The sequence below is a fragment of the Anguilla anguilla genome, chromosome 16 (assembly GCF_013347855.1).
Source record: "Anguilla anguilla isolate fAngAng1 chromosome 16, fAngAng1.pri, whole genome shotgun sequence".
NCBI lineage: Eukaryota > Metazoa > Chordata > Actinopteri > Anguilliformes > Anguillidae > Anguilla > Anguilla anguilla.
Genome location: NC_049216.1, coordinates 33136677 through 33275550, shown reverse-complemented (window position 1 = coordinate 33275550; position 138874 = coordinate 33136677). Strand labels below are relative to the sequence as shown.

General features: G+C 48.6%; 8 protein-coding genes across 16 annotated transcripts; 6 read left to right on the top strand and 2 right to left on the bottom strand.

Annotated features, from left to right (window-relative positions):
• Positions 1 to 16114: 16114 nt before the first annotated feature.
• On the bottom strand, positions 16115 to 19303 carry lmo2 (LIM domain only 2 (rhombotin-like 1)). Its single transcript, XM_035394904.1, has 3 exons — positions 18618 to 19303; positions 17723 to 17938; positions 16115 to 17319 (listed from the first exon to the last, which is right to left on the bottom strand). The coding sequence occupies exons 1-3, from the start codon at positions 18695 to 18697 to the stop codon at positions 17100 to 17102; spliced, it is 516 nt and encodes a 171-aa protein (XP_035250795.1). The 5' UTR covers positions 18698 to 19303; the 3' UTR covers positions 16115 to 17099.
• A 6527-nt stretch (positions 19304 to 25830) lies between these two features.
• On the top strand, positions 25831 to 48477 carry LOC118215217 (caprin-1-like). 3 transcript variants are annotated; one of them, XM_035395744.1, is made up of 19 exons: positions 25831 to 25968; positions 27792 to 27962; positions 30748 to 30810; positions 30974 to 31060; positions 32039 to 32277; positions 33855 to 33937; positions 35265 to 35429; positions 37235 to 37287; positions 38564 to 38644; positions 39228 to 39407; positions 40173 to 40281; positions 40403 to 40464; positions 40557 to 40667; positions 40915 to 41061; positions 41346 to 41499; positions 41990 to 42193; positions 42625 to 42731; positions 43485 to 43551; positions 46201 to 48477. In XM_035395744.1, the coding sequence occupies exons 2-19, from the start codon at positions 27792 to 27794 to the stop codon at positions 46263 to 46265; spliced, it is 2148 nt and encodes a 715-aa protein (XP_035251635.1). In that variant the 5' UTR covers positions 25831 to 25968; the 3' UTR covers positions 46266 to 48477. The 3 variants fall into 3 exon arrangements, with proteins under 3 accessions (XP_035251635.1, XP_035251634.1, XP_035251636.1); XM_035395743.1 differs by lacking the exon at positions 25831 to 25968 and adding an exon at positions 26497 to 26654 and having other exon boundaries at positions 46201 to 47776; XM_035395745.1 differs by lacking the exon at positions 25831 to 25968 and adding an exon at positions 26506 to 26654 and having other exon boundaries at positions 27742 to 27962.
• Positions 48478 to 49153: 676 nt separating this feature from the next.
• Positions 49154 to 66853, top strand: nat10 (N-acetyltransferase 10). Of its 5 annotated transcripts, none has more exons than XM_035395740.1 (29): positions 49154 to 49391; positions 49815 to 49944; positions 50057 to 50148; positions 50314 to 50485; positions 50587 to 50709; positions 50816 to 50877; positions 51335 to 51449; positions 51877 to 51984; positions 52708 to 52841; positions 53100 to 53193; positions 53430 to 53528; positions 53925 to 54061; positions 54930 to 55054; positions 55325 to 55475; positions 56334 to 56430; positions 56721 to 56837; positions 57083 to 57184; positions 57446 to 57520; positions 57724 to 57840; positions 58237 to 58370; positions 58845 to 58893; positions 59368 to 59458; positions 59792 to 59902; positions 60082 to 60254; positions 60657 to 60776; positions 61385 to 61483; positions 61580 to 61653; positions 62072 to 62152; positions 64616 to 66853. In XM_035395740.1, the coding sequence occupies exons 2-29, from the start codon at positions 49831 to 49833 to the stop codon at positions 64737 to 64739; spliced, it is 3090 nt and encodes a 1029-aa protein (XP_035251631.1). In that variant the 5' UTR covers positions 49154 to 49391; positions 49815 to 49830; the 3' UTR covers positions 64740 to 66853. The 5 variants fall into 5 exon arrangements, with proteins under 5 accessions (XP_035251631.1, XP_035251632.1, XP_035251629.1 ...); XM_035395741.1 differs by having other exon boundaries at positions 49154 to 49400; XM_035395738.1 differs by having other exon boundaries at positions 49154 to 49505.
• Positions 65323 to 73507, top strand: si:dkey-10o6.2 (uncharacterized protein LOC100124608 homolog). 2 transcript variants are annotated; one of them, XM_035395746.1, is made up of 8 exons: positions 65323 to 65468; positions 65810 to 65958; positions 67895 to 68016; positions 68196 to 68262; positions 68756 to 68912; positions 71354 to 71499; positions 72308 to 72418; positions 72872 to 73507. In XM_035395746.1, exons 1-8 carry the CDS (start codon positions 65348 to 65350, stop codon positions 73049 to 73051), a joined length of 1053 nt encoding a protein of 350 aa, XP_035251637.1. In that variant the 5' UTR covers positions 65323 to 65347; the 3' UTR covers positions 73052 to 73507. The 2 variants fall into 2 exon arrangements, with proteins under 2 accessions (XP_035251637.1, XP_035251639.1); XM_035395748.1 differs by lacking the exon at positions 65323 to 65468 and having other exon boundaries at positions 65720 to 65958.
• Positions 73508 to 75311: 1804 nt separating this feature from the next.
• LOC118215215 (nucleobindin-2-like) lies at positions 75312 to 83862 on the bottom strand. The gene is made up of 13 exons (XM_035395736.1): positions 83708 to 83862; positions 82469 to 82609; positions 81910 to 82017; positions 81632 to 81770; positions 80572 to 80675; positions 79245 to 79430; positions 78546 to 78636; positions 78159 to 78217; positions 77628 to 77720; positions 77258 to 77347; positions 76891 to 77061; positions 76291 to 76351; positions 75312 to 75695 (listed from the first exon to the last, which is right to left on the bottom strand). The coding sequence occupies exons 2-13, from the start codon at positions 82607 to 82609 to the stop codon at positions 75601 to 75603; spliced, it is 1338 nt and encodes a 445-aa protein (XP_035251627.1). The 5' UTR covers positions 83708 to 83862; the 3' UTR covers positions 75312 to 75600.
• On the top strand, positions 78948 to 120638 carry LOC118215214 (phosphatidylinositol 4-phosphate 3-kinase C2 domain-containing subunit alpha-like). 2 transcript variants are annotated; one of them, XM_035395735.1, is made up of 33 exons: positions 78948 to 78965; positions 91383 to 92614; positions 96169 to 96269; positions 96800 to 96960; positions 99715 to 99835; positions 101491 to 101602; positions 101897 to 101976; positions 102083 to 102146; positions 102830 to 102976; positions 103523 to 103556; positions 104025 to 104241; positions 107092 to 107214; positions 108050 to 108217; positions 108664 to 108772; positions 109725 to 109867; positions 110613 to 110801; positions 111171 to 111264; positions 111600 to 111694; positions 112408 to 112588; positions 113524 to 113628; positions 113927 to 114019; positions 114593 to 114722; positions 114926 to 115062; positions 115533 to 115702; positions 116020 to 116176; positions 116763 to 116872; positions 117369 to 117576; positions 118239 to 118363; positions 118658 to 118775; positions 118952 to 119033; positions 119152 to 119261; positions 119921 to 120046; positions 120418 to 120638. In XM_035395735.1, exons 2-33 carry the CDS (start codon positions 91472 to 91474, stop codon positions 120598 to 120600), a joined length of 5136 nt encoding a protein of 1711 aa, XP_035251626.1. In that variant the 5' UTR covers positions 78948 to 78965; positions 91383 to 91471; the 3' UTR covers positions 120601 to 120638. The 2 variants fall into 2 exon arrangements, with proteins under 2 accessions (XP_035251626.1, XP_035251625.1); XM_035395734.1 differs by lacking the exon at positions 78948 to 78965 and adding an exon at positions 85794 to 85854.
• Positions 120639 to 123023: 2385 nt separating this feature from the next.
• LOC118214800 (40S ribosomal protein S13-like) lies at positions 123024 to 127322 on the top strand. The gene is made up of 6 exons (XM_035395027.1): positions 123024 to 123132; positions 123803 to 123851; positions 123950 to 124028; positions 125143 to 125312; positions 126061 to 126161; positions 127241 to 127322. Exons 1-6 carry the CDS (start codon positions 123110 to 123112, stop codon positions 127272 to 127274), a joined length of 456 nt encoding a protein of 151 aa, XP_035250918.1. The 5' UTR covers positions 123024 to 123109; the 3' UTR covers positions 127275 to 127322.
• A 1987-nt stretch (positions 127323 to 129309) lies between these two features.
• Positions 129310 to 133648, top strand: ppp1r15b (protein phosphatase 1, regulatory subunit 15B). Its single transcript, XM_035394827.1, has 3 exons — positions 129310 to 129760; positions 130299 to 131836; positions 132964 to 133648. Exons 1-3 carry the CDS (start codon positions 129595 to 129597, stop codon positions 133192 to 133194), a joined length of 1935 nt encoding a protein of 644 aa, XP_035250718.1. The 5' UTR covers positions 129310 to 129594; the 3' UTR covers positions 133195 to 133648.
• Positions 133649 to 138874: the final 5226 nt, after the last annotated feature.

The following is a 138874-nucleotide window of genomic DNA, read 5'->3' as shown; positions in this document are numbered from 1 at the left end:
GCCGAGAAAATCCATTCTCCATGCAGTTTCCTGACTTCCTCCGGTTGAAGGGAAAGAGGTGGGGTGCATGGTGCGGGTTCGAAGGGAGAGAGGAAGCTCAGGGGGGGGTGGGGGGGGGGGGGGTACGGGACGGGGGGGCTGAGAGTGCCTGGAGCTACCCCAGCCTGCTGATAAACAGTGGGGCCCAATGTGGTGGGGGTAACCCAAGCCCTGACAGGCCTCTGAGAGGCTGCGCTGCTTCTCGCTGATTATTTCTGAAACCAACCCCCCCCCCCACCCCCACCCCCACCCCCTTCCCTTTAACATATTCCTTCACTCACTTCTCCCTCGCTGTGTGTTGTCCAGCTCTGTCAGGCCCCTGTCAAAGTCATTCCCATTTCTGCGGCTTTTACTGGAAGTAGCTTGGGCTGTGTTGCCATGACAGCAATGTTTAGCCCCAGATTCAAACCTGCCAGCCATCTGATTAGCCATTAACCCCCCCACCCCCAATTTTCACTTGTTAAAGTGTTAGTTATTATTGATATTATTATTGTAGCTGTTATTGTCAAGTTTTATAGTAAAGGGTATATCTTTGTTAGCACTCCTAACTGGCGGTGGTATTGTCTAGCAGAGCTGGGCTTTGCCGTGGTGCGGTGAGTTCTCCTTGAGTGCGTTAAAGCGGCCTGTGGTGCAATGCACTCTGGGAATGCGTTAACGCAGCGTGTGACACAGCATTAAGCTCTGTCACTCCTTTCTGCTTTGCTCAAGCAGTAGCCTTAAGCCCCACGTCCTGAGCAGGACTCTGATACACTGATTGGCAATGAGGTTTTACAGCCCATCAAAAAGTATTTTTAAAAAAGACAGTGGCCAACTCTCCCAGCTGTACTCGATCCCTGTGAGTTTAGAGCATATAACTAGTTCTGCAATCTCTCTACACGTGTCATGCATTCTGTGAGTCAACCAGTCAATGAGTTAATCAATCAGCCATCTTTATTTTTAAATTTTACACACGTTTACCGACAGTTTGCAGCATGGCCCTTCCCAGTAGATTGTTTCCAGAGGGACTCAACAAAAACAGACTTATGACCTATGACTGTAGTGCTGGCCACAGTCCAAACACAAACCTGTGATTTTTCTTCCTTGGTCTGTTCGCTCTGGTTTTGAAAGGACGGGCCTTCAGCTCGCAGCGAAAGCATCTTTTAATCTGCTCCTCGGGATCTGCAGGTCCTGGCGACTGCGGATTCCGATGGCTCTGGCGGCCGGGCGCGGTTTCAGATGAGAAGGCAGTGAAAGAAGAGGGGGGGGTCAGCCGCAGAGTTGAGGTCAAAGGTCAGACTCCACACCGCGGAGCAGGACGGGGGGGGGGGGGGGGGAGTCGTCTCTTCTGCGCGATCTTATCGGGCGATCAGATAGTCGCGCGACGCGGCCGCCTGCCTGACGTCCTGACCCATGCGGGGGGCCAGCGCGAGGTCTCCGTCGCCGAGCCGAACTCGGGGTGGAGACCGTTACCCGGGCGCGGTGGGGTCACTTTGTGCCTCTTTGCTCCGCCTGACTCAAACCCCCAGAAATCCGGACGCAAAAAAAAAACCTCGGCCATGCTTTTCTTCATCTTTATCCCACTTGATAGTTTACAGGCTTGACGTTAGTCATGGAACCGTTTGACTGTGCGACTGTTCGAAATGTGTAATGCACCCCGAATTATTTATTTCTTTTTTTTCTTTAAAGGTCCTCTATTGTAATGCCAGAGCGATCCTTTAAAATTGAGGCCTGTTAGACCAGCGCAGGCCTGGACAGATTGACGCTAAACGGTTCCTGGTTGCATGGCTCGCGTTTCCGTGCGATCTCATGGAAGGAGACGGCGCTGGGGGGGGGGGGGGGAGAGCTGCAGGAGCGCAGCGGAGAGCTCGTGTGCCAAGGGGGGGGGGGGAGCCTTGGATTAGCTGTTGCTCAATAACAAGTCCAGGGCCTGTTCTGCTCTGCGTTCACGATCGATGGCGTCACGACAGGATGTTCTCCCCCCCCCCGACTCGGGAACGGGCCGGTGACCGAGGTCTCTCTGAACCTTTTTTAGATTCTGTCCCAACGGGGGAGACAATGGTGGCCTCGCTACAGGTTCTGACTCACTGCGGTCATTGCAGATCCTATAGCGCTTTTCCAAGAAGAGGCAGGAGTCATTAGTTCCCAAAGTTCAGGACGAAATTCCCACAGAACTGGCTCTCTAAAACTGACCGTCAACACACACTGACGCATCACCGATATCCGATATTCTCTGTCTACTTTCATTCCCGAGCGCATTCTGAAAGAACACTCCAGTTAAAGGTTGGTTGGTCAGAAAAACGCTGGAAATTTGGCCCAAAACAATGATGTGAGGCACCGGGTTGCAGTACCGCGATGGCGGTCAGCGAAACAGACCCAGATATAAGAGGGTGGAAGGTGTTGCTGATGTTGGGCCGGTCCAGGCTTGGTCAGGGGTCGTCTGGGGCAGGTAGGATGCCCCTGATATCTGGGGTGTTGGGGTTTGGGTGGGGGTGCTGGGGCATAGGGGTTTGGAGGGGAGGGGTCGGGGTGTGGGGGTTTGGGTGGAGGAGTAGGAGGGCGCTGGCGCATAGGGGTTTAGGGGGGGGAGGGGTGGTGGGCATGGGGGTGTTGGTGGGGGGGACCTGGGGATGTGGGGGTTTGGGTGGGGGTGCACTGGGGGTTTATGCAGTGGGGTGGGGTCTTTGGGGTTTGGGGGTGGAGGGGCTGGGGGGGGGGGGGGGGGCGCTGGCCCTCGTGCTGCTCGGGGCTTGTGACCGGCGCTTAAAGGTATCCGTGGAGACGGAGGTCAGGCACAAAGGGCCCCTCTGAGTCCCGCGGCCCCCCCCCCCCCTCCTAGCGCCTCGCTGCCCTTCGATCGCTGACTCAATTACCGCTAATCGCACAATTAAAATCACATGCGGCCCCCGCAGTAAAATGTCCCCCCGACCGCCACCGCGGCGAATAAACGGGGCCTCTGTCGTCCCCCCCGACGCGTCCCGTGGACGGAATCCTGCCGGGACAATGCACAGAGGGGCCTGGTCCCAAATTTAGCCGCTTTTTTTAAAAACACGGGTCACCCCTGAGAGACGGGGAGAGAGAGGGGTTGGCGTTAAGTTAACATTTAGGAATCCGTGCTGTCTGTGCAGGGTCTGTTCGCCGCGTTCCAGCGGTGATTCAGACGGTGGGAACGCGCAGAAGCTCCAGAAGGCCCGTAGCTGGGAATCTTCATCGTCATCATCATCATCAGATCACAGGTGACCCTTTCCACACTGCAGAGCTGGAGCTCGCCTGGGGCAGCCTCACCTGTGCCCGGCACTGCCACAGGTGAGCTCACTCTGAATGATGAATATTGCCCCTGTGGAAACGGCCTGCCTGGATGTCGTCTGGATTGTTCCCTTTTTTTAAAAAAGGTTTACGTTTAGCAGACACTCTTATCCAGAGCAGCTTACAGACATCCCCACATTATTGCTCCGCCCAGGTGGGAATCAAACCCACTACTCTTGAGTTCTGAGATTGGACTGCATGAGATTGCTAGTGTAGTAGTCTACTTTTTTCTGAAAATTTTACTCCATTTGATCTACCTCAATTATCAGATCAAAATTACTTTATATAGCGCATTTCACAAATAAATGTCACAATACATTTCACAGACAACCCTGGCCTAGACCCCCACAGGAACAAGCCTAAAGGAACAGTAGCAAGGAAAAACTCCCTGTAGCAGATAAGAAGAAACCTCGGAAGGAACCAGACTCAACAGGGGAACCCATCCTCCTCTGGTCGGCTCAGGGTGTAGCTTTGTGACCAACACGGTCAGTCAGTCAATGTACGCATTGATCAAATTAGTGGCAGCTTGTTGACGGGCGGGGCCGGTTGGTGATGGTGTCTTGGAGCCTATCTCAGAAGAAGCAATTCAGTTTCTCAGCCCGATAGCTTGCCCGTGAATATGGCGGCACCAGTAACGTGAGGAACTCTCCATATAAACACAGATCTCTGAACTCAGCGATCATCGAGCGTGCTTGTTTATTGCTTTTCTTTGTCTAGAAATAAACAGCTTTCAACAACTTGCCTCTGAATTTGCCTGTTTTACAGTCCCACATGGTCTGTTTATGATTTGGGGCCAAGGGCCAAAGAACAAGGCAGCTCATTGGCTGGTAAGCAGCCTATCAGTGACCATGCTTCCATGGAGATTTCCCAGGTTCTAATTAGAGTTGAACCCCTGAGGTACAGACTGACTTGTCAAATGAACAGGTATAAAAGCAAGAATAACACAATCTGGGAATTTGAGTGTTTAAAAAAAAGACCAAAACAAAATCAGCCTTTTTTATTTTTATTTTTAAAAAACAAGGATACAGTTATTTCCAGTCCATTTAAACTCCATCCTTAAGCAGCCAAGTTCTCAAAATTGGTAATATTTAATGTTTCTGTCAAAAGTTACTCGCATTTCACTTGCAATCAACATCCAATTTCCAATTCTTCAATGACTCAGGGGTTGTACTGTATTAATGACCCCCCACAAATATTTTGGCCCATCCACACCAGCTCCACCCCGGCCCAGCGTAGCTGTGGGCCTGGCATAGAGGGAGGAAATAGAGAGAGAGAGAGAAAGAAAGAGAGAGTGAGAGAGGGTGGGGGGGGCGGGGAGAGAAAAAAGAGAAGAGGAAATGGGGTCTGGCATGTTGACTCAGGAGGAAGTCCCGCTGGACTCCCTCTATGGACGGCAGTTTAGTTTAATTGCCGGTCTCCGAAGCCCCTCTGCATTCTCATAGTGGGGGGGGGGGGTGGCTGGGCGGAGGGGATGACAGGTCCTGCAGTGGAACGTAGGGACCCTCGAGGTGCTTGAGTCCCGGCCTGACACAGTGCTGGATGCTCTCTAGTTTGCACATACAGTAAATTACTAGCCTGGATGGGCTGAATGGCCTGTTCTCCTTATTATGTGTTCTTATGTTCTTGTGTTCTAGATGGGCTGAATGGCCTGTTCTCCTCATTATGTGTTCTTATGTTCTAGATGGGCTGAATGGCCTGTTCTCCTCATTATGTGTTCTTATGCTCTAGATGGGCTGAATGGCCTGTTCTCCTCATTATGTGTTCTTATGCTCTAGATGGGCTGAATGGCCTGTTCTCCTCATTATGTGTTCTTATGTTCTAGATGGGCTGAATGGCCTGTTCTCCTCATTATGTGTTCTTGTGTTCTAGATGGGCTGAATGGCCTGTTCTCCTCATTATGTGTTCTTAAGTAGATAGCCGAGGGAATCGTACAGCTGTCAGTAACTATGGTGATGATCTCATATAATGCTTAATGGGTCTGTAAAAAAAACATTATCAGTGGTTCTCCCCTTGTTTCATCAATGAACAAGAGGGGTGTGGGAAAGGCGGGGCCTTAGGCTGTGTCTAATCACAAGGGTTCCCCCAGCAGGGCTGAATCTGTGTCTCTCCCAGGAAAAGAGTAAGAGTCTGAGTTCTGTTACAGAGCCATCCGCTTAACTATGTTTGATAGGACGATATGTACCCCCCCCCCCCCCCCGTCTCTCTCTCTTTCCCTCTCTATTTGTCTGTCTCTATTTGTCTCTTCCTCTTCTTTTTTCGGTCTCTGTCTATCTGTTTCTCTTTCTCTCGCTCTCTCTCTGTCTCTGTTTGTCTCTCTTTCTCTCTCTCTCTTTCTCTGTATGTCTGTCTGTCTGCCTCTCTGTTTCTCTCTCTGTCTCTGTCTGCCTCTCACTCTCTCTCTCTCTCTCTCTCTCTCTCTCTCTCTCTTTGTTTTATAAGATCACAAAGGAGCTATTTCCAGCCCAGCACAGGCTACCAGTGCCGTCCCACTGTTGGGAGGGGGGTGGGTGGAGGGGGGGGGGGGTCTCTTTTTAACTCCGAGCCTCTTGGACTGTGCTCCAGATTGCTTCCAGGTGAGGCGGCTTTGGGAAGCTCAGCGAGGGGAACATCGCTCTGTGCCGAACACCGGGGAGGCTTCGCAGTCGGGACGGGACGGGGCGGTGGGACCGGAAGTCCCAAAAAAAGCTACACAGGTTTTTTTTTTCTCTGGTGGGATTTGGAGGGGATGAAGGCCTGGACCTCAGAAATGTTGTTGTGGTTTGATTACAGTCACATTAAAAAAGTTAAATAAGGAAGAGGAATGGTTGTTGTGGGGAGGGGGGTGGGGGTGGGTGATTGGGGGGGGAGGGGGGGTAAGGGTGAGAGGGATGGGTATTTTGCATGCATGGGAAAATGCGGGAGAGTGTGGTGTCCCAAAGAAACTTCAAACAGTCGCCATAATGCTCAGAACACCACATCCCCCCCCCCCTCACCACCACCAACCCCAGGAGAAAATTAATTTTTCTAGTACTGTTGGGAGAATCTGTGACTCATCCTCTTTCTCCCCCCCTCTCTCTGTCTCCCTCTCCTTCTTTAACTCTTCCTCTCTTTCTCTCTGTCACTCTCTCTCTCTCTCTTACAGAGACAACAATTGAATTTGCATGTCAGATTTTAATCAATCATATGGTAGGGAAACATGGTGTGTGTGTGTGGGGAGGGGGGGTTGTCAGGTCGGTGATGACGTGCAATTGAATTTTTAACGGCCTTTAAAAAAAATTTCATTTAAATTTTTTTCATGCAATGCTCGTGAATTTCTTTTCTTGTGACATTAAAGGGAAAAAAGGCTGAGATCTAATTGAGGTTAACCTACTGCCGGCGTGGAATTGAACAATAAAGGTTTATTAAAAATAAAGAAATCTCTCCCTCTCCCAACCCTCTCCCTGCCTTCTCTCTCTCTTCTTTTTCTCTCTCTCTTCCTTTCCCCCTGCTGCTCTCTCTGTCTCTCTCTCTCTTTCTCTCTGTCTCTTTCTGTCACCCTGTTGCTCTCTCTGTCTCCCGTTCCATCCTTCTTTTTCTTCTCTATCTCCTTTCTCTCTTTTTCTTTCTTTCTTTCTTTCTTTCTTTCTCTCACTCCCCTGAACCGGATTCCACCTGTACCTGCCAGCTGCTCGGTTCACTAACCCAGAACACTAACCACGCGCTCGGAGAGCGGCTGTGGGTTGCCTGATTGTGGGTTCACAAGTTAAACGCCCATCTATTGTGGTGATTGAAAGCTGAAGCACTCTCTGGGCCAATGAGCCTCCCCCCCCACCCCCTTACTGTGCCATGGACATCGAGCTCACAGGACACTTCACAAGTTGGAACACCGATGAAACCTTGCAAGATTTCTGGAGGTGCTCTTTCTCAGCTGTGAATGTGTGTAGTTCATGTGTGCCCTGGAAATAGTATATAGGCCCCACACGCCATCTTGTACACCTGAGTGTGTCATCTCTGTGTTTGTTTCCTGTGTCCTCCAGGTGAGCCCTTCCAGTCATTGCTCCGGCCCGGAATGTCTGCTGCCAGCTCTTTGAGAGCACAGCTCAGGTGTACTGAGAGGATTGTTTTGAAGGTGTAAATGCCAAAATCCTAAGTCATATTTAGTTCTGTGGCAGGTAAAAAAAAAAAAATTCCTTTGGACACCCAGGCACACATCCACACACATCTCACACATACACACACGGAGTGTACACAGACACACACACACACCACACAGAGACACATGCAGTGTACACACAAACTGCACACACCCATGCACACACACACACTCTCCGCACACACACGCATATGGAGTGTACGTACACCACACAGACACATGCTGTGTACACACAAACTGCACAAAACACACACACACACACACACACACACTCTCACCCCGTCTGCACACTGACCCCAGTTCGGCTGCAGAGCCCAGTAGAATGCCTATCGCTGTCCCAGATCTGCACAGCCCGAAAATGACAGACAGGACCCCCCCCCCCCCCCCTTCCCCTTAATCTTCCCTGGGGAGGGAGGAGAGGGGAACGGTGGTGTTGCTCTGAAAAGCCAGACCCTGGCTCTCTGAGCTCAGGGCTCTGTTATTGCAGCCTCTCTCTGAGGTAAGCGTGACAGACGCCAGAGCTCTCTTACCCAGAATGCACTGCAGCGAAGACACCACCGGGGCCCCGGAGCAGAGGACACGCCCACCGCATGGTCTCTGCCACAGAAGGGCTTCAGAAGGGCCCGTCACTCAGGTGTCAGTGTGAGCATACCTGTGTAGGTGCGTCTGTGGTTTTGGTGTGTTTTCATGTACTTGTTGTGTGTGTGTGTGCGTGCTGTGTGCGCGTGCGCGTGCGTATTGTTGGTGTGTACTTGTGTTTTTGTGTAAATGTGGGTTTTTGTGGTTGTGTGTGCGTGTGCACATGCGCATGTATGTTCTTTTCTTTTTAGAAGAGGGTGTCACCGAAGACAGCAGTGCATGTAGGGGAGGGATTTTCTGTTTTTCTTTTTTTCTTCCTTTTTGACTGTAGAACCGCAGCTATCAATGGCACTTCAGTAATAGACTGCGTGGGAGGAGAACTCATTTGTCTTCAGGAGGTTTTTAGGAGTTTCATTACGGCATCACATTATTGTGAAGAGGGGAGTTCTGGGCTGGGAGGGCTGTCGAGGGGTCTGCTGTGGGGGTTTAGGGTTTCTGTGCAGGACTTTATGGCCGTGAAAGACGCTTTATGGTGGTGTGGAGTCTTCCTCTCTTTCTATTCCTGGAAAACAACAGCAGGAGAGCACAATTTACAGCGAAACAAAATAATGTATTTGACTATTTTTACAGGCCTAACAATCGGACTCACTCCTACAGAGTATATACTTATACTGCGAAACACACACACACACACACAGGAGTGCTCTTTCACTGGACTGCGTCTACCTGTTTAGTGTAATTAAACACTATTAGACCCTTTTGTTTCACTGCAAAGGCTGCTGTCCTGACTGAAGCCCCATTGAGCGCCTGTATACCTGTGTAGTCCACTCGTGTGTAAGCATGCGTGTAGTGTGCAGTGTGTAGCATGCAGTGTGCAGTGTGCAGCATGTAGTGTGTACTGTGTAGCGTGTAGTGTGCGGTGTGTAGCATGTAGTGTGCAATGTGCAGCATGTAGTGTGTACTGTGTAGTGTGTAGTGTGTACTGTGTAGCGTGTAGTGTGCAGTGTGCAGCATGTAATGTGTACTGTGTAGCGTGTAGTGTGCAGTGTGCAGCATGTGGTGTGCGGTGTGTAGCGTGTAGTGTGCAGTCTGCAGCATGTAGTGTGTACTGTGTAGCATGTAGTGTGCAGTGTGCAGCATGTAGTGTGTACTGTGTAGCATGTAGTGTGTACTGTGTAGCGTGTAGTGTGTAGCGGAAAGCGTCAGAGGAGGCTTCGCAGGTTTTGACAGCAGGGAGCAGGAGGAGTGGGGGAGATGGAAGCCAGGCCCGGGGCCTCGTTACGAGCAGTCCAATCGCTGATTCCGGTCCTGAAGGTCAGGTGGCGCTGTTTTGCATAAACTCAGCCTGTCAATGCCCGGAGATTACAGCCTCCAGTCTGCTTGTGAAATTAGGCAGTTCATTTTGTTTTAAATATTTTGTGCTTTGTTCAGACAGGCAGAAAGCAGAGAGGGGGTAACCGTTAGAAATGGGACCGCAGCTCAGAAGGTGCAATGGCGGGGATCGAACCTCTCCATGGGGTGCCTCACGTATGGCTCGAGACTCGGCTTCAGACTGCGCCACACCTCTCACCAGGCATTTCATTTTTATTGCTCGTAAAGATTCGTACAACCCCTCTGGATATTATTCTCAAATTCAAATTCAAAATGCTTTTTAGTGGCATGACATTTTAAAATGCATATTGCCAAAGCTTAACAATCAGTCAGAATGACAACAACTTTATATTACAGTTATTCTCTCTCTCCTGCCCTTTTTCTTCCTCTTTCCCTTTCTCTCTCTCACACACACACACACACATGTTCTCTCTCTCTCTCTTTTTTTACCTTGTCTTTGTTCTCCAGATGTTGCTGGGCTGAATCCTCTCTCAGATGGAGTAACAGGTCATCAGTTTCCACGATCCTCCGCCCAGCAGGTGAGAAATCCGGGCCGATGAGATGCTGGTCTGTGCCCCCGTCTTTACTGCTTGCACGCTTTCACAGGGACCCCTCATGGGCTGAACTTTTATTTCCCTTAACTGAGGGTATATGTCCTGGCTTTATTATTCCCTCATACTGGAATGGCTTATTCAGTGATAAGGTGTTATTAATCACAAATATCCAAATATCCATTATGATATCACTGGTCTGTGAGGCTGATGTGGGGTATATTAGGGCTAATTATAACTACCTGGACTCCCCAGTTAAATTTCTCAAATCACGGTTAGAGCTTTAAAAATTATTAACTCTAGTTTGAAATGTGTGGTCTGTATGTTACTATAGTTTGTATGTTCTATGGTGCTGTAAGGAGAAAGCAAAATAAGGTTTTCTCGACTTTTTGTCCTTAAAGGGGAATTGCACTTCCAAACACATATGGGCTTATTTTGTTTATATTGTCCTTCTAATGAATGTGTCGACCTTCATTTTTCGATTACTTATTTCATTTTAAACGTCTAACGTTAGAAACAAGGACCTATCTGTTTTTTAGCGCAAGTCCACATAGTAGTACGTTTTCCAGTTTTTTCTTCTTTTTCGAATAAAAGCATAGCGTTGAAGTCGCGCAATGATATGCTGCCTAGGTCTACTTCCTGAATTTGTAAAGGTAAGCAACAAAACATCGTAAAATATTAACGGAACGAAATAACTAATCGAAAAATGAAGGTCGACACATTCATTAGAAGAAAATTAGAAATAAAATAAGCCCATATGTGTTTTAAAGTGTAATTCCCCTTTAACTCCTTAGCCTCTTTTTTCCTTCACTATTTTACCCCCATTACAACTGCAATTTAATGTATGCGATGAAAAAAACAAATGCTTAATTCATAATTAAGAACAAATGCTTACTGAATCCAGGCTGGGTTTCAATGTTATCACCTTTTTATTGATAACGTTTCATAGACCATTCCAAGTAGGAAATTGAGATTTCGTCGAAACCAAAAATTTTCTTCTTTCTACAATTCTCCCCTCTGTATTCTGTTACATGTCTGCCACAGGTTTTTTACGGATTTTTGCTGTGCTGAATCCAGAGGTCTGTGGCGTCACAGGGCACAAAGGAACCAGGGGGAGCGTGTTTCTGCTTTAGCTTGTTTTGCAGAAATGTCTGCCTGTGTTATCTACCGATCACGTCTTGTTTTGGTTCTCGGATCTGAGTGGATTTCGGCCTCTGTGACGGTGAGAGCGCCTAAAAAATAAAAACCTCCACTAGGATGAAACACAAACACTGACCCACGATGCAAGGCAAGCTGAGACAAGGGGTCTGAGTTATTCAGGGGTGTGAGTTATTCAGGGGTATGAGTTATTCAGGGGTGTGAGTTATTCAGGGGTGTGAGTTATTCAGGGGTACGAGTTATTCAGGGGTCTGAGTTATTCAGGGGTCTGAGCTAATCAGAGGGATTTGGTGTTTTCAGGGGTCTTATTTAATCACTGTCTGTAAGGGAGTTCTCTTTGGAAATGTGCGACAGAGCATTCTTAGAATGGTTTCTGGGCACAGCACACTTTGTTTGCGGACTATTGTTGAAATCCACAGGTAGTGAACTCCCAGGTTCTACTGAAATCCAGTGGCAAATCCTTGGATCCAGTGAAATCTAGTTTTAACACCCAGGGTCCAGTGAAATCCAGCGTTGACACCCAGGGTCCAGTGTACTGTATCCAGTGGTAACTCCCAGGGTCCTTTGCTCCCTGTAGTGACCAGCCCCTGTGCCCTGATCCCAGATCAGCCGCTGCAGGAATGAAAGGTCTGCGGTACACATGGAGCTGATTCGCAGAGCGCGGCGTGAGTTATGGCCTAAAAACACATGTAAGAACTATTGATGTGATTGAAACAGATGTATTTTTGATGACCGCGGTGCATCGTTGATTTCATCTATCTTGTCCACCTGTAGACGACACACACTCCCTCTCTCTCTCTCTCTCAAACACACACACTCACATGCACTCTCTCTCTCTTGCTCTGTCTGTCTCTCTCCCACACATACGAATACACACGCACACGCACATGCACATACACACACACACACACAAGCATACTTTAACATCACATTTGCGTGAGACCTTTTTTGAGTGCATTGTGCTTCAGATTATAAGGAAGTTTGACGTATCGGTGCACTAATAGCATCCATACCATGAAGGAGTCGGAGCTTCACAGCAATCAGAACCGAGACTGTGACTTACAGGTGACTCTGAAGGCTCTGCTCCAAATCTGTTTGGCTCCGGTGAACCCCCCCCCCCCCCCCCCCCAGCCCCCGTACCCCTCCTGTCCCGGGGCAGCGGAGAGTGTGTGTTCCCTCTGGAGTACCCACAATGCCCCTGGCTCCCCGGACCGGTTTTGATCCAAGTTCAGATTTCAGGGGTGAGATAAGATCAGCGCGTGCCGGTTCTTTATGGTGACTGCCCCGGGTCAGCAACCTGCCCCCCCCCCCCCCCAAAACCCAAACCCCCCCACCCCAGCCCCCCTGCACCCCCCCAAACCCCCCCCCCCTCCCTCAGCCCCCCGCGGCTGTGGCGGTAATGGCTTGTGAGCGTAAGTAGTCACAGCTCCAAACAACCTTCAGTCACACAGCTCAGGGGTAGGAACCCCCAGGGGTCAAAGGTCGGACTTCCTGCCCTGTCAGCCCTGTTTATCCCTTTCTCTTCCTCTGCTGTGGGGGGGGGGGGAGACTTTGCCTGTTCGGGACAGTGAGGCTGGGGCAAGTCTAGACGCCTGTTTTGAGACTTTATTTCGGGTTGTTTTTATTCATGGTTAATATATGTTGCCGTGACGGGACCCCTCCCCCCCCCCCCCCACCCCCCACCCCCGATGCTCCACCCTCCTCCCCCCCCGGGCAGGAAATAGCTGGGTGCATTCAGGGGCCAGTCTCAGCACAGTCAGGTGGAGCTAGATGTTACCGTGGTGATGTCCCCCACCTATCAGATGGGCAGGGCTCTGTGTTCTGATTGGATTTTTTGGGGGGCAGGACTCCAGCTTGTTCTAGCTTGAAGCCCTTAAGCCTGGAGTACCTCATCTTGGACCCCTGTTTCAAGCACGTAACAAACATCCTACCCCCCAAATCTATTCGCACCTACACCCCAAAACCACACTCACAAAATCCCCAAAATCAGACCCATCTACGCCCCAAAATCAGACCCATCTACACCCCAAATCCAGACTCACCTTTCTGCCAAAACCAGACCCACCAAAAACACCCCAAAATCAGACCCTCTTCTATCGCAGATAGAGTCCTCCATCCGGAGCTGTGCCTGCATGCCCATGTGTAGGTCTGGGCCCCTGAAATGACTCTAATTACAGCGATTAGCGCACTATTAACTGAGATTTTGGGGTTTTCTGCTTGGCGAGTGCAGCTCATGAATTACGAATGCAGGTTCCTCAGTGGTGGAGAGACTTTGCCCACAAATGTGTTGTTAGTGGTCTCAGACCGTGCTTTCTGGCCTATCTGTGTTTCCGTCAGACAGTCAGAGACCACCAGGCTTTACCTCTTCTAGAATAGAGTGATAGCGGGAGAGAAGGGGAGAAAGAGGGAGAAGAGAGAAAGTGAGGGAGGGGAGTAAGAGGGGAGGGAGAGTAAAGAAGTCAGGGAATGGAGAAAGAGTGACAAGAGGAGGTCTAGCCCATGTCAGACGTTAGTCAAAAGCTCTTCTGGGAGCTCATTCCACCCCTGGGGGGGGGAGCAGAACAGACAAGAGTCGTGACCTCACTGCTGGGTGGGATTCACAATTATGTGGAGCCTTATCCAAGAAGGGCCAGTGTGACTGCAGGCTTGTGTTCGAGCCCAGAACACCTGACTGGTCTTCAGTGAAGACCTTAGATTTGCTGAATCAGGTGTTTTTTTTATTCAGGTTCCTGCGCCGGTACAGGGGCCCGTATCCCTGGTGCGCATGGACTGCTCATCGATCAGTGAAAGCAGTTGATTGCACGGCTAACTGACACATGCTGCACATGCTCACTCGGGTCTGAATCCGGTTGCTGATGAATTTGCTGAAGGTGAAAATCAAGCACCAGCCGAGCCTGTGGGTCTCTACGGCTGGTTTTGCAGACTCCCGCGCTGGTTTGACAATAGTCTCCTTATAAAACCTTTTAAGAGAATTGTTTTTTTGTTTTCTTTTTCTTTTTTTGGGGGGGGGGGGGATGGGGGATGCGGCATCTTCCCATTTCAGCTCAGTGCTCTGCACGGTGACAAAGCACAGGGTCCATTTCATGAAATTTGCCAGATTGCAAAATATTTTCCTGCCTGAGAGATCTGGTGGAGCCACCAGAACTCTGGAGGTTTTTATATGTTTTTATATTGTTTTATTTTCGCAGGAAAGCCCTGTGGCGATTATTATCTCCCTTGCCAGGGTGTCCTGGCCAAGAGGCTGCACACAATGCATAAGCATAAACACACAAGACAACAGATATAATACAGAGAAAATGAAACTCGGGCTTAGGATCATGGCATTTGGTTGTTTGGAACATGCACAGACCACAGTTCCAGCATTTTGAACCAAATCTTTGAATTCCACAAAAGGAAAGTTTCTCAAATGCCCCTTTAGTCAACCTTAAACTGTTCCTGTTATCCCTCATTTTTAATTGTTTTCCATCGTGGCAGTTTTGATGTAAATATTTCATATTTATTTTCTTCTTTATTATGTTTTCTTAATTTTATTCTCTCATAAAGTTTACTGTGTCTTTTGCCCCATTATTTTACCCTCTTACCCCTGTTATGATCCCCTTGTGCTACTTGTGGTTGATTTAAGAGATATTATCGCCATCTGCTGTTTGAAGTGGGAATAACGAGACTGCTGACGGCTGTCACTCAGCGTTTAATGGATCATTTAAAGCAGTTGATTGCACACAGAACTTACCTGGTATTACCTGGCATTCTGGGTCTGAACTGGTTGGCAGTTTTAAGGTGAGAACAGAAACCAGGCACCCTGTGGCTCTCCAAGGGCATGTGCGTGAACCTCACCATTCTAGAGTCTCAGCGGTGAGCGCTCTGATTGGACGCTGAACTCAGCACTCGCATCTGACTGGACTGCGATCAGAGCCCAGGTGATCCCTACGCAGCAAGAATTCTGGGGGATCGGTTTACACCAGCCCAGCACTGTGATTGGACATGTGTTTCCACCTTGTCAGCTGGCAGTGTCTTCGTAGTGGAAGGTGAGAGATGATGGTGGTTATCAGTCTGACTCTGACAAGCCAGTCAGATTTATGGTGTCTTGTAAAATTTTATTGACATTATATTTATTTAGCGGATGCTTTTATCCAATGCGAAGTACAATAAGTGAATACTAGGGTGTTTATCCATGCCCTACCACACAGCAGTGCAGTACAGGGGTTAGGAGCCTGGATTTGGCACCCAGAGGGTTTGCAGGTTTGATTCCCTGGTGAGCCACAGCCCTTGATAAAGGTGCATACCTTGAAGTGCTGCATTTTTTTTTTATCAAGCTGTATAAATGGATCTGTGTCCTGAAAAAGCGATAAGACAGGTTGTGAAATCTCTCAGTGTAACCGACTCAGTTCAGCAGTATGTAAAGTGACACAGCCTGCGATTGGCTGGGACAGTGTGGGTGGAGCTCTGTGTCTCACGTGAGGCCTGTTCATAATTAGAAGTGTGTCTGTTAGGGATCCATCCAGTGGCATTTTCAGTGTCTGTGTCCCTTCAGCACCTCCGTCTCCCAGCTCACCTGTGTAGCATTAAGAAAACAGCTTTTCGGACACAGTGCTAATTAATCCCATAATTCCCTCTGTCCGTTTCCATGGCTTCTGGCATAGGTTCAGAAGGGAGGGGTGGGGGGTGGGTTCTGTGCTGTTGGGCTGACAAAGACTCAGGTTCAATCACAGGGAGAGGAGATGGGCCAAATGGAAGACATCCACGCCGGTCACCTGCCAATCATGCCCTCACTATGACCTCATAATCTGATCATGTGACATGTACATCAAGCCTCTCTGGCACACTGTGGCCCACAGAATAAGACTAAAGAACAAGTCAGTGATTTGCATAGTCTTAGGGGTTCGTGCTTGCAGTTATTTTGCTTTGCACTGAACAGAGGCTTAAGTCCAAAGATGCTTGCAAAGATTTTTAAAGATACAATCCTTTGGTGCCCTCTTGTGTCAGTATAGTGACATTGCATAAACAGAATTGGCTCAAATTCAAATTGTATTGAATTCTCTCTTTATTCAGTGTCTTGTTTATAAACAAATAACTCCTTTTCTAGAAGTGACACATTTTTGTATTATTTAAACATTCCAGTGGTCTACAGTTACCTTAGAGCCTGTGCACAGGTTCAGAACTGGGTCTTCTTTGAAATACTTTCTCCATTTAGACACCAGTAAAAATACTGCATATTATTTAAAAGAAAGCTTTGAAATATTCAGAACAAAATTCTCCAGTCCTTGGTTAGTAACATGATTCATGAAAAATGTCCAGGGATCTTTGAATGTGTTTTCAAAATGTATCACCATCTAAGGAATACTTTAAGTATGTCCTCCATTTCAAACACGCATCTGACCCGGTTTGGCACAGGCAAATTAACAGTCACAGCCAATCCTAACAGCAACCAGACAGAGCGCTGCCCCAGCCCTGTATCCATGTGACCCCCCACGCCCCACATTACAGGTTTCAGTTACAACTGAATGACATTTTGTTTTTTTTAAGCAAATAATTCTCAAGATTGTATTTTAAAATAACTCATCAATGGAACATCACTGAGTTCATGTATCAGATATGGAGACTTATCGTTACTGAACATATTCAATATGCCAGCCTGTGAGCCGTTCAGATGTGCAAGTAGGTTTTTTTATAATAGCTGATTTTTATATTTGAACCTAATATACTATTTTAGCTCAAATCCTGTTAATAGCAATACTATATGCCTTTCCGATTATTGTAGTTGAATAACCGCACTTACAATATTTAAATGAGACGGTACATTCAACCAAAAATTCTGAATTCAGGAAAATGTCTTATTGCGTGCGTACGTCTGTAAATATAAAATTACATATTAATGGATTTACAAAAAAAGTATGTCTTCGTATAAAATATGAGTCCAGCACTGACTCCCATGTTCCCGGGCCCGGGTTCGAGCCCCGCCCCGTCAGGGGCGCGGTCCGGGGGGCGGCTACGGGGCGGTGGGATCGGGCCTACGCGGCGCTGTTGAGCTTGGTCCACTCGAAGATGTCCTGCTCGCACACGATGTCCGAGTTGACCAGCAGGTAGCGGTCGCCCACGCAGAAGTGCTTCTGGCACGCGGCGCACTTGAAGCACTCCAGGTGGTACACCTTGTCCCGCACGCGCATGGTCATCTCGAACGCCCGGATCCGCCGCTCGCAGGACGCACACAGCCCGTCCTGGCCGAAGAGCCTGGAGAACCGGGGGGGGGGGGGGGGGGGGGGGGGGGGCAGTGTGTTTATTACAGAACCAGGTCAAGCGAGTTATGAGATAAACAGCAAAGAAAGCTGCGTATATTATAGGCTGCACTTTCTCCATAGAAAATCATACCAGGCAAATTAACGCTAGTAATAATGTAAATCCAGCTGTTTTTTATTTTATTTTATTAAATATGTACACTTTAAAAAGAAACATTATAATGACATTTGAACTTGTATGAGGGATATCACTTTAAATAAGCGCGGATCATTTGTTAATCTATTGCTGTACCAAGGTTGGAGGATGTAGCCATTGCATTGTTTTGATTTTTTTAGTCTGAATTGAACAGGAAGCGGGACCGTGGGTTCAGGAGGTGGGAGCCACGGCGCTAGCCTACCTGAGGTAGTCCCGGCGGCACAACTTCCGGCCCAGTTTGTAGTACAGCCGGCGGCCCACTTCCCCCAACCGGCAGCCGCACAGATCGCAACTCAGGCAGTCCTCGTGCCAGTACTGCTCGATGGCCTTGAGGAAGAAGCGATCGCCGATGCTCTGCTGGCAGCCGCCGCAGGTCAGCAAGGAGGGCGGCATCTGCAGAACCTCGTCCACAGGCTCCCTGTACAAACACGCCGCAGTCAGATTTACTAGGGACTTCGGCGCTCTACGAATCGCAGTGGTGAGTTTGCCGGGCAAGTACGCCAACACGCCACAAGAGGGCGCCATAAGAATTGTTATACTGCCAAAACCATTGGAGAAAAATCAATAATGGCAGGAAAGTCGGCATTTACTTACAATTCATAAAACGATGTTACATCAGCTAACCGTTAGCGGCAACAGTTAAAGTTCAAATTAAAGTACGACAAACTATTTTAATGCGCAGTTTGGTCACACACTAGGCTACTGTATCAGTTACCTCTTTAGGCCACATTGACTGTACATTGCATTCCTATAAATGAATTATAGAAAAATTACATTTATGTTGTGTCTTATAATCAAATTGAAATTGTACAACATATTTTAACTGACATGGTTCATTTCGGTAGCCGAGTATTCTTGAGCGAGAGACTCCCTGAGGCGCCTACCTATGCGCTTCATCACTGGACACACTCTTCCGCAATTTTAGACATATTATCCAACTTCACGAGTTAACTGCACTCGGTTGGTTCTACGCACCGCAGAGGAGACAACACAGCGTGTGCCTATGCGAACAGATCGACTTTGAATAAAATACACTTTCACGCAAAATATTAATAGGCTAACTGTTCGCCTTAAAAATAATACTTTTAATCACTCACTCGCCAGTCTCCAAGCTCTTCCTCTCGATGGCTGACGACATTCCAGGATTTTCTCTTTTCTGACCAACAGCGGATGGCATCCAGCACTTCTAAGGAATCCCACTCTTGATGTGTAGGGGGTTGCCGTCCTCTCTAAGCCCCGTTTTATAAAAGCCGTGATATACAAATTCCGTAGTGGTAGTGCATGTCTTCCTAAATTTAAGAGCATTCATGAATTTTAAAATATATATTTTTTTTTCTATTTGAAAAATGATCTACTGCACCTGTTTCTCTGTAATCTAAATACGAAGGCCCGTTAGATGCGATGTTTGCCTTCAGTTACGCATAATTTGGCAGAAGCAGACACTGCCTATACCGTCTGCCACAGAATGATGCACAATAGTGTAACCTTTTTCAGTGTCCGCAGAAAATTCTTGCCACTCCGTCTGTTGGAGGTATTCAGGCCCCGGATACTGTTGTTTTGTCTGCAGCGCTACTGTACGAAGTGTCAATCATCCAGCAGCGGACATGATATTGATTATCAATAACACGGTTCATTCAGGCGCGATTGGTGAGGCTCCATCTGCTGCGCGCGTCCTTTCTTCGCTCGAGCCCTGTCCGCGCGGGGGGTAGCGACACCAGCAGTGCTGCACGGTGTTTTTAAATAGATCGCCCCCTCGGTTTCGGGTATCGTTTCCTCTTTCCTGCTCACCACTTGACAATCGAAGGAAACGGCTTTTTAAAGAGACAGTGGCACTCGTGTGCTGGCCTGTTTTGGGACGTCTGTGCACAATAATACAGAGATGACGTTCAAGGACCCCAAGCCAATGGCAAATGGTATTAATATTATTAATATTGTAGCGGAATTTTTACTCCTCTGTCCTCAAGGCTTCCCTTGGAGATGACCTAGAAGGGGGACATGTCCTTTTACAGTTGTAGGTTAAAATCCCAGGTGATCTGCTGTTATTGTACCTGTGAGAAAGGTGGCTACGCTGAACTACTTCTGTACACATCCACCTTCATTTATTGACTGTACAGCGGGAGCAACTGGGGAGAACAGGAATATATTTGTTCGATAGTTGCTTAGATGTGGGGTCCCCCGATCCCCTGCACACCAGACCCTGACAGGCAGCTGTGACTGACAGTTTACGTCAGACATCTCATCAGTCTGCCCGGAGAAGAAGGGATCAGCATCTACCTCTTCTTTGATTTCAATTTTTTTTTTTATAGCGGTGGCTACTGCAGAAATTAAATTATTCCGGATCGTTACGAGCCGGTGAACACGGCTGATGTTTGCAAATGCTCAGCTAGCGAAGCGTCATACCGTGAAATTGCATCTGCTAGGTCTATATGTGGTCGCCCTCATTAGCAGTATTCTCTATTTCATCATGTCCCCTGAATGCCAGCTCCTGCATGACTAGGCATCCGGCAGTGTCCATTAATTAAAAGTTTAAGAGCATCTCAAGGTAGCACCTCCTTCGCTGGCTACCTTTCCTTTGTGTTTCTTTTGTGTGCAGTTTGCAGACACAGACTCTCGACGAGAGCTTGTTTGATCGATTTTAACATCAGCAACAGGGGACTGTGTATCCTAGATGCTTAGAAGTGGATATGAAAGGGATTTGTCGATATTGTTATTTTATGGAATTATTTTTCCTTTTGATGATTTTCAGAATTTGGTGCATCTCTGGACAGAGGGGCCTTGTGTATTTTAAATGATCAATAAAGACTTTCAATCAATCAATCAATCGTTCAATCTACAGACCCGCGTCTATGAGTTCCAAACCCAGTTTCCAAACCACTATTGTACACTGCGGTCATTCTGTATCAGTCCTTCCACTTGACCTTGACCCCCCCTGAACACACTCCCCCCCCCCCCCCCCCCCCCCCATTTCAGCAGTTAGAGGGAACCATTGTTATCTTTTGCCAGAGCTCCAGGACTCCCCAGAGCAGAGAGGGTGGGGCTGCAGCTGAACACACCCAGGAGATAAATGCTTAGGGTCTGACACTGAGGGGAATCTGCTTTAGCTCAGGCCCGTGTGAGTGGAACAAGAGTTACTGTGTCAGGCACGTTGTACTGAATGAAAGCAGCCTCGTGGAAGCTCTCAGATGCTACATCGTGCTAAGGCACCAGTCAGGCACTCTGTGTGAGGACATGTTCTACCCAGGCCTGGGTGAAATATGTATCTGAGGTGTTTTAACTCTTTAGGTGCTGGGTTACATTACATTACATTACATTAAATCTGATTGAGCTCCCCTGTCCCTGAGAATTTTAAACAAAGAATGTATAGTCACACGAAAGAACAAATGGTTCTGAATATTGGTAAAAATAGATGTTTCTTTTTTTGTATTGTCAGTAATCAGCAGAAGGTTTTGGCTGACGCACCCCCAGTAGGTGAGATGGGGTGCCCCCAATTAAAAATACATGGGCACTGTCTGCACTGTATTTTTGTGTGGACTGTACAGACCAGGCTTTGGATGAACAGGAAGTGGCAGCAGATGAAGCTGGCTGGCGGCGAGGGTGGGGGGAACTGCCACTATGCCATCCTGACTTCCTGGCCACTCCTGTTGCCCATCTCACTGGATTCTGATTGGCTAACTGGCTCCAGGTGGCTGGAGGTGATAGGAAAAAGGATCAGGGTTTGGTGAGTTCTGCCAAAACTCCATCACACACAGTGGCCTGTCCATCACACACAGTGCCCCGCCCATTATACACACAGTCCTGCCTGTCATTCAAGTGTCCCGCCCATCACACACACTATGCCAATAGAACGCACTGTCCCGCCCATCACAAAAAGTCCTCTGCCAATCATTACCAGCACACTCTGTGATTGGTGGAGCTCCTCTCTGATACTCTGTGATTGGCCTCTGTGGTTTCTATGTGGAAAGAAAGAGCTGGCATTCCTGTCATAGTGCCTGCTTTATTATCCCTGGTGTGCACCCGGAAATGGGAAACTTTCAGCGGTAGGTCATTTAGAGATTGTTCTGCAGTGGTGTAACTTCCTGTTTTGGCTATTTAGGAATTTATGGGTTTGCATGTGATCTCCCAGACAAGGGTGGGAGGTAACATGGAAAGTGTCGCCTGAAAGGAAGTAGAAGGCAGGACGAGCCAATCGGCCGCTGCCCTCTCAGTCTCAGAAGGCTGGAAGAGCCAATCGGCCGCTGCCCTCTCGGTCTCAGATGGCAGGACGAGCCAATCGGCCGCTGTCCTCTCGGTCTCAGATGGCAGGACGAGCCAATCGGCCGCTGCCCTCTCGGTCTCAGAAGGTGTGGCTCTGCCCATATTAAAAAGGAAAAGGTTTTGTGGCTTTGCACTCCGTTGTCTGTTAGTACAAGACCTGGCAGAGCATCACCAGGGAAGAGCCTCAGTGCCTGATGATGTGTATGGGTCAGGCAGTCATCGAATGAAAGGGATTTTCAACTAAGTTCTAAATATGTTGACTTTATTTAAGATTATATTAATTTGTCTGATTACTTTTGGACCCTTAAAATGGGGGGGGGGGGGGTGGACTATATATAAAAAGGCCTATAGTTTCTACACAGATTACTAGATATAGTAGTAAGCGCATTAACCCCGTATTTGTTGTTTCACTTCAGAACCAATGTGCTGGAGTACAGAGCTGAAAACAACAACGAAGACTGTGTCACTGTCCAAGTAGTTATGGACTGTTCACCTCTTACAGTACTAAAGACTAATCTGAAAGATCTCTTCACAAGATCGGTCTTCAGTCTGCGTCTTTAGCCCTGTCTAATTTCCTGTCAGGAGAGGCCAGCTCATCTTGTGTGCTGGGGGGGGGCTCTCTGATAGGGCGAGCTCTGACACAGCAATAGGATGGCCAGTGCTTCCTGCCTGATTTAAAGCAGGATGCTCATTGGGAAGATTGCAGACATCTGCAGCTCCTTCACGTCCACCGCCACCCTTCCCCACTCCCCCCTCTCTGTTCCCTCCCCTTGTTTCTCCACTTTCTCTCCCCTCACTGACTCTGATGTTTCCCAGCTCCTACTCTCCCACCGCCGTACCACCTGTGCTCTTGACCCCATCCCTTCCTCTCTCCTCCAGACTGTCACACCTGACATCCTCCCGTTTGTCACCTCCCTTGCGAACTCCTCCTTGTCTTCTGGATGTTTCCCCTCTTCCTTCAAGCTGGCCCACATCACCCCACTGCTGAAGAAGCCCACTCTGGATCCCTCCGTCATCCAGAACTACCGTCCTGTTTCTCTTCTCCCTTTTTTTATCCAAAACAATTGAACGAGCTGCTTCTAACCAACTCTCCTCTTTTCTCTTGCAGAACAACCTCCTAGACCCCCACCAGTCCGGCTTCAGACCTGGCCACTCGACAGAGACCGCACTCCTCTCGGTCAGTGAGTCGCTTCACGCCGCACAAGCAGCCTCCCGTTCGTCCGTCCTGATCCTCCTAGACCTTTCTGCTGCCTTCGACACAGTTGACCACCACATCCTCCTGTCCTCCCTGGCAGCTATGGGGATCTGTGGCACAGCACTAAACTGGATCGAGTCCTACCTCTCCGGTCGCTCCTTCCATGTCGGCACCTCGCCCCCTTGCCACAGGAGTTCCCCAGGGCTCAGTCCTTGGTCCCCTCCTGTTCTCCCTGTACACCCAATCTCTTGGTCCTGTAATCTCTGCCCATGGTTTGTCTTATCACCGTTATGCCGATGACACCCAACTCTTTCTCTCCTTCCCCCCCTCTGACACACAGGTCTCCGCTCGCATCTCTGCTTGCCTGAGGGACATCCAGAGCTGGATGGATAACCACCATCTTAAGCTGAACCCAGGTAAGACAGAGATGATCTTCATTCCTGCTCCATCCTCTAACCTCCTTGACTTTTCTATTTCCCTAGGGGACACCGTGGTGTCATCATCACCCACTGCCAAAAACCTTGGAGTGGTGATGGACAACAGACTGTCCCTCTCCCAGAAAATCGCGGCGGTGAGTCGAACGTGCAGGTTCTTCCTGTACAACATCCGGAGAATCCGCCCCTTCCTCACCACCTACGCAACCCAGCTCCTGGTTCAAGCGATGGTCCTGTCCCGCCTGGACTACTGCAACTCCCTGCTGGCTGGTCTGCCAGCATCCGCCATCAGACCCATGCAGCTCATCCAGAATGCTGCAGCTCGTCTGGTCTACAACCTCCCCAGACATTCCCATGTCACCCCCCCCGCTCACTGACCTCCACTGGCTGCCTGTTATGGCTCGCATCAAATTTAAGACTTTGGTGCTTGCATACCAGGAGGCTAAGGGGTCAGCACCAGGACACATCCAGAGGATCATCAGACCCTACACACCAGCCAGACCTCTTCGTTCTGCCACCTCTGGACGCTTGGCACCTCCCCCTCTTCGTGTCTGTACTTCCCGTTCACGTCTGCTGTCTGTCCTGGCCCCTCGCTGGTGGAATGACCTTCCTGTGGCGGTCAGAACAGCAGAGAATCTGACTACCTTCAAGAGCAGGCTAAAGACTCATCTCTTCAGGCTGCACCTCTCCCCACCCCTCTCTAGCCTCTAGTTTAGCTCTACTCTATGTACCTAGTTAGGTTAATGCGATCTCGTTAGTTTTGTATTTGGCAGGATTGTTTTGTTTGATTCTGATTAGGCAAATGTGATTTCAGTGCTAGTTTTGTACTTGGCAGGATTGTTTTTGTTTATTTGCTGAACAGGTTACCCTACAGGGTTGGAGTCCTGATCTATGTGGTCACTTCTGGCACTACGATCTTTACTTCACTCTAGTGTGTTTTTCTGCACCTCTGCACTTTGAACTGATGCACTTGTTGTACGTCGCTCTGGATAAGAGCGTCTGCTAAATGCCTGTAGTGTAATGTAATGTAATGAGGTCCCCTGCAGCTCTGGTTGATAACAACCGTTCAGAGAATGGTGTTCAGCCAGTTCAATTCTAACTCATTTTGGATCAGTATCTACACTGTGAATTAAGAGAACATACAGGCCAAAGCTGTAGTAGCCCCAGCCAAGTCCATAGATGTAATTTCAACTTTGGGGAGTGGGGGACACAATAATAGTACCACCTAATACAACATGATAATATTGGGGGGGGGGGGCATTTGATGTTGGTCCACTCCCAATATTATGCATCTATTACGGCACCTAACTTTATGTTGTAGGTTTATGTATTTATAACTACTAAGTCAGTTATGTATTAACTGCTACTATCAGTTGTGAACCTAATGACTTGCCGTCCGCTGTGTTATCTGAACCAGTGTGTAAGCACGTATGTGAGTCACTCTGGATAAGAGTGTCTCTTAAATGCCTGAATTTATGCAAAGTTTTAAGAAGAACCGAGGCAGGCAGTGTTGTGTTTCTCTAATATAAAGACGTAGGATGGCCTGGTTGTCTCTCTGAAGAAGAGCAGGTTGCGGAAATGAGTCACTCCGTGAAAAAAGGAGCTTTTCCTGCAGGAACCTCCCTTAATCAGCATTGTCCCTCTATGAAAACACCCCTTCAAGAGAGGAGCACTGCGAACATGTTAACTACTTCCTGTATTTCACTGATGCAAAAACTGCAGTCAGGAGGCACAAACTACGCCAGTGCAGTCAATTGTCTTGAGTGTCAATTTTTATTTGGGGAATAAAGTGCTGATGGTGAAACACTCTGTACTGATGTCTTTAAACTCTAACAGGATGCAAAATATGAAATGTTTTTGGGAAAATCAAAGAAAATTTTGTTTTGTCAAATTGCACTTGTCATGAACATTGAATGGGCAACATTGAGGATTGACTACAACTAGTTTCAATTCATTTGTGTTGTAATATGCTTGTGTCATTTTGCGTAAAATTTAGTCTATCGTCATCAATAAATCACTCATGACCCAGACCTTTAAATTCTAATGTGGTCCTCTCGTCCCAATCCCAATATATCTCGCCTTATTATTTTTTGTAATCAATAAACCGCTACTGCCATCTTCTGGCTGAAAGTGCTCAGTGTAACTAAGAATACCGGGGACAGTAATCCTATATTGTTTCCATGTATTTCACAACTATCTCGGTAAATCTGAAACATTTTACAGATCGAAGTCCGAATTTTAAATTATAGTTTAAAAAATAACAGAATAAGTTGCGAATATGGGCTTTTTAAACAAATGATTTTTTTTCCGTTAATACAACATTGTCGAACATCAAATTGAAAAAAAGAGAACCACTGACGGCTTTGTTCATCCTTACTTTTCTTTTTACTGTTGAGCCATTATAACAGATGAGCCATTATTCTTGAAATGACGTCAGTGTTGTCAAGCGCCTGGTCTCTTTTTGTTTAATCTCTGGCCTCGCAAACAGCTTGTTTCTGGCTTTTGCGCTTCGTCAAGTACTGCTTCCACGTTTCCTCAAAAGTAGCTAGACACTGGTTTAGCAAGGTAATTCGAGCGTAAATTTGGGAATTAATTCATGCAGATTCTCCAACTTTCCTAGTGGTAACTTTATGCTCGTTTATAGTTATGCATACTAGGCTAGCTATTTGTCTGAAGCACTCAGTCGTTAAAACTAGCTAGCCAAAGTCGTTATTAACCTGTAAGCTCAAATATTTGCAAAATAAATGTAGATGTGATGGCAATAATTCTTCTCGTGTAAACTGCTAAAAACGTGTGCTAATTTTGCTCTTTTGTTAGGTAGTTAAGTAGCCAGGCTACATCTCCTCCGTCTAGCACGCTACGCCTGGAACTTCTTCGTCAGCGTGTAGCTATTGCGCTAATACTGGTAAATCGTACACAGTAATAACGGCAGATGCATGTTGAATGTGTTGTCTTGTGTTAGCCTCGTCTTTTTTAAATCGTTAGCTAAATTAGCAGTTAGGTTTCTCGCCGGCAGCTGAATTGTCTCCCTACATGAACTCAGGCAAATCCAGGACCGCTACAGAAGGGGCCCTTCCGCCGTATAAAATGTCACTGCTCTGGTTGGTCTCTCTCAATTGTCGGTGAGGCCGGCGGGCGGATCCCACATAATATAGAAATAAGAAGATAAAGTAACTTAGCACAAGCCTAGGATTTTTTTTTATTTCTTAAACGAATACTTTGATCCTTTGTGGACTCATAGAGCCGAAAAGGTAAGAAAACGGAAGAAAAAGGCATCGATAGTTAATAACCCGAAGGAATTCCCACGCCAGCAATGCGATGCTAGCGCTACCGAGGCTGGCCGGACACCCACCCAAGAGAAAAAAATACTGCCGGTCGATGTGAAACGTTGTCCTTTTCGGATGGTTATCGAGGACTGGCAAATCTTTGGTCCGATACTAGTTTGTAGTTTTCACTAGTTTAATTTTTCATTTTATCAACTAACACTACCGTGTGGAGTAAAATGCGCCGGGTAGCGTCATTACATATGGCTAGCAGCTGCGGGTTTGGGTTTCCATGATAAAGCGTTAGCCTCAGCTATCGGTAGCTCGTGAACCGGGAAATAAGCAATAATTTGCAATAATATAATTATTAAATATCACATTAGCCTCTGTTCTTAGTTGGTTAATTGTAGTTCGCTGCTTTAGATGCCATTAGATTCATTAACCAGCTAACGAGTTGGCTTGCTGACACAGGCCAGGCCGGGGAATAAATTAACATTATCCGTGTGAATAGCTCGCTATTTGGGGTCTTCAAGGACAAATATTTCAGAGTTATCTAATGTTACCCTGGCAACGTTAGCCTAGCGAACACCCCAAAAGAACCGTTTAACTTGTTGTGCTAGTTGAGGTATGTTGGTCACACAAACACAGTTCTGATGTCTGCTTTAACTAAGTTAGAAATTGGACAGTGATTTTTTTTCTCTCTTTTTCCGCTCAAACCGCTATTATGATCAACAGGAAGGGTCGTTTTTTAAATGGCTGATGTTTATCTTGATTCCAGCCCTGACTGCCTTTTAAACGGCTGCAATCTTACCCGAGATCGATCCGGACCTATTCTTAGAAAACCAGGACACTTTCTTGTATCTTGAGCAGAGACTGCAAAAGTCTGTCAAAGGGGGTGTATGTTCACAACGACACTGTACACACGCTCACGCAGACACACACACAGACACACACAGTAGGATCCACGTTGATGCACAGACACAGGTGGCCAATGCGACATGACGCAAGCGGTGAAATCTGCATTCGGCTTCCTCGGTCTCAGCAGTTGATCCCATTATTTTCCCCACCAATGCAGATATTTCTCCGCCTCATCCCTGTTCTCTCCACGCTCCCCCGTGTCCACAGATGCCCTCAGCGATGATTGGCAACAGGACCGTTCAGTCCTCAAGCCCAGACGTGGGGTCCGCTCCTGTCCAGTTCACCATCGCAGGCCAGTCCTCCGGAGCCCAGACCGAGGCCATGAAGCAAGTGTTAGGTGTCATCGACAAGAAAGTCCGAAACATGGAAAAGAAAAAGGTGAAGCACGCCCCTTGTCATTAATTCTATATCGACACCCATCTGGAATCGCGTTTTGTACTCCTGTACTGGCTTGGGGGTCGTGATGCACCCCAGTCAATGGGTCCAATTGCTGGGATGTCTTTGTCCTGCTGTCATTTCTCAGGGGAGCGGAAGGTATCTGAAACATGTCCTGTTGACGGCACTCTTCACTGCGGGTGATTTATTGCTTAGGACTGAAATTATGATGTTGTTGCATGTGGATACGATGGCTAACTGGAAGGTTGTAGTTCTGTGGGGTATTTGCCCTGAATTTGGCCATTCACCATGTGAATGAAGCCTGCAAGGTTTGGGGCATGTCTGCAAGACCGTGAATTCAGGTGTACCTAGCCAACTTCAAGCCATTCCCTGTGTTGACACTAGCCAGCTTTTTTCTTCTTCGAAATCCTGAACAGGGAAATAATACTGGAACAGGCTTTTATATGGACATGATTTTCGTGACCTAGCTAAACATTAACTTTGATGTTAGCGCTTTTGACCCACCGTTATGTGGCAAACAAGCAAGTTGCATTGCACTGGTTATAAAGTGTAATGGCTATACACTGTCCGTATGTTTATTAATAGAGCAAACGTGTTATCGTTAAACTTTTTTGTTGTCATTAAAACATGTTTTCTGCAATACAGCGTGGAGATGTTGGTGTAGCATGTTAGCGAGCCAGTATTTCAGTTTTAAAATTTCTGTTTGGTCCGTATCGTTCTGTATGATTTTACTGTTGGTCGCCTTTTCTGACGTTTGTCCCGCTGTTTTGATGATTTGTTCATGGAAGTAGAATAAAGTGCCGTGGTCTTGTTGAATCATCCTTGATCGTTTCTTTGTTTACCGTTTGGCTAACGTCGGGCAAGTGCAGTTTTCTATACTCCGAAAACAGGCCCGGATCTGGGTCTAGGGCTGCGCCAGCCTGTTTACCGGATAAATGATGATGCAAAGCACGTTACATTCGACACATCGTCTTTGTGCGGAAATAACAACCCCTTAGGGCTGCATGTGCGTTCAAGGCTGGATTATAGAGCTGCGAGTTGAAACGCGTGCACCGAAACCAACATGGCGGACGGGGAGCTGAGCGGTGCTTCGGTCTGCCGAGATAGGCTGTAAGATAAAACACGCACACTTCACACCGACACGCGGTCGCCGTTCTCTTTTCAGTCAGTGTTGCTTCCGCAAATATTGGTGTTGGGGAAATATTTTACTTCAACATTGCGACGGCCGCTTTGTTAGTTTGCTTGTTTTGGTTCGTGTAAAACAGCGGGGGCTGCGTCCTTATTTCCGACAGATGCTGAGCTTTACCTCTTCAGCGTTTAGTCTGGAATCGGTTTTCCTCCTATAAGAGAGAATATCAGCAGCCGGTTGACCGCGCATATGTTCCTGAGGGGGGGTGCGTTCATATTTAGCTGTGGGGCAATTTCGCATTGCAACAACAGTGGGACAGGTTGGATTTAAACGGAGTGATTCAGGGGTTAGTTTGAGCCTCGTGGGTTGGATGAACACATGTTCTCTGCAGCACTATTGCAGAATATTGGATTTTGGCCTGCTCGTAACTTCCACTGGGGAAATATGTCTGCATTCTGCCTCCTTCTGAGTCTGGCATCCCAGTGCTGTGTGTCCTCTTCCTGTCTGCGGTTCCATAAACTCTGTCTTCCCTCTTCATCCCAGAGGGGCGGGGGGGGGGGGGTGTAATTGGAACAAATAAGCTTAACTCCCTGTAGTTTGCCGTTTGCTACAAAAGCAATAGTGTCAGCCGTGTAATGTGTCCCAGGATGTACACCGTCTGAGTGGGTTCCAGTGTTTTAAAATTAGGTCTCGATGCAGGAGTGTCTCGGTAATGCAGCTTGGCCCGATTGATCGATATTCGAGTGTTTTCACGCCCTGTAACAAGCGCTAGTTTGAACCAAGGCGTGACCGTACAGTAAATCCGTTGTGTTTCAGCTGTTAATGAATTGATGTGTTCAGTTAAACGGGGTTCAGTTTGTGTCCGTTTTAATCTTTGGCCGAGGTTGCCGTGGCAGAGGCAATGAGGGAGCGTTTTTGGTGTCTCGCTGATAATTGCCCCCGCTCTGGAAAATGTCTCAGCGGAAAGTTCCCCAGAATCCGGGTCGATTTATTTTGTGTCCAGGAAGTTTGGCTTGTTTTTCAGCTTTTCTGTGCTGTCCAGATTTGGGCATGTTAATAAAGCCTGCTTTGTGCTCTGGTTGTACAGTAAATGCCATTTTCCTGCACATCACGCATTGGATTTGTCCTCCTCCTCCTTCCTGGATCTGCCCCCCCCCCCCCCCCCCCCCCCCCAGATGATCCATAAGCTGGGGGGCCCCTGAGGGCTTCCCCAGGCCAGAAAGTTTACATTTTCAGTTAAGCGCCCTGTTTCAACAGGGAAATTAATACCACCCCTTCACACAAATCTCCTCGCCTCTCTGTTCTCCCCCACGGGAGATTTGTGTTTCGGTTTTTAATAAGGGGAAGCTGGTATTTGCCTGCCGCTGCGAACCTCCAGGACCTGATAAGTTCTGCTCTGGGTTTTGGTTATACGCTTTGTTGTACGTCGCTCTGGATACGAGCGTCTGCCAAATGCCTGTAATGTAAATGTAATGGGTGCTCTCTCTCTGTCGCCTGGCTACTGAGCCCTTTTCAGATGTGGGATGGATCTGAAATTGGGACGATTGTGTGAAACAAGTGTGTGCGGAGCTGCGTTTTGCAGTGGGGAGAGTGAAGCTCTGCACTCTGGCCTCTTACACGCTACGCTTTCCCCCACAGGGCAAGCTGGATGACTACCAGGCTAAGAAAAACAGAGGAGAACGCCTCAATCAGGACCAGCTGGTGAGTGTGAAGTGTGTGTGTGTGTGTGTGCGGGGGGGGGGGGGGGGAGGGGGGGGTTCTACAGTGTATTCTTGACCTGTGGGCTGAATCCGGTTCATGTGTCACAGCAAAACATGCCCCCAAAAACATTCCTCTGCATTTCTGTTCCTCTGTTCTTCTGCAGGAAGCCTTGGCCAAGTTCCAGGAAGTGACCAATAACCTGGAGTTTGCTCGGGAGCTGCAGAAGAGCTTCCTCGCGTTGGGCCAGGACGTGAGTACCCACGAACGCCGGTCTGTGCCCGTGTCTGTAATTCGCACGAGGTCCTGTCTCGCCCCTGAGTTCACATGGGACCATCGCTGTGGGACAGCGACGGACACGGGCAGCCTCCAGATTTTCATTCGTTTTTATAGTTCGGTTTTCCCAACTCTGCCTCGTCTTTGGCATTTGCAGGTCACACGTTTTCTATTATAAAACACAAACCAATAGGAGAAATGTCTTCTGTTAATCTGGGTTTACATCAGAGGTGGGCTAGGCTTTATTTAATCTCACTTAATCTGCCAAATCATGTGTGGTGTGAGATTTTGGCTGTTCCTCGATAAGCCTGTGATTGGCGGCTGGAAGCTGTTCCTGTTACATTACATTTATTTGGTAGACTCTTTTATCCAAAGCGGCGTACAATAAATGCATACCAAAGGTCACTGGAACAACTACAAAACACAGGTCCAATAAGGTACAATACTCATTTCGTACTGTTATTCATAGCCATGCACACATTTAACATTACTCTGACCTAACCTTCACACAGTGAACATTACTCTGACCTAACCCTACACTCAGTTCACACAGTGAACATTACTCTGACCTAACCTTCACACAGTGAACATTACTCTGACCTAACCTACACTCAGTTCACACAGTGAACATTACTCTGACCTAACCTTCACACAGTTCACACAGTGAACATTACTCTGACCTAACCTACACACAGTGAACATTACTCTGACCTAACCTTCACACAGTTCACACAGTGAACATTACTCTGACCTAACCTGTGCTAAGTCAAACTGTGTTGCCTGTGTGAAGCATTTTGGTGTGTGCGGCTGATGGAGCTGTCTGTGCCGTTTGGCGGAAATTCGAAGCTGAAAATGCACAGGCCCCGCCCCGGTTAAACGGTGACTGTTTTTAAGCTTCGACGGATTTTATTTTATTTTATTTTATTTTATTTTATTTTATTTTGTCGCCGGGCAGATCCAGAAGGCGGTGAAGAAGGCTGCGCGGCGGGAGCTCCTGCAGCGGGAGGAGGCGGAGCAGAAGAGGCTGAAGACCGTGCTGGAGCTGCAGTTCCTATTGGACAAGCTCGGCGACGACTGCGTCCGGGCGGAGCTCAAGCAGGGGGTTGGCTCCTCCCACCTGCTCACGGACGCCGACCTCGCCGCCCTCGACGAATTCTACAAGCTGGTGGGACCCGAGAGAGACCAGAGCATCAGGTCAGGGGGTTGGGTGTGGGTGTGGTGGTGGGTCGGCGGGGAGGGTGGGGGGGGTGTTTTGGGTAGGGACGGGCCCTTGTAGTATAGTTATTGCATCACATCTTCATAATGTCCAGTGTCACAGGTGCATGAGGACTTGGGTCGTAATCATTATTTTAATTTGTACGGCGTCCTGTACTCTTGTTTGACTGACAGGGCGGCACTTGATACAGTTCTGAGGAATCCGCTGATAAGCTTGGCCACCACAAGTGAACTTTGTGCTCAATGTTATTGATTCATCGAAGAGACGTTAATGTAGTTCATCAGACCTGGACTGCTGAGACCTGTGAAGAAGCAAAAGCCTAATGTCTTAAGGCTGTTTTTTTTTTTTTTACTTCTGCGTGGTTTGCGTTGTGTGTGGCGCTCACGAACGGGCAGAGCGTTTATACTTGTGCAGCATGCTGGCCATGTAATAAGATTCGGGTATAAAGTATTTTTAAATATTTGTTTATTGATTAAAGTATGCCGGTATCGTCAAACTTCTTTGGCTAGCTTCTAATCAAACCGCTCTGTATTGTGTCAAATTCAAGACAGGAGGTTGACTCACCCTGTTTGACTGAGTGTTATACCCCCTTATATCACCGGTTTACCAATCATCATCTGTGCGGTATATGTGGGCGGTGGTTGCTAACTACACACTTAAGTTCTTGGGGAAGTACAGCAACAAAAATGGGCGACATAGCTCAGGAGGTAGGACCGATTGTCTGGCAGTCGGAGGGTTGCCGGTTCGATCCCCCGCCCTGGGCGTGTCGAAGTGTCCCTGAGCAAGACACCTAACCCCTAACTGCTCTGGTGATTGAGAGGCATCAATTGTAAAGCGCTTTGGATAAAAGCTCTATATAAATGCAGTCCATTTACCAGTCCAAGGTGGATGTGGTCTCCAACCTTCGCGTCCGCTTCACATGCAGTACAGCAAAGGGGCGACATAGCTCAGGAGGTAAGAGCGGTTGTCTGGCAGTCGGAGGGTTGCCGGTTCAAACCCAGCCCTGGGCATGTCGAAGTGTCCTTGAGCAAGACACCTAACCCCTAACTGCTCTGGTGATTGAGAGGCATCAATTGTAAAGCGCTTTGGATAAAAGCTCTATATAAATGCAGTCCATTTACCATTTACAGCGCCTACTCAGACCCAGTCTTGCGTGTGTTCTGCAGGAGTAGAAAACTGGACCTCAGACCCTCACGTTGTGTAATCCACCATCCCTGGCTGCAGGGCAGCCGTCTCAGGGAGTTGCCCGGGACTCCCATGAGCCACTGCTCTGCTCTCGTGCCCAGTTTTGCTATTTTTACTCCAGAGGTGGTCAGCAGAACTTCCTCTGTGCCCTTATGCTACCAGAATCGTGTGCGACCCCAAACGGGTACTGCGACTCAGTATGAATGGGCGAGGAGAAAGATGTTGGCGATGTGCGTGCGTCTGTGAGAGCTGGCAGTTCAGCAGAATTGAAATGTAGACCGTGAGGTGAAATGAGCTCTGATGTCTGTGTGTGTAACATGGCTGATGCCGGTGAGGTCCAGAGTGTCTGACGGATCTGTTTCTCCCACAGGCTGGCTGACCAGTATGAAGAGGCCTCTCAGCACTACTTGGAGCTGCTGGAGGGGAAGGACAAGGCCGTGGCTGGAACCACTTGTAAGTTTGCCCCCAAAGAGCTCAACTAGCCTTCAGTATACGGCCCCTGTGATTGGTTGGGAGTGGCAGCGTCTTCTGGACTCTGATTGGCTGGGAGTGGCAGTGTCTCTCTGACTCTGTGATTGGCTGGTAGTTGCAGTGCCTCAACGATGCTGTGATTGGCTAGGAGTGGCAGCATTGCATGTGATGCCAGCCTTTTGAGTTCCGTCAGGACTGCTGGAGGAGGAGAGCAATGAGATTTTTTCAGTTTTGATTGATTCATTCATTTTTGTGTTTTTGGGTTTTTTTTTCCCCCCCTCTCTTGGTCTCATTGTCTTTATGCACAGGCCTAATGTTTAAAGGGGGTCTTTTCATTTTATGGCTCTTGACTGGACAGGCTGGTGTTCTATAAGCGATCCTGTCCTGTGCCCCCTCCCCCCCCCCCGGGATGTCCTGGCAAGGCGCCCTCCAGCGCTCTCCAGAATGGGGCACCCCCACCGCAGGGCAGCCCGTCCTGAGGGAGGGGCACTTAGCGGGTGATCATGTAGGGAGCTGCAGTATAAATATAAATTCGCCCAGTAAATGGGGGTTGGCAGAGAGTCTGAGTGTCAGAGAGGGGTGGGGCGAGGCTGGTGCTGTGCCTAGGCAGCCCGGGGGGGTCCAGCTGTGATGCATGGACTGTGAAAAGCCTGGACTGGACAGCAGCGATGTGGGGGAGAGGGCGAGGGAGGGGGGGGGGTGCTCATTTTTAGAGGAGTCTGCTGAATTCACATTAGCAGGATTTTCGTGGCCAGGCGGTGAATTCCGGCAGAGAAGCGGAAGAGAAACTGGATCTGCAGCGCTGCCAAGAACGTGTGAGAACAGAATTAGAAAGGGGGGGGAAAAAAACCACAAACGCTGTCCTAGAGAATTACCCTGGGACGTTTTTTGTTTTGTAGTGATAAGAGCGCATTCTTAGTAGTGCATTTTACAGAACTGGGTTTCCATTGAGGTGACTGGGCGGGCATGGGGCAGTCCAGGTGCAGGTGAAGTGGGGTACGATGTGGATGGGGTGCAGGTACGGGTGGGGTGTGGTACAGGTGCCGGTACAGGTGAAGTGGGGTGCGATGTGGATGGGGTGCAGGTATGGGTGGGGTGCGGTACAGGTGCTGGAACAGGTGCAGTGGGGTGTGGTACAGGTGCGGTACAGGTGCAGGTACAGGTGCAGTGGGGTGTGGTAAAGGTGCAGTGGGGTGCGGTACAGGTGCAGTGCGGTACAGGTGCAGTGGGGTGTGGTACAGGTGCAGTGGGGTGCGGTACAGGTACAGTGCGGTGTAGGTAAAGCAGCCCGTACTCTGCCCCTCCCCAGATAAAGCCCTTAAAGAGACCCTGGATAAGCTGCTGTCCAGCGGCTACTTCGACAGAGCTCACTCTGACGGAGCGCACCAGAACGGACTGTGTGAGGAAGAGGAGGAGGAAGAACAGCCAGCAGCAACAGAGTCGCCTGAGGCAGAGGAGCGGCCTGCACAGCCAGGTAAGAGGGCTTTAATCTCTCTCTCTCTCTCTCTCTCTCTCTCTCTCTCTCTCTCTCTCTCTCTCTCTCTCTCTCTCTCTCTCTCTCTCTCTCTCTGTCTCTCTCTGTCTGGATATTGGTCTTTATTTTTCACGACTGCAGTTTACACACTGGTCACAGGGCTCTTTGGTGTAGACATTGTTCAGAGTGGATGAACAAGACCTAAAACCTCCAGCTGAGCCATTGTGGAGGGAAACTTTAAAAGGTGGCTGAGCAGTAAGAAAATGGAAAATTCATAAAGGAAAAAAAGGATGTATGCTTAAATTAGCTGGTGAAATCACACACACCCACAGCAGAGATGAACGTGAGGTTCTTGTCGATCGAGCCACGATTGCAAGAAGAGCATTTGGAAGGGAACGTGTTTCTAGGGACCGACAGGACCCTTTGAGGCTCTTACCATGGTCTTAGTGTGCTGCTGATTTAGTAGTGAAGAAATCATTTACCTCCAGCAGTTAATAGCAGTGAAAACTGCCAACTCGGAGTGAATCGCAAGCCCCAACAAGGATACAAACACTGCCCTGAGCTCCACTTCCTCACACCTGCACATGTTTACGTGCTGTTTGTGACGCTGAAAATATAGGCCTGATAATGAACTTTGTTTGTTTGTTTCATACGTTAAATGCACGCACGGTGCTTCGCATTTGGGGACGGGAATAAAAGCAAAGTAAAACGGACAGGCCACAAGATTGCACAATAAATACGGTTGTAAAATGAGGAAATTAACACAAGGCAGGGACAAAAATTGAGAAATGAAATGAGAAATGGGCTGTCAAATAAATGAAAATAGAAGTGAAGCCCCCCGTGTAGCCTTCTGAGTAATAAGGAAAGTGTACTTAGCCTTCAAAAGGTCGATGTCAGTGTGTTCATCAGATTCCCTGGCCATGCAAGGGTGAACACTGTAAGGACCGTTTCTATGCAGGTCAAGATGTCATTTGCAAGAGGGTTTCACAATGGTAATATTTACATAATCGGTAAATGTGTTCAGTGCATTTCCAGATGTCCTGTGAGGTGCATTGCCTAGTTGGAAAGAGGCTACCTGTTTGCGATATATTTTTATATTTAACTTTGTCCTGCTGCCAGCTGCTTTTGGAGCTGCTGTCACATGCGCTGGAACACACTGATTTAATGTGTCAGCGTAGTGCCAAAGCCAAGTGGAATGGAAGTCTTGTTACGTAGACACCCACCATTCAGGGGGAGTTTCTTATTTTTATTTAACCAGGAATTCCCCTCCGAGATTGAAACCTTTTACAAGGGGGGGGCTGCAGTAAAACGCAGGTACCTGACAAAGACGGTTGACTGGCAGTCGGAGGGTTGCCAGTTCGATCCCCCGCCCTGAGCATGTCGAAGTGTCCCTGAGCAAGACCCCTAACCCCTAATTGCTCCCAATTACTTGATTGGTACCTTGCAGGGCAACCTTTCACTGTTGGTGTGTGTGAATGGGTGAATGAGAGGCATCATTTGTAAAGCGCTTTGGATAAAAGCGCTATATAAATGCAGTCCATTTACCATTTACCATGTACCTGACAAGACGATTGACAATCAAGTATCAGGCATCAAATGGGGAGTGAGATGGCAGTGTAACAGAAATGATAGTGCACAGTGGAGGGCAAAGAAAGCAGTAGCATGCTTCAGTCTCTGAGCCATGAATTGCACGTGTTAAATCAGCGGCTGAAGTTAATTAGTCTAGTTTAGGTGTTTTATTGTAGTTGGGGTGTGTGCAGCTGGCTGTGCCTGGCAGGTGTAACTGAAACGTGCTCTCCCTGCAGAAGCTGAGGCTGCTGAAGAGTACACAGAGCAGATCGAGGTGGAGTCCACCGAGGTGAGTCGCGCTCCTGTCCCGTTCGCTAGCTCTCTGTATCCCCCCCCACTATGTCTGTCCCCACTCTGCCTACACCCCCCCCCCCTCCATTCCTGCCCTCTCTGCCTACCCCTACCCCCCTGCCTGCCCTCTCTGTGAGAAAGGCGGGGAATCGACATCCCTCAAATCTGATTGGTTATCAAATTGGAATTTCCCTGACCAAATAGAGCCCCGGTGACCAAATGGACAGGCCATTATTTGTCTGGAGTGACCGACTGTTGAGGTCGATTTGCACAGCACCTGTCTGGATGGGTTAGCCTCATCAGTAGCTCCATAAAGTTGGACCAGACAAGCATGGCTAACTCTCACGTAACCACGCATAAATATAAGGAGGAGGGTGTTTGAGGCTAGGTCGCTAGTAAAACGCAGGGTGTCTGTGGGGACGCTGTTGAAGGCGATACGCCCGGTGTGCTGGCGTTGATTTAAGCTCATGCCACATGGACACTGGCACGCGAGGCAGGACCGGTGAGGTTTAGTTTTAACGATGTGCAATTTGATCTCTGGCACATGCCAGCGTGCGCTCAGCAGGGCTGTTTACGGGCTCTGATTGGTCAGGCAGGCACTGCAGCGTCCTGCACACAGGCTCTGATTGGTTAGGCAGGTGCTGTATCGTCCTGCACACAGGCTCTGATTGGACAGGCAGGCGCTGCAGCGTCCTGCACACAGGCTCTGATTGGTTAGGCAGGTGCTGTATCGTCCTGCACACAGGCTCTGATTGGACAGGCAGGCGCTGCAGCGTCCTGCACACAGGCTCTGATTGGTTAGGCAGGTGCTGTAGCGTCCTGTGCACGGGTTCTGATTGGTCAGGCAGGTGCTGTAGCGTCCTGCACACAGGCTCTGATTGGACAGGCAGGTGCTGTAGCATCCTGTGCACAGGCTCTGATTGGACAGGCAGGTGCTGTAGTGTCCTGAGCACGGGCTCTGATTGGTCAGGCAGGCACTGTAGCGTCCTGAGCACGGGCTCTGATTGGTCAGGCAGGCGGTGTAGCATTCTGCTCGCGGGCTCTGATTGGTCAGGCAGGTGCTGTAGCGTCCCGTGCATGGGCTGTGATTGGTCAGGCAGGTGCTGTAGCGTCCCGTGCATGGGCTGTGATTGGTCAGGCAGGTGCTGTAGTGTTCTGCACGCTCGGCCCCGGACCCCTGGGGGTAACCACGGCAGCGGCGCTCAGGCCTGCTGTTTCTCGTAACTGATCGCCGGCTGTCGCCATGGTGACCAACGTGTTCCTTCCTTTGGCAGTTTGTAAACAGACAGTTCATTCCAGAAGCTTCCTACGGCAGCGAGACGGAACAGAGGGACGAGTGGAGCTCAGAAGCGGAGGTACTGCTCGTCTCTGGATTGATTAATGTGCCTGGCAGACTGTGCTATTCACGCAGGTGTTTCTCCTCCCTGATTTCTGGCTGCTCAAATGGGTGTTTCAGCGCTCATTATCACAACTCTCCCCTATCGCTGTAATCCCAGCTGACTGGACTCCTCCTGTCTCTCAGAGGTGCTAGAGCCAATCGAGCGTCGCCTTGCAAGACATTTGATTTGATAACAGATTGGGGCCCGTATTTCCACGAGTCGTGCCTAAACAGGATGAGCCCCAGTAGCCTCTGCAAATAATGAACATTTTTTTATCTTCACTTTCATAAGGGAAGTGTGTAATCCTTGCTAAAATCTACACCAACATTAAGAAACAGAAGTGGGAATTTTAACCTTATGAAATCAAGATCCCAGGCTAAAATGATATTTGAAAAAGGTTCATTCCAAATAACAAACCTTTCTCCTGGCTACCCACACTCCCAGTAAATGCATTTTACACTAGTAAAGCAGCTTTAATTGTGATTGGATCTCATGGTCCAATAGCGCGGGGCCTGTTGTCATTGTGGTAGTGTAAATTGGCTCCGCCCACCCCTTTCAGATGGTCAGTGCCATCCAGCAGCAGCAGGCTCCACCCACGCAGTCGGCCCCGCCCCCCGTGGCCCCGGAGCCCCACCCACTGCATTCGGCGAGCCCTGTGGCCCCTGCCGATCCCGTGGTCAGAAAGCAGGCGGTGCAGGACCTGATGGCTCAGATGCAGGGTCCTTACAACTTCATGCAGGTGTGTACCACTCACACCACGCGCGCGCGCACACACACCCCATGCACTCACAGTACGCACCGCACACATACACACACACACACACATACACGCGTGCACTGCACATACTGTGCACTGTGGATCTGACTCTTATTGGTGCCAAAGCACAGCTAAGCAGCTCAGTTTGCTCACAGGACTGCTGCAGAGTCGTCACAACACATTTTAACACGTTACCTTCCTGTGGGCTCCAGACCATATTAATGATTTATTATACAATTATACATATAATTTAGAAATAAAGTTCTGATGTATATTTCATGGAGGCCTGGTATCCAAGCATTGGACCCACACAGGAAGTAGTGAGCTTACATTTATTTATTTACAAACACTAGTTATTTCCTGTGTCATACTAATGTGTGAATACATCAGTCTGTATTAAACTGTTAGGAACCTTGGTGGAAGGCATTCAGCTGTTGACCGGGCAAAGATTGTTGGTTCACAAGATGCTCTGCTCCATATTCTTACCGTTGAAAGGTCCTGCCTCTGTCCTTGAAGCCGAAACATTGCGCTCTCTTCTTCTGAAAGTTTTAAGCGGTGGTACCAAGTACAGCACCGGGGCAGTGAATGTTCTGCACTGTAATACAGCAGCCGAGCCTCCTGCTCCTGACCGGTACCCCCCCGGGTGGAAGAGAGGATTGAAGGACCCAGACAGGATGGAAAGACAGGAAGGCTGGAGTTGAGTATCTTGTGTGCGTGTGTGTAATCTTTCCTGCCTCTGATTCCCAGGATTCCATGCTGGAGTTTGACGGACAGGTGCTGGACCCGGCCATCGTGTCGGCGCAGCCAATGAAGGCGGGGCAGAGCATGGAGCTCCCGCAGAGGGTGTGCCCTCCAGGTGAGTCCTGCTCCGGGCGTGTCGTTTGGGCCGCGGCCCGTTCTGCGTGTTGTGAAAGGCGTCGGGTCTCCGCTTGCTCTGACGCTGAAATGTTCTGGTTCTGGTTCTGGTTCTGGTCCAGTTCACCCGGAGTCCCGGCTGACGCAGCCCGGTGCCGTGCCGGTCCTGACCGAGACGACGCAGGTGCGGTGGCCTTTCATAGCGCTCGTGTGGATGTGCTGCTGAAATCCGGAACATTCTCCAAACCCACTCCCTCACTCTCTCTCTCTCTCCAGGTCCCCATGGTCTCCTCCACACCCGAAGCGTTCTCTACAGTAGCCCCCCTTTATCAGCCCCCCCTCGCCACAGACCCTCGGCCGCAGACGGACCCCATCGACCCCATTCAGGTCAGCGTGCTGTCTGTCTGTCTGTCTGTCTGTCCGTCCGTCTTCCGTACCCAGGATGTAACAGTTGGGGCTGTGTGTGTGTCTGTGTAAGAGAGTGTGTGAGTGTGTGCCAATGTGTGTGTGTCTGTGTAAGAGTGTGTGTGTGTGTGTGAGTGTCTATGTAAGAGAGTGTGTGAGTGTGTGAGTATGTGAGTTTCTGGTGTGTAACGGTGTCAGTGTGGGTAACCCGCGCCCCGCCCCCCCCCAGGCCTCCATGGCGCTGTCGGCAGAGCAGCCCCCCGCCCCCTCGCCCCTGCCCTCCGCAGCGCAGACCCAAGCGTACCAGCCTGTCTCCAAACCCCTCCACAGCGGCGGCATCAACGTCAACGCCGCGCCCTTCCAGTCCATGCAGACGGTACCGCAGCAGTGCCCGCCTCGTCCACTTCCTCTTCCTGTCTGCGCAGGAAGTGACTGGGGAACAGCTCATCTACTCTTTTAACTGGAGGGGGAGGGTTTGACAGGTTTAGTGTTCAGGGTTAATACGTTTTGGGCGATTGATTCATGTGGGTGTTTCTGTGGGGTGTCTGCTGGTTACACAGTTCAGTAGTGAAGAGTAGATTTTCAGTCCTGTGTTTCTTTGTAATATATATCTGAGATGATCGCTGTGTCTGAGTGTGACCCTGTCCCTCCCCCCCCCAGGTTTTTAACCTGAACGCCCCGGTCCCCCCCGCCGATGAGACGGACCCCCTGAAGCAGCCGGGGCAGTACCAGGGCGGGTACGCTCAGGGCTTCAGCGCTCAGACACAGCACGCCGTGGACCCCCCCGAAATTCAGCCCGACCAGCTGCAGTCTGGTGAGCAGGGGGGCGGGGGCGGGGGCGGGGCCGGGGTCAGGCTGACTGACAGCTGTGGCTGTTGCCCTGTTTCTGCTTCCTCGGGTTGTGATTGGTGGGACCGCTGGGCCTGTGTGATGTAAAACATCCCAGTACGCACGCTGATCTGGGATCAGTTGGCCTTTCTAAGCCCAAAGCAGAAGCCAGTCTGTTTGTTTCTAATGGGAATCACTCAGAACACAGAGGAAGCCTGCAGTTTAAGCTGTGCCGTGTTCTTACAGGATGTGTTTGTGTTCAGCTGCCGTCAAATTAAGACTAGACATGACCTGGCGGGCAGCGTGGAGAAACTCTCATTCCTCTGTGACCTAATGATGTGTCTGAGTGACACTGAAAAAGCATTAGAGACCCTAAAATGGACGTCCTCTCTGACTACTGCGTATGTTTGGGATGGGGGGTATCTAATCTCTGCCTCTCTCTTCCCTCTTGCCCCCCCCCCCCCCCCCCCCCCCAGTTGTTGGTGCCTTCCACAGCCCAGACCAGTCCCTCCCCAGCGCGGGGGGGCCCCAGGCCCTGTCCCAGCAGGCTCAGCAGCAGGGGGCGGCGTTCGGCCGGCCGGGACAGTCCTTCTACAGCAACAGGGCCATGACCCGGGGGAGCCCCCGAAACTCCCGCGGCGTCCTCAACGGCTACCGGGGCCCCGCCAACGGGTTCAGAGGTGCGCCTACCCCCCCACCCTAACCCCCCCACCCTAACCCCCGCCTCCTCCCAGGGGGTACCAGAGAACCCACGCTGATGTTTTAAGGGTTAGCGTCCTGGAGTTTGGCCTGGAGTTTAAACCTGCAGAAACGCGAGTTCTCCATTTACCCAGGGAGTCTGAGATCTGCTGGATCTGTGGGTTTTTATTATTTTTATGAATGTGTTAAAGATCAGCAGTCTCCACAGAAGAACAGGATCTGTGGGAGACCTGGGCTGAATGTTTAGTCCCTTAGATAGCAGAGGAGTAAAACAGAAATTTCTGTGGTTTGGTTGCTAAGAGGCTTCGTGTGAAGGCTTCTCCTGGAGTGAGTTGTGAGCCGAGCGATATGAGACATGTACACGGTGCAGGAGGTGGGGGCTCTAACCGTGGAGGGGGGGTCTGTTTTCCAGGCGGATATGACTGCTACCGGCCTCCCTTCTCCAACACGCCCAGCAGCACGTACGGCCAGCCCCAGTTCAGCTCCCCCAGGGACTACCCCAACAACGGCTACCAGAGGGTAAGCTCAGCCTGGCACATTAACCAATGAGCTCAGGGTAAGCTCAGCCTGGCTCATCAACCAATGAACTGAGGGTTACACCCACGCCTCACTCAACCAATGAGCTGAGGGTTACACCCACCTCTCAAGCATTAACCAATGAGCTCAGGGTTACACCTACTTCTCACTCAACCAATGAGCTGAGGGTTCCCCTCTCCCTCACTGTTTAACCAATGAGCTACGGGTTACACCCACTTCTCACTCAACCAATGACCTGAGGGTTAAACCATTCAAGCTTATGAGCCTGTAAGCTGAGGGTTTACACCCACTCCAGCCCCCTCCTGACACTGTACAAGCCTGTGTGTGTGTTCTGTCAGTGGTGCTAATGCTAATGTTTCTGTAGCGTGTGTGTGTGTGTGTGTGTGTGTGTGTGTGTGTGTGTGTGTGTGTGTGTGTGTGTGTGTGTGTGTGTGTGTGTGTGTGTGTGTGTGTGTGTGTGTGTGTGTGTGTGTGTGTGTGTGTGTGTGTGTGTTCTGTCAGTGGTGCTAATTTTTCTGTAGCATGTCTATAACGTGTGTGTGTGTGTGTGTGTGTGTGTGTGTGCGCGTGTTCTGTCAGTGGTGCTAATGTTTCTGTAGCGTGTGTGCGTGTGTGTGTGTGTGTGCTGTCAGTGGTGCTAATGTTTCTGTAGCATGTCTATAACGTGTGTGTGTGTGTGTGTATGTGTGCGTTCTGTCAGCAGCGCTGAGGCTAATGTCCGTTCTGTCTCCGCAGGACGGGTACCAGCCCAACTATAAGCGTGGATCTGGGCCGGGTCAGGGCCCTCGAGGTTGCTCTCGAGGTAATGCTCCAGTGATCCGATCCTAAACGACGCGCAGGCTTCCGCCACATTGAACATTCACAAATTCACACCGCTTTTGCCCCGCCCCTGCCCCTGCCCCCCCTCTTTTTTTTCTGCGCCCCCCCCCCCCCCATCAGTGGTATCTTCCCTGCCTCTCTCTGATCAAACTGTGTCCTGCTTTGACGAGGATATATTTAACAGAATCTTAAATGTTTTAATGAGTCTGAGAAAGCCAAGCTGAAGGGCATCAGCGTTCCAAGATTTTAAGCAAGACTGTGTTTGAAACGAATAAATATTCCTGTAAACTTGAAAAGATTTTCATTAATTTATTTTTTTGTATAAAATAAAACGCAAAAAAAACCTGCCACTGCTGGTCCAATTACTGGGAGAAAATATATATGTGTGTACATATACATATATATATTTTGTTTTTTTTAAGTTTTTTTTTATTGCCCCACCCCTTTCCATTTTTTATTTTAAACCACCACTTCCCATTTTGATTCTAAACGCATTTTTCCTTTTTTTTTTTTGTTTTGTAACTTTAATAAAAACTCCCAGTTCCTCAGTTTGTAAATTGATGTTGCTTCTTGAGAGAAAGTTTCAATAAAGATGTTGCATTAACCGCTGTCTGCTGCTAGTTTCTTTTTGTCCCTGTGCTCTGTCCCTCTGTGTTTCCCCGCGTGCGCTAACGCTTGCAGTGCAGCCCGGGGCCTGCTTCTTCATGGGCGGGGGGTGAGCGGTCTGCTTTTCTCCCTGTCCTCTTCAGTTGCTCTGGCCTGCACCCTACCAAGATGCTCCTAAAGAGGGGGTACACCCCCCCCCCCTCCCTCCCCACAAAACCCCCCACCACCGCCCAAGGGAACTCTCATTTGGGTTGTGTTCGTTTGCTCCAGACACCGGTCAAATGCTTCAGAAACTGCCTCAGCTCTTTAGGCTCCAGCAGAACTCCTGCAGATCACTGACTGTTTTAAAAAGAAACTGCCGTCTCGATTATTAAGAACAAAACCTGTGACTGTTTCAGCACTTCTGCCGAGGAGTGGCAGGGGTTTTATTTAACCCCTGTTTAACCAGCATCTGGAGAGAGTGGAAACGAGTCGTGTGTGCATTTAACCCAAGTCTGGATTGGTTGTCCGCACGCTTCAGAAGGGGAAAGGATGGGTCCTTCATAAACTTTGCTTATTCTCACTTCACATCTAAAACTGTAATATTTCAGCTCTTTGTGCTTGGATCGCTTGCGCAACCGATCTCCAGCCAGCCCGACCCCCCCCCCCCCCCCCCCACCGGGTGAAACGCCGTTATTTACGCCCTTATTCCCCTTCTGCCCCGTTTCCCCAGAACGTCTCTGAACCCTCCAGCCCTTTGGCCTCTGCTCGCAGTTTGGGTTCATTTCAGGAAATTAATTCACTTGAGAATAAATAAATAAACTTTTTTAAAGTCCAGTGTATGTAGACTCGATGCTGTATGTTTTTTTTTTTTTATACAGCGTAATACCGTTTCAGATTTAATACTGATGTACTTTCTTTTTAACCATGAGCTCATCCGTGTCATTTTCCCTTCTGTCATGGTGGGGGGAAAAATGAAGAGATGGAAAGGCCGGGTTTCAGGTGTGGGTTGTGTCTCCAGGGTATTGGCTGTTTTGTAAAGAGTGGGTGTGGGCAAATTGTTTATTTTATTCATTTTTCATATTCACTTTGGTTAATGATTGCTCTGGCAGGTGTTCCAATTTCTTGTGGGTTTTGTTGTTGACTCTTGTGTGGATATTCCTACAGTAGTAGCCTATCCTGTAGCCATCTTCACACACAAAACGAAAATAATTTTTAGTCCATCAAACCCATTACTATTATGGCCAAACCAGGGTACTCCCTTTTTTTTTTTTTTTTTTTTTTTTGGTTGAAAATATTAAGCTTCCATTCAGTTGTGTGGCAACAGTCAGTAAAGAAGCTTTTTATAAGCATTTTCTCTTGCAAACATTTTAAATCTCTGTATATATTATATATATTGTATATATTATCTTTTTCATAAATGAAGCTGCACTTGACCTGTAAATGACCCCCCCCCCCCCCCCCCCCCAAACTCATTCCTAATGTTCGGTCCCAGCTTAACAACGGCCATTTGCCCAAAATCCAAGACCTGGGTTTGCTTTACAAAGCCTGTAGAACTCCAGAGCTGCACTTGGACATGTTTTTCTTGAAACCATCTTGGCTCTTGGCTCTGAATAAACAACCAGTTGAAGCTTAAACTTTGGAAAAAGCAACAGTTTGAACCAGAGGACTGTGTACACACTGCAGATCTCCACTGAACCAGAGGGGGGCGCTGATGAGTGAGAGACAGACGCCCTGCCGTCCTGGAATCCCTCGTCCAGGGGGATTTCTGTAGCACAGCCTCGGTTGGATCTGTCAAAACTGTCATGTTGCTTGTCGGGAGGCCCGTCTACAGAGGTGTTTCTGGCAGTTTTTTTTCCCTCAGAAATGAATATTAAGCTGAACTATTCTGTACGTGGTTACAGTATAATTAGTCTAGGGTGAAATGATGGGGCCTGACCAGGACTAAGCGTCAGTGATGTCATCATGCTGTTGCTTCTGCAGTGTGTTCCCAGAGACGTTAACTGACTGTGAACTAACTCTCGCTCTCTCTCTCTTTGGGTTACAGGTCGAGGGGGTCCATTCAGGCCCAGCAGGGGGATGTCCCATATGACAGCACAGCAGGCCAACTAACCCCCAAAATCTCCTTAACCCCCCCCCCTCCCCCTCCCCCTTTGCCTCCTACCTCCCACCCCTTGCACCCAAGAACTCCCCCCACCACCTACAGCCTATCCAGTATTGGCCTCTGTACTGAAGCCCTGATAGTTCTCCTTATTCCAATGTGTAGGGGCACTCCAAATTCCCTCGCCCCCCCCCTAAAAAAAGGACATGGTGAACTGCATGAAGGGGGGCAAAAGCTTGAAGTCTGTGAAGCCATAACCCCCCACCCCAGGTGTCTGTTTTTTCCAGCCCAAAGCTTTCCCATCATCCTTTGCTGTTTGTAGCCTTAAAGAACACCGACCTGGCAGCGGGTGACTCCTGTGCCTTTGCTAATGGCCGAAGCGCGGCGCGATGCTAGCTATCGTCAGCTGTACCGGGAGCAGGTTTGAGTGCCGTCTCGCCTGTGGCCAATCCAAGCGTGTGATCCTGGCCCCGCCTCTCCCTTGGAGCCCTCTGCCGCTTGGCGATGCACTGGAGGACGCCGTCGTGGACCACTGTCCCCAAACTGGACTTATTTACAGTGGACAGACGTTGGAACGAGGGAGTCTGAACCGTAGAACTGTTCACTGTGTCTGTGCTTCTGTGGTGAAGCGGAAAGAGCGGTTTAATGCGTGACTCGAACGCGGATAGTGTGGTTTAATGCCTGACTCGAACGCGGATAGTGTGGTTTAATGCCTGACTCGAACCCGGAAATTGTGGTTTAATGCCTAACTCAGACTGCTTTCTGAAAGCGCTTGTGGCTCGGAGACAGCACAAGACTGGAATCTGAGCATTCCTAAGGGAAATGAATCTCCACAAATATTCCTTTATTGAGGGGGGGGGGGGAAACACTCACGCTTTGCACATTTAGCAGTTCAAGAAGTCAAAACCGCTGTGCTGCTTCAGTCCCTGAGTATCCGCAGTTTCCCCACCACGACGGCAGTCTTTAGCGGCTAACTGTAGCCCTAGCACGGAGAACCCACGTGGTGGCCTACGTTTTTCTCTTTTTGGTAAAATTTCAATACTGAACCCGCAATTAGTTTTCGTTTTTTCCAACAGACTCAAGCGGTTTGTTCCCCCCCCCCAGCCTCCGGCATTCGTACTTCATTTAAAATGCCGATGAGTCAGGTTGGAAGAACTCCTTACAACAGTGGTTCTCAAACTCAGTGCCATGGAGGGCCGTGTGCATGCTGCGTTTTTATTCCAGCCTCAGATCTTGATTATATAATTAGTTCAATTATTTGCTGAATTAGGGATGCAGGTTTGCACATAGTGGTGATCCGACGTCTATGGTGGACCCGCATTGTCCAAATAAAAACTTGCTTATATTCTGTGCTTCAATGCAGTTACACGCATATGGCTGAATGAGTAATTGGACTCGATTAAGGCAGCATTAATTGGTTGGAATGAAAACCTGCATACACACGGCCCTCCACGGCAACGAGTTTTGAGACTACTGCCTTACAACATTCTGTACACTCTTTTTTCTGGAAAGAAAGAAAAAATAATTGTCACGTTTTCTCAACCTTGGTCCTGTGACGTGCAGGTGTGTGTATCAGTCCAGTCTTCCTCTTGATTGAAATAATCATCTCGATGCGAACTGGCATCTATCCAAAGCTCCCGAGTCTGCGGTTTGACTTGTAAATCTGTATGGATGGGTGTTCCCATGGGGCAGGGTTGAGTACCTGGTATACATATGGTCCTAATCTCGGATTAGATTATTTTTACCTGTTTTGAGCACTGTTGTCATCTGCTTTAGACATAGGCCGATTCACAGGAGTGTGTCTGTTTACATTTTAATTATGATAAATATAGCCATAGTTTGGGACAATCACATGCGCCTCCCCTCCCCACCAACACGCGGTTGTTTTGTTTTGTTTATGTGGATTAACTGTGTTTCCCCCTCTCGTTCATTATTACGGATGAAAAAAATATTCACTTAAACATTTTTTTATTGAAGGACACTTGATAGAACTGTGTTGTACAACAACTATTCAATGTTTTTCATGGGCCTTTGGAGACTGAAGACTGTATGCTTAAAGTAAACAGATTGTGTCATTAGACAAAAGTACCCAGGAGTTTTGCAGTGATGAAATGTGAAGATAGTATGAGAAATAAGAACTTGGATGTACTAATTCCTCCATCTACTAGCACAAAGTAATGTCAGATTACATGTACGTGTTATCTTTATTAACAAACTGCACAGGGTTATCTTTGTGATCCAGTGTGATCTGCTTCATAACCTACATCTTACGGACAAATTATGTCACTTCTCCTTGATTGCTGTTCGAAATGGTCTTATTTGGAATTCATAATCTCTCCATCTTGTGGTGTAAAGAACAATAAATATGTTTTGTATAATAATCTTGTGTTTTGAGACATAAATCGAAATGCAAAATTGATCCGGCTGAAATAGCGCCCCTACTCGCAAGCTTTTGGATGCTCTGACCCCGATCATTCCTGGCACCTCATCACGAATGCCAAACAGTTCTGTGATGCCAACCAATACCTAAACACCGTACCACCCGCTCATTTCCGCTAACCAGAAGTAGCCTTACGACAGCAATGTCCCAACACAAAAAATAGTCAAGCAACTTACATTATAACATAAAAAGAACTGCATAAATTGGGACACAGCTGTGAAACCAGAAAACAAAAACGAGTGCTGCCTTTAAAAACACATTCTGTGGCAGACGCGTGTTCACATTTCACAACCCAGAATCATAATAACTTCAATTATTTATTAATTATTTTGGTCGACCTTTTATCTTGGTTTAATTTGTATTTGTCATGCAAATTTGGAATTATGTTTCGAGAAGAAAAATTACGTAAATGCAAATTCAAAATCGCACCATTAACAGCTACCCTAGATATTTTGAATGTAGGCCTGTGCGTAGTAGAATGTCTACGGCGTATATCGACAAGAGAATTTGCTAATTATTTACAGTGCTATAGAATACCCTTCGCTAGGGCTGTTTCGTTTCAGTTCGCCTCTCGGCATAGAGCGTACCTCGCGGTGACCAGCTTCATCTTGTTTTCTGTCAGGCAATCGCTACGGACAGCTGCGCAGGACCTTACGGGTCCTTCATCGTGTTGGGTCCTAAAGTGATGTTGCTCCACGTGAGTCTGGTAAAGAGCCGGATGATTATGTTGTAATTTTTGAACTGGGTTTTAAATCTACTTCACTTAAAGATTTTCTTTAACGTCACCGTATTTAGTGGATGACAAAGTGAGGTACGTCTGATGAAGTACACGACATCGCGTGTTGGTTAATGCTACATGCAGAAATTGGCGTTTGTAGCGAGCTGATATGACGCAGTTGACTTGATGTCTAAATGATGCATATTACTTGCCAGCTTGTGTTTTAGCCTGTAGTTTAGACAAGACAGCTTTTCTCCTGTCTTATCACCCACGCATTCGTGCCGTTTCGTGCACAGCGTTTTATTTTAGTACACAAGGTGGGGAGCTGGCTTGCTTGTTGGGTTTGTTACAGGTCTAACCGCCCTCCGTTAATGCTTGTGTCGTGTCTCCAATTGCCGGCAGCTCTCCAGTCGCGACAATGTCAGCATTTCGGAAGAAGGTGGACAATCGGATCCGCGTCCAGATCGAGAATGGTGTGGCGGAACACCACCGGACCTTATTCGTTGTAGTCGGCGATCATGGCAGAGATCAGGTGAAGCCATTGGCGTATTCTTCGCTTGGTGAAATCGTCGAAATTTTTTAAGGTCTTGTTGGGCAGTGCTGGCGTACATTCCTAACCGTCTCACCACTCTTCTGCGCTTCAGGTGGTCATTCTGCATCACATGCTCTCCAAAGCCACCGTCAGAGCGCGACCGTCGGTCCTGTGGTGCTACAAGAAGGAGCTGGGCTTTAGCAGGTGAACTTCAGTTGTGTTGTCGCTCGTGCGGAGTGCATTGGGTGTATGGTCACCGTATGCACGTGCGTTATCTTGCGTTTTTTTGGATAGGCCTTGCCATAGGCAGGGGTGAGCGTCACTGACGTTCGATATTTTCTTCTCTTCCCCCCAAAAAATGGTTAAAAGTCACCGCAAGAAGCGGATGCGACAGCTCCAGAAAAAGATTAAAACGGGTACCCTTAACCTGAAGCAGGATGACCCATTTGAGCTGTTCATCGCCGCGACCAACATCCGCTACTGCTACTACAACGAGACTCACAAAATCCTGGGAAACACCTACGGCATGTGCATCCTGCAGGTGATTCACTTACTCGTGCGCTACACAACTGAGCTTTCGAAGGTGTGCTTTTCTGGCGGGGTTGAACTACGATTGTTTTCCTGTCTTCAATCTTCCTAAAGGACTTTGAAGCCCTGACTCCCAATCTACTGGCACGCACCGTTGAGACTGTAGAAGGAGGGGGAATTGTGGTCATTTTACTGAGGACCATGAACTCACTGAAGCAGCTGTACACAATGACAATGGTATGGTCCGTTGACTGGCATCAGCAGCACAGTGGTGCATTTGGCATATTTCAGAGTTTTAGGATGATTGCTTTTCCCTGTGTGAATCACACCTGTGTTTTCTCAGGATGTCCACTCTCGCTATCGGACAGAAGCGCACCAGGATGTTGTCGGGAGATTCAATGAGAGGTGGGTTTTTTTTCCCAGATTGCTATGAATGGAGAAGCTGAGGATGGTGTTGAGCGCCGTGTTTCTGAAGGCTGCTAGGCGGCTTGCCCAGCTGCAGTGTTGGGTTTTATGTGTGACGCACCCCCCCCCCCCCCCCAGGTCCGGTATCGAGTCCTCATGGTGCGGGCGGCCACAGCTGTTGGCAGCCCAGCAGGTCAGCGCGTTATTGGCTGTCGGATCATCAGTGGAGGAGGGGCTTAATGTGACTTGTTCAGTCTTCTCTGGTCTGGCACACCCAGAAGCTCATGAAGTGCGACTGTGCAGCTCAGCTGGGGGGTTGCAGAGTGACAATCTGTGGTGCTTTGTAGGAAATGTTATAAAGGCCCCCATTAGTTAGAGAATGGGTCCATCTGGGAGATGTTTAGATCTGAGAGGATTTTGGTTGTTTCCTTGACAACATTCTGTGTGTGCTCTCCAGGTTCATTCTGTCTCTCTCCTCCTGCAAAACCTGCGTTGTCATTGACGACCAGCTCAACGTCCTGCCCGTCTCCAGCCACATTGCCAACATCAAACCAGTCCCACCCAAGACCCAGGTAAGCCTTGTCCAAATCCCAGTTAGGCCTTGCCAAATACACAGGGAGGCCCCGTCCAGAGGTAGGCACTGCCCAATACAAAGATAGGGGCCCTCTGTCCCACAAGGAGCCGTGGAATGGTTGTGCTGTGATTCTCTGTATAACTGCTCCTGGGTTAAAAAGAGCAAGATAAGTGAAACGGTATGGTAATGCCAGGCCCGGGTCATATTCATACTCTCAAAAGTGTGCCTCTTTATACTCTGGGAATATGTGGAAATGCTCCTGCGTATCCCTGAGAATCCTCATTGAACGCGGTAGTGACCAAAACGTACAGCTGTGTGCGGGGGGAGTAGAGTGTGGCAGACCTACCCGTGTTAGGAACATGCGGTGAGCTGGTTTCCTGTGCGAAGCGTCCTCAGTGCAGGTTTGTCTTGCTCTGTGGTAACAGGAGGACGGGCTGTCTCCGCGGGAACTGGAGCTGAAGGAACTGAAGGAGTCTTTGCAGGACACACAGCCGGTCGGGGTCCTGGTGGACAGCTGCAAGACTCTGGACCAGGTCAGCGACCCTCCTGTACCTGCTAAATCTACAGCACGCTGTTTCTACACCTGTTACACCTACAGCACACCCACTGTTCCTATACCTGTTACAGCTACAGCACGTCCACTGTTCCCTATACCTGCTGCAGCTACAACACGTCCCAATGTTCCTTATACCTGTTACAGCAGCAGCACTTACACTCATATTAAACACGTTTTACACACCCTTTACACAACCTGTTACACACCCATTACACGCTGGTTACAAACTGGTTACAACAGCAGCAGCTCTTACACACCCGTTACACACCTGTGGTGCACCCGTTACATGCGTGTTACAGCAGCAGCACTCTTACACACCCGTTACACGTCCATTACACACCCGTTACACACCCGTTACACGTCCATTACACACCCGTTACACACCCGTTACACGTCCATTACACACCCGTTACACACCCATTACACACGTGTTACACACCCGTTACACACCCGTTACACGTCCATTACACACCTGTTACACACCCGTTACACACCCGTTACACGTCCGTTACACACCCGTTACACACCCGTTACACACCCATTACACACCCGTTACACGTCCATTACACGTCCATTACACGCCCGTTACACGTCCATTACACGCGCATTACAGCCGCTCGGTCTCCCGGCTGAGCTGACTGCTTTGCCCTTTGCCCCCCCGCCCCCCCCCCCCCCCCCCCCCCCCCCCCCCGTGCTCCAGGCCAAGGCGGTGCTCAAGTTCATCGAGGCCATTTCGGAGAAGACCCTGCGGAGTACCGTGGCTCTCACTGCCGCCCGTGGGCGGGGCAAGTCCGCTGCCCTGGGATTGGCTATCGCTGGGGCCGTGGCGTTCGGGTGAGCTCCTCCCCATCTCCCTTCCTGTGTGTCATGAAGATGTATTTAGAAAGTCCTAGAAAATGTTGTCATGGTAAAACACTAGTTTTCCCGACTTTATCATGTAAACATAGTCCTGGCTATTATGCCTGGAAGAAACTTTTGGATATCATACATTCATAGATAGATATAGTTTAAGTGTAAATGTTAAAAAGTCATGACAAGCGTCAAATTGATTTGAATGTGAGCGCTGTGACACGTTTCTCCTCACTTCCTCAGATACTCTAATATCTTTGTGACGTCACCGAGCCCCGACAATCTGCACACCCTGTTTGAGTTCATTTTCAAGGGTTTCGATGCCCTTCAGTACCAGGTAGCGTGCCTGTCTGTGCATGCTCGTGTGCGTGTGCCTGTGTATGTGCACGTGTGTATGTAATCACTCATCACATGAATGTATTTTTATGTCCGTAGAAATTCTCTGTACAGTTTTTCATTGGGGAAAAAAATGGGTTTGGGGTTTCTATTCACGTATTGGCACACACATTGTTGTTAAATAGTACTCATGAGTTTCTCTGTGGACAAGCTGGATGTGTGGTGTTCTGTACACAGGAGCATCTGGACTATGAGATCATCCAGTCGCTGAACCCAGAGTTTAACAAGGCCGTGGTGAGAGTGAACATCTTCAAAGAGCACCGGCAGACCATCCAGGTAACGCGCAGGCTCCGCCCTCTGCTGTTTCCATGGCGACAGAATGCTGTTTCCGTGGTCCTTGTACGTCAGCCCCGTGCTCCAGTGTGGGCTTCTGTTTCCTCAGTCTCAGGTTCACCTCTGAAGCTCTTTGGCTTACAAGGCTTTGCATAGAATGTGCTACACTGACAAATTATCATCATTATCATTGGCACATATTGGGCACTAGGAGAATCATTATTGGTGTGTTATGTTATGATGGTATGGTAATAACTTCAGTACTTACGAATGTTGTTGTTATTGGAATTTTGTTTATGATTGTTAATGTGCACACGACGGTGGAGGGTTAGAATACCAGTGTGGACTCCAGCAGGGGGCCTGTGGCCTAACTGTGACCTTTGACCTTTAACCCCCCAGTACATCCACCCGGCGGACGCGGTGAAGCTGGGGCAGGCGGAGCTGCTGGCCATCGACGAGGCGGCGGCCATCCCCCTGCCGCTGGTGAAGAGGCTGCTGGGACCGTACCTGGTGTTCATGTCCTCCACCATCAACGGGTCAGTGAGCCGCGCCCCGCCCCGCCCTGCCCCGCCCAGCGCGGGCGATGGGGCCTCCTGACTGACAGGGACCTCAGTGTGACTGATGGGTCCCTCACAGGCCTCTCAGTGTGACTGACAGGCTGACAGTGTGATTGACAGGCCCCTCGCTGTGATTGACAGGCTGACAGTGTGATTGACAGGGTGACAGTGTGATTGACAGGTCCCTCAGTGTGATTGACAGGCCCCTCGCTGTGATTGACAGGGCGACAGTGTGGTTGACAGGCCCCTCGCTGTGATTGACAGGGCGACAGTGTGGTTGACAGGCCCATCGCTGTGACTGACAGGCTGACAGTGTGATTGACAGGCCCCTCGCTGTGATTGACAGGGCGACAGTGTGGTTGACAGGCCCCTCGCTGTGACTGACAGGCTGACAGTGTGATTGACAGGGTGACAGTGTGATTGACAGGTCCCTCAGTGTGATTGACAGGCTGACAGTGTGATTGACAGGCTGACAGTGTGATTGACAGGCTGACAGTGTGATTGACAGGGTGACAGTGTGATTGACAGGTCCCTCAGTGTGATTGACAGGCTGACAGTGTGATTGACAGGCCCCTCGGTGTGACTGACAGGCTGACAGTGTGACCAATAGGCCCCTCAGTGTGATTGACAGGCTGACAGTGTGACTGACAGGTCCCTCAGTGTGATTGACAGGCTGACAGTGTGACTGACAGGTCCCTCAGTGTGATTGTCAGGCCGACAGTGCGATTGACAGGCCACTCAGTGTGATTGACAGGGCGACAGTGCGATTGACAGGCCGACAGTGCGATTGACAGGCCCCTCGCTGTGATTGACAGCCTGGCTGACGGGTGCTCCTGTACCCCCGCAGGTACGAGGGGACGGGTCGCTCTCTCTCCCTCAAACTGATCCAGCAGCTCCGGCAGCAGAGCACAGACAGCCAGCAGAGCCTCTCTGCCGAAAACAAGACCTCCACCTCCGCCCGGCTGGCAGCAGGTACCCAGCACTGCCCCCGAGTCACCCACCGCCCACACAGTGTGCTATGTTATCTAGCAGTGGCTGTGTGTTAGAGCTGTGTTTGGTGTGTATTGTGTTATCTAGCAGCTATAGTAGCTGTGTGTTAGAGCTGTATTTGGTGTGTATTGTGTTATCTAGCAGCCACAGTATCTGTGTGTTAGTTAAAGCTGTATTTGTGGTGTTACCTAGCGGCCACAGTATCTGTGTCCAGCCACTGTGTGGCGCTCTCACTGCTCCTCTGCTCCACAGCCCGCACGCTCCACGAGGTCTCCCTCCACGAGTCGATCCGATACGCCCCCGGCGACGCCGTGGAGAAGTGGCTGAACGACCTGCTCTGCCTGGACTGCCTCAGCGTCCCCCGAATCATCTCCGGCTGCCCCCTCCCCCAGACCTGCGACCTGTATCCTCCTGCTGCGCGGGGCGCTATATCCCACCTCCTCTTTCTCCTCCTCCTCATCTTCCTCTTCCTCCTCCTCTTCCTCCTCATACTCTTCTTCCTCATCTTCCTCCTCCTCCTCTTCTTCCTCATCCTCCTCCTCGTTTTGAGACATATATGTTTGTGCTCTGTGTCTCTAAAGTGTATAGCAGTCTCTGTGTCTCTAAAGTGTATAGCAGTCTCTGTGTCTGTAAAGTGTATAGCAGTCTCTGTGTCTCTAAAGTGTATAGCAGTCTCTGTGTCTCTAAAGTGTATAGCAGTCTCTGTGTCTCTAAAGTGTATAGCAGTCTCTGTGTCTGTAAAGTGTATAGCAGTCTCTGTGTCTCTAAAGTGTATAGTAGTCTCTGTGTCTCTAAAGTGTATAGTAGTCTCTGTGTCTCTAAAGTGTATAGCAGTCTCTGTGTCTGTAAAGTGTATAGCAGTCTCTGTGTCTCTAAAGTGTATAGTAGTCTCTGTGTCTCTAAAGTGTATAGTAGTCTCTGTGTCTCTAAAGTGTACAGTAGTCTGTGTCTCTAAAGTGTATAGTAGTCTCTGTGTCTCTAAAGTGTACAGTAGTCTGTGTCTCTAAAGTGTATAGTAGTCTGTGTCTCTAAAGTGTATAGTAGTCTCTGTGTCTCTAAAGTGTATAGCAGTCTCTGTGTCTCTAAAGTGTATAGTAGTCTCTGTGTCTCTAAAGTGTATAGTTGTCTCTAAAGTGTATAGTAGTCTCTGTGTCTCTAAAGTGTATAGTAGTCTGTGTCTCTAAAGTGTACAGTAGTCATCCTGTGACTGACGTGTTCTAGCCGAGCTGCCCGTTGTGTTCCTTAGCGCCCCCTGGTGTAGATACTATGTGAACAGGGACACGCTGTTCTGCTACCACAAGGCCTCCGAGACCTTCCTGCAGCGGCTCATGGCCCTGTACGTGGCCTCGCACTACAAGGTGAGTGCTCCCGCGGAGGGGCGTGGCTCTCCGTTTCCTGCAATCTGATTGGTCCCACCGAGTTTTAACCGGAATTTTGTTAGGCCAGGGTAAAGGGTGAACGATAAGCACGAATGGCACCTGCGTACTACCGTACACCTGCATCTCAGAGACAGCATTTACACCAATCAGGTTTTTAGTGTTATGCTTCTAAATGAGCATTAAAATAGAACAAACACTGGGATCTAAATACGGAGTAAATAAGGATGGATGTGGATGTTTTCGCTGAATTTTCTCTCTCCGGGTTTTAGAACTCCCCCAACGATCTCCAGATGCTCTCCGACGCCCCCGCCCATCACCTCTTCTGCCTGCTGCCCCCCGTCCCGCCTACCCAGAATTCACTGCCTGAGGTCCTGGCGGTTGTACAGGTGAGACCTCTTCCTTCAACACTTAGAGTTCTGAACACAGATAGGAGCTGAGTTTGTGTGGGGGGGCTCTAAACACACTGGTCCAGTGTGTGGATGGGTCCCATGGTTCAGCATCTATCCTGTGACAGTGCCAGCTGCCGCTGACTGCTTTAATGGGGGGGTACATATTTTGGGGGGGGGGGGGGTAGTAGCGGACCGGGGGTTGGATCTCACCTGTCTCCCTCCGTCCCTCCCGCCCACCCCAGGTGTGCCTGGAGGGGGAGATTTCTCGCCAGTCCATCATGAACAGCCTGTCCCGGGGGAAGAAGGCCTCTGGGGACCTCATCCCCTGGACCGTTTCGGAACAGGTAAGGCGCAGTCCCATTTCGGAACAGTTACAGCACGTCCCATTACAGAACAGGTACGGCGCAGTCCCATTAATTTATCACCTGTGTGGCCCATGGCGTTTCTGGGGCTCCCTGTCCAGCGTCTTGTTTTTGGGGCTCCTTGTCCAGTGTCTCGTTTTTGGGGCTCCCTGTCCAGCGTCTCGTTTTTGGGGCTCCCTGTTCCCTGTCCAGTGTGACATGCTGCTTGCTGTGTCAGTCAGTCAGCTTGTGTTCTCCCCACAGTTCCAGGACCCCGATTTCGGCAGCCTCTCTGGAGCGAGGGTGGTCCGCATCGCCGTGAACCCCGATTATCAGGGGGTAAGTCCCCCCCCCCCCCCCCCGCACACTCCTGCTCCCCCACTCACCCGTACCTCCTCACCCCCACACCCCCACACCTCTGCACACCCGCGCACAGAGCCTGCCGCACCTCTGTTTTTGCGTGTCCGTTCGGGCGTTTGTGTGGTCAGAGCGGGAGGGGGCGGGCCCGTGTGTTTGACGGCACGCCTGCGTCTGCGTTGCAGATGGGCTACGGCTCCCGCGCGCTGCAGCAGCTGCAGCTGTACTATGAGGGCCAGTTCCCCTGCCTGGAGGAGTCTGCGCAGACGGCTGCCAGCCAGATCACGCCCGTCTGCAGCGAGGTGAGCCCGCGCTCCCCGTGCTCCGAGACGCTGATTTACCCTGCCCTGCATTCACATATTAATCACACACCGTGTTGTGTGTGTGTGTGTGTCTGTGTCTGTGTTTGTGTGTGTGTGTGCGTACTTGTTGCATGTGTGTGTGTATGCACGTATTGCGTTGTGTGTGCGTGCTATGTGTATGTGTGTGCATGTGTGTGCTTGTGTGTGTGCGTGCTATGTGTGTGTGCGCGCGCGTGCGGTGCGGTGTGTGTGTGTCTTAAATGTGCGTGTGTGTGTGCATGGCGTGTGTGTGTGTGTGCGCATGTGTGCATGTTGCGTGTGTGTATGTGCGTATTGCGTTGTGTGTGTGTGTGCTTGTGTGTGTGTGTGTGTGTGTGTGTGTGTATGTACACTCAGGCTGTGAGCCTGCTGGAGGAGGTGGTCTCTCCCAGGAAGCACCTCCCCCCGCTGCTGCTGAAGCTGAGCGAGCGCCCGGCCGAGAAGCTGGACTACCTGGGCGTGTCCTACGGGCTGACATCACAGCTGCTGAAGTGAGTCACGCATCCAGGCTCCTCCCACGTGTGTCTGCGGAGTTCTGCCGTCGAGCGTTTCTGAAGACCCTGTGAAAAACCCTGTTCTGCCATCATGAATAAGACATTTTACCTTCGGGAGATTACATTACATTACATTACATTACAGGCATTTAGCAGACGCTCTTATCCAGAGCGACTTACACAACTTTTACATAGCATTTTACATTGTATCCATTTATACAGCTGGATATATACTGAAGCAATTTCGGTTAAGTACCTTGCTCAAGGGTACAATGGCAGTGTCCTACCCGGGAATCGAACCTGCGACCTTTCGGTTACAAGCCCAGTTCCTTACCCACTGTGCTGCACTCCGTCCTTATATTAGATTTCCTGCTTGACTGAAGGATGGATTTAAATGATAAGAATAAAAACTTTGGAGCCCGGTATTTCGTCAGGAATTTTCTCAGCCCTCCTGTTCTGCCCTTTTCCCAGGTTCTGGAAGCGGGCCGGATTCGTTCCCGTGTATTTGCGCCAAACCCCTGTAAGTCCCGCCGGTTTCCTCGCCTCTGATTGGCCCTGCTGCTCTGCCCAAACGCGAGCACGGGTCTTTGTGAGATCTTAAGGCACCCGCTTCACTGCTTTTGGGGGGTGGGGGGGTGCACGCCTGTATTTGTGTGTGGGAGGCGTGAAGGTGTATTGCGGAAGGTTCTGTGGACACACCTGCTTTCACTGTGTTTGTGTGCTTCTCAGAATGACCTGCAGGTGGGGCAGTTGTGCACGTTTTTGTTTTTTTGTTTTTCTTTTGTTCTGTTTTGTTCACGTTCTCAGACAGGGATCGACTTGTTCTAGTTTGGTGCCTGAATGTAACCCTTTTTGTCGATATTAAATGTGAAACAGAGTGTCACTCTGTTGCCTGTGCTGTTTCTCTCGGGGCCTTGTCATGTGAGCTTTTCAGTAAGTGGCTTTTCCAAATTCATGAATGAATGAATGAATGTAAATGGGTGTAATTCCTCAGAATGACCTGACGGGGGAGCACTCGTGCGTGATGCTGAAGGAGCTGAACTCGGAGGAGGAACAGGGCCAGTGGCTCTCTGCTTTCTGGAAGGGTGAGGAGTGCCACGGATTTCGTAAACTTACCAGATACTCCACTCCTGTCTTCCTCCCGTCCATCTGCTTCTTAATGACGGACAGTTCTGCTTGGTAATGGGAGGTTCTGGTGCTGTATTACTGTACTGGGCAGGGGGCGGGACATAAAAATACTGAGGTCAGGGTCTGGTGGGTCCCTGCCTGGGGAGTCCGCACGACCATCCTACTACACCCCCCCCCCCCCCCCCCCCCCGCCAATCCCCCCAGCTGCTCCCACCTTAATCTTCTGCACCCACCCAAACGCTGCGCCCCCCCGAAACACTGACAGCGCCCCCTCATCCTGTGTCCCGCAGACTTCCGCCGGCGCTTCCTGTCTCTGCTGTCCTACCAGTTCCGCAGTTTCCCCCCGAGCCTGGCGCTCAACATCCTGCAGAACAGGAACGCCAAGCAGGACGTCCCGTCAGGTGGGTCCCCCTTAACCGCACCGCTGCCCCTCTGCCGGACCCACAGCCCACCCAGGAAACAGATCCACCGGAATTACGTCCTTGAAACTCAAAGAATTTAATCTTGAAGTGTTATCTGAAAGTGGAAGGAAGGTGTTAATTAGCCCCTCCCCCTCCCTCTCTCTGCCCCCCCCCCCCAGCGCTCTCGAACCCTGAGCTAGCCGCTCAGTTCAGCCCCTACGATCTGAAGAGGCTGGAGATGTACTCCAGGAACATGGTGGATTACCACCTCGTCATGGACATGATCCCTGCCGTCGCCAGAATGTTCTTCCTCAAACAGCTGGGGGACATCTCCCTGTCCGCTGCTCAGTGTGTAAGTCTGTCAGCACCGTGTGTGTGAGGGAGAGAGTGAGGATCTGTGTGTGTGTGCGTGTGTGTGCGCGTGTGTGTGTGTGTGTGTGAGAGAGAGAGTGAGGATCTGTGTGTGTGTGCGTTTGTGTGTGTGTGTGTGTGTGTGAGGGAGAGAGTGAGGATCTGTGTGTGTGTGTGTGTGTGTGTGAGGGAGAGAGTGAGGATTTGTGTGTGTGTGTGTGTGTGTGTGTGTGTGTGTGTGAGGGAGAGAGTGAGGATTTGTGTGTGTGCGTGTTTGTGTGTGTGTGTGTGTGTGTGTGTGAGGGAGAGAGTGAGGATCTGTGTGTGTGAGGGAGAGAGTGAGGATTTGTGTGTGCACGTGTGTGTGTCTGCATGTGTGTATAACAGTATCCGCTTGCTCCAGGCGCTCCTGTTGGGAATAGGGTTGCAGCATAAGACTGTGGATGAGCTGGAGAAGGAGATACAGCTCCCCAGCAGCCAGATTATGGGCCTGTTCAACCGGCTCATACGCAAGGTGGTGCAGGTGAGAGAGAGCACAGACACGCACGCACACACACACACACACACACACACACAAAGATCCTGACTCTCTCACACACATACGCGCACACACGCGCACACACATGCACGTACACATGCGCGCACACACATGCACGTACACATGCACGCACACACACACACGCATGCACGCGCGCGCACACACACACAGATCCCGACTCTCTCACACGCATACGCACATGCACGCGCACACACTCACACACATGCGCACACACGCACACATGCACACACACACACACACACACTCACATGCACGCACGCACACACACACACAGATCCTGACTCTCTCACACACATACGCACATGCATGCACGCGCGCACACACACACACACACAGATCCCGACTCTCTCACACACACACTCACACACATGCGCGCACACACACTCACACACATGCGCGCACACACACAGACACACTTAGAAGTGTCTTTTATAATTAGTCTGCATTTCGTGGCATCATCATATGTGTGTAAATGAACTTGGGTAGCTTTGGATTTATTTCAGTGCACCCAGATGAGCTAAAAATGTACAGAAGTGAATTGTTGATGAGCAGAAGTGCTTGTGCCTCCACAGTACTTCAACAGCATACAGGAGACCGCCGTAGAAGCAGAGATGGCGGTGTCCAAGGAAATCGCCATGGAGCCGACCGCCCGGACGCTCAGCGAGGACCTGGTACGTTCTGAATGGGCTGATGGGAGGACGGGGATATGCATGTGAGCACCCCCCCCCCTCCCGACCGAACCCTAACTCCCTTTGGACTTTTCACAGGATGAGGCTGCCAAGGAGTTCCAGGAGAAGCACAAGAAAGACATGGAGCAGATCAAGGAGATGGACCTGACACAGTAAGTGCGCTTGTGGGCGGAGTGTCGCAGTAAGTGCGCAGTGGGCGGAGTCGCACAGCAAGGGCGGAGCATTTAAAGTTGTCTCATTTTTGTCAACTGTGTATGTCTGTCCCAGGGACTCATTCCGAGCCTGTTTGTGATGAGTCTGTCTGACATGCAGATTCCTAGCTTGTTTGTGACATCACAGATTGTGAGCTTGTTTGTGACAACGCAAATTGTGAGCCTGTTTGTGAGCCTGTTTGTGACATCACAGATTCCTAGCTTGTTTGTGACATCACAGATTCCTAGCTTGTTTGTGACATCACAGATTGTGAGCCTGTTTGTGACATCATAGATTGTGAGCCTGTTTGTGACATCACAGATTGTGAGCCTGTCTGTGACGGAGCTCTGGAGAGTGATGCTGCTCTCCCATGTGCAGGTACATGATCCGGGGCGATGATGAGGAGTGGGATCAGGTGCTGAAGAAGGCTGGCCAGACCGCCATCATCAGCATAAAGAGGCAAGTTGACCTTCAGCAAGCCGTCTGTGCAAATGGAACTAAAGCAAGGCTTCCTGTCATAAGAAGTCTTGAGATTGCTGCTCTTAGCTGGCCAGCTCTTCAGTAGCGCTCTTTTTCTGTGTCTGCTGTGCTCCCGGTCTCAGCCCCCGTACTGTGCTGTGGAACACACCCTCTGAGCACCTGGGCTGATCGCTTAACATGAACCAGGTGCGCGTGTTCTCCCCGCCAGTGGGTGTGGCTGAGACTAATCCGATTCTCTGACAGACTGAATGCCAAATTCTAAAGAATTTTTTCTAAAGAATTTGTCTCCCCCTATGTTGAAATTAGTTCTGTGTTCTTTAAGAAAGAGCGTATGGAATTTCCTTTGTAAAATAAGAACGTTTTGTTCCGAAGTCTAGAACAATAGCAATTTATTAACAAAGCGAGAGTGGCCTAAATTGCAGCGTGAAACATGCTGGTGAAAACCAAGGTAGATCAGTTACAGCAATACTGTGTTGCTCAAGCACCAGCTCGATACCCCTTTCCCAGAACAAAATGTACCAATAAGGTGGCGGCTAACCTAATGGTCATGTAGCTCCATCTGCACATCTGCTCCCTTTTAATCGAGACTCAGTGCTCCCCCCTGTGTGCTTCCACATCTCTGACCGGTGTATCCCAAATCCGCATTCATGTGCACTGATGCTGATTACATTAACCAAGTGGTCATTGTCACCTGTGTGCGCGAGCGTGCGTGCATGCATGTGTGTGTGTGTGTGCGTGTGCATGCGTGTGTGTGCGTGCATTCAAGTCAACACCCAGGCATACTGAAGCAGATTAGATCAACCGAATATTCCTAACAAGAGTCATCTTTAGGAACATCGTACTTGTACTACATTATATTACAGCAGACCTGCCAACCTGCACGCATTTTGTGTAGCAACCACGCAAATCTTTGTCAAAATACGCAGGTACGAAATGCCAGCTGAAACTACGCAAAAAAATATATTATTGTAATTTAATTACGGAAAACAATCAATTAATACAAAACAATACCGTACATTTATTCGGTATTTAAACTACATCCCTCGGATTGAACCAGATGCTACGACCTTGTGCTTGTGGTTCTGTAACCCCTCCCCGACCCACTCAACATCCACTGATACGCAGCGGTACTTTATTATCCACCGAGGCGTAATACCAGAAGTTCCTCGCAAAATATCAGGAGCAATGGCCGTGCCTCCGCCCCTCAAAACGTCCGTTTTGCACATTGTGCAATTAGGATTTTGACATTAGCCACCAAGGAGCTTCAGGTAATAGTTTAGCTAAACCTCTAGTTACAAAGGCCTACATTCCTAGATAATTCTTCATTTGAAAATTTTTTTTTTTTTCATTAGGCCTATATGATGTGTGCCTATATAAGCTGATTCAATTATTTAATTATTAAATAAAAATGGAAATCATGAACAGAAACTTGGTTTTATTCATAATTGACAGTGTTTTACATTACAACATAAGTTTCTGTAAATACTTGAAAATGAAAACGTTACAATATACAAAATAAATTATTTCCATTTTTATTTTTATTTTTTTATTATTATTTTTTTTCTATAGATTGCGTTGTTGCCGTTCTCGTTGTTAGTGTTAATCAGTTTAACCATCAGGGTCCAAGTTGAACTATGCGGTTGTTCCCTGCACTTGGACCGGTACTTCTCTCTAGGGGTTTCGTCATACTTGTTCCTGGTTATGGTTATACACTTTGTTGTACGTCGCTCTGGATAAGAGTGTCTGCCAAATGCCTGTAATGTAATGTAATGTATTAAATAATTGAATGCTATTCACTTAACTGATGGTTATCAGTTTGTATAAGCACACACATCATATAATGAAATATTAATCATGAAAAAATTGTTTTAAGCAGGCGTACTCGAACGTTTGACTTGCAAGTGTATCATAATATAGCCCAGTGCAGTGCGAGTGATATTTTAGAATCGGGCCAAATTGTACAATTTTGCCTGATCACTTCAACAGTCAAAACTAGAGTTATGAAGAAAGGCTTGTGTGTGCGTGCAAAGCGAAGTGGTGCGAAAGCATGTGAACTAAGCGTTACACTGACTATTGTGGTACTCAAAATATTTTCCTAAGGTTGGCACGTCTGTTACAGGCATTTAGCAGACTCTCTTATCCAGAGCGACTTAAACGTCTTTTTACGCAGCATTTACATTATGTCCATTTATACAGCTGGATATATGCTGGAGCAATGCAGGTTTAAGTACCTTGCTCAGTGTCCTAACCAGGAATCGAACCTGCGACCATTTAGGTTGTTAGATTACCCATTGTATTATACTGCGCTGCCATGCTACGTGCTTGGATTGAGATGTAAAAGGGGGGCGGAACTCAGCTGTGTGATTTGTAACATGAGAGATGGGGTTTGAGCAGTGTCCACTCTTACCGGCCATTTTCTAACCCCTGCCCTGTTATCCACAGTGACAAGAAGAGGAAGCTCGACGGAACCAAAATGGAGCAGTGGCAGAACAAGAAGGCGAAGAAACAAGGGAAGGACAAACAGGGGAAGGAGAAAAAGGGGAAATATGGCAAATTTGGCAAATAAAAGCCAGGCACGCAGTCACATGAAAACATGCAGGTGTAATCAAGTATGATCATGTCAGTGTGAATTGAGGGGGGTCGACGATCGATTTGCTTGTATCATATGATTTGGGCAAACAATGCATTGGCTGGATTTAACCTGTTGAGTTTTATTAGTTCTTTCCTGAATATATTTCACATCACTCTTGTTGGAAATTCTTTGTAAAGTGACTTTTACAGGCAGAATTAATAAATTATGATTTTTTTTTAAAGAAAAAACTCCTGGTGAAAGGTTTTGCGTGTGTATAATCGTATTTACCAGCGTTCCGAAAGCGATGTTTGCGGCTTGACCGATGACATTTACAGTAGCTTTGCCTGGCGTCTAGACGTCTTTAGACGCATGCAGTACTGGTAGATTAGCGACCCCACAAAAGCCGCTCCCTCTCTAAAGCCGAGTGCTTGCCGCGCAGAGTTTATTCGGCTCTCTTATTTAAACACTAGAATAATATCTAGTGATACATCTGTTCAGTTTGGTTGGGTTTGTTTGACTCTCATCTCATTCACGCAGAATAGCTGCACGATGCGAGTCGCTGCGCGTGCCTCTTGGAGTTGAACGGTTGCCAAATGTCCTGAATGTTCCCCGTTTTTTTCCGTGGAGTTCACGGGAACGCAACAAAGTCCTTATTCTTTCTAGGACATCAAGTCAAACTGCATATCATCACAAATCTAGCGGACCGTACCAAACTGGGTCGCGGTTAGTAATGTTACGTTACTTTTGAAAAAACTGAAAAATCTTGAAGTTGGTGTTGGTTGATCTAGTCCGTGCGTTGTGACGCGATTAGTTCTGAGTCAGGGAGTGCGCCTAGATGCGTTTTTATAAGCAGCGAAAGGCGCTCAGCCGTGAACACTCAGGAAGAAAGTCAGAGTAGAAGTTGATTTTTCTGTAAATAATCCACGGAGTATAAGTGGTACCTGCTATTTCTGTGCATCCACAGACTATTAATTCGGAGCTTTCGTATTTTTGAGACTAGACTGGACCACCTTTTATTTACGGTTTCAATTTATATTAAAATATCTTTGTCGCAATGAATATAGGCCTACCCGTAGTTGACTTCGATGCATACAGGCTTGGAGTTGACGATGTAGCGGATGAAAAATTGGATGTCTTGGCCAAGGAGCTGAAAACGGCTTTTACTGAAGTTGGATTTGTGTACCTGAAAAATAACGGCATTTCTCAACAAGAGGTAAATGGCTTGTGACAAGGCTAATTTACGTGCGCGTGTAGCCTATGTGTATGCATGTACTAATTTACGCAGATAATATATAGTTTAGCAGTATTAAATTGTACTTCAGACTTGGCACAGTTAGTAGCCGCTTAAGTTGCATTCATAATTTAATCGAGCTGGATACAATTAAAACCAATTCCGCGCAGTATGATCTTACATTCACACCACCTATTCTGTATGATTGTCATATAGGTGCGGGGTAATTATAATAGCAAATGAAAACACCCTATAATGTGCTTCGGCTAGGCTACACTGGTTTTTTTCTGCACATACTAATGTTAATCAAGGAAACGCATTTCCAGTAGTAGCATAAAGCCAGCCAAATCCTCAAATGATGAAATTATTCATGGAAAAAAACTGCGTGAACCTGCACGCACAAGCAACTTAATAACTTACAGTGAAGTGCATTTTAACGCTCAAATTGATGAGGAAAGCTACTTTCGTTTGTTTCTCAACTCTCGAGTAAGTTTTCTACAAAGCAAATAGTCCACTTTACAGACCTGTCTGGTGTGTGCTGATAAATACCTAGGAGCAGGTGGCTGTTTACCTTCCATTTAATCGCTTGGAGCATCCAGAGGATGAGGGTGTCAACACAGCAAGCAAATTAGCTGCACACATTTAAGATTAAACACGTTGAGTAAAATTAAGAAATATTAAACACTATTTAAAATTCATAAGGTTTTCCCAAAAGGACACAACATGTAGATGGTTTCCAACACCATCTAGTGTCCCTCATCTCCGAATCTGAAGCCCTCGTTTTCTAGATGGCATTCTGCAAACATAACTGCAAAAAAAAAAAAAAAAAAAAAAAATTTAAAAGCACGGCATTGGTTATGGCAAGTCAGAGTCGACATAACTAACAGCTGTTCCATTTATACACAAGGGGACATCATGTTTTTTGGTCACCTAGCATCCAATTCCCGGTATAATACATTACATTACATTACAGGCATTTGGCAGACGCTCTTATCCAGAGCGACGTACAGCAAAGTGTATAACCATAACCAGGAACAAGTATGACGAAAACCCTAGAGAGAAGTACCGGTCCAAGTGCAGGGAACAACCGCATAGTTCAACTTGGACCCTGGTGGTTAAACTGATTAACACTAACACAACGAGAACGGCAGAATACATTGCTGGATCACAATAACGTTTCAAGAAGAAATGCTTTTTTTAAATGATGTTTGATTTGAAATATTTCCCGCAAAGGTTATGTTGATCCGTTCTTTTAGGAGGTAGTAGTAGAGGACTGCAAACAATTACAAATGTACAGACCTGAAGTAGGTTAGCCACATTGTGCATTGAGGTATTTGACCGTGTTGCATTTATCAAGCGCTACATTTTTGGCGACTTTCCACAACATTTAGTTTCTAAGTTCGGAATTTAGGTTTCCATTCTGCCCTTTACTCGAAAACAGCGAAATATCTCGGATTGGCGTCACCTTTTTCTAAGAATTTATTGTCAAGGAAATTGTTGCGCAACTGCACAGACCGTCCATATAATAGACTATGGTTCGTGAAAAAATTTAAAAAATAAATACATTTAAAAAAACGCAAAATCTCCTAAATTTGGGGCTTTGTGTTGTGCGTACGTGACGTTGCTTGTGTATTCTGTCTGTTTAAATCAGGTCAGAAGGTACAGAAGTTAATTTTTATAAAGGCTGAGAGTAAGTGGTCTTTGATTTTTTCTGTTTGAAACCCTGAAAAGCATGCATCCCTGATTACGGCTGCATAGGCCGTAACTTGGCGGGATGGCCTACCTGTCATCCCAATAAATACCTTTGCGGGATGGCATGTCCTACCTGCCATTCCCATAAATATTACGTTTATTATTATTATTATTGTTTTTGTTGTTGTTGCTGTTATTGTTATTTATTCTTTCATTTTTCTTTGAGGTTGATGCCATAATGGACATTTCGGAGAATTTTTTCCTGCTGCCTGACAAAGAGAAGATGCCTTTCCGCAGGGGAAACTACTCCGAAGTCAACCACGGCTGGGTATGCGCCGGAAGCGAAAGGTATCTGTCAGGCCCTCTCTTCGTAACGGAGAGAGCACGTGCTTCTCAGCAGATCGTTTTAGTTGCATCGGTCGCGCATTTCAATATAAAAATACTATTATACACCATGATTATATAATAATAGCCTATAATATGTCTTAAAGCTGTTCTCGTTGTCCCTTTCACTCATGCTCTCGCAGGTTAAATCCCCAGCGCGCTTCCGACCTGAAGGAGGCTTTCAACATCACGACCTTAAATCCCAACGTGGTAACAACCCCTGAATCTAACTACATTAAAAATTACGGGCATTTCACGGAAGCTCTTATCCAGAGCGACTTTACCCACCCAAGTTTGGCATGATTCACGTGTCCATTTACGCAGCTGGACGTTTACTGAAGCAATTCAGCTTAAGAACCTTCCTGAATGGGCACGAGGGCAATGTCTGCAACCTTCATGTCAGGAGCCCAGTTCCCCGAACTGTTATACTAATAATAATTGTAGAAAAAACTACAGATTTCATCTCCATTACACATTTCTTGTTTTTTTTTTGTTTCTGTCATTCAACCTAGTATGATTATAATTATAATAACAATTACCATCCTTGCTATTGATTGTTAATATTGTCATTGTCTGGTTTTACGATTATTGGTTTTTATGAAACCTGTGTCAGTTTTTGTTAGTCCCGTGTTATGAAGAGTAGGTGAATGGTAACCTGTATGATTAAGATGTGTGTGTGTGTGTGTGTGTGTGTGTGTGGCAGAAGTGGCCCTCAAATGACGTGGTTCCAGATTTCCGGGAGAAGCTGCTCTCTTTCTTCCAGCGCTGTAAAGACCTCTCTCTACGTGTGCTACGAGTGCTGGAGCTCAGCCTGGGTGTGGCTCCAGACGTCTTTCTTGGCAAACACAGCATGGTAGGGGGTGAGTAGTGGTGGGTCGGTGGTGAGTAGTAACCCAGGGCTGGGGGTGAGTAGGGCCAGGTTGTGGTGAGTAGGGTTGGGTCAGGGGTGAGTAGGGCCAGGACAGGGGTTAGTCGGGCTGGGTCGGGGGTGAGCAGGGCTGGGTTAGGGGTGAGTAAGGGCAGGTCTGGTTGAGTACAGGTGGGTCGGGATGAGTAGCACTGGGTTGGGGGTGAGTAGCACCCGGTCGGGGGTGAGTTACCCCCCCTATGGCACATACTGTAGACCTATCTGTAGCAAGCTGTCCTGGCCTACAGCCATCGTCCTCTCCCACTCAAACACCCATTGATAGGGAATAACCCCACTGCCCACTCCTACTAAAAGACCCATCTATAGGTAATAATCCCACTCCCACCCAATGACTCATCTATAGGTAATAATCCCACTGCTCACTCCCACTCAAAGACCCAACTATAGGGAGTAACCCCACTGGCCAAAGCCACTGTACTACAAAAACGGCTCTACAGTAATTAAACCCACCCCAACTCACCACGGAGTACAGTCCTCTGGCTAGTGTCAACACCTGAATATTGCTGGAAATAAATAGATGTTTGAAAACTGTCAGCAATGTGCAGGAAAACTACCCAGATGGCTCCTAGAATCAGTATTGGACTCGGATCTGAAACTCCTCCACAGGGAGCAAACACCCAGGTTTCCATTGCTTTTCACATATCTGGCATGCATCCATGTGGCCCCTGCGAGAACAAGACACCCTGTTCCCTTCCGTGTGTGTGTGTATCATGTGCTTGAATGTCTGGTTCTGATTGGAGGCCAGATGAGGCTACAGACCCTAGGAGCCCCCAGTGCAGGAGCGGTGGAATGAGCTGCCCCCGCGGTTCTGCGAGTGGTGTTGGGCGGGTCGGTGTGTCCTCAGGCGACTCTGGAACGGCCATGCTGGCCCACTTAGCGATCCTTTATCTCACGTTCCCCCCCCCCCCCCCCCTCCCCCGGGCACTGTGAGAGAGGGGTCCTTGGAAGCTCTACTGCAGTATGTCGGCATCTGCATGAAATGTGGACCCTGTTACTTCTTTATTTACTTAACGGTGAAAAGAAAGAAAGGGAGAGTTTTCATTAGGCTATGGGGAATTCCAGGGTAACTGAGGTTAAAAATGCAGACTATTTTAATGGCCGTAAAGTCCATTAGACACTGATGGTTGTAAAAGTATATATCAGTCTTTATTGTGTAGCTCTATTGGACTTCACCATGCACTTATCCTGCAGTTGTAATGTTGGTTACAGTGGCCTTACCTCTGATAAATTACGTATTATATAGAAATGTTTAAAGTGTCCTTTTGAAGTGAAGATATTTCGGAACAGGACAGCTAGAAGACTTCTAGCTCCTTCTCCGCTTTACTGTTGATTTGACACTGTCGCATTAGTTAACTTGCTACCTAGATAGCTAGCAGAACACAGGGAAGTGTAAGGAAAGGGCACCAACTCAGAGAGGGAGGACACTTGACCGGTACTTGAAGTGGTCTGGCTGACAGTGTGGTATATGAGGTAGTTTAGGTGTGATGCAGGTGTATGTGGAAAGATACAGGTGTATGTGGAGAGATACGTGTGTGTGTGTGTGGAGATACAGGTGTATGTGGGGAAATGCAGGTGTGTGTGGGGAGATAGAGGTGAATGCGGGGAGGTACAGGTGTGTGTGTGGAGATACAGGTGTATGTGAAGAGATACAGGTGTATGTGGAGAGATACAGATGTATGTGGGGAGATACAGGTGTCTATAGAGAGATGCAGGTGTATGTGGACAGATACAGGTATATATGGACAGATACAGGTGAATGTGGATACAGGTATTTGTGGGGAGATGCAGGTGAATGTGGATACAGGTATATGTGGGGAGATGCAGGTGAATGTGGACAGATATAGGTGAATGTGGATACAGGTATATGTGGGGAGATGCAGGTGAATGTGGACAGATATAGGTGAATGTGGATACAGGTATATGTGGGGAGATGCAGGTGAATGTGGATGGAGGTGTATGTGGGGAGATGCAGGTGAATGTGGATAGAGGTGTATGTGGGGAGATACAGGTGAATGTGGATAGAGGTGTATGTGGGGAGATACAGGTATATGTGGGGAGATGCAGGTGAATGTGGATAGAGGTGTATGTGGGGAGATACAGGTATATGTGGGGAGATACAGGTGAATGTGGATAGAGGTGTATGTGGGGAGATACAGGTGAATGTGCACAGATACAGGTGAATGTGGATAGAGGTGTATGTGGGGAGATACAGGTATATGTGCACAGATACAGGTGAATGTGGATAGAGGTGTATGTGGGGAGATACAGGTATATGTGCACAGATACAGGTGAATGTGGATAGAGGTGTATGTGGGGAGATACAGGTATATGTGCACAGATACAGGTGAATGTAAAAGGTATGTTTTTGTGTAGAGGAGCAGAATGGCACCACGCTGCGCCTCCTGCACTACCCCCCAGTGAGACCGGAGTCTGTGAAAGAGGAGCAGGTGCGCTGTGGGGAACACTCCGACTTCGGCACCATCACCATGGTGTTCCAGGGCCCTGGGGGGGGCCTGCAGGTGTGTGCACGTGTGTGTGCGTGTGTGTGTCTGTCTGTCTGTTTGTGTGTGTGTGTTTGTGTGCATGGTGCTGTCTGTGCCTCTGTATTGTCTGTAGGCTGCATTACTGTCTGTCAGTGTTGTGTGTGATGCTGTCTGTGCCTGTGTATTGTCTGTAGGCTGCATTGCTCTCTGTCAGTGTTGTGTGTGATGCTGTCTGTGCCTGTGTATTGTCTGTAGGCTGCATTGCTCTCTGTCAGTGTTGTGTGTGATGCTGTCTGTGCCTGTGTATTGTCTGTAGGCTGCATTGCTCTCTGTCAGTGTTGTGTGTGATGCTGTCTGTGCCTGTGTAGTGTCTGTAGGCTGCATTACTGTCTGTCAGTGTTGTGTGTGTGGTGCTGTCAGTGCCCTTTTTCTGGCTGTAGGCTGCGTTACTGTCTGTCAGTGTTGTGTGTGTGGTGCTGTCGGTGCCCTTTTTCTGTCTGTAGGCTGCATTGCTGTCTGTCAGTGTTGTGTGTGTGGTGCTGTCGGTGCCCTTTTTCTGTCTGTAGGCTGCATTGCTGTCTGTCAGTGTTGTGTTTGTGTGTGTGTGAGTGAGTGTGTGTGAGTGTGTGTGTGTGTGTGAGTGTGAGTGAGTGAGTGAGTGTGAGTGTGTGTGAGTGTGAGTGAGTGAGTGAGTGTGAGTGTGTGTGAGAGTGAGTGAGTGAGTGAGTGAGTGAGTGTGTGTGTGTGTGTGTGTGTGTGTGTGTGTGTGTGTGAGTGTGTGAGTGTGAGTGTGCGCGTGCGGTGCGGTCGGTCGATGCCTCACAGTGTCTGTGCTCCCTGCCAGGTGCTGGATCGCACCGGAAACTACATCACCGCCCCCACCATTCCGGGCACCGTCCTCATCAACATCGGCGACCTGATGCAGCGCTGGACGGCCGACGTCTTCGTTTCCGCGGTGAGTCCCTCGGCGCGGCCGACAGCCGTCGCCCACCCTTCACCGAGCCGCGCTTTCCCCACGTCCTTCTCCTCGTCCGTCACGAGGGACGAGACGTCTCGGCCAAACGACGGCTACGCCTCGGGTGTTAATTCTAGGAAGATTTCGCGCTGAAGTCAGGAAGGATCATTTAACGCTCGGTTGTTAATCCCTGAGAGGTCGCGCAGTAAAGCAGAGGTCCCTGGAGGTGGTAAAATCCAGCGTTGAGGCAGTGCTGGACATTCTCTGCACAAACCGATCTATAGGTAATCCATGGGCTGAAAGACCAGCTTCAGCCATCATTCAATAAAATGTTAATCTGACAATATTAACTAGGTTAAATAAGTACAAGAAAGTACTCGTCACGCTCCCTTATGAAACAGTTTGGCCTCATTTTCATGCGCCTATGTTTTTATTTATTTTTATTTTTTTCAGATCCACAGAGTTTTGCTGCCACCTCCTGGCGATATGAGCACAAGACAGTCCATTGCCTTCTTTCTGCACCCGAATGATGACGCCCTAATAACATGTACCGACGGATCGGACAAATACCCCCCGGTAAACGCCCTGGACTACCTTAATGAGCGCTTCACCCACTCCTACGGGAAAAAGTAGAGCTCTACTTCTCCGTTTTATTATCATAGATTCAAAAAAAATCTTAAGCCCCGACTTTGCAAGTTAATTAAATGTAACACATTATGAATTTAAATATGACACTACCTTTCTGAATCTAACTATTGCTTTCCAGTGCTAGAGAATGTATCAGTTAATCTAAGGAATGTAATGCGTTTGTTGTGCACTCTTATAGTGAACCCCCAGGAAGGTAGGCTTGAGCTTTTAAAAATTAAAATAAATTAATAAATGTGAGCTATTTTAAATCACGAGATAAACGAGGAATGCTTGTTAATTTCCCATGCTCTGTATTTAGAGTTGCTGCTTTTTGTAACAGTGGAGGTTCCCTTTAAATCCCGATGATCTAAAATGTAATTTGTTGGAATCAGTGAAAGGAAACAGTAAAAAGACAGAGGGGGGAAAGAGGCCTTGAATTAAATTTGCTTTATCTTCCCTTGAGCCAAGTACAGCCATGTTGATTCATTTCAGATGAATGGTGAACAAAAAAGAAACCAAATAATGCTATATATATATATATATATATTTTTTTTTTTTTTTTTTAAACCATTGCACCTAAAACCGTACGGGGGGGGGGGGCTAGGCAGATTCACACACAATCCCTTAGCACACTTAACCCAGCTGCTTCTGAAATGTGCAGTTGAGAAGACATTTATTTTGCCCAAAATGTAGCCACTTAATTTTTTTTACGAGGGAGTTCAGATCCAGAAAAGAGGGAGAACGGCATCGCTCGCCGTTATTTAGTTCGTTACGACTGTATCGTTATTCTCTTCCACTCGCGCGCGGTATAGCGGTTTCACGCAGACTAATACAAGCGACATCAGAAACGAAAGGGCTGCGCATATTTACGCTACGGCACGGCTTCCTTAACGCGATGTCTGAACACTGGCGAGGGAGAGAGTGAGAGTTAATGAGTTCATTAATCTCCTGTCGGGTGAATCTACAGCGAGCTCTGTCTCGCGGTTCTGCTAACCGGAGTTAAACACTGATTGGCTATGAGTAACTGAGGTCATAGTCGTGCCCTCCATCCTCACTGAACTGCGAAGCTAACCATCCCAGTAAATGTAAGCATGTGGAACACTTACGTAAAGAAATGGGGAACATTTCGGTCCATTTCAGTTTAACCCTGAACATACACAATCCTATGGTTTTACCTCAATATATAACAATGCTGATTACATTACATTTCGGATTTAGGAAACCGAAGCAACGCACATTATCAGGGTACGGCCGTTTTTCACTGTGCAGTGAACTGAATATTTGATAAACTTTTCACACAGTGGAGGGCGAGGCCAACTGAAGAAGGTGTTCACTGAATCAAGCCTTCTTTTCAAGTTTTTTTCCTACTCCGACAAAGACTTTCCCAGAAATAAATCTATGAAGTTCCTCAAAACATGATTTTTAAAGGTGACAAAAAATCTCACGCAAGTGATCGTACAGCATTCTCACCATCCCACTTAAGACTTGGAACATGTCTGTCTTTTTGAGCACATCAGCCCTTTGACAAATGTATTTTCTTTGAGTAAAATTGCTCTTCTTATTATTATTATTTTTTTTTAACCTTGAGTAATTGAGATTGCAACTGTCGTTTTGTCAATGGCTTTCTGACAAACATGCTCTTAAAACCCCTTTATTTTATTAACTCCCTCTCCCCTGAACTCAAAATGCACACAGAATATAAATTAGACTGGATGAAGTAGACCAAGTCTGACAAAGTATTGTGTGTGTCCATTTATACACAACAGAACTCAAAATGAAACCAAGATTAAAATAATTATGATAATTATGTACAAAACATGGACATAAAGAAAAGGTGCTTAAATTAAAGTCACACTCAACACAGCCAGCTTTGTCAACATGTTCTTGCTTAACCAAAAAAAAAAAAAAGTGGTCACATGATTTTTTATTTAAAAAAAAAACCTTTTTCTAAAAGGAAACATCCTCTCTCTCCCCCCCCCCCCCCCCCCCCCAAACAAAAAAAAAAAAAACATCTGTCATCAACTCAAATTATGGACAGAAAACTGTGAAGCATTGTCGTGCTGTAATTTACAGCAGTACACAAGGGCAGCCTTACTCAGCCATTTCATAATACAGTATATTTCATCCTGCTGACAGTGCTTACGAAACGCATCATTACACTGAACTGATCCAAACCATATTTACCTTCAGTACAGTCACTGTGTGACTGTAGCTGGGAGAATAACTGCTGTCATCCTCACATTAAAACAACAAAATTATTTTTAAAAAACTAAATAAATCAGGAGTCCAGCATCTGACAGTGATGTGCTGCGAATACTGAGGTTTTTTTTTTATTTTTCTAAAATAAACCAGTGCAAACAGGAGATAAAAACCCACTGGTTCAGTGCACCTCTCTGTTCCCAGTGATCAGCTGGTGTCTCCGAACTTTTCCACTGACGAGCATGAAATCGACAGGCTGTGACTGGAGGCGGGGCACAATTAAATTCGCTCTTCTGATTGGTCTGCTGGTTGTTTTCATGGGGGTGTGGTTCTGCGGGCACGCGCACTCTCGTTGGCTACGAGTGAGGCGTGTCCTGCAGGTGGCCGGGCGGCAGGGGCTGGCTGTTCTCGGGGACCGGTGGGATCGCGTTTCCTCCGTCCGAGTCCAGAACTAAAACACACAAAACGGGCCGTTTCACAAAAGCTCGGTTTAGCTCCTCGCGCGGGTTAAACCGCTCTGCGCACCGTCGTCGTTCGTTCGTTCACATTAACTGTCGCGCGAGTGGCTGGCTGTAACCGTTTTTCAGTGAGTTGCCAGAGCAACTCCATGGCAACCGCCGCGCTGAACCCGGCAACAGCTCATGCTGGCGCAACAATGCGATCCTTCTTGCGTTAGTTAATCTGTACGTCGTCACGGCCACAGAGAGGCTAAACCGAGAGCTATGCATTACACAACCGCCAGAGAGTAGGAGCCAGGAGTTGCACAAGGCTGAATTCTATATTTCAAAATGAGCGAGCTTTTCTCTCACTCTGCTTTTTTCAATGCTTGAGCAGAAGTGGGAATCGTAATGTGATGTACAGAGAAGCATGGGGCACTGGAGAGAAAAAAAAAAATCAGTTCTTGAAATATAAGTGACAATTTTTAACATTTCATGTTAGCACTTGCCCTTTCACAACACTTGCTGCTACAGAATGAAACGGTGTCAGCTGTAACCACGCCAGTTCACTAAAAGCAGAAAATATTGACAGAGTGAGTTTGTACGCACCTTTGATCTCTGGAGGAGGTTCTACTCTCTGGGTTTTTAATTTCTCCATGTGCTCCACAGCCTGGGAAAGAGGAGAGGAGCGCGGTGAAAAGCTGCTGATTATATCACAGGGACGTCCACACCCTCAGCGTGCACTTTAACATCCCCACGCTCAAGCCTGGCCTCAGGCATGCAATTACTGCATAATCCCTAAACACCGAGAGAAACCTCACACCCACACGTAGCATTAGTATTTTACACGCCGATGAGCTCAGCCACCGGCACCGTTCAAACAAGCCTGGACTCCGTGCGTGTGTGTGTGTGTGTGTGTGTGTGTGTGTGTGTGTGTGTGTGTTTGTGTGCGTGCATGCAAATCGAGGAGCTGTTTTGCATACTGAAGAAAACTGTTCTCACTGACATGACATGGTGCCTTGACAGCCTGACAGTTCCAGTTCCAGTCACCCAGCAACCACACCCCCCCCCCCCCTCCACCCAGATGATTCGTGAAAAGCTGCAGCATTAGCTCCCCCCCCCGGGTGGTTTGTGACGGGCTGTAGCCAGAGTCCCTGCCCACCCACCCCCCCACCCACCCCACCCCCCCCTCGGTTAATCGCCTCCTACCTGCTGGAGCTCCTGCTTCTGTGCGTTGAGCTGCTCCTGCTGTCTCTCCAGCTCCTCCTTCTGCTTCCGCAGCTCCTCCGACTTGTGCATCAGGTCCTGCTCCTCCCGGGCGAGGTGCTCCTCGAACTCCCTCATCTCCTCCTCCGTGTAGGCCTGGTTCTGCTCCAGCGTCTGACGGGGTGAGGCGAGGGGGACCGTCAATCGACCGCTTTAACGAGCTCTAATTAGCCTTTACCCCCCCCCCCCCCCCCCGAGGCTCACAGCACTGAGCACTCCGTGTGGGACCCCGGCTGTGTGGAGGGCACTGATATCAGTAACCATGACGATGATGATGATGATGACGACGATGAGGAGGGATGTACCTCACCTCCCAGCTCTCTGGCTCCAGAAATTCTTTCTTCTTTGTGGCCACGAGGAACTCATCCATGGAGACCAGCCTGTCCTTATTGGTGTCCACCTGGAGGCAGAGGGGAACCAGGACAGTCAGTTCACTTGGGGAAAAAATGTCAGAACAGTCCAGAAAACCTGAATTCAAAGAATGCACTTAATATGACAATCCGTCTCCCAATCGCAATATTACAATCGGGACTGCCAGTTAGTCTCACAGAGGGGCAGATGTTAGGGGAACGGGGTAAAGGAAGAGGGGTAAGAGAAGAGGGTAAAAGGTGCGGGAGGGGTAATAATGGGGTAAAAGGTGGGGGAAGAGAACGGGGTGGAAGCTGGAGGACGGTCTCCACCTCGTTCATGACGTGCTCCCGCATCCGCAGTCTCTCCTCCTCCATCTCCACCATGTCGTCTTCCTCTTTGGTGGGGTCGTAGATCTTCTCCAGCTACGACCACAGGAACACGGAATGATGGGAGTTTTTCAGTGTGGCCTTCACGCTCTTATAGTAATCAAGCAGCAGGAGTCTCGTCTGGCTGAGTGTTAGTCTTACAGTATGCAGTGTCATAACCAGTCTGAAATGCTCTTAACGTGGCTGTATTTTAAGTAGCCGAGGACTCCAGTGGGTGTGCTAAGTCGGTGTTGGTATAGAAGCATGTGCTAAGTGGGTCTGGGTATAGCAGTGTGTGCGGGTACAGCAGTGTGTGCTAAGTGGGTGTTGGTATAGCAGCATATGCTAAGTGGGTCTGGGTATAGCAGCATGTGCTAAGTGTGTGTGGGTACAGCAGCATGTGCTAAGTGGGTGTGGGTATAGCAGTGTGTGCTAAGTGGATGTGGGTACAGCAGCGTGTGCTAAGTGTGTGTGTGGGTAAGTGGACACACTCACCTCCTTGGTGAACAGCGCCTCCAGCTCCTGCTCGTCGAAGAAGCCGTCACCGTTAGTGTCTGCAGGGGAGAGAGAAGGGGACTGTGACCAGGTGTGCACTAAGAGGGCTGCCCCAGTCTACAGCTTCTTATCCAATTCACCCAACCATTTATCTGATCAGATTTTTTTTTTTTTTTTTTGAAAGTCAGAAGCTACAGCCGCAGATTGTGTCTGTGTCCTCGCCGAGAATGTTTTCATGTGGTCTGAACCTGTGCTGCCGTTTACATCCATACAGAAATTTCAGTCAGAATGGTTGGTTGGAACCCACATGGCCCTCCTGGAATGGGTCAGCCCTATTGTAGTAGCACTGCGGGACCAGTGTGGTTTTTGGCTGTGCCCCTGGCTCACCGTGCAGGTTGAAGAAGGTCTTCGGGTCGAAGTCTTCGGGGTCCATGCCGTCGGCCTCCTCCCACACCTCCTTCAGCTGGTCCTGACTGCCCTGTACATCATCACAGGACATGGGCGGGGCTCAATATGCAGAGCATCGCATCACAATGGGTTACCGAGGGAACGATGTCACAGATTCTCCAGACGCACCAGGATTTCAGCTCTCTGTGTTCTGAAGGCTGCTCTGCCTCTCCGCTGCTGAAGCCACAATGTTCTGATTAAACTCATCTGAATATTCATTAGGGGGCGTGGCCAAGTACAGTACTGGGGCAATGGGTATTCCCTAACCTCTAATGCAACACCAGAACCTCCTGTTACCAACCAGACCCTCCTGTATTTCAGAAACAGAGAGGAGGAAGGAACGCAGGAGCTGAGTATCTGGTGAGTAAACAATCTTAGACGTGGCTCTGGGATTTAATAGGTGGTTCATTTTCACCTGTTAACAGCATGATAACTGCACATTAGGGGTCTTACCGGGTGGTTGGTGTGACCGTTGGGGTTCTTACCGGGTGGTTGATATGACCGTTGTGGGTCTTACCGGGCGGCTGATATGACCGTTGTGGGTCTTACCGGGTGGTTGGTAGGGTTTAGGGTCTTACCGGGTGGTTGGTAGGGTTTAGGGTCTTACCGGGTGGTTGATGTGACCGTTTGGAGTCTTACCGGGTGGTTGATTTTGGGGTGGTCGGCGTGCTTCTTCTTCAGCTCCTCGTAGTGCTCCTCCTCCTTCTTCCTCCCCTCATCGTCCAGAGTCTTCAGGTGCTCCCGCCTCTCGTGCTCCTTCATCATCTCGTAGCGCTTGAACTCCTCGTGCCGCTCCTTGTCGTAGTTCTCCAGGTCGCTGGTCGCCTGGAGGAGGAGGAGGAGGAGGAGGAGGGGTGGGAGGACGAAGTGTACTGTGCAAATTCCAAAAGAACTGTGGCCGTCATGGTCTGAGTGAAAAGCAGCCCTGTGTCCCTTAATCAGTCACGAGCGCCGTCCAATTGGTATTCTACAGAGCCACCCTCTAGTGACCTTGGGCAAAGCAGTACACCAGCACTGTCCCTACTGGTTGACGATTACACTTGACCCCAGTCCCAGAGTTCTAGGGGTCAATTCCATTACAGTTCAGTATATTCGCTGAAAGAATCCACGCAATTTGTGATCTGCCAAGAGCTGAAGTTCAGGTCTTGAGTTTAAAAGTCCTCATTGAACATTATGGGAATTTTTTCAATTAAAGAAACTGAATTTAAATGCATTTGTCAAGCTTGACTGAACTAAAATGAAATTGATCCCATCCCTGCCCAGCACTCCCCAGAAGCTACACAATCACAATATCCCAGCTGTGCACTAAGTGCCTCCCACAGCTTCAATAACTGAAAAACTGCCCGCTACCACAAGACACACCGTAGATTTGTTAGTAAATTTGTTTCGATTAAAATATTCTTTATTCAAAATAGTAAGATGGAAAAACCGTATCAAATTTGTTAGAAGCGTTTATATACACGTTCAGTACAATCAAACCGTTGAAGTTAGTGGATTGATTACACACATTTTAAATGCTAGACTACAATTATTCAGAAGTAACTCGTACAGGTAATAAAAGTAGAGGAGTTTAGAGAATAGTACACAGATGGAGAGGGAAGCTTCTTGCATTAAAATAAAATTAATCAAAGACAAGGATAGGTGCGCTTGATTATGGATAAAGGATTACAGATGGAGACATATTTACTTTCGTCAGCGGCAGGAAAGGCTATCCTTGGCTGATTAATGCCTGCACACAACCCCCAGCTGTTCCTTCTGTCAGAATGAATTTGGAATTTACCTCTCATAAACTGGCCTTCTGCAGCAAGGCAAACCACAGGGAACAGACTCAACGTCTACGAGGAGAGGCTCTGGTTCATTGCAAGCACGTACACATGACGGTGAATGCTTTTCTGGATCAACTGGTGGATGGGCGGGGGGGGAGATATTTCCCCATCCCTGTGTCTGCTATGAAACGGCTGCTTACCGATTTAATGAGTTTGTCCAGGTCTTCCACCTCAAAGGTGTGAGGGTTCATGTGATTGAGGTACTCAAACTGCTTGAGGAGGGCCTGGTGGTCCATTGCCATGCCTGTGGGGAGAGACAGGGGGACCGGCATTCATTTGGAGCAGGGTTCAGTGTGAATAGCGTTCAGAGGGAGCAGCATTCAGGGGGAGTGGCGTTCAGTGTGAATAGTGTTCAGGGGGAGCGACGTTCAGGGGGGGCGGCGTTCAGGGGGACAGGCGTTCAGGGGGACCGGCGTTCATTTGGAGCAGGGTTCAGTGTGAATAGCGTTCAGTGGGAGCAGGGTTCAGGGGAAGCGGCGTTCAGAGGAAGCGGCGTTCAATGAGAGGGGCGTTCGCTGAAAGCGGTGTTCAAGGGGAGCGGCATTCAGTGGAATAGGCGTTCAGGGGGAGCGGTGTTCAGTGGGAGCAGGGTTCAGGGGAAGCGGCATTCAGTGGAATAGGCGTTCAGGGGGAGCGGTGTTCAGTGGGAGCAGGGTTCAGGGGAAGCGGCATTCAGTGAAATAGGTGTTGAGGGAGAGCGGTGTTCAGAGGGAGCGGCGTTCAGGGGGAGCGGCGTTCAGGGGGAGCAGGCTCAGGGGCAGAGCTGCCACTGCAGGCCCCAGCACCACGTGTGCTTAACGCGAGTGGGAATCGCGTGACGAGACAGACGTGTAAACAGACAGCGCTGGCCGAAGCTTCACACCGACAGGTCTGCACGTCTGCCCCAGCGCCAACGGCAACGCTGGCATCCTGTCAACCCCCGGAGAGGACTATGGGTAATGCACCTACGGCCACCCGCATTTACTGCACACACTGTTTACTCAGAACTAACACAGTACTATTTTAAACACACGTGCTCACATTGCATGCACGCACACACAAAGCATGCACGTGTGCACACGTGCATCCACTCACAACGTGAACCAAAGAAATAAATGTTTCCTCTCATCTGTAAAACTGAGAATTTGACCCGGTTGATTTTTAGCTCCTGGACGTGCTCATAAGAGTCATGGTGAGCCGGTGTGCAAGACTGCCCCCTACCTGCACCATTCCCTCCTTCCAGGTCCTGCTTGGCTTTGATGAGCGTCCTCAGCCTGCTCACCTCCTGCCTCTTCAGCTCGTCCAGCTTGGTCCTCACGTGATGGCTGACAAAGTCCAGCTCTTTGGCCAGTTTCCCTTGCTGTTTAAAACATGTTTGGTCATTAGATTCTCATGCAGCTTTCAGCAAGGGGAAAAAAACAAAACAAAATAAAAGCCAGTAAAAAAAAAAAAAAACAAAAACAAAAAAAAAACCAAGAACACACACGTTGTGAAGATACCTTTATGTCTTCCATGTCCGTGTTGCGGAGCTTTTCTCTGAAATGCTCGTCTTTTTCCAGAAAATCGATGACTTCCCTGAGGTAGCGGTCATAGTGCAGCCCGGTGTCCTAACGCACAGGGCCACAGCATAAAGACATGACACGAGGTAAAGTGGTTGGTAAAAAAAAAAGAAAAAAAAAAAAACAGCCAGAGGGGATTTTTTTTTTTACCCGCAAACTTTGCGCTACACCAAAGCATTTGTGCTACAAGCTAGCAGGACTTCCTGTGCTTTTACTCTTAATCTCTGTTTTTGTGTAAACTATCTGCCCAGTTTTTATGTGGTGTCCAAAATCATTCCCCTGTCCAGGAGTTCATTTTCTCTGAAAATGAGAACATGGGAAAACTTGGCTTATGAGTTAAAAAAAAAATATATATATCCATCATGACCTCAGATATATGACCTATGACCCTGAGCTTTTACGTGTTAACCACAGAACAGTTCTGTGGTGTTGAGCGATATGAAGCGCCTGTCGAACGCGGCGTGTTGGAGGCGGACTACACGCGTGCCGCACCACTCACCACGCTCTGGGGAGTTTCCTGGACCTTCTCCTCAGGAATGGTGACTTTCGTCTTGTCGACACTGATAGGCACTGCGTCCGTCCATACGAACAAACTCACCAGCAATATGCACTGGGGACACGATCCCCCGCTCCACCACATCTGCAAACAAACGCAAAAAAAGCCTTTGTAGACCACTCGCCCTGAGACCCGATTTGGAACCAATATATGACGGTTACCGGCAGAGGGGCCTAAATGCGATTTTAATATGTTGCTCTGATGATATATTAGACTGCTAGCAGTTATGATTCGCATTTGATTTGGAGGTGTATATTCAATATTTGAACCAGCTGCATAATTTCCTTACGATTTCAAATTGAAGTTGTATTGCATTCAGACGTTAGTTACCTTGTAGGTATTTGTGCGTTAGGATACATATGCTGTGCTTCCTGTACTTCAGTCTTTCGAGATGCCATTTATCAAATTAATAAGTAAATATGAGTAACGGTCAAGCACGTATATTTGGTTGAAGGGAAACGAGTGGACTGCGAAGCTCTTCTGAGTGACTCATACGTGTCTGACTCGTTTAGACTAGGCATCCAAGTTGGATAAAGGTACAGTCTCAGTTGTAATTATCGCACTCTGACCGTATGATCGTTGGTTAACAAGCTCAACTGGACTAAACATATGTGGTCGCCTTTAACTATCATTACCCGCGTTAGCTAGCCACACTTTTGCTGTAAACGATCGACCAGTTTGGTGTTAAAGGTGTTGCACATCGCAGTGTTTTACGCCTGGTTCCAGACCGTGGTGGATCTGTCAAAGACGGGCTCAAAAACCAATCAGCCAGCGGCTAGCATCTCAGCTAATCTCAGCAAGCTAATGCTAACCTTACTAAACGTTAGCTAGCAGCAGAGACTCTTTAATCGGCTTTCCATACCGGTAACTCATGTTGCCAACGGTCACTCCGAAGTGAAATCATACAAGCAGCGACGGAGCGATGAAGACACCGTGCTGCCAGTAATTAAAGGGGAAACGTCACACTTTTGATCGGCTTCAATAATTCCTAAAACGATGCGCTCTCGACTCCAGAGAGTGCACAGCCTGCTAGTTTATCTTACTGGCTAGCGCTGTCCTGTCAGCTAACATGAATGTTGCTTGACAGCAGCCGATTCCGATCAGCTGCTAAGTGTGTGAAAGTTATTGTACCTACCTACGGGCAAGAAGAAGCGAATGCAATCTGACCAAATGTATACTTACTTTGTCAGGTAGCTTGCTGTCAGGCTGTTTTCAGTCTTCCGCAACGGGGTACCTTATTATTTCATTCACTACCAATGTCCCTCTTTTCCAGACGGGTGCTACTGTTTTTAGTTGATATACTCAACCTAGCTTGTCCTGCTTGAGTCCAACCCGTGAAAAGGCTACCATAAAAACCTCCGCCTTTGACAACGATAATTGGACAGAATTGTTCTATTTTTCTCATTTAAATATTTACTTCGGGATCTGATTGGGCAGTGTCTTTGTCCGTCAAAGCTCTGCGAGGAAATTTCCTCATCAAGTTCTGTTGCAGCGAAATGTACGTGGCGTTCATAGGAACCCTGAACAAATGTGATGTCAGTAAGGTGTTGCTCAGCATCCTGCGGGTAGGCTAAGTAAATATACAGTTCATCAATTATGAATGAATCGATCGGCGGCACAGCATGTGTAGCCAACGTGCACTTTAAACCTGCTCACACTAACCAACTTTACAAACCAAATTTATTAAGATCAGTATGAACATGTATTCAAAATATATGCAAGTGTCATCTAAGGTCCCCAGATGCCATATATGTCAGTGTGCTATTTGCGGAAATAAGTGATACACCGTCATACAGAGGGCACTCAGATCCTCAAAACTTGTAACATTGTTCTTTTTAAAATAAAAAAAGAACGATCCATATTTAGCATCTTCTATTGTACGTATGAAGTGCAATGTTAATTCATGATTCATTGCATCTTTCGAGCTACATGTTCAGTGCCTCATAGTAAGAATATAAACTCCCGGGCGTGGTTCTTAATAGGCTAACTGGTCGGTGACATCCTGTTTTGCAGAAAAATAGAAAGGCTAAGGAGGCTGTGCTCAAACATATGTGTAGGCTACTCACCTCGGCTAGCCTGGTGTTGAATTTATCAGGAGTAATAGGCTACACAGTCAAGTGGCCAACTGGGGGAAATGTAATTTATGTCCACTGTAAACATATAATTTACTCTGCACCCATGGTCTCCAGAGAAACAGCAAGTGATGGGCTACACAATAATTTATCTGCACCTGTATCTGAGCGTAGGCTACGTAACGTCTGTGGACAAATACCTCCAGGCACACTTTGTAAAATATAGTCTATGCTTGCAGCCAGTCTGCTGTAAATGTAGTACCGTGTGCGAGTCCGGTGCTTTTATGAACAGTTATGTTTATTTAGGATTTACGCACCTGGCATACTTTTGGGAAAGTGTTTGCAAAGATTTTTGGATCATGTCTTAAATGTTGTCTGGGTGTTGTTAAAGCAACCGAAATTAAATAATTAGGCTACTATTTTAATTGAAAGATCGGATAATAATAATAATAATAATAATACACTTTCTGTACTAAGACGTTTGCTAATTCGACGTTACAGGTAGCCTATTCGCCCAGAGTAATTTTCAGTATTGCCTGCAAAATATAATTTGCTTGATTAGGCCTATATGTTTACTTTTATAGTAGGCTAGAACTGTAATCGGGGTTCGGTGCTGGTACAGTGAAATTATACTTGTACAGTTAAGCCCGTTCAGCATGCTCCTAATCGCTCAGACACTCCAAAGAACCGATTTTCCCTTTCCTGACTTCAATAGCAGCGAATAGAAGACATGTAACATGCACGTGAAAAATTTCAACATTTATGTAGGCCTACTCAACACATTTTCAGTTTGTAACAAGGTTGTGTCACAGCTCTGTCTAAGCCATCTTCACAGGCTTCAGGAACATTACAATTATTGGGTTTGTTTAGATAACCCTATTGACTTCTCAAAATTCGTTAATAAATATCAATATCTTAATAGTTATAACTAATCTTGGAAATACATTTAAATACATTTCAATATATTTAAAATACATTGCGTCTTAAAATGAGACCGGATACTTCCATATGTTATAATTGTTATTTCCAGTATCATATTTTGTGATGATTGTGTGGAATTTATGTTGTAAATAAATAAACAGTAAAATGCTGCGGTAATTTATTGTAAGCGGTCGCGGTGTGTCACTGTAATACCGTGTCCCGACTGTCGGGCTGAAAGCGAGCACTTTTGAGACAGGAACTGACGTTGTGTCTCTGAATAGATGGATAGATTTCCAGCCGCTGGAAAATGGCCCCAGAAGTCGGCGAGTTTGAAAGGTGGGAATATTTCATTTTTCCTTGAATATTTCGAAGTGCAAAAGTTTGGACAGCAAACTAACTGCGTTTAGTACATGCGTTTGATCTCTTCGGACCTTGCTTTGGAAGTACTCGAGCTCTTTCCTCCTCGTATTTCACTTTGCCGGACGGGTACTCCTGATGGATGAAATTATTCACTCACTGTTGTGTGAAGTTGGAGTCGGTGAAGGAAACTAAATTTAATCGGCATCTTCAGCCACTTTATAACCGGCAACTGGATGGCACGAGGTGCTTCTGTATTAATCATAATTTTTGAACTTATTGAATTGTCAGTTTTCAAAAGAAAGTATTTCAAGTCTTTTTTTCAACGAACAATTCAATGAAACGTTATCAACCGAAACCGATATTTCCATTACATTAGCCTACATAACATTCCGTTACTGTTGATACTTAATTAGCCGAGTCAATGGACAAATGGTCCTTAGTGTAGCATTTTTTTCACTGCTGGGTGTTAATTAAATAAGATCAGTCAATGACTGCCGTTAACTTACGCTCACTGTATTTTTTAAATGACATGTTTTGAAAATATTTGAATGTGGTGCTTAGATTTATTATTTGTTTGTGAATAGGCCTATCAAACGTTATTCACTTTAAATTAGTAGGTATGTTGTAAATAAGCCATTGATGGTCCACAAAAGGTATTGCTTGGTCTGCCTTTTCTGATCTAGCCTTATTCTTTTACTGTGGGCCAATTGAGAGATGGTGGAATTCAATTAACAATCATGCAAAGAAGGGAATAGGGTTTGATCTGGTGTCTGCTATAAAGTTTGGAGTGAACTGCACAGTCTATGGGTGTCACCGAACATTCATATAACTGAAGTTTTACTGTGGATCAGACTGTCATCCTAGAGGTATTGCCAGGTTATCTTACAAAACGCATGGTTTGCACAGTCCCTGGCCTGTAATATAACTCCGTGCAAGTTATCCGTGTTTATGATCTAACCCTGGACCCAAGGGCCCGCATCAAACTGAAGAACATCTTTAAAGTTAGTGAAGCTGACGTTACGTGAAGTTACATGATGATGCATGACAAACCCTCACCACGCACAGAGAAACCTTTTATTATTTAGCTTTATTTAGGGTGCCTCAGAGACTGTTCTGTTTTACTGCAGCGTGCACACCCCCCGACCCTACACTGCGAGAGCTTTATTGTAGTAAGAAGCAAGCGGTGCAGAATGTTTTGGATTGTTTTTTTTTTCAGACGAGCACAGCTTTTTGTTTCTCCCCTGTTCTGTTTATCTTTGGATGTCTTGTAATCTCCCAGAAGAGATGGAAGCTCAGAGTGAAAGGGCAGCGCAGTACAAGTGAATCATTTAAACACAAACGAGCATGAATTAGTCATTCATTTCTGGGTCTGGAAGATGCTTTTTGTGCTTTTCGACCAGCTGCACAGTTGCTTGCTTAAAGTGTTTTGACTTGGTGTGTGTGGGCTTTCACTAACAAGCAACAAGCTACACAATTAGCCTCTTCCTCTGAGCCCGTGATCTGGCAGTCCGAAGAAATTGTTACTGTTTTTCACACTAATGAGGCCCTTCTTTGGGAAAGCATCACATTTTTATGGTCAAGTAAGCACTGTTGTGGGAAAATGTTTATTCCTTGTTTTTTAAAAAATGGGCTACTCTTAATATTAATAGCAGCTCATTTTTGCTGACTCGTATTTGATCTCTAAATGTGTGTTTGAGTAAAGGTGTCTAATGTGGGGTCTGATTTTCCAATAAAATGGAAGCAAAAACAATTCTGGTACTGTTTTTGTTCCAAGTCACTTTGTTCCGGGCTGACAGAATTCCTGACATTGTTTTTAATCTCGATTCTTATCGGACAAAGGTAAGGCGATAGCACTGGGCCTGTTATCTCTTATCATTTTTATCGCTTTCCCCAAACTGCTTTCAGACCGTGCCATTAGAGTTGAGGCCCTTTGTGCCGTGGTCAGTAATGAGTGTAAATGTCGCCGTGTTCCATCGTTCCATCGTCTTCCTGACGTGATAAAACGGAATTTGCGATACCGATTAGGCCGTGTAGCGTTTGATATTCGAGAGGGAAAGTAAATGGTGCTGCCATGTCCCCTGCTGGTCTTCACCGTCTCAGAGAGCTTAGGGCTCTTTTTCTTTTTTTGGCGAAGTGTAATCACTGGCACGACGAGTTGGCAGGGCCTCGTGTGTGCGTAATGGTGCACAGTCCACCGAGCCGATTGTAGTTTCGAATGCAAAGTGCATTCGTCTTGTCACACTCGGTCGGTGCCCTTCCTTCTTCCCGCAAGCTTCTTTTCTTTAGACATGCGCTCCGAGCCCAACTGTGACTCATTGGAGCCAAACGTGTTGTGTGCCTCCGAAGTATGCTGGGAGTGTAGCACAGTGGGTAAGGAACTGGGCTTGTAACCGAAAGGTCGCAGGTTTGATTCCCGGGTAGGACACTGCCGTTGTACCCTTGAGCAAGGTACTTAACCGGAATTGCTTCAGTATATATCCAGCTGTATAAATGGATACAATGTAAAATGCAAAGAGTTGTGTAAGTCGCTCTGAATGAGAGCGTCTGCTAAATGCCTGTAATGTAATGCCCACGGGGGCAAAGGTTCGCACATCTTCGCAACCTCGGTGAGAATATCGTCTTTTTTAAATGGCAGTGGTACATGGTAAATGGACTGCATTTATATAGCGCTTTTATCCAAAGCGCTTTACAATTGATGCCTCTCATTCGCCAGAGCAGTTAGGGGTTAGGTGTCTTGCTCAAGGACACTTCGACATGCCCAGAGTGGGGTTTTGAACTGGCAACCCTCCGACCGCCAGACAATCGGTCTTACCTCCTGAGCTACATCGCCCCCAGTGACTGCCCACTTTCTTATCGACTCATCCAGTTAGAAGCTGGAGACATATACAGAAATACATTTTATTCCCGAATGTTGGGAATCTTCCCACGAGTGTACAGTTCATGGCTGTATTAATTGTTTGAAGTGCAGTAAAGATGTTAGGATTTCACGGCTGCGTTAATCGTCTGAAGCGCGCCAAAAATGCAGGGATTCCACCCCTGTGTGGGCCCTTCAGCTCAGCAGATAAGGTTTGGGACGAGGCCTGCGCCCCCGAGACGGTGTTATCGTACCCCAGTCTGGCTGCCGCGCATGCCGTAAACACGCAGGGGCACTCTGCTCGTTGGCACGGTTACGCCACGGAGGAAAGGGTTCCGCCGCGCCGTACTGGGAAGAGCAGCTCTGATTCGCTGCCGGAGACGGCGGGAGGCTGGCTGTGCATTCTGCCGGGGCGAGGTCATCACGGGGGGGGGGGGGGGGGGGGCTGACCCCTTCCCTCCATTCACACATCACATCCTTTAAACAAAATTCCCGGAATCTACTGGAAGCGTCTGTGGTTTGGCCCCCCCTTCCTTCCCCTCTCCCCCTCTCCCACCACCCTCCCCTGCTCTCCCCCTCTCCCACCACCCTCCCCTGCTCTCCCCCTCTCCCACTCTCCCACCACCCTCCCCTGCTCTCCTCCTCTCCCCCTCTCCCACCACCCTCCCCTGCTCTCCTCCTCTCCCCCTCTCCTACCACCCTCCCCTGCTCTCCCCCTCTCCCCCTCCCCTCCTCTCCCCCTCTCCCCCTCTCCCACCACCCTCCCCTCTGATTGTGACGCATGTTTGACTCAGCATTACGTCTTGTCCGTTTTTATTTGCTGTGAAGTCGAATGAGAAGCTCTGAGGCATTTCCTCTCTGCGTGTGGGTTCGCTGCGTTTGCGATCACGTGATTCCTGAGGCTGACGAAGACGAGAGATGGAAGGGGGGGTGAAGAGAGGAGGGGAAAGTGACTACGTTCAGGTCTGGAAGTGGGGCCACTGTGTGGCCTCCGGAGGGCGCGTGTGCAGTTGTTGCCCGCGTGCCGCGGCAGGCTTTCTGGGGGCATTGTGTTGGAGTTCTGCCTGACCTCCTTGTTGCCTCAGAATGATTGGCTAGCCGCTTTTTCAGGCCTGAGTTCTCCTATCGCTCAATGTTTTCCGCAGATCCCTGTGAATCTGGGTCATTCCCATTAATGTGGAGTTTGGTGTAAGTCCCAGCAAAAAAAAAAAAAAAAAAAAAAAAAAAAAAAGGCTTTTTTTCTTTTTCTTGAAACAACAAAATTCCAGGCATATTTTGCTCATAATCATCCCTGGAAGAAAGTTAACTGATTGCACATTTTTAGGTCAGCCTGTTTATCCACTGCCCACCCCCTTCAGCACCATTACAAAAAAAACCACTGTCTTGTTTTGCCACAAGGCTAAGAAAGATGTCTTAAGTTTTCCCCAGTGACTCACAGATGTTTTTTTTTTTCCCATTGTGTTGCCTAACCCACATTTTCTAGTCTCCTTTTCTTTTTTTGTCCGGACGGTACAGACTAAAACTTCGGTTCGGCCCCATTTTCCCGTCTCCTCCTAATTGTGTGTGTGTCTTTGAGTCAGAGCCCCCCGGGGCTCCTGTGAATGCGGAAAGCGCAGGGATATCAGTCTGAGTAGGCTTTTTTTTTATTTTTTATTTTTTTAGGAGCTGAACAGAACCGGTTTCAGTTACGGTGATTTGCATGAATATATTGTTGCCCGCTCCAGGTGAACGCGTCAGGTTGCGGTGAAAGGTATCTGTTAAATCCCCAGTCCTGGGTGCTGGCTCCAGTTCCACACATAATTAGGCATAATTATGAGACGGAATCTGATTTCGGTTCTCACCGTTACAGAAACCGAGCCGAAAATCTGAAGAATTATCGCCCCTTCCTCTGCACAAGAACTTTTTAATATTTATTTTATTTTATTTTTTTTTTTAGAGAGAATTTGACAGTCGTGTGAGGATTCCTGCCGTTGCCAGGGTTTGTCCTGAAACGTGGTTTTTTTTGTTGCCGTGGGTTTGGCGAGGCCCGGCTGTGTCCCGCTCACACGGAGCCGGGTCGGCAGGCCGATGGCACGCCGGTGATTTCCGAGGTCGTCCAGCTGAAATCGGTTTGGATTTTCGTCGCTGGCTGCCGGTCTGTCGGCCCAGGCTGTCTCTGTGTCAGCAAGCCGGCTCTGATGTGTCCGAGCTGTGTCCGAGCTGTGGCTGGCTGTGCCCGCAGGGCCTTCATGGTTCAGTCTGCACAGGGAATCAAGTGACACAGCGGAGGGCACTGAGTTTGTGTTTGTGCTGTCTCTCTCTCTCTCACTGTCTCTCTCTCTGTCTCTCTCTCTCTCTCTCTCTCTCTGTCTCTCTCTCTCTCTCTCTCTCTCTCTCTCTCTCTCTCTCTCTCTCTCTCTCTCTCTCTCTCTCTCTCTCTCTCTCTCTCTCTCTCTGTCTCTGTCTCTCCCCATCTCTCCCTTCCTTTCCCCTCCAATACCCCTGAAATACATTCATTTCCAATAAGGTGGAAAAAAAATTTCCTGTTGACTCAGCAGTGTGGAAGTAGTGTTTGAAAAGGTTGCAACCTCTATAGAAGAGCGTTGTGGCCTCAGACAGTTAAATTCTGGCGACGGAGAGTTCACCCAGCCTGTTTGCTGCTCCCCGACAGACGCCTGATCCCTCTCAACTGACGAGCCGACCTTCGGACGCACAGGATCAGCCGTCGCCCCGGTTACATGGCACCAGCCAGCTGACACCATGGCCCAGATATCCAGTGGCTATAAGCAGGACCGGTCCCCCTCCCTGGGGGCGGCGGACGGGCCCGAGGGGATTGTGGGTAAAGAGGAGGCGCTGCGGATGGAGGCCGAGGCTCTGGCCAGACACCAGCGGAGGAAGAGGCACTCGCTCCCCGCGACGTCGCCCTCGGCGACCGCGGCGCGCCTCCTGGCCCGGGAGCTGCAGGGCGTGGCCTCGCGGTCGGGCCGCCAGCCGGAGGCCGACCTCATCGTGTTCGCCGAGTCGGAGGGCGAGAGGAGGGGGGCGGACGGGGACGGGGACGGGGGCGGGGGCGGGGACGGGGGCGGGGGCGGGGGCGGGGGCGAGGAGAAGCTGAGCAGCGAGGAGCTGGAGCGCCTCCTGCTGCAGGACTCGGCGGGGAGCGGCTGCGCCTCCCGGCCCTCGGCCCTGCTGGGCTGCAGCCTCAGCGCCTCCTACCCGGGGTCCCAGGCCTTCCACCCCGCCCCTCACCAGTGGGGGGCCTGGACCCCCTCCCATCCGCGGGGCCCCGTCTTCCCCTGCACGGTCTTCCCCAAACCGCCCCCCTTCCAAAGCGGCTTCCCCGCTCCCGCCCCGCCCTTCGGGGCCGCCTCCTCCGAGCACGCCTTCTTCCTCAGCCTCCCGACAAGCCCCGCCTTCGTGACCTTTGCCCCCTTGCAGAGTCCCGCCCCCGCCGTTTCCCCGGAGTTGGCTAAGCTCTTCGACCAGATCGCCAGCACGTCGAAGTTCCTGAAAGACGGGAGGCCCTCCGGGGGCGACCGGGAACGGCTGACCCCGCCTCTGGCCCCGCCCCTTGCCCCGCCCCCGACCAACCCCGCTGCTCCGCCCGCTGCCAGCAGGATCGAGTGGCTGGACCTGGACCCCCTCAGCACGGGGAAGGCGGACGCTGAAGAGGCCCCGCCCCCTGAGCCTGAGGAGGCGGGGCCAGCGGGGGACCCCTGGGATGCTGTGCTGCTGGACGAAGGGGACGGGGGAGGGGGCGGAGCCAGCAGCCCCACCCCTCCGGCGAGGCTCCAGCGCCCCGTCCCGTCACGGCCCAGGAGGGCCCCCAGGGGTGTGGGCTTGACCCGGAGCCACTCCCTCAACATCCACCCAACATCGTCCCAGCCCGACCAGAGCAGCCAGGTACTGTCTCTGCTCTTAAATAACTAATTGCTAAACGAGGAAATTGGATATACTGCAATATATTGCACATTTGGGGATTTTTGAAAGATGTATTTCACATCAATGTAACATATTGCAATATATTCACTTATAGTATCTTATTTATATATTTATACATATTTGGCCTATTGTAGTAGAATGCTAGTATTTATTTCAATGCATTTTAAAATATACTCAATTTTCCAAAGGAAAAAATAATGTGAGGTGTGCAGTAATGTAGTGTTCAGTAATATGAGGTGTGCAGTAATGTAGAGTGTTCAGTCATATGGGGTGTGCAGTAATGTAGTGTTCAGTGATATGAGGTGTACAGTAATGTAGATTGTTCAGTAATATAAGGTGTTCAGTAGTGTGAAGTGTACAGTAATGTAGAGTGTTCAGTCATATGAGGTGTGCAGTAATGTAGAGTGTTCAGTAATATGAGGTGTGCAGTAGTGTGAAGTGTACAGTAATGTAGAGTGTTCAGTAATATGAGGTGTTCAGTAGTGTGAGGTGTGCAGTAGTGTAGGGTGTTCAGTCATGTGTAGTGCTTCACTGCTTGGGTGCGATCGACTTTCCTCTTCCCACCCCTCAAACAAAGCGCTTTCTAGCGAGGAGCTGTTCATGAGGTCATATCCAGTTCAGCTAGGTCCCGCCTTCTTCCCAGAAAGCACACTTTCTGTTACATGGCCTCTTCTAACCGTAACCGGAGAACGCGCTGCGCTCAGTTATTTCCTGTCCGTGTACGGGGGGGGGGGGGGGGGGTGACATTCATCCCAAAAAATGTTAGAAATGATTGTTTTTTCTTGTAGTCTTTGAATTGTTGGCTTGTAGTTTGTTCCTGGGTCTGGTGTGATTTAGGGAGGTCAGTTAGGGTGAAAATAAACAAAAGCAGTGTGCTTGGGGTCGTACATCGAGGGACACCTTTTTTTGGGGGGGTGGGGGGGCGGGGGGACTGGAGTGTTGGGGGTGTCCATGCATGCCCGTCGCGGAGTTGGCGCTCCGCCAGGTCTCATCCAATGAGCCGTAAGAGTAGACGAGGGCAGGCCTGCGTTGCCATGGACGCGCCGCACGCGTCAGAGGAGATGGTGAGATGGGCGAGGGTGGAAAATTCGGCTGTCCCGTGTCGAGTGCGGTATGGCCCCCTGCCTGTCGGGACACCGGACACCTCCACCTGCCCGTCGGCTCCGTTAAACCCTGAGCTCAGAGAGGGGGACACGGGCCGGGCGCTCGTCTTGTTTTCGGCGACACGCTGTACCTGCACCACGCGATGCTGGGGGCGGCGGTAACGCGAGCTGTCCCTCTCAGATTCCGTCTGTCCATCTGTCTGTCTGTCTGACTCTCTGTCTGTCTGTCTGTGTGTCTCTCTGTGTGTCTGTGTCTCTGTGTGTCTCTCTGTCTGTCTGTCTGTCTGTCTGTCTGCCTCTCTGTCTGTCTGTGTGTCTCTCTGTCTGTCTGTCTGTGTGTCTCTCTGTGTGTCTGTGTGTCTGTCTGTCTGTGTGTCTCTCTGTCTGTCTGTGTGTCTGTGTCTGTGTCTCTCTGTCTGTGTGTCTCTCTGTCTGTCTGTCTGTCTGTCTGTGTGTCTATCTGTCTCTCTGTCTGTCTGTGTGTCTCTCTGTCTGTCTGTCTGTGTGTGTGTATCTGTCTCTCTGTCTGTCTGTGTGTCTCTCTGTCTGTCTGTCTGTCTGTGTGTCTGTGTCTCTATCTCTGTCTGCCTCTCTGTCTCTCTGTCTGTGTGTCGGTCTGTCTGTCTCTCTGTCTGTGTGTCGGTCTGTCTGTCTGTCTCTCTGTCTGTATGTCTGTGTCTCTATGTCTCTGTCTCTCTGTCTCTCCGTCTGTCTCTCTGTCTGTGTGTCTGTTCTATGGTTATGGATCTGCAGCTTGGTGAAGCCGTTGCCTTTGTGGGAATTTGGCTGCTTTATCCTCCTAAGACCTGAGCCCTTCATTTATGTCCCCTGCGGGGAACACGAGTCGCTTAATCTCAAGAAGCATATATCCTGCTATGCTGAAACCTACACTCCAAGGGCCATTCAATAAAAATAAAATGAATAATATTTCTTAAGTAGCACTTTTGACATGCGTGGTTGTCATCCAAGATGCCTGTGTTAAATTAAAAATTTTAAATACTGAGCCAAGTCTCAGGAGGATATCGTCTGTATTTTTCCAGGCTGAGGTTCATTACATTACGTTACATTACAGGCATTTAGCAGACACACTTATCCAGAGCAACTTACACAACTTACACATTGCACCCATTTATACAGCTGGATATATACTGAAGCAATGCAGGTTAAGCACCTTGCTCAACGGTACAACGACAGTCTCCTACCTGGGAATCGAACCTGTGACCTTTAGGTTACAAGACCAGCTCCTTACCTGTTACATTTGCATTTATTCATTTAGCACATTAGCAGATTACACTATACTGTCTCAGAGGGGGACACACAGTCCCTTTACTCCAACGCTAACATACTACATGCAGGACTGTTCCTGAGCCACAGTGACGTATGTTGCCCATCCTTTTCTCCTCTGTAGACCCTGTGTCAGGCAGACGTGTGAAATGCCTTAACTCACTTAACACCCGGGCGGCGTGCAGGTCTACGTCACGCGCGGAGTTTCTGTTTTCCGTAAACGCGCGGTGGCCTCGTAGCGGCCCCGCGATGGGAGGCTCGCCGCTCCTGATGCGGGACGCAGCGCTGAGGGGCGTTATCGGCTGTGCTGCGTTCGAGCCGCGCCGCCGCGGAGCGCACGTCAGGTGGGCCCCTTATCGAAATGGAGCCTGGGAGGAAAAGCTGTCCTTAATTAATTAGCCGTCCAGCAGCCAAAGCCCCGTCTAAAAATACCCACAAGGCTGTTGTTCATAATTCAGCAGTGTTTCTGGGCCGGGAGGCTGAGGTTTTGCCGCGATTGTGGCTGTGATGTCACTCGGGAATTCCGTGGGTTTTAATTCGAATTTCAACTGTTTTTTGGGTAACAAACATTTTGTGTGACCAATATATTGTTCTTTAATTTACTTTTTTACATTTTGAAGCTGGAATTAACAGGGTATCTTGTATCTTTATAACATACACTTTTTGAAGTTACAAGTGTTCTGTTAACACCCCCCCACCCCCACTGCCTCCTCCTTCCCCCCCACTGCTAGGAGCTGCCCAGATGTATTACTGGAAATCATCGCTGTGATGTCATCAGGTTCTGCGGCAGGATTAAGAACTCTCTGTCCTGAGGGGAAAATGTCACAGCTGCTTTCACTTCCTGTTTTTTTGGAGTAGCTTTTCCTCCTGGTGAAAAACCATTCCCAGAATTCTGTGTTCTGTGTTCCTGGTCCCTACCCCTGTCACCCATGAAGCACATCCCTCCTGTGGCATCTCTGTGTGTCCTTTTTAAAGACAGACAGGTGTTATTGACCTTGCAGGTGTCAGGCAGTTTGGACGTAGATGGCTGAGATGAATGACCTGTTCCTGTTGGAGTGTTATTGTGTCCCTGTGTGCTACATACACATATGTGTTTGACCTCTGACCCCTGACCCCCCCGTTCTCCAGTGTGATGAGGGAAGTGTGCAGGCTGGATCTGTGCGGGCCGTCGTGCAGGGTGGGGACACTCAAAACCAGGAGACCGTCGCCTTCTGTGAAGAAGTCGCAAGGTGAGTTGAGACCCGTGGCAGTGTACGTTCACACAGAACCACGCCCACTCTCCCACCCCCCAGGTCAGTGATGTCATAGCCCATAGCAGTTTCCCCTTCCTGTGGGAAGGACTGGTGCTCAGCCCTGTGACCTCTGACCCCACCCTGGTTGTCATAGTGCAGTTTGACTGTGCTCAGGTCACAGCTGCACAGGTTCTCTGTGCTGTGTAAACACAGGGCAGTATCCGGTCAGAGCACAACGTGCACAGGGTCTTTAAAACGTCTCCTCCTGTCCAGTCACTGGGCGGCTGGGAGCCTGCAGGTCGGCCTGTTGAGCTGCACATGAAGAGTCTTCCTCTGACTCCTGTCTGTGTGAACTGCGCTGGGATAGGAAGCAGCGGCTAACGTCACATGCTTTGGAGGAGAGCACACACTGTCTGCATTTTGGGTGCTGATAAATGTGATTGGGCATTCTAAATTAGGTAAAAAGGGGGAGAAATCTTTTAAAAATGTCATTATCGGTGAAAAATGTTTGATTTTATCTGTTTCAGTCTGAGGTCCCGGTTTCCCCATGATGACCCGGCGACCAACCCAGGGTTCATCCTGAGCCCCGTCCTCTCTCAGAGGGGGGCGCACAGCGACAGCGCTGGGGGGGTGAAGGTGTCCATCGAGATCTCCGAATCCCAGGAGCCCGTCACTTTCACCTGCGACGGTAAGACCCCCCCCCCCTCCCCTCCCCTCCCCTCCCCTTACCTATGACATTAAGACCCCCCTCTCACCTGCGACAGCAAGACCCCCTCTTACCTGTGACGATAAGACCCCCTCTTACCTGTGACGATAAGACCCCCTCTTACCTGTGACGATAAGACCCCCTCTTACCTGTGACGATAAGACCCCGCCTCTCACATTACATTAGAATTACTCAGCAGGCACTCTTGTCAATTAGTCAACAATTAGTATTGTAAACAAAAGTAAATACCCCTGCACAGCTGATCTATCTTGCTTCAGCCCCACCTATGATATTATTAATCAAAGAGAAAGAGGGTAGCTAAAGGGGCTCAGAGGAGCCTTGGGTCTGTGTTACGGCCGGCTCGAAGGGCCGCAACAAACAAAGTCCAAATCACCAAAAACAGACAGAAACTGATCTAAAAACACAAACTCAGACATGTATCAATCTAAAACACAAACTAAAACAAACAAAAACCCACAAAGTTCACAAAATAGAAGAGTCTTCACAAAAACGTACCAAACGCAAACCACACAAAAGAAACCCCAAAGAAGAATCTCCCCAGCCTCATACTGCAGGGCTTATATTGGGCCGCAGGCAGGTGGAGGCAATCGAGCAATTAGGTATTGCCTCCAGCTACACTACCCAGGCAAGCAGAGGCTGGGGACGTAACAGTCTGTCTGAAGAGGTGAGATTTCTGTCTGTTTGGGAAGGTGGGCAGGGCTTCTGCTGTTCCAGCTGCAACTGGAAGCTCATTCCACCACTGGGTGGGTGGGTAGGTGAGGGGCTGGGGGGGGGGGGGGGGGGGGGGGGGGGGGTTGCAGAATGCATTGTGGGCAGGTGGAGGGAGGAGCCAGGCGCCCGAGGCTGCAGAGTGGAGAGGCCTGGCTGCTGCGTCGGGTCTGAGGGTCCGTTGAAGGCATTGCAGAGCAGCGCAGCAGGCCGGCCACAAGGCAGATGTGAGCGTGGGTCAGGAGCTTCTGGAAGGGTTTGCGCATTTTTGGGAAGCATGCTGCGTCCCGCGTGCCCGGCACGTGGACGGAGTCCACCCCCATCCCCCCAACCCCCCCCCTCGCGCAGGTTTCAGGCCGAGGGGGGGCCCCTCGCTCGCGTGTCTGGGACCCCATGGGCCCACTCCACTCCGCGCCCCCCTCAGAAGGAGCGGATTTTGGGCCGCGGCCAGGCTGGGACGTAAGCGCGCTGCTTCCTGTTCCTCTGGCAGGAAGTGGGGCCGGCCCCCGCTGCCTCCAGCCTGATTACGCTGGTATGTGCGTCTCCCCTGGCCTTTCAAAACCGGGCCTGCAGACCTTAAAGAACACAGGATTTACCCCCCCCCTCCTGCCCCCCCCACATCACCCTTGTGCAGTGACCCAGTTTGTCATGCTTAGATTGGGAGATCTATCTGAACCCCCCCCCCACAGTATTCTGCTGTTATGCCGTGTTCTACCCCCGCCCCCCCAGAGTGATGGGGGGAGGGGGCTTCTACCCCTGCTTACATCATCAGCTTTAATCTAAGGAACAGGAGGGGGTCCTTCTGGGAGTTTGACGGGAGGCGAGCTGAGCTGCCCTTCGCAGTTGCGTCGTTCGTCCTCATCGTTACGTAGATGATTCCCTTTTCTTTAAGAAATTAGTCTGCTGCCCGGATTTGGCTTCGGTTTTGGGAAAAGATTTACTGTTCGTTTGTTTAAGCCCAGCCAAAGGTTTAACCGCATACGTTGAGGTATTAAATCTTGGAATGCCCTCACTTGAAAAATGCATAGAATGGGATTTTGACAGCTGGCCTGAGTTTATGATGGGAGGGGGGGGGGTCGAGTTTGGTCAGACGGTGACTCCCTCCTTCAGATCGCTGGCCGACCTCTTTCTCTCTGTTCTATCTGTTCTCTCTGTTTTCTCTCTCTCTCTCTCTTTCCATCTCTTTCTCTCCTGTCCACCAGTAGAGGCTGGATAAAGCTCCTCTTTGTTTCCGGAGTTTTCCGTCCTTCCAGAGCGTCCTAAACCGCTCTGTCCCGGGGGGCAGGGGGGGGTGGGGTGGGGGGGGGGGGTTGGTGGTGCGCTCCAATCTTATCTGATGGCTGATTGGGCGTCCAGCCTCAGGCATGTCACTCTGGGGCTAGTTTAGGCATGGTGTTGTTTCCACAGTAACGTACCCCACCTTGGAAAATTGCCTATGTTTCTTCATTCTTCATACTGAACTGTAAACCCCCAGGTTCAGGCTCCTGCTGGCTGCCAAGCAGTGCATGTGTGCTTTGGGTCACAGCAGTGAGGGGGGAAAAACATTAATATACATGGGAAAAAAAGCCCCTCTGATGCTAACAGACCTTTGCTGCAGCTTCGCAAACACCTCTATTTCAGCACCCTACAGAAGAGGGTGGGGGGGGGCGGCGTGCATGAGGGATGTTTAATCACACTGAATGGAACAGCCCAAAAACTGTACATCCTGGCCCCCCAGCCCCAGCCACGAGGCCCATTCCAGGACTGGGTGGGGTAACATCTGCTGTTTCGAAGGCTGGTCTGCGTTGTGTGTCGGTATTCAATACGGACTGGAGGGGCAGACCCTGCACTGGCACTGGTGGACGAAACAGACCGCTTACAAGTTGTTTGCTTTTGTGTCAGAAAAAAAGGACATTCCTACACGAAAAGGAAAGATGGAAAGAATGTAATCTCTCCTTCTCCCCCCTCCCCCCCTCCACCCTCTCGCTTCCCCCCTCGCTCCCCTTGCTCCCCCCCCCCCCCTCGCAGTGAGCTCCCCAGTGGAGCTGCTGATCATGCAGGCCTTGTGCTGGGTTCATGACGATCTCAGTCAGGTGGACATCGGCGGCTACGTCCTGAAGGTCTGCGGCCAGGAGGAAGTGCTCCAGAAGTAAGTCGATGCTCCTTCCCACCGAGCGACAGAACCCCCCGGCCCCCAAAACCCAGAACCAAACCCCAATTATCCACAGGCATAACCCCCCATGACCTCTGGGGAGTGGGGAGTAGAGAGCCAATAGGATATGACCTTACTGTTACCTGGAAGTACATCTTCAGCTTCCTCTCATGCAATAAATGTAAAAGGAACAGCGAGTACACATACATGGAAAAACTGCACACTGCCCACAATGCACTGCATCTACAGACACATTCCGGAGACCTGGGCAAGGCAGAAGGAGGGATGTGGAGGGACGTGTTGGGAGAGAGTTTCCTTTTGTCTTTCAGCAGTTATATTAGCCAAACCAATAAGTGTTTGGAAAGACGATGTGATTGGTGAAGCAGCTCTTCTGTGACTCCTCTCCTTCCTTGCCGAGCGGTCCTGCTCACTTTGTGTGGATGCTTCTGTCCTGCTGTAATACAGTTCTGTGTGTGTGTGTGTGTGTGTGAGAGAGTGTGTGTGTGTGTGTGTGTGTGTGTGTGTGTGTGTGTGTGTGTGTGTGTGTGTGCTTGCGCGTGCGTGTGTATTCATTGTTTAACCTCGCTTTGCAAGGAGTTCTGGGAATTTCTGGAAACTGACACCCTCACCCCTCCACCCAGTACATAGTTTCCCATGTTTTTGTTTTAGAAAACAAATATACAGGGAGGCACACAGAACGATTTCAGCTCACAGCACTCTGAGCCTGTCTGCCTTCACTCATAGACCTTATTTAATCTCTCGCTGGATGCGCTACAGCCCTTTACATGGGCCTCGCTCGCACTGTAGCCTTTCTCAGGCTGCTCCTCAGTCCTGTTGGCTCAGTCATACTGCACACTGGACATGTGGCCTGTGAAACAGTACCTGTATGACTGGAATGGGGTGCACCTGTATGACTGGGGTGGGGTGTACCTGTATGACTGGGGTCAGGTTTACCTGTATGACTGGGGTGGGGTATACCTGTATGACTGGTGTCAGGTTTACCTGTATGACTGGGGTCAGGTTTACCTGTATGACTGGGGTGTGGGGTATACCAGTATGACTGGGGTCAGGTGTACCTGTATGACTGGAATGGGGTGCACCTGTATGACTGGGCTAGGGTGTACCTGTATGACTGGGGTCAGGTTTACCTGTATGACTAGGGTGGGGTGTACCTGTATGACTGGGCTGGGGTTTTACCTGTATGACTGCGGTGGGGTATACCTGTATGACTAGGGTGGGGTGTACCTGTATGACTGGGCTGGGGTTTTACCTGTATGACTGCGGTGGGGTATACCTGTATGACTAGGGTGGGGTGTACCTGTGTGACTGGTGTCAGGTTTACCTGTATAACTGGGGTCAGGTGTACCTGTATGATTGGGGTGGGGTGTACCTGTATGACTGGGGTCAGGTTTACCTGTATGATTGGGCTGGGGTGTACCTGTATGACTGAGGTCAGGTGTACCTGTATGACTGGGCTGGGGTGTACCTGTATGACTGGGCTGGGGTGTGCCTGTATGACTGGGGTGTGGGGTGTACCTGTATGTCTGGGGTGTGGGGTGTACCTGTATGTCTGGGGTGTGGGGTATGTGCCTGTATGACTCTGTGTACCTGTATGGATCAGGGTGTTTTCATGAATGTGGTTCTCCTCTCAGTCAGCACAGCCTGGGCTGTCATGAGCACGTGCAGAACTGCAGGAAGTGGGAGACGGAGATCAAGCTGCAGCTCCTGAGCAGGAGCGCGATCCGCAAGGACCTGGCACGCACGGTGAGTTCCTCCTGCTCCTCCTTTTCCTTTTCTTCGCCTTGCTGCTTATCATCTTCCTCTAGCTGCTGCTCCTCCTCCTCCTTCATCCTCCTCCTTCCTCATCCTCTTTCCTTCTCTTGCCTCATCCTCCTTCCTCATTCTCCTCATCCTCCTTCTCCTCATTCTCCTTCCTCATCATCCTTCCTCATCTCCATCCTCCTCCTCCTTATCCTCCTTCCCCATCCTCCACTGAGCATGCTCCCTGTAACCGCTAGTGTTTGAGGCGTTCTGTCTTTTTTCCATACCCTCACGTAGGCTGAGGATGACTCCTCCCCTATCGACCTGGAGAAGCACCTGGACCAGGTGGAGAGGCCTTTCAAAGAGACCGTGACCAGGTAGGGTCCCCGCCCGGTCAGTCACAGCACAGGTGCAGTGTTCTCGGACTGCAGGGGGATTCAGGGGTCTGACTTCCTGTTCCTGTTTCTGTGCTGTGTTTCGCAGGCAGGGCCTGGTCAGCCTGCTGGAGGGCTACCACAAGCAGGTCAACGCCTGCCTGCAGAACGAGGTGGGTTTTTACAGCATGGGGTGGTTTCCGTGGTGACCGAGCAAAACGTACTGTAGACCGTCTCTTGGGCCAAAAAACTTGGGTTTTTCATCCAAGTAAATCCTGATATTTGTCATTTGGATTGTGGACAACAGGAGGATAACATTACTTGTTCTAATTTTCCAGAACCACCCTAACCAACAAAATCTACATGTTTTGTGGCCTGACAGTTTTTTATATGCTCGCTTTTTTCTGTTTTGGTAATCTTCAGATTGAAAGCCTTCCCAATAGGCTGTATGGTTTAAATGAAATGAAAGAATCATTCAGGAATTAATTTGCAGCTTGACCCAGTGGCTCTTTCTCACAAGTGCTTTGACATATTTTGCCTTAAAAATCATCCAGCCCCACCCAGGCCAAAACCCAAATCTGTTTCATATTTTGAAGAGCTCTAAAGTAGGCAAATGCTTACCGTCAGTAGATCTGTCATGATGAGATGGAGGAATTCTACTTCCCTGCTTTTAAATGGACATTGAGTAATGATCCCTCAGAAAACAAATTTAATACACCTGTGTTTTATATGGTAAAGGAAATGCAGTTCAGTATATTTAATAACTTTTCTGTCCCTGAGACCTCCTGGCATTGCCTCAGTAATGAAAGTGCTGATGTGTGGGTCATGGGTGAGTGACGGTGAGCGCCCCCTGCAGGACACGCAGTATCGCACGGTGGATCGCGTGATCCACGCCGCAAAGAGCCTGTGCAGCCTGCTGGATGAGGTGGAGACGCCCGCCATCACCCAGGCGGTGAAGAGGGTCAAACACGCCGCCAGCGTCCCGCGAACCGCGCCCCCGCAGGTGAGTCTGAGCAGGGCTTACCTGTACAGCCACGCCCCCGCAGGTGAGTCTGAGCAGGGCTTACCTGTACAGCCACGCCCCCACAGGTGAGTCTGAGCAGGACTTACCTGTACAGCCACGCCCCCGCAGGTGAGTCTGAGCAGGGCTTACCTGTACAGCCACGCCCCCGCAGGTGAGTCTGAGCAGGGCTTACCTGGTTTACCCGGCTTACCTGTACAGCCACACAGGTCCTGTCCGTGAGTTTCAGGCAGTACTTCAGGCACATTTCACTCAAGTAATAATCACACACAGGGCAGTGGATCCATTGTCTGTGGCTTCCGTTTGTACACAATGACACGCAGGCACGCCCTCCAATTCAGTATCCAGTCTGTCTTGGCCAAAGTAACAATCAAGAAGAGAGCACAAGTCCGTGATCTGAGTGACAAAGCTAGCTTGGCTGGGGAGAGGGGGGGTGGGTAATCCTGAGGATCAGTGAGAACTCTTCGCCCTTTTATTATACATGCTAATGACAGGGAGCTTTCCTCTCTCTCTCTCTCTCTCTCTCAGGTTTCCTCACAATCCTCCGGTGCTTCAACAAATGGTAAGCACTCACGCTTTTATTCTGAAAAATGTTTTACGTTGCAGTGCTTTGAGGGAGGGAGTCATCACAACAGAAGTTGCTTAAGGCAAAGATTTTTTTTTTTGGCTCACCAGATAATCAGCTCTGTGCTCTTAGCTTTGCAAGCTACAGTCAAAAGCCAAAACACTCCAATGGACGTGTCTTTTGAAAATGTGATGAAACTCACTTGTGATGAGTGTTCATTATTCCTGTTTTATGTGCAAGAAATTAAAGACACTGTTTAATTCAACTCATTAATTCAGTTCAATTCAATTTGGGAAATTCTGGATAACGGTGTCTGCTTAGGATCTGATAACAATGCGATGAATGTGGTGTGATGTAAATAATGTGATGGGATGTGTATGATGTGAAGTGAATGGGATGTATATGATTTGTTGAATGTAATGTGATGTAATTAATGGGATGTATATGATGTGTGAATGACCCCAGGTAACCCCAGCCCTGTGGAGGACGCCCTATCTGAGCTCACCTCCGCGCTGTACCAGCTGGTGAAGCTCTTCCTGCGCACCTTCTGCCCCGTCACTACCCAGCATGCCGAGCGGGAGCCAGGCGAGGGCGGCGCTAGCAGGGAGGCCTCGGGCACCACGGAGCACCTGCAGTTCACGCTGTTCGCCGTGCACGGCATCACGAATGCCTGGGTCAGCAGGTACAGCGCCCCCTGCTGGACGCCGCGCATACTGCCCCCGGGCACGGAGCTCAGCTGGAACCCTGGTCCAGGAGAGCTGCAGGGCCGCTGGTTTCTGTTCTCATTCAGCTCTTATTTGGCTGGTTAAAGCAGCTGGCTACGCAGGTATCACACCTCACCTGCTTTCTTGGGTACGAATCGGCGTTTGAGGTGGAGTTAGAGACGCGAACAGAATCTGTGGGCCCTGTGGCTCTCCAGGACCACAGCTGCGGTGGGTTTAGTGGGTCAGAAGCTGGTCTTATAACATAAAGGTCACAGGTTCGATTCCCGGGTAGGACACTGCCGTTGTACCCTTGAGCAAGATGCTTAACCTGCATTGCTCCAGTATATACCCAGCTGTATAAATGGATGCAGTGTGAATGCTGTGTAGAAGTTGTGAAAGTGGCTCTGGATAAGAGCCTCTGCTAAATGCCTGTAATGTGACAGCTGGGCACCGTTGGCAAGCAGCAGAAGCGCATTCGATTTACAGAAGAGATTTTGAGGGACTGTGAGATTTTATTTTAATTTATTGGTTTTTTTATTCCATTTTTATTGGCTGACTTGCTCTGCGTCCGTTGTGGCGCGCCGCGGCGGCGTGTAACCGATGAGCTAAGCGAGCGTTTGTGTGCTGACGTGACGTCGGGGCGCTGCCCAAATATCGATCGGCGGCCACGTCCCGTCCCGGGCGAGATTACCGCAGCGAAACGGCGCCTCTGCCCCTCCCCGCGGGTCCCGCCAGCTGAAGTCATCCCACTCAGCAGTAACTGATTAAATGCGTGCGCTCTTTAAATTAAACAGCATTGTTTTACAGCGTGCGTGTTCATTGATAATGTTTCAATTCGCCGTGTCAACTTTACAAAGCAGATGTTAATGTTGTTTCACCCTGTGCTGTAAAGGGTGCCCTAAACATTAAGAGCTGTTTTTTTTTCTCTTGGTAATACCGGAGAGCATTACTCCGAGTGGTGTGTGTGATTTGTGAGCTGAAGGTTTGGTGCCTCACTGACGGGCTGTCCTGCTGCTAAACCCACAGTGGAGACGCACTCTCTGTCTGTCTGTCTGTCTGTCTGTCTGTCTGTCCTTCTTTCCTTCTTCTGCCGGTTTATCGGTCCAGCGCTCCGGGCTGGAATATGTTGGGAATGTTGGGAGGGGTCTGCATTTGGGGCGGGGTCAGAGGAACAAGCAGGGCGCTGGGTGGGTGGGGGGGGGGTGGTCTATCGTGGCACCGCCTGTCTTCCATTTTGGGAAGCAAGCACACAATCCAGATCCGCGCTGCCACGTCCCCCTGCCAGCTGCCCGAACGGGGACCTGCCTCCCGGATCCGGGCCCCCACTGATCCCGAACCGGACCCGCTGATCCCGAACCGGACCCGCTGATCCTGGACCGGACCCGGTCTTAAAATCCGCACAAAAGCGTCTTATTCACCCACAGCCTGGCGGGCGCCAGCGATGCTATTTTTAAACGTGTGATGGAGAGTTCCCCCGTGACCCGTTAGCGGGGGGGTTTCCAGAAGTGGGCGGTAACGGGGTGGCCCCCCCCTCCCCCCCTCCCGTGCGCTAACCTTTCATTGGTCGCCTGTAATTAAGCGGCGCCTGGAAGGCGGTCTTAATTAGCTAAGCGACCCCACATGAGCCCTCCGTCCATCCCAGGGATCTGAGGTCTCCCGTGGGCAGATTCTGCATGCGCCACCAGCGATGACATCAGACCCTCTGCACTCTCTCTCTCTCTGCCTTTCTCACTCTCTCTCACACTCTCTCAATCTCTCACTCCCCCTCTCTCACTTACTCTCTCTGTCTCTCTCTCCCTTTCTCTCTCTCTCTGCCTTTCTCACTCTCTCACACATTCTCTCAATCACTCACTCCCCCTCTATCACTTACTCTCTCTGTCTCTCTCTCCCTTTCTCTCTCTCTGCCTTTCTCGCTCTCTCACACACTCTCTCAATCTCTCACTCCCCCTCTCTCACTTACTCTCTCTGTCTCTCTCTCCCTTTCTCTCTCTCTCTGCCTTTCTCACTCTCTCACACATTCTCTCAATCACTCACTCCCCCTCTATCACTTACTCTCTCTGTCTCTCTCTCCCTTTCTCTCTCTCTCTGCCTTTCTCGCTCTCTCACACACTCTCTCAATCTCTCACTCCCCCTCTCTCACTTACTCTCTCTGTCTCTCTCTCTCTCTCCCTTTCTCTCTCTCTCTCTCTCTCACTTTCATCATCTCTCTCACTCCCCCTCTCTCACTTACTCTCTCTGTCTCTCTCTCTCTCTCTCTCCCTTTCTCTCTCTCTCGCTCACTTTCATCATCTCTCTCACTCTCCCTTTCTCTCTCTCTGCCTTTCAATTTCAGTTTGCTTTATTGGCAGGGCCACTGTAGTCATATTGCCAAAGCAACACACGCAATACACAGAAACATGGAAACCACATTTGCAGCATTATTAATAAGGTTAATAATAATAACAATAATAACATTCTCTCTGTCCGTTTACTTTTATTTCTTTATTTCGTTTATTTATACGTATCAGCAGTTTTGAATCGTTCAGAGCAGCCTGACACACCATATAAATGTGAGTTGAGTGTGGAATGGGCACTGTGTCAAAATGGTCAGACAGACAATGGCAGTTGTAAGACACAAAGCGAAACAGTAAAAGAAATTTTAAAAGTTGGCATGGATGAATTTACCATCTCTCTCTCTCTCTGCTCTCCATCACATGGCTATCCTGTTCATTCCTAACAGAAGCAAGATATATAGCTCTGTTTCTTCTTGCAGCTACTCTGTAAATAATTAAACATGTATAAATATTGAAAGTAAAAAGCAACTTTGTGTTGTTTTGTGTCTGTTTCAGCTATGAGAAGTACTACCTGATGTGTGCCCTGACGCACAACGGAAGGAACCTGTTCAAACCGATCCAGTGCAAGAAAGTGGGGGCGTACAAGAGCTTCTTCTACCACGTCAAGTGGGACGAGCTGTGCGTCTTTTACTTTCATAATCAGACTGTTTGCGCGTGTGTGGATCAGACCTGGGTCAAATACGCATTTGTTTTGGATTCAAATACTTTACTGTGCTCTGTTGATCTTGCGTGGTGTAATTGAGCCTGCCAATATGACCAGAAGGCGGGGTTTGACAGTATTTTATTGGTTCCAATACACCAGACAAGATCAGTAAAGTGCAGAAAAGTATTTGAATTCAAAACAAATACGTATTTTTTTGCCATTTTTTCCCATTTTCTCCCCAATTTAGTCGATATACCAATTCCCCGTGTGTATCAAGGTCCTGGTCAATGCCGATGCGCTATCCTCTGTCGGTCTGGGGAGGGTGTAGACTACCACATGCCTTCTTCGATACATGTGGAGTCGCCAGCCACTTCTTTTCACCTGACAGCGAGGAGTTTCACTGGGAGAGCGTAACGCATGCGGAGGTTCACGCTATCCCCTCCCCAGATCCTCCCCCTCCCTGCTGAACAGGCGCCTCAAGGTGTCGCTAGCAGGAGTCACTAATGCAACGGTCAGGACTCGTACCCTCAACGGCTTCCCACCCGTGAACACTGTTTGTAGGAACGTCTGACCAAGTCGGAAGTACCGCTGCCGGGGATTGAACCCGTGTCTCTGCGGTGGTAGGCGAGTGCTTATACCTCTACACTACCCAGACGGCCCTAACAAATACGTATTTGACCCAGGCCTGGTGTGGATCATCTGGAAATGGGTCTCTTCCTGTCACGTGTCACATGGTTCTCAGAGTAACAGCAGCGATTGGCTCAGAGGTTCACGCTGTGCCTCCTCATTGGCCCGTGTCTGTGCCTGCAGGATCCAGTTCCCGGTGGCGGTGGCTCTCCTGCCGCTGGAGGCCGTTCTGAGCCTTTCGCTGTACGGGGTCCTGAACCAGAACGCCGGTGGCTCGCCGGACCCCAGCAAGCAGCGCAAACCGCCGGAGCTCCTGGGAAGGGTGGCCACGCCCCTCTTCGACTTCCGAGGGTATGAGCGCTTTTAGAGCCAAGTTACGTTCAAACTTCAGGGGGTATACCAACAGGGTTCTTTTTCAGGGTTCTGTAGAGGGTTCTGGGTCACTGTTCTTTTTCAGGGTTCTGTAGAGTGTTTTGGGATTCTGTTTTGGGGTTCTGTAGAGTGTTCTGGGTCAGTGTTCTGTTCTGTTTTGGGGTCTGTATGGGGTTCTGGGTCAGTGTTCTGTTTTGGGGTCTGTATGGGGTTCTGGGTCAGTGTTCTGTTTTGGGGTTCTGTAGAGGGTTCTGGGTCACTGTTCTGTTTTGGGGTTCTGTTCAGGGTTCTGGGTCACTGTTCTGTTTTGGGGTTCTGTTCAGGGTTCTGGGTCACTGTTCTGTTCAGGGTTCTGGGTCACTGTTCTGTTTTGGGGTTCTGTTCAGGGTTCTGGGTCACTGTTCTTATTGCGTGTTTCGTTTCAGGGTTCTGGCGCATGGGTCCCAGCTGCTGAGCCTTTGGTCCTTGCCCTCCCCCACCCTGCGGGGCACTGTGGGTAGGCGGAGGACCCAGGGGGCCAGAACCATCCTGCAGGTCTGGATCCCTGCATGTTTACGACATACTACAGAGCTTAGCCTAGATGCTCTTTACACGCTACAGAGCTTAGTTTACATGCCCTTTACACATTAGAGCTTAGCTTACATGCTCTTTACACGCTACAGAGCTTAGTTTACATGTTCTTTACACACTACAGAGCTTAGCTTACATGCCCTTTACACACTAGAGAGCTTAGTTTACATGTTCTTTACATGCTACAGAGCTTAGCTTACATGTTCTTTACACGCTACAGAGCTTAGTTTACATGTTCTTTACACGCTACAGAGCTTAGCTTACATGTTCTTTACACACTAGAGCTTAGCTTACATGTTCTTTACACACTAGAGCTTAGCTTACATGTTCTTTACACGCTACAGAGCTTAGTTTACATGTTCTTTACACACTACAGAGCTTAACCTACATGCTCTTTACACATGATTTAGGCAATTGTGTATTTTGTCACCACTAAGTCATATTTTATCCCTGATGATAAGTAGCAAACTTGCTGCCCTTTGTGCCAAATTGAGAGATATGGACAAAGTGTGAAGGTTAAGCACATAGACCTCCGTCTTTGTACGTAGCTAAGCTAGACCTTATAGAAAAGTGTAACCAGGAGCAGAAGTGAGTATGAAGATTTGCCACATTAAGGTAGAAAGCAGTGTTATTCAGTCTTATGTGGCCACAGTGTGGCTAGTTTAGATTTTCTGACCAAATGAAAGGTGAACTGACTTAACTGTGAAATAAACAACTTTAATTGATCAGTTGAGTGCTGATTAGCAGTGAAAACCTGGATACCCTGCAACTGCCCGAGGGCCAGAATGAATACCCCTGATGCAGAGGACGGGGCCAGAATTCCATCCTCATTTCTTCAGGTTGCCATATGAGCTGAGAATCCCCCCCTTTGAGGGGAGATAAAATGACCCCCCCCCCCCGTCCCGCCCCCTCGCAGGTGGATTTCCCGAGTTCGGCGGTGAACATCCTGTATGTGGGCCCCCAGCCGGCCAGCTTACCTGACCCCCGGGCCCTGGAGCCCCTCGAACCCGACCTGGAGAAACGTCTGGAGAAACTGTGCAACAAGGCCTCCACACTTGGGTACGCGCCCCCCCCCCCAAAAAAATATATCACACCGTGCAACAGCCCTGTTACAGTTCACCAGTAGCAACCCTAATCGCCCCAAATTCATTCTGAAATTGAAATCTGGGAGATTCCAGAGTAGTGATAAGCGTGAGGGACGATGGAACAGATTTAAAGTTTTGAAGTTTGAAGTTTACCGCTCACAGACGCTTGGCGCCAGTTCCTATAGGAATTCCACAGCAGGAGACAAACTCCAGCAGCGGTCCTTGGCCTGTGAGAAGCCTGAAGCCTGTCTCTTCAGAGCAGAGCTTTTACATTCATGCTCATTCATTAAGTGGATGCTTTTAGTCCAGTGTGACTAACAGGGCAGGTATTACATTTATGATCATTCATTAAGTGGATGCTTTTAGTCCAGTGTGACTAACAGGGCAGGTATTACATTTATGATCATTCATTAAGTGGATGCTTTTAGTCCAGTGTGACTAACAGGGATGTTATTATGATCATGCTTATGCATTAAGTGGATGCTTTCATTTCAGCATGACTGAGAGGTCTGTTATGGTTGTATTGCTGTCCTTCTCTCCCAGGGTTAGGGGTCTGTTTGCAGCCATAACACACCAGTCAAGGAGGGTGTTTCATATTTAGATTATATTTTACCGGTCTTTATTTTATGGAGTTTCCGTGTCTGTATTACGGACCACAGAGAGGAAGTAGTTTTCCTGTGGCCTGTCTGCACTACATTGCCCAGCATGCTTTCCTCCAGGCTGACCCGAGCCGACCGGCTGCTCCTGTGGGACAAGCGGCTGCACTGTCGGGCCTACGTGCGCAGCCTGCCCAAGGTCCTCGCTAGCGCCCCCAGCTGGGACTGGGGCAACATGGCGGAGATCCGCGCCCTCCTCCACCACTGGCCCGCCCTCTTGCCCGTGTCCGCCCTGGAGCTGCTCGAATCCAAGTGCGTTAAAGCTTCAGACGCATGAACAGCGCAGCCTATGGGGAACAGCTCAATATACACCTTATTCAGCTTCAGTAGTGTAATAGGATTGCTTGTGGTGGTAGAGGTAACCATACCAATAATAGCAGTAGTTTTTCGTTTTGGTAGAGGTAATCATGGCAGTAATAGTAGTAGTTTTAGTTGAAATAGTAATACCACATTAGTCCCAAAAATTTAAAAATGCTGTATCACAGCATAACACATGTAGGTAGTACAGGGGCCCAGCATGCAGTGTGTGTGAGGTGTGCAGGGTTCGGATACAGGCCAACGCCCTGATGCACGGGGGGAGGGGCGGAGTCTAGTCACCTGAGCGCTGTCCGTCTCCCGCAGGTTTGCAGACTCGCAGGTGAGGGGCGTGGCTGTGGGCTGGATCCAGGGCTGCAGTGACGACGAACTGACGGACTACCTGCCTCAGCTGGTGCAGGTAAATAACCCTGCAGCATACTGTGCTGCGTTATGCTCTGCAGGGGGTCAGTCTGCATTACACTGCGTTAGAGTCCTGCAGGGGGTCAGTCTGCACTGCACTGTATCCAGTGTTCCTTTACAGACAGCTGCAAATGACACAGTGAGGCTTGCTGCTTCGACTTTTCCACACCAGTTCTAATTTAATGTGTAAAATATAATGCAGTGTCTGCCAAGCACAGTGTGCAGAGTAGTGTGTCTCTTACCATGCCTGCTGTGGTCTGCTGTCCACCTGTACCTGCAGCAGAACAGGTGTTCCTCTGATACCTGGGGGGGGAAATCTTTTTTTTCCCGCAGGCACTGAAGTTTGAGTGCCACCTGAAGAATGCCTTAGTGATGTTCCTGCTGTCACGAGCGCGAGGGAACATCAACGTAGCGCATTCCCTTTACTGGTGAGTCTCCCAATACCAACTCAACAGCACGTTAGCACGTTAGCCAAGTGACAACATGTTCACTAACTAACACACAACTATGTTCTCTAACTAACGAACAGCTGAAACGAAATTAAGAAAACGGTACGCTTTTCTGAAACGCGACGAGTAGAAGTCCACAACAACAGTAACAGATGCGCGCTGCGTTAGCATAGCTTTAGCACGTTAGCACTAGCATCGGGGTGGCAGTGTAGCACGTTTAGGGAACGTGGCTCTGAGGTTGTGGACGTCGGTTTGTTTCCCAGCCCAGTTTCTGCTATTGTACGGTATGCACTTATCGTACGTCGCTTTGGATAAAAGCGTCTGCTGAATAAATGTAACGTTAATGTAATGTAAGGTACCCTTGAGCAAAGCACTGAACTGCATAAATGTTATATAAGTGTTAAAACTGAGTGCGTGTTAAAACAATGTAACCTGTGCTAGTGATATCTGTGCCTAAGTCTCTGTGGATAAGAGCATGTGCTATAAATGCTGTAAATGAATGTTTATCCTGTACAAATTAGTCTGCAGCCCAGCCGTAGTTATCAGAACGTGTGTTTGCTGAACGAGCCTTCTATCAGAGTTTGGCCTGGTGGTGTAGCTTATGTGTGTCATGTGGTTCACGCTGAAGGTGTTCCAGCCCTTGGGAACAGAGGTGCTTTTGTTGCTAACCCTGCCCCCCCTTCCCCCCCCAGGCTGCTCCGGGACGCCATGCAGGACCCGTGCTATGGCCCCCGCTATGAGAGCGTGCTGGGGGCGTTGCTGTGCCTGTGTGGGGCGGGGCTGAGGGCGGAGCTCGATAAGCAGACGCGGCTGGTGCAGCTGCTGGGGGCGTTGGCTGACAAAGTGCGACAGGCCGGCAGCTCCACGAGACAGGTGAGTGACAGGTGATAGACTGATGATGGACAGGTGAGTGACAGGTGATAGACTGATGATGGACAGGTGAGGATAGATGTGTGACTGGTGAGTGACAGCTGAGTGACAGGTGAGGGACAGGTGATAGACTGATGATGGACAGGTGAGGATAGATGTGTGACTGGTGAGTGACAGCTGAGTGACAGGTGAGGGACAGGTGATAGACTGATGATGGACAAGTGAGGATAGATGTGTGACTGGTGAGTGACAGCTGAGTGACAGATGAGTGACACGTGAGGGACGGGTGAGGGGGACTGATCATTCACCTGTAAAAATTTACCTGTGCATCGTATCTCTACAACCCCTGAGCTGAGTATTTATTCTGTGTTGTGAATACCCCTACCTATGCTACATTCAAGATTCCAGGTATGTGGATAATGCTCAGGTGTGTGGATGAGCCTTAGGTGTGGATGAGTTTCAGGTATGTGTGAGGCTCTGGTGTGTGGATGATGCTCAGGTCTGTATGATGCTTGGGTGTGTGGATGAGGTTCAGGTGTGTGTGAGGCACTGGTGTGTGGATGATGTTCAGGTCTGTATGATGCTTAGGTGTGTGGATGATGCTCAGGTCTGTATGATGCTCAGGTGTGTGGATGAGGTTCAGGTGTGTGTGTGAGGCTCTGGTGTGTGGATGATGCTCAGGTCTGTATGATGCTTAGGTGTGTGGATGATGCTTGGGTTTGTGGATGAGGTTCAGGTGTGTGTGAGGCTCTGGTGTGTGGATAGTGCTCAGGTCTGTATGATGCTTAGGTGTGTGGATGATGCTCAGGTCTGTATGATGCTCAGGTGTGTGGATGATGCTCAGGTCTGTATGATGCTTAGGTGTGTGGATGAGGTTAGGTGTTCAGGTGTGTTCAGGCTCAGTGCTCAGGTTTACCTGTGTCTTCCCCCTCTCTCAGGCTGTGCTACAGGAGGGCTTGGGGGGTGTTCAGTCTTTCTTCCAGAAGCACTCCTGTGGCCTCCCTCTCAGCCCTGGGCTGGTGGTCCGGGACCTCAACGTCAAGGTGAGCCAGGGAGCCGCTGGAAATGCTGGTCTTACCTGCAGGGCAGGGAGACCCTACCTGTCTGTAAATGAGAGAGACTCTTGAGCTACGCTCTTTATCTGAGTCTGAATGTTTGTAAGAGTGACTCTCATTGGGCTCTTTATCTGAGTCAGAATGTCTGTAAGAGTGACTCTCATTGGGCTCTTTATCTGAGTCTGAATGTTTGTAAGAGTGACTCTCATTGGGCTCTTTTTTTGGGTCTGAACGTTTGTGAGAGTGACCCTGGTGTTGAGCTCATTTTTTGGGTTTGCGATCGTAGGCCTGCTCCTTCTTCAGCTCCAACGCCGTCCCGCTGAAGATCGCCATGGTCAACGCTGACCCCCTTGGGGAAGAGGTCAACGTCATGTTTAAGGTCAATGCCCATGGGCACCCTGCAGTTCTGCGCTACTGAAATCTACAGTCCGCTACACATAACGCTAAAGCATCACAAACTAGCACATTACATTCACAAGAGAAACGTTTTACATCTGCATTGAAAAATGAAAATACAGAACCCAAATAAATTTATGAAGAATGAGGTAGGACTAGAAATAATGTATAAATAAAACCATTAGTTATAAATTTATCTTTTGCAAAAATAAACATGTTTTATTAAATCTGGGCTCCTTGTCAACCTATTTATATCCTATTTAAGTTTCCATCAATCTGCTTGATTTTTTTATGAGCAGAGTAACCAAGATCTCTGGAGTTCAGAGCAGAAGCTTTTTCATTGTCCTACATGCTCCCTCTGGTGGCTGTGATACACAATTACACCTTAGTTTTCCATGTGAAATTCACTCTCATAGTTCAGCCCTGCATGAGATCCTTTTCCATCATTTATATTTCATCACCATTATTTGTGTATCTCCACCAATGCCGGTTTGTTTTGAAGGAGACATGGGTGGAGTTTATAAATGAGCGGGCGTGTCCGGGGTGTGATTGACAGGTAGGCGAGGACCTGAGGCAGGACATGCTGGCTGTGCAGATGGTCCGGATCATGGACCGGGTCTGGCTGCAGGAGGGGCTGGACCTGCGCATCGTCAACTTCAGGTGCATCTCCACGGGCAAGGACAAAGGTAGGCCCTTCACTCACCTGTTCTGTTCAGGTAGCGCTTGTGCTGAGCACCTGAGCCAGGTGCAGCTTGCATCAGGTCTCTGTATGAGGCAGTGTTCAGGGTTCATAGGACACTAACACTGGCTCCATGTGCTCAGTAGTTGGCATCAGTGATTACGTCACAGACCAGGTGGCGATGTGTGGCCTCTGTGTCGCCCCCTGCAGGCATGGTGGAGCTGGTGCCGGCCTCTGAGACCCTGCGCAAGATCCAGGTGGAGTACGGGGTCACGGGGTCGTTTAAGGACAAGCCCCTGGCCGAGTGGTTGAGGAAGTACAACCCCACTGAGGATGAGTATGAGAAGGTGAGGGGGGGCAACGCAGAGGGGCCATATGATCAATTTTATATCCTTATCCCTACACCTCTAAAAAGCTAGTCTGGGTATAATTGCTTACCAGCTAACATGGTAACCGGTGCTGCTAGTTGTGGAATGTTTTGATTAGCCATAATAATAGCTCAACCTATGGTGATGGATTTCCTCAGTATACTGAAGTAGAACTCCAGTAAAACAGCAGCCTCCGGTCGCTTGCTGCTGGGCATGTCAGGACACAGGTCCTGAATAAAAATTCCGTGGTAACCATGGTTACACATATGATGAGTGACGCAACAGATATTCATCACTCCTGTGAAGGTAAATGAAGTCTGTCATCATTGTAATTATTACCCTAATGATGACGGGCGTCCCTCGCTCCTGTCTCCCTGCCCCCCCCCCCCCCTTCCCAAACCCCCTGCTCCCCCACCCCCTGCCACCCCCCCCCCCCCCCCCCCCCGCAGGCCTCAGAGAACTTCATCTACTCGTGCGCAGGCTGCTGCGTGGCCACCTACGTGCTGGGCATCGGCGACCGCCACAACGACAACATCATGCTCCGGTCCAGCGGGCACGTCTTCCACATCGACTTCGGCAAGTTCCTCGGGCACGCCCAGATGTTTGGCAGCTTTAAAAGGTAGGAGAGGCCCAGTCGCTGTTCATGAGTGGTGATTAGTGTCTCTGTGGACACTAACCTCAGGCCAACGAAACCCTGGCATCAGGCTCAAATGTTTTACATCTCTACTTATCTTTTGCCTCTTGGCCAGAGCTTCCTTGGACAACAAATTTCTATCTCAGTGGATAATTTAAAAAAATGAGACCTGAACTTTCTGTGGCTTTTAATCTGTTTACATTTTTAAAATCAGTTTGTCCCTATTATGTGAATGTGAGAGTTGATGTTTGGTGTCGTTTGAAAGTGATCGTAGCCACACCCCTTTCTGCTCTCGCTCTCAGAGACCGCGCCCCCTTCGTGCTGACCTCAGACATGGCGTACGTCATCAACGGCGGCGAGAGACCCACCAGCCGCTTCCAGCTGTTCATCGACCTGTGCTGTCAGGCCTACAACCTGATCCGCAAACACACAGGCCTCTTCCTCAGCCTGCTCTCCCTGGTAATGCTGGGTAATCTCACCCTGCTCTCCCTGGTAATGCTGGGTAATCTCACTCTGCTCTCCCTGGTTATGTTGGGTAATCTCACTCTGCTCTCCCTGCTAATGCTGGGTAATCTCTCTCTGCTCTCCCTGCTAATGCTGGGTAATCTCACTCTGCTCTCCCTGGTAATGCTGGGTAATCTCACTCTGCTCTCCCTGGTAATGCTGGGTAATCTCACTCTGCTCTCCCTGGTAATGCTGAGTAATCTCACTCTGCTGTCCCTGGTAATGCTGGGTAATCTCACTCTGCTCTCCCTGCTAATGCTGGGTAATCTCAGCCTGCTCTCCCTGCTAATGCTGGGTAGTCTCACTCTGCTCTCCCTGGTAATGTTGGGTAATCTCACCAAGCTTTTCCTGGTAATGCTGAAACTAGAACCATAGTGAAATAAGCCCTTTTATTTTATTCTATTTTATTTTTGTGATCCATATGCTGCTATTACCTTGATGTTTGGTTGAACGTTGTTGAAGTTTAAAGGCAAGGGTTAGTTGAATCCAACCCAGCTTCAGTGCTTAGCGTGCTCTCATTGGATGTGTGTTTGACTGACAGATGACATCATCGGGCTTGCCGGAGCTGGCGGGGCCTCAGGACCTGAAGTACGTGCACGATGCCCTCCAGCCCGAGAGCAGTGACGCAGAGGCCACCATCTTCTTCACCAGGTACTGAGCTAGCCAGGGAGGCTGCGCAGTATACCGCAGGGCTTATAACTCAGAGGCTGCAGGTTCATATCCGGGTGGGGGCACAGCCACTGTACCCTTGTGCAAAGTACTGCACTGAACATTAATTGCTTCAGTAAATATTCAGTTGTACAAGTAATATTTTATTAGAATATGTTAGAATATAATCTGTGTAAAGTCATTTTATGAATGTGTAAAAATAGACAAAGAGAGAGACTGACAGTTGTGTGAATGTGTTTTTGGTCCATTTCACACTCACAACAGCCATGCTCCATCACGACCTGCACTCGTATTCATAAAACATCTCAGAGTAGGAGTGCTGATCTATGATCAGATTTCCTATGCCCATATCCTAACCTTACTCATTATGAGCTACAATGCTATACTGTTCCCAGATCAGCACTGTTAGAGCCCTAGGGTGGCCAGAGCCTAGGCCTGCTGTTGATTGGTTGTGCGCTCTCCCCTCTTTCTGTCCCAGGTTGATCGAGTCCAGTCTCGGCAGCGTCGCCACGAAGTTTAACTTCTTCATCCACAACCTGGCCCAGATGCGCTTCTCCGGCCTGGCCTCCAGCGACGAGCCCCTCCTGTCCTTCTCCCCCAGGACCTACACCCTCAAGCAGGACGGCCGCATCCGCGACGCCTCCATCTTCACCTTCCAGAAGAGATACAGCCCCGAGAAGCACTACGTGAGGCCTGCGGCTATGCTAATGCTAATGCTAACTGCAGATCCCACGCTGCCGGAGTGCTGATACTGGCTTAGCCCCAAAGCTAATGCTAACTTCAGAGCCCATACGCCTCTACTTTACTGGGCCTTGTTTAGCCTCAGCGCTAATGCTAAGTCCAAATCCACATACCTCCAGTGTACTGATACTGGCTTAGCCATAATGCTAATGCTAATCCCTGATCCCACATGTCCAGTGTACTGATACTGGCTTAGCCATAATGCTAATGATAATCCCTGATCCCACATGTCCAGTGTACTGATACTGACTTAGCCACAGTGCTAATTCTCACTTCAGGGCCCATACACCTCTATTTTACTGGTCCTGGTTCATTCTCAGTACTAATGCTAACCTCAGATCCCACACCTCCAGTTTAGTGGGAACATAGCCACAATGATAATTAGTCATTAATATTTTTCTAAAAGAAGAGGGGCAGCAGACATGTTTTGTAGGTGATGGTTACATCCGCACAGCCTGAGGAAGTCTTTGGATGAAATGTGTTGCTGACGGCAGCGATTATACTTCCGGTGTGCATGTGTCCCCAGAACTCCAACGCATCTCATAAATGATGTGTGTGTGTGTATGCAGAGTGTATGAATACCTTCTCTTTTGTGCTTCCCTCATAGACGTACGTGGTGAAGATGCACAGGGAGGGCCAGAGCGAGGCCCAGTTTGTCTCCCGCACTTTCGACGAGTTCCAGGAGCTTCATAGCAAGCTGAGCGTCCTCTTTCCCCTGTGGAAACTTCCTGGGTATGGTGTTTGGGGGGGGGCGGGGGGGTTAGGGTTATGGTGCTTGGAGGGGGAGGGGTGGAGCGATGTATCAGTGTTCCCCTGGTCTTCATCCCAGAAAGTCTCACTCTTTACTGCCTCTGTAAAGGGAGATTGGACAGTTTGGGAGCTTCCTGCAAACTGATTGGTTCTCCCAAGGGTCATCGGAAGTACTAGATGACCATCTTGTTAGCATATGCCTAGAATAACACTCCAGTTAGATCAAGGCCACAGCAATTTGTTTTAGGTAACCCCTCCCCCAATCTCCACACACAGATTTCCAAACAAAATGGTGCTGGGCAGGACGCACGTTAAGGACGTAGCAGCCAAGAGGAAGGTGGAGCTCAACAACTACATCCACAACCTGCTGAGGAGCTCCACGGACGTGACCCAGGTGATTGACAGCCCTCCCTGCTCAGGGCGGGGCTTATTTTTACCTGTGTTTATATTACTGCCTGCTTTGAATGCTCCGTGGAAATGGAGCGCCTTGTGTTACAGTAATATAATTCAGGGTAGCAAACAGGATCCACAGCAATAAAGTTCCACCTTGTTGGTGCGTTCCTTCCGCAGTGTGATCTGGTGTACACATTCTTCCATCCGATTGGCAAAGATGACAAAGCAGAAGGGCTTGAGGGCGTGTCCAAACCTCCAGGTGAGCACTCAAAAGCAGCTCTGTCTTTATAAAAAGCATAAGCACTGTAAATTGTTACGGTATGTTGCTGTATGCTGTGACTGCCGTGGTGATTGACAGCTGAGCGTTTCTCCTGCAGAGGCTCCTCCCATCAGCCCCACGGCAGGGAGGGTGGAGGGGGAGGTGAAGCTGTCCGTGTCCTACAGGAACAGCACCCTCTTCATCATGGTCATGCACATTAAGGGCCTGGTGAGCACAGCCTGAAACGCCATATGCCTATCTCACGAAATGCCTGAAGCACACCTGTCTCACTGCATATATCAAACAGACCTGTCTCACTCCATACATCAAACACACCTCAAACAGACCTGTCTCACTCCAGACATCAAACACACCTGTCTCATTCCATACATCAAACACACCTGTCTCACTGCATATATAAAACAGACCTGTCTCACTCCATACATCAAACACACCTCAAACAGACCTGTCTCACTCCGTACATCAAACACACCTGTCTCACTCCAGAAATCAAACACACCTCAAACAGACCTGTCTCACTCAATACATCAAACACACCTCAAACACACTTGTCTCACTCCATACATCAAACACGCCTGTCTCACTCCATACATCAAACACACCTGTCTCACTCCATACATCAAACACACCTGTCTCACTCCATACATCAAACACACCTCAAACAGACCTGTCTCACTCAATACATCAAACACACCTCAAACACACTTGTCTCACTCCATACATCAAACACACCAAATATAAATATATATAAACTGCAAATTTCTACATTACATTACATTACAAATGCAATTAAACATAAAAAATTGAGACAAAAATTGTTTAAAAGTAAATAATCTTACAGGACGTTCTTTCCCTCCCTCTCACAGGTAGCGGATGATGGAATGGACCCTAACCCCTACGTTAAAACCTACCTGCTTCCAGACCCCCAGAAAAACTCCAAACGCAAAACGAAGATCTCCAGGAAGACACGCAACCCCACCTTTAATGAAATGGTGAGCTGTTGTGTCTGCGGTCCACTGTGATTCACATCATCTTCCAAACTTCATGCGCTGGTTTTGCAGACATAGTTTAGTATTTGGACATGAATGATAGAAATATGTGTATATTTTAAGCATTAAAACGTACATAACCGCCCTGGTGTGGTATGAGCCCCGAAATGCACTTATGTAGAGACCTCACTGATATTTTAGTTATATTAAAGACAGAATTATACATAATGCAAAAAAAGGAAATATAAAGATTTGCTGAAGAAATAAAGTAACTGAACAATTAGATGAAGAGAAGGAAAGATGAATAGATGAATGAATTAATAAATGAAAAGGGGGAAGTGGCAAACCGTTTCTCTTTGTGACGGCTCCCCCAGCTGGTGTACAGTGGCTACAGCAGGGAGACTCTGGCTCAGCGGGAGCTCCTACTGAGCGTGCTCAGTGCGGAGTCGCTGCGGGAGAACTGCTGTCTGGGGGGCCTGAAGCTCAGCCTGAAGGACTTTGACCTGAGCAAGGAGACGGTCAGGTGGTACAAGCTCACCGCCGTGCCCCTCTTCTGAGCCCCCCCGTGGAAGCGGGACCCACCCCCCACGCCCCCCCACACCTCCTCCCAAAATCACCCCTTCCTGCTCTTATTTTAAATGCCTGATCTTCCCCAGTTCCTCTCTGCTTTTTTAATAATCAAGTGATCTTTTTTTCCATATGATATTACAAAAAAAAAAAATCTATGTTCTGTAAATTTGATAATAGAGGACCAAAACAACTTGATCTGAAAGCTATGGAGGGTATGTATTTATGTCCATGTATGTTTATATGAATGTACTGTATGTATGTATACATGTGCATAAGTATCTGCATATGTATGTGTGCATGTTTGTGCATATGTATGTGTGTATGTTTGTCCATATGTATGTGTGTATGTATGTGCATATGTATGTACATGCATACAGACTGGTGCATTTTTAAAGCATTTCCTTTTTACATGACATTTCCACATAGATAAATAGGAAGTTATGGTGCAATTTGGAAGGACCACACTGGCAGTCTGTGACCCCCGTCACTTGCCAAAAGAACAAAGACTGCAAAACCAATTCCTTCTGGGTCCAACTGGGTGCCTTAATTGAGTCCACCACTACCCCACCCCCACCCCCCCCACTCAGATGAAACTCTCATTAAATCTTTCCAACTGATCCAGAGTACTGGACTTCCTCATGCTGGGGATAAAACATACTTCCTGAACTGCACTCCACCTCATTCAGTGTTCTGGTTTTATTATTGTTTTCCCTGAACATTTAATTCTATGTAACGGACACCTCCTCTGTCAGGGCCGCATTTTGCTAAAGGGACACAGAGGCATCATGGGATTGGGAATGTTTAGAGTGCGGTCAGACGCTGCTTCCACTCAGCTATGCACGACAGCTGAGGTTGTTAGGGGAATTAATTAATTTACTTGTTTGTGTATGAAATATAATACGGAAAGGACACACATAAAATCTGCAATACTCATCCTATGAAGTAGAGATTTCCTTCATCCTTTTAATGACTGTAAAAACTATACTGAATTTATATAAATATTGGCACTTATTTTAATCGGTGATCTTAACCTGAATGAATCTATGCGTACTGTAAACCTAAAGTGAATTAAATGGTTTTTAAAAGATTTGTATGAGAATCGAATGTATTATTTCATGTACATGGCAGTAAGGCTTTATTGTGGAGATTTAGTAAATAGCTGATGGTGCTTGGGCAGCACGATGTCTGGAGTGAATGAAACTAGACATAAGGTGCACAGACACTTAATTCACTATTCTCAGTACTAATTAATAGTACAAAAACCTGAAGAGAAAATAAAATAAAGTACTTATAATTACAAACTTTAGTCTCAGGGCCTCTGTGAATGGGACATGTCTTGACCAACAAAGCACTGGTGCACTTAACCCATCACAGAAATGTCACCCAGCTAATTCACCACATCCAAAGCTATTTTAGGGGGGGGGACTGTGTACACTAGGGGTGTCCATTCTGATATGAAAAGGGCCAGTGTGGGTGCTGGTTTTTGTTTTAGCCCAGCACTAAGACACCGGATTTTACTGATCTATGTCTTGGCTGAAGACTGATTAGTTAATCGGTTGAATTGGGTGTCGCAATGCTGGGGCTAAAGCAAAAAATATGCACACACACACCGACCCTTTTCATGTAAGAATGGACACCCCTGGCACAAACTTTGTAAGTGCTATCCATAATTCACTGTAAATCTCCATATTCGGCTTTTTGGCTACAGAGCCATGTTAGAATGTTGCAGGACTCTGTGCCTTAATCGTATTTCATTGTTAAGAAAAGTTTAGTGGAAAATCATCTCACTGCAGTTTCAACATAACATAATAATTTTCAACATATGATGCATGCTTTATAATAATTAACATGTAAATCCCCCAGTAATGGTAAATGTGTGCTGCTCTTCTCTGAAATATGGTGCATATCTTGCCACTTTCAAATGTGTAAAACACATACACAAAGCTTGTTATCGGTGTTTCTGAATTCAGACTATGTATATATTGGTTTTCAATCAGCTGAGTTTATTTATTCGGTCTGATCATTCCTGCTGCCTGAATACATGGCCATATTTATTATTTTGCAAATTGGTAGTGTTACATTGTTCTGTTAAAAAAGGTGACACTTTGCAAAACCATATATTTATGAAATATCTATCCTCTCTGTCAACAAGCAGAATTTTATTAGTATACATTTGCCTAAGCGCACACGAGAACAGGCTAGAATATGATCAGAGATGGTTTATTATTAATGAGATCACGTACTTTTGGGCTGCCCTGAACCGATGAAACAGGAGATCCTGTTGTATTCAATGTTTGGAGAAGGAGATCCTGCTATGATATTGTTGGTCCAGAAACACAGGAACACCATAGAAGTATGAGAAACGCTCACTACGGCAGGAACTGGTACGTACATCTCCAGTTGTCTCGAGCGTCTTTGTTTTTTACGTCATTTCCTTTACAGGCCCAAATTTGCCAGCGGCCTCGCTCCAGCTTTCTCTTCTTGCACACCGCCATCATGGGTCGTATGCACGCTCCCGGGTAAGCAGGCGATTCAGGCTTTAAAATGCTGGAATTAACCTTGCGATCTGACCCAGACTGGACTTTGCAGTCCGATAGTGTCGTTTATAACCTCACATATCCATACTGTGTACATTGAGCGGTCGTTAGTAAGTTTCTAAACATACATAGAAGGTCCGTACATTCTGAGTTGAGCACAGCATGGCCGCGTGTGCGATTCTCCCTTTGATTCGGCGTATTTCTGGTCACGTTTAACAGCATTTTTTTTATTATTTAAGTCCATTTTCCGCTTTCTGGGCGTTTTTTGTTCTTTAAAAGGCGTTTGCTATTCGCTTGTCTCGAGTCTAGCTAATAACGGTGATACGTTCAGTATAATTAGCTAGCTAGCTAGCCATCCAGTGAGATTCCCTGCGATCCAGGCTGTAGTAGCTGTATGTAACAGACCGCACTAGTAACTTATCTACGTATCGTCAGCTAGCAAAAGGCATTTAGCGTGCTAACGCTGGCCCAAGTTAAGCATGTTACATGAATGGATATCGACATGAGGTTTGCCAGCAAACCGGCAGAATGTCACATTGTGAAAATATTTTTGGTATACGATTGATATGGAGAACACAACATGAAGCCAGGTTGTTGGTGTAGGGACTGATAACGCGTTGCAGTAAAAATGTACGTTTTTCTCCTATTGCAGAAAGGGCTTGTCCCAGTCCGCGCTTCCGTACAGACGCAGTGTGCCTACAGTAAGTTCTGCTTCGTCCCACGTTTAATCAGTAAGTTACTTGTGGACGCAAATCATAATTTCCTTGAAGGTACTTACACGGACTGTTCGTGTTCCTAGTGGCTGAAACTGACTTCTGACGATGTCAAGGATCAGATCTTCAAGCTGGCCAAGAAGGGTCTCACCCCTTCCCAGATTGGTAAGTTTGCTGTAGTATTGGCTATCATGTGTTTGTTGTGTTGTTACACCTGGGTGATAATGGGTTTACAGTGAATGAAGATATTGAATTTCCCATTGTGTGTTGGAGTTTAAAAGTCTGGTATTTGGAGGTGCGCCTTGGGCCAGCAGAATTTTCCTTTAGTCCTCCAACATGCTATGAAATAGATCCCATACGATTGTTGTTCTATGGTCTCTTTGTCAATGCATGCAGTGTCCCAGGTGTAATATCGTTGTACGCCACTTTGGATGTATCCATTCCAAATTTGGAATGGGTACCATCTGATGTATTAATTTTTCATGCAAGCATTGTTTTCCTGGAAGTTCTTACTGGAAATGAACTGTGCAGTTGTTCACTGAAAGATCCCAGCAGTGCGACTGGTCAGTGACAGTGTGTGCTGTGTGCGTGCTGCAGTCATGCTATTCAGTGGAGCGATTTTCTCCCCGGTCGGCACATTTCACTCTCTGGTTCTCTGTGTGTGGGAATGTGGACATGTCTGATGTGCTAAACGAACGCTGGAGGTAAATTAGCAGAGTGGCTGCACGGTGCCAACCCTGCCAGTCGCCTTCACACAGCCCGGTTCAGCAGGACGCTAACAGAGCTGTACACGGCCGGAGTAAGACTCCCATACCGTGTCGGTCCGGTCGGTACATTTTCTCGTGGTCATTCCCAATGACCCGATTACCTGTCTCCATGCTGTCATCTGTTCATTGGTTTAAAAGCAGGAGTGTTGAAACCCGTTCCTGGGGAACTGTGTCCATCGCTGGATTTTATGCCGACTTCTGCTTTCAATAGTTTAATTGTTCTCCAAATCATTTCTACGTGATTTGAAGACTTTTTATGGTCTTATATGTTTTACTGTGACTTATCTACAAGTGAAGTGCTTTTGGTTTAAACTGAGAGAGTACTTGTCAGAAACAAAAACCCACAGACACGCTGGCTCCCCAGGACCGAGGTTCTCCTCTCCTGGCTGAGCAGTTGTAAAGAGTAAATTCTCATTGGTGGAGGTGTGTGACTGGTACATAAGTGTGTTTGGTGGCTGAAGGAGCTGCTGAGAGAGGGGGTAAAATGGCCGCTGCTACCTGCCCGTTCGCAGGTGTGATCCTGAGGGACTCCCACGGCGTGGCCCAGGTGCGCTTCGTCACCGGAAACAAAATCCTGCGCATCCTCAAGTCCAAGGGCCTGGCCCCCGACCTGCCCGAGGACCTGTACCACCTGATCAAGAAGGCCGTGGCCGTGAGGAAGCACCTGGAGAGGAACAGGAAGGTAAAGCGCTCCGAGCGTCCTCGGCTCCGGGCCCCCAGGGGTCCTCACTGAGGAGAGCACAAAACGCTCTGAGTGTCCTGGGCCCCACTGAGGAGAACCCAAGCAGGCTAAAACTCACACAGGCTAGACCTCACACAGGCTAGACCTCACGCAGGCTAGACCCCACACAGGCTAGACCCCAAGCAAGCTAAAACTCACGCAGGCTAGACCTCACGCAGGCTAGACCCCACGCAGGCTAGACCCCACGCAGGCTAGACCCCACGCAGGGTAAAACTCACGCAGGCTAGACCTCACACAGACTAAACCCCACGCAGGCTAGACCCCACGCAGGCTAGACCCCACGCAGGCTAGACCCCACGCAGGCTAGACCCCACGCAGGCTTGACCCCACACAAGCTAGAAAACTTAAAAAGCAGTGTGTACCCTTACCAAAATCTCTCTGTTCTTCATGTGACACTGGCTGGACAGGTGTGATAGATCGCATGTTTATCACTTTCGTGCACAATGTAAAAAAATCCTGCACTGCCATAATTTACAGCATCAGCAATGCGTCTCGTGTTGTATGATGCGTAACCTTGGCTGCTCAGGATTGGTCCGATACCGATAAGTAAATGTTAAACTATTATCAGCGGATAGCGCTACTACCCCAGTATTATTGTGCATTTCCTGCTGTAAACCTTTAGCTCTTCTGCGTCTCTGGACCGGAGGTTTAACCGCCCTATTTCTGGGGGCTCTTGTGATCTTCGCAGGACAAAGACGCCAAGTTCCGCCTGATTCTCATCGAGAGCAGAATCCACAGGCTGGCCCGTTACTACAAGACCAAGAGAGTACTCCCGCCCAACTGGAAGTAGTACGTATCTGCGTGCGTGCGTGCGTGCACGTGTGTGTGTCTGCATCCGTGTGTGTGTCTGCATTTGTTAGTGTGCATTAAGTGCCTTTGGTAGTGACCTCTGTAACCTTGGTTTTCCTCAGAAAGGTGTCAGTCACACAGTACTGTATGGGACATGGGCTTTTGTGGCTTTGATCTTAAAGAAATAAAACCCATGGCTGATCTATCCAGAGCTCGGTTTACCCACCGATTGTCCTGGCCCTCCCCGGTCGGCACATTTCACTCTCTGGTTCTCTGTGTGTGGGAATGTGGACATGTCTGATGTGCCAAACGAACGCTGGAGGTAAATTAGCAGAGTGGCTGCACGGTGCCAACCCTGCCAGTCCCCTTCACACAGCCCGGTTCAGCAGGGCTTATTCTGATTGATCGAAATATACAAATAGCAGCATTCGTGAACTTTATAAAAAAAAGTACTTCTGAAATTTTAGGGCCGTCTCAGACTTTTCCCCGTTTAAGTTGGAGGTGATGTTTTCTGTATCAGAACGCATGCTCGTTGTGTGTTTGTTTTTGTGTAATGAAAAATGAAAAATGCATGCCCTGTGGAGGTTTGGGAATCTCCAAATCCCTGTTGTGCTCCTGGGTGAGAGCCCTTGCTGCTGATTGGTTGTTTAGTTTTCATATTTGTCACTCAGTATTATGGTATGAGAGCTTCCCTTCTCCAGTTGTATGTACGGGGCTGTGAGAAGGTATTTGCACCCTTCCTGATTTCCTCCATTATTGCATATTTATCACACTGATTGGTCTCGTATCTTTGGACAAAATGTATTATCGGACAAAGGGAACCTGAGTAAACTCAAAACAGTTTAAAAAATGTTTTTATTAAAAAGTTATCTCACTCTCATATCACCCATGTGTAAAAGTAATTGCAAGTTGTCTAAAGATCTGAGAACCATTCAGTGTGACAGATATGCAATAATAGAGGGAGGGGGCAAATACTTGTTCACGGCCCTGCATACTGGGCCGGATGTTTTCTACTGTAGCCCAGATTTAGGAGAAAGTCCCATCAGCTGATCAGTGTCCCTTTTTGTTCCCTTCCACAGCGAGTCGTCCACAGCCTCTGCTCTGGTGGCATAAATTCCAGCAAAAATTCAGAGAAATAAAAGTTTTGCTTTTGGATGAAAACTCTGCTTCATGTTTTCCTGGACTGAGACGTGGGGTGGGGGGGGGGGGGGGGGGGGGGTTCCAGTCTGTGGAACAGGTTTATATTGTAAAATGTGTTATCTGTAATAAACGGCACATTGATTACTAATTGTTAATGTTGCATATTTGTCTCGGAGGCTTGCTTTGATGCTGATGACGAGGAGGTAAGACCGATGTCTGCTCAATTCGCAATTTTTTTCCCCCAAATTTTCTCATCCTGTGACTGTCACACTTCAGGCAGTCATTGAATGAAAAGGGTTTGCAACCAAGTACTTAATAGGGCACATTTCTTGCAGATTAATTTGTCCAATAACTGTAGCTCTCCTAAAATTGGGGGTAGGGAGGGTCTGTGTATGAAAAGGGCTGTATTTTCTACACCGGTCACCATATAAGGATGTAAATACCCTCAAATTAAAGCTAAAAAAAGTCTCGACTTGCATCTCATGTTCATAATTTTATTTGAAATCCGGTCTCCTGGGGTGCTGAGACCCAGCAGTCGCATCCCTCTAAATCGCGTTTCTCCACCAAAAAACGTTTTCGCCCAGCTTCACGCTGACGAGCATCCGCGATTCATGGTTAACGCATCGTTTTTCCCCCTTGGTTGTCCCAACTGCTGCTTTCTCGACCGTGATAGTGGTCATTATATGGGACTGATTCATCTTATCTATGCTCTACAACATGATCACCACGAAATTTGCCATACTTACTCTTGACATCGTTTTGGACGATGCCGAAATATTTTTTTCCTGACCATTTTACTGGGGCACAGAAATTTTTGCAACCCCCCTGTGGAGTACAGTGCCAAAACAACAAAAATTGTGTCTCTGTCCCAATGCTTTTGCATTTAACCATGTCACAACAACAGCAAGTACAGTGCAAATTGTGCAGTGTGTTTAAATTCACTGGTGAATGGAAAATTGAGTGTAAGTGCATACTTTTATTTACCCCTCCAATGTGTTGTGGACCACATTAACCCCCTTTCGACCAAACCGTTGTTCTTTCTGGCTTGCTGGTATGGATATTTTGTGGAAAACTGAAGTTAGAAGCCTTCAGCTCTTGTGATACTGGTGTTGAAATAATACGCGCACGCGGTCCCTGTGATTTTTTTTGCGCGGCGGTGACGTCATCAAAATCTCAAGCAGCTGTCAGATGTCAAAACAGCAGCGTGGGGATGAAGTGCTTCTGTGTTTATTAGGTCCCGTTAAATTTTTTTCTGCTGGTGCCAACTGTCCTGGCAGCTTCGTTTTTCGAGTAGTCGATTACATTATGCAGGATTTTTATACCTGGCGAAAATCTCTGACCTTTCCCAGTGAGCAAAAGCCTGAATGTAGACAATTAGAGGGTTACAAATCCCAGTTACATTACATTACAGGCATTTGGCAGACGCTCTTATCCAGAACGACGTACAACAAAGTGTATAACCATAACCAGGAACAAGTATGAGTTGAGAGACGTTTAGGTTAGGTTAACACCACTGTAGCTCAGGATTTACCAGGTTATATACTGGCTATGTCCTCGTCGGCTAGGACATTTTCACTTACGGGTTTTCGCCTGAACGTTTCACGGACTTTTTCACCAGAAAAAAAAAAATTCACCTCAAATTTGTTTACACTTTGTGTATACGCTCAACCTATTTGACAGGATGCCCTGTCTTTTTCGCCACCGCTAAATTTAATCGTTGGATGGCACATCCTATGACTTAAGTGTTTTGAGGGTGAAATGAGAATGAAATTGCAACCAGTTTGTCTACATTTGTTACGTGATAAAACAGTGTGTTTAATCCTGGGCGCTTGTGGTTTCCAATTCGTTCTAACTTTCACCGAGTTTCTCGTAATTTCCCAGGGAAATCGTGGGTATTTCGAACGTCACGGAAAGACGTAGGGGGGCTGTTTATTTCAAGAACAAGGAGGATCTTTGTATGCGAGTGACATGCCTGCTGTCCAATCATAACGCAGTAGAGTCAGTCAGTTTTTTTTTTAACGGGGCGACATTATAAGGACTGTATCCATAACATAACTCATTCCTTCCGAGAAACAAACAAACGACAACTCGTGTATTTTTCAAACATGGCGAAATTGTTCAGCTCTATTAGATTCTGATCGTCTTCCTGAAACTACGTTTCAGCGTCTTATCGCAAATTTTTAAAAATGAAGCTTTTATGCTATAAGGCACAGCTGATCTCAACGGAAAACAACTTTTCGCTTCGCTTATATCAAAATACGAGTGAATTTTCATCTGATTTCCATCGTTGACAATGGATACAATCATGGAAGGTCCGGAGCGGACGTCGGATAAAACCGCGGTCCAGCGGTCCGAGGGCGGCGGCATGCTTATCTTGCCGTGGACAAAGCAAATATTGTGTGTACTTTGGGAACATCTGAGACTACTCCTTCATGTGGTGTATTACAGCTTCTTGGCGGGTAAGGTATTCTTAATTTTTCTAACGCAAGTTGTGCGCTTGGGGGAACGCGTTTAGACCTGTATAATTTAATGCATGTTGAACCCGGTGTCGTTTTTTTTTTTTTTTTGAACACAGGACACTGTGTTCCGGGTACACTGGTTTTCGGGTAATTTCCCCTCCTTGGGCTGTAGCTTATTTTCAAAAAAGCAGGTCGCGCGGGCTGTCGGCTGAGGCACCGTTGCTGCTGCTTAGTGGCGCAACAGGCGGGCTGCGATGGCTTTAACTCTGCAGATTTATGTGGTTGGTGTTTTTATTGCAAATTATTTGACGTTCTTTAGCGGAATTTGCATTTTATTTTTCTTTTGGGTGGGGTGCTTTGCCTACGTAGTTCAGGCTATGTGTTCGTAGACTGTAGTATAACTCAAAGAATACAAGTAAGTAATTGACATGGTTCTGAAATTTAAATGATTAAAAGATTTCACGCGATTTCAGGTATTGCATTTTTTTTATTAACCGTGATTGTTTTTCTTCTTGCCCTTTAAATTCTCGTGCTGCAGTGTTCCAGATGTTCCGCCTGGAAGTGCACTTGAGAATAACGGACGAGGCGGGACATCCTCGCGTTCAGCACGTGAGCGCGTCTGGAGGCCCCACGGAATCCTTTTTCCTCAACTCTTTGTTCGACGGGAATGGCAGCGTGTTTGTGCCCGGGTCTGGCTCGCTGTCTAAGCGCGGCGTTAACACCTATGCGGGCGCTTCCCACGCCGGGGCGCTCCTGTCCAGCTTCGGTGCCGAAGACCTGTGCCTCAGTCTCGTGGACGATTTTGTCATCCGCGCGCAAGAAAGTTTATCGGACGACACCCACGATGATTTCTGTCTCGGCCATCACCCGGCCTGGAAACGGAACGGTCCCGCCGACTGGGAGGTACGGGTTACCGAGGAATGCCAGCGCGAGGCGGAAGCCTGTTGTTCCAGCGGCAAAACTGTGGAAGTCGAGGAGGCTGTTCCAGACCGTGATGCCACTGTAGAGAAGAGCGACTCTTTTTGGGATGAGGAGGAGGAAGAAGAAGCCGGAGAGGAGTTTGACGAGGAGGAGAGTCGGGCTCTGTGGGATTCCTTTAGCAAATCTGCTGACCCGGAGGCTGTTCCAGACCTCGATGCCGCTGTAGAGAAGGACGACTCTTTTTGGGATGAGGAGGAGGAGGAAGAAGCCGGAGAGGAGTTTGACGAGAAGGAGAGTCGGGCTCTGTGGGATTCCTTTAGCAAATCCTCTGACCCGTACAACCCCCTCAGCTTCTCCGCCTGCATCTCTACCTCATCAGATAACGAAAGCGAACGGAACGAGGGAGGCTACGCCAGCGAGGGCTCGGACCGGGACTCGGCCAACCGCTCCGCCGGAGACGGCTCGGCGCCCCAACCTTTCAGGAAGTCCCACCCGGACTGGGTCCGGCCCGGTTCGGACAGCGAGGGCGACTGGGACAGCTCTGACGACTCCGGCGGGGAGGACGACGACGACGAGGTGGAGGAGGAGAACGAGCGGCTCTGGGAGCTGTTCGCTAACCCGCCGGACCCCTACAACCCGCTGCACTTCACTGCTTGCGCGGCCAGCTCCAGCTCCAGCTCCAGCTCCAACTCCGGCCCCAAAGGGGTCCCCGCGGAGGAGGGTCCCAGTCACGCACCGAGGACGGAGGGGCCCGCGGAGCAGGGCGGCCCGCCCGGACCCCAAACGAGCCGTCCGGCCCCCGTCCCCTCAGACTGCGCAGAGAGCGACGGGCCCTCCTGTTCAGACGAAGAGGAAGAGGAGGAGGAGCTGTGGAACTCTTTCGCGCAGAGCGCCGACCCCTATCACCCCCTGCACTTCAGAGCCTGCCTCCAGACGTCCCCCACAGCCCGGGACAGGCCCAAAAAGCGGGGCGCGGCGGCCCCCGGGCTGCAGAGAGCCAGGCGCCCAAAGCCGCGTTTGCCAAAGAGACACTTGAAGAGACACTGCTGTGTCCAGGCCTCCCAGGAGCCCCCCAGGAGGCTGACCCCGTGGAAGAAGCCGGGAAGCGGTCCGGAAACACATCTCCAAACGGCAGAGAAACACGGCCCAAAAAAGGTTAATGATGAGACGACTTCCTGTCTGTTCACACGTTTCAGTGGTTACCGGGTGTCTATTTATAAAACTGTGCTGTGAATGAGATCGTGACTGAGAGAGGGCAAACGCTGTTTCTGTTTACACAATGCTGAGGAGTCCAGTGCGTCATTCCCACTGTTTTGGGAGAAACATTTATGTTGGATTATATCAGCAAGTCTGAGTTTCAGTGTCAGCTGTGCTGTTACATTATTACATTACAGGCATTTGGCAGACGCTCTTATCCAGAGCGACGTACAACAAAGTGTATAACCATAACCAGGAACAAGTATGACGAAACCCCTAGAGAGAAGTACCGGTCCAAGTGCAGGGAACAACCGCATAGTTCAACTTGGACCCTGAAGGTTAAACTGATTAACACTAACACAACGAGAACGGCAACAATGCAATCTATGGAAAAAATACAAGCAGTAGTCTGGTGACGCTGACTCACAGAAAAATTAATTTTCATAGCAGTGTTAAGAGCGAGAGCAGAAATACATTATTATTATTATATTCATACTCTGTGGGAATTATAAGTGAGGTGAATAGAAATTCCGTAGTGACAGCATGTCCTGTTGGCTTTGGTGGGGGTGGTCTCAGCCGGTATTTAGCCTGGTAAATAACATGTTGTCAGGCAACCCTGGCTGAGTCCTCCTTAGTCATGTGACCTGTGAGTCAGAGGTCCATGCAAACAGCCCATGTGGAACTCCGGTAAAACAAGAACCTGTACTTTGAACTTTGTACTGAAAAGGCCCTGTGTCATGTGATACCTGTGCCACAGGCAGCACATGACACCTGTACTCAAGACTGTGACCACGGATGCTGACCGTGTATCTGCAGATGGCCTGGGTATTTGCATTGGGGCAAAATACTTTTCTGTGCTTTACTGATCTTGCCTGGTGTATTGGAATCAATGAAATGGTGCAAACCGTGCCTTCTGGTCATATTGGCAGGCTCAGTTACACCAGGCAAGACCAACAGAGCACAGACAATGATTTGAATCCAAAACAAATACGTATTTGACCCAGGTCTCATCTCCAGTGTTGACTGAGGAAGTGTGATTTGGGAGTAACGCGTCTGTGTTTGTCTGTGTTTGCCCATGTCCTCAGGTACGATTCTCGCCGCTGGTGCAGGTGCACGTCATGTGGGCGTGGTCCTACGCCATGCAGGCGGTGCGGAGGGGACCCTGGGAAGAGATGGCCCGGGACAGGGCTCGCTTCCAGCGGAGGATTCAGGAAACGGAGCAGGCCATTGGCTACTGCCTGCACCAATCGCACAGGGAGAAGATGCTGGACTGCCTGACCCGCAGGCAGAACATGGCACCCATGCTCAGACTGTGAACACAAAAGGAGACTAACCTGCTTTCTCATCCGCCCTTACGGCGCTCAACTCTGATTGGCCTGGCAGGGGGCACGCGGACCAATCACAGCGTCCAAACACTGACCCGATCACTTCCTGTACCTCACTGGTGTGCTTGGCCACACACTACAGCTGCACTGATACTCTTAACTTAAATTATTTATAGATTTGTATATACACATTGTGTACTTTTATATTACTTATAGATACGGCTTTGTACATTATATGCGTTTTAAGCTTCTATTTTTGTGTTTTTAATGACTGGATATTTTTGGATCTATTTTTTTGTAGAAACGTTACAGACACGTGGGAGTGCTTTGTCTTGGAGGTCTGTGGCTTTCTGTTGGTTGCAGAATTCGCGGTGTGCTGGAGGCGGAAAGGCTGACCCGCCATTTCCTCTGTTCATCACCCGCCAATAAAGCCTGTCATTTCAGAGTCCCGCCCCTCTGTAGTCTTTTGCTCCTGTAGTCTGGCTGGAGACCTGGTGGATCTCGGACGATTCTTGCGTGTAGTGGTGCGCGTTCAGGTCAAACCGATGGAGAGTGACCTGGGCGCACCACAGGGATGTGCGTAATTGGCCAGAGCACCACTAATGGAGGGAGGGTTTCGATAGACAGTGTATGCCTCGCATCATTTTGTGATAGCGCCCCCTCTGTTCGATCAGGGACCTGCGGTCTGCCTCTGCCTACAGTGCTCTGCAGAGCATGATAGCTCAAGCTCAGCTGACTGGTTGTGAAAGAGCTCAAAGAAACGGTGGCGGGAGGAATGCTTGAGTTCCTGTGTTTATCTGTGTTTCTTTCTCTAATCATAAATGAATCGGTTTACGTACTGAAAGCGTGACTAAAAGCATGTTGGGTGGTATGTGAAACCAAGGCTAAAGTCCATCTCTGTGTCCACGTCACAGAGGCTAACTGTGACTAATATTGGGGAGTGGTCACATGACCACTTCCTGGTACAGAGTGACTTCATGATGGAAGCAGCATTTATTGGGTGAATGTCACGTATTAAATTGTCATAATGTCGTAACTTTTTGTAGGGCCGCGTGTCTATTTAGGTATTTAGTTGATACATTAGATAAATACACAAGTCCTACAGAAATGTGCACATATTATAGTTCTGTGGTATTGCCGGAATTCACAGTACCGCAGAAGCAAAAGAAACCAACTCTTCCTTTTAAAAAAATTACCAGTTGACTAAAGCGGCTTTAGATCAGTGTGAAACGCGCAATAGTGGCCTCTTATTGCGTTCGCTGCCTCTTCTTCATATCCACGTCTCCCCAGGTAGTTTCCGAGGGAGCCAGCGACACCTCGGGGAGCCCCGGCCCCGGCGGCGCTGTGCGAATCAAGGGTTAAAAACAGAGTATGATGAAATATTCTCTTCAGAGGAGAAATCAATTAAGATTCCCTCGGCACCTCGGGTGATGTCGTGTTTGCAGCAAATTGGATGGCGAAAAGGTGCGCAACTGTTGAGCCGATTTGCGCGTCGCGAGGGTCGTGGATCGAACAGCTGACTCGTGCGGCAGGTGGCTAACGGCGTTTTTTTCCAGTCCCGTCCCTCGCCCTTGACGAGCGAGTGGAGAAAGATGGGGGGGGGGGGGGGGGGGGGGGGGCTGGCAGTGTGTTAAGCAGCCAAGTTGCTCCATTACACAACAAGAAATGTGTAAATTTGATAGCCTATGCGCGATTAATGTAGTATGAATCTTGCCACTTAATGTTTCAGGAGGGGGGGGGGCGAAAACACCCGTTTAAATACAAATTAGGCTAACTTATCACCCGGCGCGTAAAATAAGATGGTTATTTCGCGGTTAAATTTCACACTCGATAAAGTGAAAGGCAACTAATAAATGGATTCTTAAATATGCGCCTCTTTCTCTTGCAGTGTAATGTAAAATTTAATAAAGGACATTATTTAATTCAGCAGTTTTCACGGTGTTGAAGAAAGGCTACGCTTCATCCTGATCTCGGGGAGGTGTTGCGTTGTTTTCTGTCCGGCGGGAGGTAATTGGTCCCGATGGCCCCGATCTCCAGGCAACGCCGCGCGGCGGTGAAAGGATTGCAGGTGATTGCAACAGGCCTCGCAGCGTTCGCGCGGTGGGGACGTCCAGGTGTGTTGCAAAGGCAGAAGTCCCGAACAAGGAGGGCTGTCTCCGGAGGGGTAGTTAACCTGGCGGTGGTGCGTGATGCAACAGCGCGGCAGGTATTGTGTCTGACATCCGGGCGGAGACTCCTGCACTGAAACCTGGCGTGATTTACCTGTAGGCGGGTGCCAGCCTTTAGGGTGGGATGCTTACCCAAATTCCTTACCTTTTCTCTTCAATTATACGAGTAAAGCTTTATAGATCAACACGGCCTTGCTTGCATCACCAAGACGGATGCAGTTTATTGGCTGGGGTGGAAGTGAATCACATCTTCCTTGTGTGATGCTTACAACGATAGCGCAATATGCATGCAATGATTTACCATTCATTCAAACAGTCACCTTTTAGTCAAGTAAGTAAGTGTATTTCAATAAAAGATTTGGTGGTCAGATTTGATGGCCACACTGATCTTTAGCATAGTAATTTTAATTTGTCTTTTATTTTAACCACTTCATTATCGAATTAAATTTTACTAGGATTTTCAAGAATCTTCTTTAATGACAGTTGCAACGTAAATTAATGCATTCAATAGTTAATACATAGATAAAATGATTTTAAAAAAATGATGTGACACTGTTAGCCTCATTAATGTTGGACAGCCACAATGCGTAATTATCCCTTTATTTTAAACTGATAATTATAAAAAGCAAAAGCTATAAAAAGTGTAGAAAAATATAAATAAAGTTCAGCCACAATAAGAAACCAGCATATAGGCCTATAAACAGACAGGCAAAGATCAAATTTATAAGGCCTATATTTTCATGCTATTTAATAATCTCAACACATTTCAAAAATATTTTTTGTATTGCGATACAACAATTTATCACAAGAGGGCAGTATTTGACAGACTTTAGGCTACAGGGAATTTCGCTGAGCTGTAGTCTACTCCGATTGTATTCGATTGATATTACCCTCTACTTTAGACATGATCTAAAGTACAGGGTAATATCTGCGACATAAAGTATATATATTTAAAATGAATAAACAAAAGAAACATAACTTTCATTTAGCTTCGAAACTAAGTAAAACACAAATTCCTTTCAGACTTCGTTTTGTTTTTGTTTGGGTGTCATGGAAACCAAGTTGCATGGGATTGTTTGGCGAACGAACAGGAGGATATCGTTAAACCACATTTTGAGTGCACGGTGATGCTATTTAAAATGTGAACGCACCCCTTTATATTAATTAAAATTCAATTATTTAGGGTAAACTTAAATCAAGACATGGAACTTGGATTTAGAGAATGACACCGCTGTTGTATCGTGCTGATTTCTCCTGTGTTGGCTAAACCTTTAATTTCTCAATTATTCACGTAGGTAGACTGCCAGAAGCTGCGCATGCGCTACCAGGCCCTTCAGACGCGCTCTCCTGACCGTTTTGCCCCCCAGTTAAGGCTCAGGATTTAAGACGCGGGTTGCTGTGCGGGGTCCAAGCCGGAAAATTAACAGTAAATTATTCAAGACCTCGGATTTAATTCGCACCGTAACGTGGGTCTCTCACGAGTCCTCCATTGACGGTCATTGTTGGACGCTGACACAGGGGTTGAAGGTGTTCTCTGAATTATTTAGGAGATGCCCTCTAAAGATATATTCTGCCATAATGTCAAATTACGCCGTCTGGCAGCCACCGTCCCAGTGAAGGTCCGTAGTTTATCAGTTTTCACCTCTGGGAAGCCTTAGAACAAAGAGCCGGCGGGGAGAGTTACGCTGTTAGTGAAGCGTGGACCCGTAGGCTATGGCTGCGTGTTTTATTTGCTGCGTCGGTCTCCCTGGCTGACTCCTGTCTAATTAAGCAGAAACGGTGTTTTGCGGCACTCATTTAAACGGAGGGAAAGTTCCTCGCCAGCCTGCCCGGTGATTTCACTGTGATGCAACTCTTCCTCGGGGCACTTGCATGTATTATTTACTCCGCGTTTACCTAAGGGACTACTGGGATTCTTCTGACAGGTGTGTGTGTGCGTGTGAGAGAGAGAGAGAGAGAGAGAGAGAGAGAGAGAGAGAGCGCGCTCTGGGCTTCTTTCAGTCCAATCCTGAGGGCGAAAATACCGCAGCTCTCAGTTTACCGTAACAGCGCATGTGTGAGTGCTCCGAGGTTCTATATCAAACTGCCTGATTTGTGTGATTATACTTAAGAATCGGGGAAAGAAATCCCCTCGTAGCGCCGAGGGCTGATCGCGCGCTCGCTCCCGCTGTGCCGCGACTGCGGCAGGGCTGGCTGCGCACTCGCTCCCGCTGTGCCTCGGCTGCGGCAGGTGTATCATTGACTCAACCTTGCAGTATCGCCAGTCTCTGGTAGCCAGCAAATCTGTAGCCCTCCCACTGCAGAGCCGTGCAGCACTGCGCAAATGCCTCCCCGGGGTGGGTTAAAGCTCAAATTAAAAACGGAGAATTTGGAAAGGCCCTTCCGAAACACGATTATTCAGCAATGTACCAGCCGCCTTACTCTCACGGTTCAAGAAGTATTTGCTGTAAGCGGTATTGACGTTGCTGCGGGCGGGCCGGGTGCTTGGGAGGACACGGTGTCAGAATTCGGGCCCCTCAGTGGTCTCGGTCAGGGCGCCCCCTACAGGCGGCGGACATACCCGACCTGACAAACGGTGACACGGCCTCTCCTCTGTGCCCTGCCAGCGCGCGGCCCCGCCTGTCAGAACACACTCCCAGAGAGCCACGCGCCAGACAGGCAGACATCCTGTTTCACACAATGACCCGAACAGAGTCCCGGTGGACCAAGAGCTGCCTGTTTTTTTAAATTTTATTTTATTTATTTATTTATTTTTAAATACTCATTCTATCACCTTGCTGCTAAGCTCGTGACAGGGAGATTGGGCAGGAACTGTGCAGTGTCCAAGATTAAATCAACATTGTCCTTAACTTTGACTTACAAGTAAGTGAGTTATTTTTTTCTGAAAAGGTCTGAAAAGAGTTCAGCGATTCACAATTAAACCGGCTAATTGTGTTTGTGTTAACAATTGTCCAGTTAATTTGTGAGTCAGAGAGAAAAATGAGCTCATTAGCACAAGAAGAGTTTTGTCAGCTGAATTTGATCGATCTGGACCAGAGTGATACGCCTCATTCAACTGACAAGCATGTTTCAGACAGTTCTTTACAGGTAAGATCAGAAAATCAATTAGGCTAATGAAGGGATAAATCAACCAAAATGCTCAATGAAATCATCTTCAGGCCTCTTTGAAAGCAAAATCAATAATTCATGTCTAAAATTCGATTTTGTTCCAGTTTGCTGCTTGATGGCTTTGGAAGATGAACCAGAAAGCCCTGATCAATCTGTTCTCATCTGAGCCTCGGCCTGACGCTCGCTGAGCCTGCAGTCACCGCACTACGATTGGCGCCCCCTGCAGGCGATATATGCACATGACAACCGGTCAGTTCTGATAAAGACAAAGGACCCCGTGGTTTTAACTGAGCTCTGTCGCTGTCAGGTTTTAGTGGCGTTTCTTAGATTAATTAAAATCTATCAGAATCCTGCCTTGCAAGATCATACATCATACATAGACTGATGAAATGTCT

Coding starts and splice junctions, on each gene's coding strand:
- lmo2 (XM_035394904.1), bottom strand. CDS start 18,697: ATGCCATCCGCTGTTGGTCAGAAAAGAGAAAATCCTGGAATGTCGTCA. Junction 17,939..18,617: donor AAGAGCTTGGAGACTGGCGA/GTGAGTGATTAA, acceptor GTGTTTGTACAG/GGAGCCTGTGGACGAGGTTC. Junction 17,320..17,722: donor TGCCGCCGGGACTACCTCAG/GTAGGCTAGCGC, acceptor CCGGTTCTCCAG/GCTCTTCGGCCAGGACGGGC.
- nat10 (XM_035395740.1), top strand. CDS start 49,831: ATGTCAGCATTTCGGAAGAAGGTGGACAATCGGATCCGCGTCCAGATC. Junction 49,945..50,056: donor GCGATCATGGCAGAGATCAG/GTGAAGCCATTG, acceptor TCTGCGCTTCAG/GTGGTCATTCTGCATCACAT. Junction 56,838..57,082: donor AGGTCCTGGCGGTTGTACAG/GTGAGACCTCTT, acceptor CGCCCACCCCAG/GTGTGCCTGGAGGGGGAGAT.
- LOC118214800 (XM_035395027.1), top strand. CDS start 123,110: ATGGGTCGTATGCACGCTCCCGG. Junction 125,313..126,060: donor ACCTGGAGAGGAACAGGAAG/GTAAAGCGCTCC, acceptor TGATCTTCGCAG/GACAAAGACGCCAAGTTCCG. Junction 126,162..127,240: donor CTCCCGCCCAACTGGAAGTA/GTACGTATCTGC, acceptor TCCCTTCCACAG/CGAGTCGTCCACAGCCTCTG.
- LOC118215214 (XM_035395735.1), top strand. CDS start 91,472: ATGGCCCAGATATCCAGTGGCTATAAGCAGGACCGGTCCCCCTCCCTG. Junction 99,836..101,490: donor CAGGAGGAAGTGCTCCAGAA/GTAAGTCGATGC, acceptor TTCTCCTCTCAG/TCAGCACAGCCTGGGCTGTC. Junction 115,063..115,532: donor CTGAGGATGAGTATGAGAAG/GTGAGGGGGGGC, acceptor CCCCCCCCGCAG/GCCTCAGAGAACTTCATCTA.
- LOC118215217 (XM_035395744.1), top strand. CDS start 27,792: ATGCCCTCAGCGATGATTGGCAACAGGACCGTTCAGTCCTCAAGCCCA. Junction 38,645..39,227: donor AGTGGAGCTCAGAAGCGGAG/GTACTGCTCGTC, acceptor CACCCCTTTCAG/ATGGTCAGTGCCATCCAGCA. Junction 40,668..40,914: donor ACCCCATCGACCCCATTCAG/GTCAGCGTGCTG, acceptor GCCCCCCCCCAG/GCCTCCATGGCGCTGTCGGC.
- si:dkey-10o6.2 (XM_035395746.1), top strand. CDS start 65,348: ATGTTCCCCGTTTTTTTCCGTGGAGTTCACGGGAACGCAACAAAGTCC. Junction 65,469..65,809: donor CCGTACCAAACTGGGTCGCG/GTTAGTAATGTT, acceptor CAATGAATATAG/GCCTACCCGTAGTTGACTTC. Junction 68,913..71,353: donor CAAACACAGCATGGTAGGGG/GTGAGTAGTGGT, acceptor GTTTTTGTGTAG/AGGAGCAGAATGGCACCACG.
- ppp1r15b (XM_035394827.1), top strand. CDS start 129,595: ATGGATACAATCATGGAAGGTCCGGAGCGGACGTCGGATAAAACCGCG. Junction 129,761..130,298: donor GTATTACAGCTTCTTGGCGG/GTAAGGTATTCT, acceptor CTCGTGCTGCAG/TGTTCCAGATGTTCCGCCTG. Junction 131,837..132,963: donor AGAAACACGGCCCAAAAAAG/GTTAATGATGAG, acceptor CCATGTCCTCAG/GTACGATTCTCGCCGCTGGT.
- LOC118215215 (XM_035395736.1), bottom strand. CDS start 82,609: ATGTGGTGGAGCGGGGGATCGTGTCCCCAGTGCATATTGCTGGTGAGT. Junction 79,431..80,571: donor TGGACAAACTCATTAAATCG/GTAAGCAGCCGT, acceptor CTCCTCCTCCAG/GCGACCAGCGACCTGGAGAA. Junction 75,696..76,290: donor ACCTCCTCCAGAGATCAAAG/GTGCGTACAAAC, acceptor TGTGTGTTTTAG/TTCTGGACTCGGACGGAGGA.